A 144,179-nucleotide genomic window follows, 5' to 3' on the forward strand; every position below is an offset into this window, starting at 1 on the left:
GGAAGAGCTCTCTTCTGATCTGGGGAACTGTGCCTTATGAAAGATGCAAGTGTTAAAAAGCATATGTGTGTGTGTGTATTTAAAACATTTGCAAAACAATATAGAATCCTAGAATCATTAAGGTTGGAAGGGACTTTTGGAGATCATCTAGTCCTCCCTGCACATGCAGGGTCACCTAGAGCACGTGGCACAGGACTGCACTCCAGAGAAGGAGACTCCACAACCTCTCTAGGCAACGTGTTCCAGTGCTCTGTCACTGTCACTATAGAATCACAGATTGGAAAGTTTCAGAACAGGTTTATGATATAGTTTATGGGCTTATTATGCTTGGCTGTATCAAAACATAGTAAAGTACTGCTCAGAATGCTTTGTCTATATTTATAATGAAAAAGTTCCCATTTCATGTAAAGTTTCTTTAAGGGAATTCTAATTACAATGAATAACGAAGTATAATGCTAAGGTATGGGTATTTTAATCAAGTTTACAAGGTATTTCAACTCTTACAAGGTATTTCAACTCCTGCAGATTTTTTTTTTTATTCTCTGTTGAATATACATACAAATGAATTACAGAAGGTATTTTAACCTCACACTGCACATTGAAGATTTATTTTTTTTTCTTTTTTGCTTATTATAAATGAAACTTCTATTATACAACTTAAAATCTAGATAATTTTCAAGCAAGAATCCTTTTAACATCAGTTTATTATAAATTACTAGTGAAGCTGATGAAATTTATACACAGTCAAGATAAACATGTTTTGGTAAAAAGGCAGGTAAGCAACAAACTGAAATTTCAGGAAATTTAGAAAATGCTTGAGAAGGTACCCAAGAAACAGAGAATTGTCTTATCTTCTTCAGCTTGTAGCACAAGTTATCTATTGAAATGTATGTTACCCAGCTGAGGTTTAAGTGCTCTGTGCACAGCCATCTGAGGGGCAGCTATGTTGGCTACTCCAGTACTGTCCAGAAATTTTTCCGCCCAGTGTAAAAGATCTTTAATATATAACAGCAGTTCTCAATGTCAAAGTTTGTAATCTAAGACCCTTATTCTAAAAACAGTTCTGTCTATGTTTAATTTTAAGTATTTGGGCATTCTGCTTGGATTCAGCAAGATGACTCTCATGTGAAAGAAAACACAAATTTGAAGAATCAGGGCCTCAGATAATAATGCAGCATGGCCTGTATGCTTCTTCATTCTTAAGTATATGTCATTAATTCTCTGATATTGGACTTAGTGCTACCATCAGTTTTATACTACATATTCAGAGACAGCCAGCTGATGTTTTATCAAGATGAAGAGGTTTAAAAATAATTTTTACGTGTCAAAATGTTTATTTCACCTTGTTGAAGATGTGCATTTGGAAAAGAAAATATATGTCTTTTTAAATTGCTGAGAACACTTGCTGTTTCCAGCACATGTTCATGCATACAGATGATGAGAAGTGATGTGACATTTCAAAGCAATGAGGCATCAGGGACAATACGAAGGATTTGTAAAGAATAGATTTCTTAAATCTTTAAACAGAAGTCTAAGTAATTCAAAAATATTGGACCACAAATTGTTCAGCTGTGGAATCCATTTACATATTTAACTTAGGTCTAATAACAGCTGCTGTTATTAGACTGTTAGATAAAGGTAATAAATGTTGAAATGAAGATCGTTTTACAGATGCATTATAAAAATACTTCCATTAAGTTTTCTTTTCCTCTTCAAAAACACTGCTTTTTTACAATATCACAGACTACGTCTCTAAAACGGTTCTTTGAATTTACTTTTTCACAAAAGTCATTAAAAGGATACTAAAATTTAAAACAATATTTTTAAAAGGAACAAACACTTAGCTCAGGTCAAGGCCAATGAATGAATGAAAAGCAATGTTAGAGCACTTAAAGCAATGTAAGCTTGTATACTTCTCCTGATATTCTGAGAAAAAAGCAAATAAAAAGTTATAGTTACCAGTTTGTTTATTATTCATTATTAATGAACGATCATTTATATGGTATCATATTTACAGTTGTATAATAACAAATAATATATTTTAATATAACCACTTCATTATAATAAGTTGCAATAAACTGACAAATAAATACCTGTTTTTACAGGAGGGCTATAGTGCTGAGCTTGACTGTTAGCATGAAGTGCTCTAGCCTTCACTGCAACAGAAGTTCCACATTTTTTAGTACTGGAGGTTTGCAGGATGTTACTGAAAAAAAAAGGTAAAAAATATTTAGGCAGAGTGGAGTTTAAATCTAGAACCTGATTAGGTGAGACAAGACAAAATTTTAGATAGATCAGTTATAAAGTATTGTTTTAAATGATAAACAATAAATTAAAGAATTAACATTGTAAATGACCTAATTCCATAATCACTACTCCCTTTAAATATTAAAGGAAAGGAAAGTTAGAGTTTTGGGTCCTGAAATGCTTTAAAATTAAAAGATGAATGAAGAAATGCAGATTTGTACAAGTTTAGAATCTAGAAGAACTCTGAAATACTATTTCATATAAATCTTAAATTTCAATGAATGAGTACATATAAGTGTATTTCAGTTCCACTCTTCTCTATGAAAAAAAATCTGTTTTATTTATGTCCTGTAACCTTATTTCAGTGTAATTCTAAATGCTTTGCTGAAGCAATTTCTTCCTTGAAATGTGAATCTAATGCTTTAAAAAATTGTCCTGTACTTACCTGCAATATAAACTTTAGCCATATATTTAAAGTCAGCCCAATGTCTTGCATATGTCTTTGGCTTTTAGGAAGTTCCAAGATTTTAATTTGCTTTCGAATCCTATTTGATGTCCCATATCTCAGTTTCCACTTCTGATGAATACTATGTGTGTGTACATGAAATAGCCTAGCATCTAAAACAGATCTATTATAAAACCCCACAGTGTAATACATATGCTTACATGTGATTTTTTGGAGGCCACAAGTTACCCTTAGCAAACCTTTTCTACTTACCTGTGAAAGATGACTATTTCCAACTCTCAGTTATTAAGAGGAAAAAAGGATTCATCAGCTACAGTTTACCTGAAACAGACTGCTCTACTATGTTGCTATAAAATATTTTCTCCGTATAATAATACAAACCTATCTGGTGCTAAGCTGGACTTTTAATAGAGAAAAGAAGACACAGTAATCTTAAGAAGCATAATGGATAAGGAAGAAATAGGCCTTTTAATTAATGTTCTAAAATGAGACCAGGACTGTTTTAGGTCCTAAAACACAGGAGAAATATATTTAGTTAGATGTATTTTGGCTCATTTTTATTGTGGCAATATGTATAATAAATAATTGGGCCCTTCCAGAAGGTGGACAAAGAGGTGGTATCATTTGGATGGATAAAGAGGTTGTATAATTTTACAGAACTGAGGATGATGCCTCTGCATGTAATTAAGTAATATTAGATGAATCAGAGTGCAGCAAAAACAATCAAAATTAAATTATGATTTTTATACAGAGATTCTCTTTTCCCAAATACCTGTGAGCATTGCTAATCTCTCACCATTTGCTGCCTCCCAGAGCTGAGCAATTCAATGGGGACAGCATTAAGAAGTACCTATGAAATGAATCATACAGTAGTTATAGCAAGTCTTAAACTCTGTTTTCTCTCTGAGGTACTGCTCCTTACTTTACCTGCGGCTTTCCAAGGCAGTAATTAAATGTGGTTTGTTAAAAATTCTTCCTTTAAAAGTGTATGGAAATGATGACTCTCTTTTTCATCTTCTACGTTTGTGGGATTTATTTTATGTTGCACATTTTTTTTCCAGTTTGAAAGCCAGGCGGTGGGGAAGGAGATACCAAATACTGTGTTAGCTGTACGCTATCCGGCATTATCAGATTCATGAACAATCTGTTGACTGTAGGTCCAATCGCTTTCCTGGGAGCAAATTGAGTTCCCGAATATTATGATGAACTCTAAGCTGAACTCTGGCATTGGCACTCTTGAACAGTCTGTCGATCGTAGGTCTAATTGCCTTCCTAACAAGTAGTCGACTTCAGGAATAGCACAATTTATTCAAATGCAACATTTACAAAGCAGGTTTCAGATGTCAGTATAGGAAATTCTCTACTACAGCGTGGGGTTTTTAGCTAGCTCTGATGTACAAATGTGCAATTGTCACTCACTTCAGAAGATGGGAAAGGGCTGTCAGTCTCAAGCCTCCTCAGGTGACATCTTGACCCAAGGGGAGGAAAGGGATTCAGCCTAGTGGACTGACCCAGGAGTTAAAATGGATTCTTCCCTTTCACTTCTTCCCTCCATAACTCACCTTTTATCCTTTTTGCTTACATTCAGGTGGAATTTGACTGAACACAGTCATACTTACTATTGTTATTGATTGAGTAAATATTTCACTTTCATTTAAAGGTACAGTCAATCGAAAATCTAGAGCACATGCTCAGTGAGGAGTGGTCATACCTTGGAGATGGGTAACTTTTGGGATGGAGGTGTGTTTTGACATTACAATGAGCTTATAATGAGCAAAGTTCGAGCAAAGTTCATCTAAAAGAAGTGATTTGCCACCCTTGCTGGCTCAGCACCGAACATGTTATCATGTATCTCCCATTGGGCAGCTCCTGTGCGGCTTCTCAGCACCCCAGCACAGGGAGCGCAACAGAGTTTGGCCGCGGTGTCTTCACTCCGCTCCATCCTCCGTTACTCCCCTTTGCAGCTGCGAGGAGGGCAGATTGTGCTGCCCAGGGAACTGTGGAGGAGCAGAGTCCCTGCCTACCAACCATCCTGGAAGTGGCAACTGTGTAACACCCCAAGCAGGCCTCTGTAATGCCAAAACTTCTGTTAGGCCCTGGTTTTTCTCTATGCTCCCCCTTTTCAAGCAATTCTTCCACAGCTTTTCATAAGACAAAATGACGACTGTGCTCTTCTAGCCTTTGCAAAAAGAACTATAGTAACAGAGACCTTTGAGATATTCACAAAGATCAGCATGAGAATCAAAAAGAGTGGTTAACTTTTTTAAAAGGGTGGAGATTAGTTCTTTTGCTGTCGTTGCCATATAATACATTAGAAAGGAGGTTAAGGATTCATTTTTGGGACTCATAAATAAAGTCCATGAAAAGAGGTTTTCATATTTTGAATAGACTAGATAACATGAAAGGACATGTATTTTCTTAAGGCAAGATCCTAGCTTATTTCCCTTCGATCTCCATTCACAGGAATACAGATCACACTACAGTCAAAGCTAGGAAGCTGCCTACCTCTCTTCACACCTGCCAGTTCTATATATCTAAACTGGATGCTATATTATATGCATCTCAACTTTAATGTTTATAATAGGAGTAAGCAGAAACATTTCATCACAGTCTACCTTTGTTACCTTCTGCTTAGGCTGTGACAATAGGGAAATATATTTGTTTAATTAAATTGAGGAAAATAGACTTTTACAGTTATCTATCACATTACCTATTTATCACATTATAGGTGCTCTATATGCACTATCAACCTTTTATTCGAACTATAATGTCTTTAAAGCATTACAGACCTTGAAATACTGTAATTCAATAGCAGTGCATATTCAATTACTGAAGAAATTTTGGAGATATAATTGCTTTTATACAACTGCAATTCAAGACTGAAAATACCACAGTAGGAAGAAAGTGTTGAAATGCTGTAGATGAACTAGAAAAAAAAAGAGAAATAAAACAAATAACAAGTTTACAGGGGAAGGATTAGGGCAGCACATGTCGTTGATAGTGAGTAGGGTGGCAGCTTGAATAAAAAAGACTTCTCAAAGGGTCTTTGATAAGAAGTAAGTACTAATGGGGTCCAAGGGAGCATTTATGAGAAAATACAAAAAAAAATCTAAATAAGTATAACCATAGCTAAACAACAGCAGAGTATTTGTTAAAGGAAGGATTTATGAGAAATTAGTGGATCTAAAGCTGAAAAATAAAATGCAACAAACATCTGTGAACTTCGGGAAGAAGACACACACCGTTGGTTAGATTTTCTACTCTCATGTATTCTTAAAGGTGCACAATTTCAAAAACAGCTCCATTCAAAAAATTATTGCAGAGCATAAGATTTGGCCTTGTGTGTAGAGCAATCATTTATTTCAAGAAAATTTAATGTTTAAATAATATGTTAGGCTATAGAAAAAGAATGAGAATTTTTAAAGTGTTGATTTTTTCAACATTTTGAAAAAAAATGCATCATTTTTGTAGACTTTTACTTTCCGTATTCCTGAAATACATTTACATTTTAAAATAATGTTTTTCTCACCAATGTTCAAGAAATGTTATCAGAGTTATTAGAAACCTTATAAGTCTATCTATCATTGAGTTTTCTAGAACTTTTCAGGTACATTTTCAAATAAAATTAATAGCTTTATGATTTTTAAACATCTTAAAATATAATTGGAATTGAGTTTTCAAAAGTTTTCATAAATCATAAAAATGAACAAGCAACAGCTTTTTATAACTTCATTATAAGAAATAACTTCATTATATCTCAAAAGTTACAGTAGCTTAGATGTAGAAAACCAGCCTTTCAGCTAGAAGAAACAGGATAGGGTAATGCAGCTTTGGTTCCTCTGTTTCTATGTCAGGTAATAGTAGAGAGGTATTTGCTCTTGCAATAGCCACAGATAAAAAACAGATTAGGTGTTCTCCTTATGAACCCTAACATTTAGGTTTATTGAATTCTAATGTTTAGGATGACATATTATATTTATTTTAATTTAGGGAGGATTATTCCTCTATGTATTACTTACACTTAAAAAAATTGAAACTGTATTTTTTGTAAGCATCATTGTTTCCTCTGATGTTTTCCATAGGCTATTTCTTTGAACAAATGATATAATGTGCAGGATCCATGCAGCAAGCAGAAAAAGCTAAAGCACTGCACAGCTCCTAAAACTCTAGCTGAAACTTCCAATCATTATTAAAAAAAAAAAAAAACACTAAGCTCTTAGGTGTTTGTTATTTGTGGCAGAAGCCTCCAAAACTATAAAACGTTTAATATATGTGAAAAAAAATGCTGTAGTCCTTTAATGAGTTCTAGCTCTGACTCAAACTGCAAAGTCATGACACCATATCCTAAATTTTCCTTAATAAAATATCAGTCAATCCACCTAAAAATAATATATATATATGTATATATGTAGAGAGAGATCAACACTGGTTATCAGAGTTCATCACTTTAATGGCTCTTTTTTTCCTATTTGTGTTTTTATCAAGTTTGTGCTGCATCACAAATATATGTTACTCATCGTAGTACAGTATTCTGTTTGGATCTTCAAAAGTTCTTGAGGTGTAAATATGAGGTTTAATTTTGACTCTAATACCAGATGTTCAACTGACTGGGTCCAGGAAAACGTAGGTATCATGAACAGTTTTCTACAGAGAGTGCACGCTTCCAAATGGACATACAATACCAATACCTGACAAATTAATGTGAAAACCCGTGGATAAAAAGATAAACTGCACTGAAGCTGAAAAGGTAATTTTCAGTAGGTGGTGTTGATTTTCTGTTAGTATTTGAGGACTTGCTGAACCTGTCATTTTTGATAGAGGATAGCAAATAACAGCAGCAGCAAAGAGAGTTTCAGAATTAAACAAAAGGATAGTGGCAGGAGGCAGGGCCTTCAGCTCCATAGTCCAAAGATTAGTGCAAGATTAGTATGGCTGGATAAGGAAAATTACTGAAGACAGGGATGAAACACTGCTTCCCAGAGGGGATCCTAACCGACAAGGTTTGGTTCCTGATTGAGTGTGTTCCAGACTTATTACTTAAATACTTTCATTTGGTAGGTAAAAATAAAAACAAATTTGTTCTGTTAGCTTCACTGTCAGGATGCAGAAATTAACTAGTGCATCCTGTGTATGTTTATTAATCCTGCAGAGTAATACAAGTCAAATCTCAAAAAGAGGTGTTAGAAAACCTTAGAAGGGAAATTCGATAAAAGAAGTAAACACTACCAAAAGCATAACTGAGAACTTACTTAAGGAAATCAGTCTGAACCCTCTCAGCTTATCATCTAGGCATGACTTCCTCACACTTGTCATCACACTACTTGTTGAAAGAGCTACTTTTTGTGCCTTTATATTGGCTTATATTTATGCATATAAATATATGTATTTTTAAGAAGGACATGCTGTTGTGTTAGCAGTGCTTTAACCTGGAGGATTTGTGTCCCCCTTTTCACCTTGAGATATATCCAGTTTTTGTAGCCCTATAAAGAGTTAAACTCCTACTGATAGAACCCTTACAGTCACTGAAGCAAATACTCCCACTGCATCAAGCTCTGGGAATAGGGAAAGACATGCAGTTTAAATAGAATTCAAGCCTTGTTTCAGTTCCCACACTTGCCACTTCTCATATATTTTTTGTTTTCCTTTTGTCAGATTCTTTTTTCAGCTTTTAGGGTTCAACCAGCAAGGCTTTTATTTTCCAAGAACTGAAGCTCCTCCCCTTGATCTTAATGTGCTACCATTTTATAATTTTATAATATAATTGTATTTATAATATATATACAAAATATATATTATATTATATGTATATATTCCTAAGAATTATATTCTGTAGAAGGATAAACACATTTACAGTAAAAGGACTCGTTATGCTCAGCATTGTTTCAAACAAATGAACACCAAAATGACATTCAAGGAGAGTGTAACTTTGAAAAAAAAATGTGAGCAAAATTTCTTAATCTGCAAAAAGAATGACAAAATACTTTAGATACCAATTATACTACATCATGGAAAGAGGATGGGACCCGTAACCTTCAGTATTTTCAAAAACAGAGAAAAATAAAATGAAAATTTCTCTTTAAATGGTGTCATGTCCTTCCACTCAATATATAGATCAACATGATAAGATTAAATAAATAGCATCTGGAACCTATCTAGAAATTTAAATGTAATACAGTCATCTTCATTTGGGAGAAGAGTCCTTATTATTCATGGATATATGAACAAGCCATATTATAGAGATATCAACAAACAGTTGTGTCCTTCAGCATCTTTATTCAAGTCCTCATGATATTTTCTTTAGTCTACTTCTTTGGTAATTCTTTTTATAACTGCCCATGTCAAAATAAAATGAAATAACAGTTTCCTAGCTTTTCATTCTGTAGTTAATGAATAAAATATACATCTGCTTCTTATGCTGATTTTATGAGAGGCAGCTAATATTCTGATTTACATTTTTTTCATTACTGTTATTTTTTTCTTTTTTTCTTCTTTTTCCCTTTTTTTTAATATATTAATGTGGGTAATTCTTCAGAACTCTCAGTGAAGCTGAAGTAATCTTTATAAGGTAGATGTTGTCTCTAAACAACTTCCTACAATATTTTCTTAATGTTGTTATGAAAAAAAGTTATGAAAATGTATCAAATATTAAGTGGTTTGTCAAGTCATGTTAAGCAGATAGAAGCAAATTTTGAGGACTGAATTATTAAATTAAGCACACACACAGCAGTTCTCATAAATGACTGCATCTATAAAAGCAGTTTCATGAGCAAGTAATTACATGAACAATTACATATTTTGTGCAAGTTGCTATGTATTTTCATACCTCGTTCAGTTATGCAATTTTGATTTGTTAAAAAAAAATAGAATTAGTGCTTAAGTTGTTTGTGTGTTTTTTACTGTATGGCACAAACTATTTAATGAAAAGTCTACTCGATAAAGAAATCAGTAACATGAACAAGGTGATACATTGTCTTTTCTTACAGGGAGAGACTTTCTCTGCTAGTTGCTCAAGCAGTTTATAATCAATAATTTATTTTACTAATTTGGTTGATTGCCACCTACAGAACTTCAGCTCTGTTATATAATATCATACCTGCTTTCTGCCCCCTCCTTCCTTTCTGTGCAGACTTGCTCTCAGCACTGAATTGCTATGTGATGCCACTTATAGACAGCTCCAGCCATTACCTATAATTCCGTTAATCCCTACTTTTTAAGCACTTTTTTTCTGATCCATTTATCTATTCTGCAGTACTCCAGCCTTCTGCAGTCCTGCTTCACTGAGTTCAGCTTCATGACTTGCATCAGTGGCTTTCTGTGCCATTCTCTTAGTATTGCAGTATCTTTCAGTTGTCTGTCCTGTTTTGTCAGTTGTCAGCTTCTTGCTTATTTATTTATTTTTTATTCCATGGTTCTGGTTTTGTGTCTTGCTTACTTCCAGCCTCCCTATTATATTTCAACTTTAACTCTGCATTATCCATTTCTGGCTCACTACTCTACTCTACTTTTCTCCTAACAACCCCTGTGATCTTTCAAAAATCACCATATAGGTTTCCTTGCTCTGCAGCTCCTTATCTAGCATTTATAATAAATCTTAGGATTATTCTGTCTTTAAACCTTTGCTTTTGGACACTGCCAACTAGCTTTCCCAAATCTTAGTTTTTCTTCAGTATCTTTACATGTTATTTGTAATATTTTTTGAGCATTTGCCATTGATTAAAAGAACTTTAAAGCATTTTACTGTTTAATATATCATTTCCCACTGTGTTTATATGATTCTACACATTAATATCTTTTAGATGTTGCTTTGCTTTTTTTCCTTCTCTACTCATTCTAACAGTGCTGTGACGATGTGCTGAATTTTTTTTTTTAAAGTGATTAGGCAGTCTTTAGGACATTTGAAATAAACTAAGCCACGAAAAGGGAACATTCAGCCATTTTATAATATTGTCTTTTGTAGAATGAGATGTCTGAACTTCTTCAGCTACAGATCCAGTGAACCTTCTCACAAATACGAAGGCTCAGAGAATGAAAGCAGTAGATACCAGAGTTTCTAGTATTTGGGGAAAAAATTGAGTGGTAATTTCTTTAACAGCCTCTGTCTAACTCTGTAGATAGACTCTGTGGTCAACTCTGTGGTTGACTGAACCAAGGTTTTTCTATTTCAGGCAATTTATTCAAAATAAACTACTTTTTTTCCTAGGCATTTGCATGTGTTCACTACAAGAGAGAGATTACTGGGGTGGATGTATCCTTCTTGCCATAATGGTATGCTTTCTCTTATGTCTCTGCATTCTCTTTCTCACAGCCTCCTGGACATTTCCAATTTTCCTTCTTAGACACGGATGGTGATAGGAGGAGGAATTTTGAAGTTTCTTCAAAATAAAGGCTGAATAGACAAAACTGAAAAAAAAAAGTCATTTCACAGAAGTAGCTTAAGTTGCATCAGGAATGAGCTTGCAGACACAAAAGGAACTATGGGATTCCTAATGCTAACAAAATAAGACTTGTATCTCTTGTTTAATAACTCTGAGCTGAACTCTTGGTTTCTTGTCGAGTCTGTCTTGTTCTTTTCAGGTCTTTGCATACCTGAAATAATACACAAGAAGCAGGGCCTGGTTATGTATGTACAGAGGGGAATTAGAAATCCCAAATGGATTTCCCATACGCACAGGGAAAGATCTAAATGAGCTGTATTCACACAGCAATCGCAGAGCTAACTACTGCCACCAGGAGTCAGGTAATCTTGCTGGGAAGCTAGAGGTGTCTTACAACCCTTCTACATGAAAGCTAGAGATGGCATAGCCTTACAAAGCTCTATTTAATGGCAAGAAATACAATAATTTGCATAAACTAATAATCATAATTTCAACACAATACTTGCAAATGTCAATGTGATTTTGCTGGGATTGCTAGTCCATTAGTTTTTCCTGTCCATATTATAACAACACTGTGATGATTACTAAACAGTTTAAAGCATGAAAAACACACTACACTTGTTTCGCAGCAGACATTTCAAATGTCTGAAGTGATTAATCTTTGGTCCAAGGCTTTTACAGGCTATAAGCAGGAAAATAAATAAACTATATAAAAAAATACTTTAAAAGAACCTTTACATTCCATATAGAAACGCTGACAAAGATCTGAATCAGAGTCCACTTTATCATCCTTCTTCAAGTTCTCATGGCAATAAGAGAAATCCAGAGCAATTAACTTATACTTTTGTAAATATTTGAAATTTTTAAAATGTCAAGTGACTTGAACTTTCATCCAAATTAAGCCACTTTTAACAGGGACTCAGCATTATACTTGGCCTATGCAATCCCAGCTACTGGAAGGATGAAGGCTCCTTGCTCTCACTCCTTTCAAACTGGAAGGTTTTTTAGGTGAAATGAAACATGCAGATAAACCAAAAAAAAAAAAATTGTAGTCTTTGGGATGCAAAGTAGAAATAAACTTTATTTCCTCCCTTGCTAATATAGCAATAATCTGGTTTTGTGGATTTTATTTGGAAGCAATCTATGATTGGAAGCAATATATGATGTCTTTGGATATAATTGTGAGTCTTTTCTTCAAGTCTGATATTAGATCTTTGTCTCTTCATGCTGTTTATATTCATGGCTGTGCATGCTGTTAATCTCCTTTCCTTAAGAGGAATTGTATTAGACCATGAACATTACAGTGAACAACAGAAGCACAAAATTCAGTAGCCAGACTTTTTCTTTTGTGAAGGTTTCTATGTGAATGAAAGAAAATGGACCAGACACAGAAAAAGACAATGACATATAGACATAGTAAACTGAACTGTTGTGGATGTTCTTTCTCTAAAAGTCCCTTCCAACCTTAAGGATTCTATGATTCTCTGCAGAAGAGCAAATCACCTCTATTAACTTCTGTAATCTTTAACCTATGAGCAGGAGAGGCATTAATGTGTCCTTTTGGCTCTAATGCTCTGGAGGCAACTCAGTAGATCACTTTGAAAGAAAGAAGTGGTTCTCACCACTGGAGAATCTCTAATTTAAATGAAACTTGTGAATGAAAAGCAGTTTATATTTGACTACAAAGACTCTTAGAAGCTCCTCATAGGTTTTATTCTGCAACACACCATTTAAAACTGGTAGTGAGAATAGAAACTGGACTTTCTGATCCTAGAATTGAAACAATTCGTATTTGAGGATTCAAAACAAGAATTTAAGGGTTAAAACCTCCCCACGACCAAAAAAAAAATCCTTAAAAAAATTATGTAAACCAAATGTTACAAGACAAGGAAATTCAGAGTTAGATGCAAATCAAAACATGTTATGGATATGTAATGCTAAAATTTGCAAACATTGTTTTTCTAAAGACAGCCACTGATAAACATCCATTGAAATCCTTCCTTGATTTTTTTTTTATTATTATTTTTTCCAGTCATTTTTTTCTTTTTCTTAGAAGAGAAAAAGTGAAATGGAATAAGAAAAGGAAGGAAGAAGGGATTTTGTTCTCATGAAGAAACATGAACGTATTCAGGGGACTGACACTGCACAAACTCCAATGTATCCCTGTCAAATCTTCAGAGAAATTGCACTTCTAGGACTAGAATAAGTTAGGTAGGGCCCTACCTCAGACTCTGTCCTTGCGAGACAGATGGAGTGGGAGAATTACAGAGAACTGAAGGTTGCAGAACGATACTTTTACCAAAAGTCTTATTTTTACTTTTTCCGAAAGTCCTCAGATTACTGTCTTCCTGAGCCAAGTTTGTTTTCTAGATCACTAAACCTACAGTTTCCTCTTCTGAACGTTTTTCAGTACAGCTGTGAGAAGAAGACTCTAACTTGCCACACAGAGTCCCTCTCACTCTGTCCCCAGACTTCAGACCCTACCTGAAGGTTCTAATGGGGATTCTGATGACCCTGGTCAAATAACTGAACAGGACAAGAAATCTATCTACAGAAACAGGGATATACTAGCTGTTCACTATCTATGGCCAACTGTTAAACACCACAGTACATTCCCTAACTCATTCTGACTGACAATCCCTTCTGTTCAGAAACCATCCTTGGCATTGCTGCCATTGCTTAGGGACCTTATGTATCTTAGGTTGCTTATTCTTGAAGCCAGAAGCTTCTCCCACATGACTCTGTGGTCACACCCTCAGAGACAGTTGATATTTCTAAACAGAAGTAAATTAAATATATTTCCTTTAAAGTAGAAGGAATCAATGAAGAATACATTTATTTGGAAAAAAAAAAAAAAAAAAGGATGAACATATCCTTGGTTTTTGTGTGGTAACATCTAGCTATTGAATACCTCACTAGTAATCTCAAAGAGCAAACAAGGGAATCACTGAACACTGAAAATAAGATTTAATTCCCCTTAAAGGTAGCAAGATTATTTGTGGACTAAATATTTTAATCCTACTAAAAGTAAGAAATAACAAAGGAGCTAGGAAAGGAAGCATTTTGACCTTGAGTACACAGTAGCATGAGAGATAAGAAGTGCATTCAGCAGTTCCAAGATTATCTTAGACTGTGGAGATTTTGCTCCTAGGGAGCTAGAGAACCACAGCTCTATTCCTTGATGTATTGTACCAAATCACTTTTTATTTCACAGTTCATTATCAAGAAACATTAGCTTTTGTAAGAATGAAACTAAATTTCTATGAAAGCTTATTTTACATATGTTTTCCCAAATTTGTGCAAGACTAAGATAATTCAGATGAAAAAAAATCAGATGTGATTTTATATCTTTGTATATTTTAGCTGCAGATTTCAAGGAAAATTGAAACAAAAGAAACAACCAGAGGCATAAAAAGAAAGGGAAGAGCCTGCTGTCAGAGCCTGGTACATTCAGATAGTTTTGCTGGTTCAATATAAAGCAATAAACATCAACAGCTGAATAAAAAATATTTCAGTAAGTAGTCTCAATGGTTTTAATGACAGTACTTGTGGATATGAGTGCTAGTGTATGTGACAAACACTGAAATCAGAGTATCAGTTGAAAAATGAAATTCCCATATAATCAAGCACCATGCAGGTTTCCTAGAGGTATAAGTTTTATAGTTTTTACAACTTAGTTGTCATGTGCTGTCTGAATGCAAGCTTTCAGAATTCTCTATGATTATTACCTGATGGAGTTCCAGAGAAATTCTCAATGTAAGCGCTTGTTTCAGCCTACATAAACTTTCTGAGCTACAAAGAAGTAAGGAAAGGTGAAAAAGCATTATTAGATACAATGTTGGTATCCTAGAAAGCCACACAGGGTAGAGTGAGAGCACCTGCCTAACCACTAATTCCAAGTTTAAAAATGGCTTTCTTTAGCTGTTTTTATGATAACACTATGTGGTATAATATAGTATGATAGAGTATTTCTTGGCTTCCTCGCAGAAGGAATTGTGATATGTGATCCTAGTTAAAAAGTAGAAAGGCCTTAAAAGAAAATAAGGTAAGAATACATAATTTACAACTGAAACACTTTGGAATTGTACAGTATATGCAAGGCAAACTTGACCTCTAAACAACAAACTATTTTCTTCTCATTTCCAAAAGAACAGTCTTAGATTATTTTGCAGCAATATCCCCTCTGTGAAAATACAGTTTAATGTAAAGATGAAATATTGAAAATTATGTTAGATAATTCATTTCAAGAGTCATGGAAGAAGAGACATCTGCATAGAGTAAGAAACTGTGTCTACTCTTTTCAGACTGAAGCAGCATGAGACAGAAAGACAGCATGAGATGTGTGTATATTCTTTAAATGTTTTATGTGGTGTGTAATGCATTATACTAATAAAGAAAAAGAGATACTACTTTGTCCAGTAGAGAGAACACATTGAATTAAGGCAACCAACAGCAAGCATAACTTGCTTAATGTTTTAAAAATAACAGCAACAAGAGCAGCATCTTGGGAACAGGGTCTTCCTTTACCTCCTTGTATTCTGAAAAGGGGAAGGTAGAAGTTTTGTTTTGAATTCCAAGCACAGGTGAGTGATAACACCCAGTGTACAAACACAGCATCAGAAGTAGGCATTCATACCACAGTAACCTTTGGCACCCCTTCAAAAGTGCAGAACAGATACTGTAGATAAACAGCTGTGCAACTTCTCTCTGTGCTCAGATTAGTCATCTCAGTCAATAATGCAAATATAACATATCACGCAGAGAGTTGCCATGGGAAAGTGGAAATATTCCAGGGTTAAGCGCTTTTTCCTCCTCAAGGACCCAAGTTAAAATGCTGGTTTTGACACCAATTTTCTGTAGAACTGCAGGCTATTCACTTACCTTCTCTACTCTGACTTTAATATCTGTGAAAGAAAGGATAATACTGACTCACCTACCTCAAAGGCAAACTAAAGATTAATTAGTTTGTGCTTGTATAGAGCTTTGAAAATGTCAAGGCTATATAACTATTGTTAAATAAATGGTAGAGACTCAGATTGGACAAGTACAGAGCATAACTGCAAGAGGGATATCTTTAACAGCATCCAGAAAAGATTTCTTACATTACTTAGAGGTAGTTAGAAGGAAAGCACAGAGATGTTTCACAGAAGCAATTCTTCAGAGATTTTAAAAGGAAATGAGAGATCAGGTACAGACTGTAACATTTCCAAGTTTTTAGTTTTCAGGACAATATGTTAGCACTTTGTTTCATCTGATTTGTGTTTCACTGAGGTAATATTCATATACTCTAGTGTAATACATATGAAAAGATTCTACCCACTGGAAAAGAAAAAAACAAACAAACAAACAACAACGACAAAAAAAAAAAAAAAAAAAAAAAACACCTTTACTTATAGCCCAGGCAGCCTAAGGGTATGGAGCCAATCTAGCTGAATTTACTTCAATTCTATTTTGTATAATGCTGAACATCATTATGAGGCATGGATTTCTCAGACACTACTATGGAAATGTGTCCTGTGTGGACATTTTGAGGCTGTGATGCACTTTTTCAAAGAAGGGACATTACTTAGAATCAGTGTGGGACGATCCTACTCACCATCCCACCACCATTCCAGTGATGCAAAAAATTAACTTTCTCACCTTCTTCTCAAAACTCTCCTAAATTCTCTGTTAATTCTGCCTTAAGCCAGTATTGGTCATCCAATCTATTTGAACCTTCCCACTATCTAAATTTGCAAGTGTCATACAATTTAAGTTTGCTAGCACAGAACTATCAGTCTTTTTAAGCCTTTTCTCTCTGACCAGAGCCAATTCCTGATATACTGTTATTTAGAAATACAAATTCACTGGATGAAAGGTGAAAATGAGTGTTCAGGAAATACTCCATAAAAATGCTTTTGGGTAACCACTGGTAAGATTACTTGAATGAAGATTACTTGAAGAAAGAATGAAGGAATAGTACAAATACTTCAAAAAACTAAGAACAAGCAACCAAACACTACTTTTCCTATTGCAGTTGTTGGTTATACAATTCTATAATCTCAGTAGCAGTATGATAAACTACAAGCTGTCTTATGTGGAAAGTGGTTTTAGAGGGGCATCATCTTTTCTAAATAATCCAAGTAACTTGCATTTCAAACTTATCTGTATATAAGTTCTATATATGTCATTTCTATATAGTCACTTCAAAAGAAGTATGCCTGTAGACTATTTAATGAAACTTGCAATTACACAAGGCACCTTTTCCAGCTTGTAAGCAGGCTGTCCGCTTTGTCAAGTCAAGTAGAAAATTTTGGACGCGTCATTTGGGATGAGATGGAAAAATCCCATGACCAAGCACACAACCAAGGAGGAGCAAGAGCAAAATTCTGCAGATAGTAGAAGACTGAGCAAACTCAGTCGTCTATGTGAAGAATTTTGATCTTGGTGACAGACTAGATGTTTCGAGTCTAAGAGAGGTGTAGGCAGACAGACACCAGATGACCCACGTCCTTTGGGAACAGGCAATGGAAAATGTCAAGCCCCCTACTCGGACGGTTGGCCCTGCCTACCGTGCAACGCAAATATATATAAAATGTCCATGGACAATAGGAGGGCCCTCCGAGAGAGGGCCCTTGCTCTCCGCGCTACACGGCTACTAGAGAATCCAAGGTCGGAAAGGAGTCCATTGTTATCGACGTACCATTTCCCTCTAGCGCCAATAGGGAATTCCAGGAAGTCAATATCAGTAGCCAATGTTAGGGCTCGCACCTCCCCTGCTAGATGTTGATACTTTCTAGCCTTTTCTGCCGCAGCGTCACTCAAGGTGGTTATTCCACTTTGTAGCGGATAGTTACATCTACTACCTTGGCATAGGATCCCTTCACCAGGACCAAATCTGGCTTGAAGAGCTCGTTGGCATTATCTCTGAGATGCGGCTCTATATATATCACCCATCCCAGCTTCCTTGCTTCTTCAGCCAGCACACCACAGATGTCATTATGCCTTTTAATCCTGGCCTAGTGGACAGCAGGGCAGTAGCCAATTATGTGGGAACAAGATTCCCACTCTGCAGGACAGTGCCTACATCCCCTGGGTGCGCCCTCGCCCAGACCACGTGCCAAAAACTCCCAGGTGGGATAGACATTGGCCTGCAGCTGGATAGCTGTTATTAGTTTGCGGTGGGGAATGTGGCCATAATGTAGGAGCCAATCATTACTGATTCGGTCATTCTCAAAATTCCGAATCCCGTGGCCTTGCGATTTTAGATTGGTCCAATTCTCCATTTCTCTCTTTCTCCACTTACAGAGAATGGGATAGACGGTACGTGGGGTTTGTCTCTCCCACTCGGACAGGGCGTCATCAGCCAGCTGAGCCTCAGTCACAGGGAACTCCCTCGTCACTGATGGAACCTTCTCCGATCGCCCCTCTGCCGAGATCCAGACCTTTCTGATCTCGTCCTGGATACCCTCCTGGAGTACAACGCTCCTGATGACATCATCTTCCAATTGGGTGATCCACACCAATCTGCGAGTCTGTATATTCAGAATTAGGCTTGCCAGACGGGGAAGACCCAGCCCGCCGTCCCTGTAGCTGACGTATGTAACAGCGTCATACGTACTGGGCGGTAGATGTAACCAGCTCTTGACGGCAGATCTTATAGAAAGGTCCAGGGAATGCAAACAAGTGGCACTCAGGCCCATGTGATCCGCGATGAACAGCAGCCTTGGGAGGGCGTAGCTCCGCAAGATGTCCACCTTCTGGAGTGTCTTCAAAGGGGCTCCCCCGATATTCCTCGCCCAGCGGCTCAGCACCTCGGACAGTTCCGGTCTCAATAGACCAATCCAAGGGTCTATCCCCAGGCCAAGATATTTCTCGGAGCTGCCAGGATCGATCATATCCAATTGCATACCAGCAATTGTCCACAGGTCGCAGTCATTGATGGTATAGGACTCTTTCATCAGCCTGATCAGAAACCCGTGGCATTTCGGTGCTTGAACCCACAGCCTGGTCCATTGACAAAACTCTCCTACCACTCAAATACTCTGCTGCATGCCCTCCCAAGAGTCACTGAGCAGGGCGAGATCATCGGCAAATACCAACGATGTTATTTGTTGGTCACCATACTTGTAACCGAGGCCCCAGTCTTCCAAGTGGCACAGCAAAGGATCTAATGTGAGATTGAACAGGATGGGAGAGAGTGGGTCTCCTTGCTTCACTCCCCTGAGGATCTTAATATGTTATTTGTTGGTCACCATACTTGTAACCGAGGCCCCAGTCTTCCAAGTGGCACAGCAAAGGATCTAATGTGAGATTGAACAGGATGGGAGAGAGTGGGTCTCCTTGCTTCACTCCCCTGAGGATCTTAATAAATTCTGATCGCTGGGAACCTGACTCCAGACATGTTCCAGCGTTGGTATACAGGTCCCTCAGCATGTTGATGATATGCTCGTCGACACCCTTCTGACCCAGGACCTGGAAGATATGCTGGTGGTTCACGGAGTCGAAAGCCTTAGCCAAATCGACAAACACGACTCCAAGGGTCCTATGATCTCTTTTTGCGCTCTTGATGAGTGCCTGGAGGAGCTTCAGATTTTCTGAGCATCCGGGAGCTGCTATAAAACCCCTTTGCCTTCTATTGAGAGACAAAAATCTACTTGATTCACTAGTCTCACCTGAGAAGGAGTTTAAAGATATATGGATTAACCTTTTTATCTAGTCCTTCAATCCACTATTTTTTATAAACTTACATGGCTTCTGCAGACTGATATTGAAGTCCTGCACATCCATAAGTTTCCAAAGTTAAATGCTCACCAAGGGCAAAATCAACAGCAACACACATCTAAGACAGTCAGGAAAGCAGGGCAAAAGTGTGAAAATAATAAGTCAGGTAGGCACAATATCACATGCTTTCCCCAGATTTTATACAGCCATCATTCTAAACACTGCAATCTCCCCATGATTACCTCCTCAGGTTGTATTCCTCCTGAGTACCCTGAATACTTGATTTATTTGCACTATTAATTTATCCACCCATCTGTGATCTTTTAGCTATTTAATTGATTGCCGTTAATTGATTGAGCCATCTGTGGTATCTTAGTCATTTAATTGATTGTTTTTATTGATCTAAATATCTTAAAGCCCTGTTCTACCTAGGCGGATCAAAAGCTACTGGCTGATGTCATTTTACTTCCCTTAATTCTTAGCACGTTGGCTATGCAGTGTCGCCTCTCTTCCCTACTCAGGAGCAGGGGAGGAAATGAAGTGCCTGAAGTCTTATCTTGCTTTGGCCTGGCCTTGCTCTCACCATACCAGGTATTGCCTAGCACAGACCCACTGATATAAGTGCCACTTTTCCTTAGCTGAGAGCTACTTTTTCTCTTCCTGGAATTGAGGCTTCATACAAACAAAGAAAGAACAAAAATAAATTAAAATAATAACAAAAAGTATTATGAATAACAACAAGTATTGCAGCATGCCAACAGGGTTGCAAGTCTCCTATTTATTTGGATCTGTAGTACAAATGAATTCCAAATCACAAGATCTTTTTAAGAAAGTTTTGTCCCAGCAATTAAGTACTGCTGAGAAGCAACATGTCGCTACTGGTTTTAGCTCTTACTCAATAGAGAGAGATATGACTACCAGAATCATAAATGGTGTAAAGGGAATCTTTTTTACTTAATGAACCTTTGAATGCAGGACTAAAGGCATAGGAGATTATACCTGATAGAGGAAATTATATGTAAAAGTATAATTTTATGTAAAATTATGTTAAATATATGCCTGTATATGACTTTCTTATTCTGCTGGGAAGACATATATAATCTCTACAAAGTGACAGCTCTAGTAGTGGGAGACAAGGAATTTGCAGGGACTAGGAAGGGACTTGATCGTACCCTCTAATAAGAAAATATTTGACGTAGTTTGCACAGTAACTTGGATATCTGAGCATATTGACCAGGTACACTAATCCAGCAGTTAGCAGAGTAATGGAGAAAGAGCTATGAAAAAGAAGGATTAGGTATTAGAAATCTTTCACCTACTCTGCATGATTGGATCCTCAGCTCCAGAAGACCATCATGCAACACAGAGCAATGAGATAGGGTCAAAAAGAAGGACATTAATCCCCAAAGGAAGAGAAAATAAACAACACAATGTAGAGGAAGAAATCATGGAAACACAGTGTAAGTAAGTCAGTCATAATTGGAAAACCTGCATGAACATTTCAAAAACAACAAAGTGTGGAAAGTAGAATAGTAGAAATTTTATAGTGAGAGTGCAGAGGTGAAGTAGACCATAAAAGTTATCATTGTGCACCTGACTCATTGTTCTGTAACATACCTCCGACTCCAAACATTATGGGAAATCCATAACCTGACAAGGGGAAAGAAAAGAAAGATTCTTAGGTTTCTAGATGCTAGCTATGCCTGCAAGTTCTTTATCTCAGACAGCAGTGTTTTAAATTTCCATATTTACTTCAGTACCTCTTTCTATACTGTGCCATTACTGTCCAGGCCTTGATGGTATCCTGTGTCAATGCATTCCACAGATGAGCCACTTAGTGGTTGACACAATTTGTTTTAGCTACAAATGGTGTGTACTTCATAAATAGAAATTTCAAATCTACCTGTTTTATAACATATATATTTCCTACTTCTCTCTAAGCATATCTCTTTTTATTCCTGTCCTTTATCTCTGTCTGGCTAGGGCCTCTGTCTGGCCCTAGCCAGACTTTAATATTTTTATCTTGATCACATAAACCTACCACCACCATAATAGTTCAAAGTTCAAAGAGTCCTTTCTGACACTACTTAACAAGTGCATAAGATCAGAAAACTCTAAGAAAACAAGATACTTCATACTGTACAGTTTTCTCTTCGGGGAAACAAAGGAAAAAGTGTGGTCAGTGATCTGAGCTAGTCAGATCATATCATTTAGCTTTATCTACTAGAAGATACTAAAACTCTACAGTGATGGGAAGAGGAAACAGCCAATTAAAAAACAATCAAGAAGAAAATTAAACAAACAAACAAACAAAGACCAATCCACATCAGACTTGCCCACTTTATAATCTTCCTATCCTGGCTCTGTGTCACAACCTGCAAACTAGAGATATTTCTCTAGTTCTGTGAACTTCACCTTTTATGATCATGAACTGCAACAAATCCCATCCGTCCTAGCAGCACGTGACAGCTCGGTCGATCTGCATAGAATTCAATACCTGATTTGGTCTGATTTTGACCTGAAGTGTCATGGGACATTACTGAAAAGGCATGTGACATAGATCATGCCAGATGTAGTACAGGTCTAACACACCTCAGGAGATGAAAAAAATGAATCAAACTAATCAAGTTGATCACAGGTCCACTGGAAATAAATCTCCCTACAAGCATGTGGCTGCCACAGCTGTCTGGACAATTGCTTCAGTTTTTGGTGATGTAGTTTCTTTGCTGCAGGTCATGCACAGTAGTACTGCCTGAGATCTGACACCAACAGTGTTCCACAAAGTGGGTGACCCACAGATTGCCCTTCAAGTGCCTAGCAAACAAGAGTACCCAGTGATTCACAATCTACCTGCATATCCATCTTGGCTGTGGTGGGCCTGCAATAAGCCATCAAGGCTTACTTGGTTTTCAGTATAGTGGCCTGTGCACCATTACTACTCTTGATCAAGGACATCTATCTGACTTGCCTCTTTCCTAGGGAAAGGTTTTTCAAATATACAGTGTGGTGTCCTGACAGCTGGAAAAGTACAGTGCAGCTATAATCATTCATATTGGGGTGTCTTAAGCAGACCTATAGGACCAAGCCCTTGCCTTCTGGCAACAATCTTGTCTCAAGGTTGCCTAAGGTTTACGTCAAGTATAGCTGGACCTAAATTCTGTGGCTATAAATTGAGGTGTGAAAACAAGCTTACGCCCACTCTCAGTAGACAGTAGCTTGTTGCAGCTGCTGATATTGATGATTCAATGGTAAAAAGACATCTGACACAGAGGAGTCCCAAATGTGAATCCTGGCTTAAGCAAAACACATGTTTCTCAGTTAACAATTTGTTAATAAACAAATGTAGCATCTGTCTCCTTGAAATATTCAGAAAAAGGAGAAAAAAATATATTTTCCTGGGGGTCCTTCTTGTTTGCATCACTTTCCTTGATTCAGATACAAAATAATTTTTTTAAACATATCTATTTGTGTACATCATTTTCACACAGCTTTGGTGCTCAGTTTTCTCACTCACAAACTATCCTCTGTTTCTCAGTTTCAGATTACATCTCCAACTTATACACCATGAGTAGTCCTTTGGATGGTGTATCAGAACTCATCACTTCAATTAATGAATGGATTGAGAATATAGGAAGAAAACACTTTAGGGGTGCGGACGATATTTAACACAGACTGCTAACAGTCTAGTAACATCTTGTCTGTAGTAGAGAATCAGCACTGTTTAAATAAAAGCTTCTGAGGAGACCAGTTACTTGCAATTAAAAGGTGGAGGTTTTTAGAGAAGAATGATGTCAGAGACAGAGAGTAAAAGCATACATTTTTCTTGTTGTTTTCAAGGACAATTTATCAATCTCATATAAACTTCATCTGATTTTTCTTTCAGAGAAAAGACCAAGTTTAGTGACAATTAAATCCTCAACAAAGCTTTAACTTCTCTTTGTTGCAAATAAAATTGCAATTCTGTCCTTCATTCTTATTCAGCAGATCTATCTGCTCAGCTTACATCTATGCTTCCCAAAAGCAATTTTTCTTTTCATTTTGTGATCAGTTAAATTTCTTGACAAGACATACATTTTCATAAGGGAACACAATGGTGCATTTAAATATATTTTTGTCTGGAAGTACCTTAAGTTGGCTTTTCTTATAATACGCCAATTTCCAGAGTTATCAACTAGAAACTGAATGTCAGCTCAGAGATTAATGACATATATGTTGCAAAATAACAATAATATATATTTTTAATTCCTCTTTAGAGACATGTGATTAAAATTCCACAGGCACCTCAAGAAGAAATTGGGTTTCTATTTTCTTTTACTTTACTCCTACTTACTTGCATAAAGTATATATCTCAAGCAGGTTTGCTATACATCTTCATCCTTTTTTTCTCTCCCCTCTTCTGTTGTGACTTATACTGTCAAGATCCTATAGCCACATACTGTATTATTATGTATTTCAAATAATACAGTTTATTTTTATTCCTGCCCCCTAGGCTTTATAAGATGAAATCAGGAGTGAATATTACTTTAAAGAAGGGAAATCATTTAAATCTGAAGCTATGTAGTGGAAATGTTACAGTGGATGCCTTGGACTGATTAGATTGTTTCAAAGCTTCCCGGTGACTTTGACTGGTTGATTATGCCAATGGCATTCCTACTGATAATGATACCGTGTTTATTTAAGCAGCAAGTAACTTAAGGATAGACTGGGTATGTTAACTTTGAATTTTCTAGTTTTTATCATCTTATCATTTTCCCTTGGTTCTATTTGAGACTACTTTCAATATGCTTTGCGTAATATTTATTGACATTTCAATTTACTTATTTTTTCATATTTTAATTTTGCTGCATACTTTTTCTAAAAACATGTGTATACTATTCATGTATTGGGCATTCCGTAGATCTGCCAAGACACTAAAATGATTTTGGCAGCAAAATGACTTTTTAGAGCAGATAGCCCTCTGAGCTTCTGCTCCCCACAAGATGCTGTCAAGCAGCAGAAAGCCAAGGCGACTTGTAAGGAAAAAGATAAGGAGAGATCTCAGTCTCTGGATAAAATGTTGATCAGTCTGTGGGACTTGTCACCGCTTGACAGTATGGCAACTTGTCATTGTACAAAGTCACCCAGTCACTCTCTGTAGTAAAGTATTTCCCCTCTTCAGAGAGTATTTCTCATACCTCCATATGGCTTCATTGCTCCTTCTGGGATATATAGCAGCACAGAAACCTGTTTCCTCTTTCCTGTGGGTGAATTTTCCCAAAGTACAGTACATTTGCTTTGCTTTGTCCTACATTTCTTCTGGGTGCCCACGAGCTTTGGGATTTAGCTCCTTAGTCATCCCTGTTCTTTTACGTTGTTAAGAGACAGTAACCTTTTACTTCTGTGATACTACAATGGTTTTATTTCTATTTAGAGCACTCCTTTTATAACTTTCTTTATTTGCGGCACCCACATAGATATCTCCTCTCTTGTAGTCAGCATGAGGCAAATAATAACCTACTGTCAGATATTTCCTATTCCAGTGAAACTATATATATATATTTTTTTTTCAGTTTGGAGAAAAAAATATATAAGTGTGTTCAGTTTTATAACCAAAAAAAAAAAAAAAAAAAGCCCTGATAATATAATATGATTGGAACTGAGGAAGGCTGACATGAGTTTTTCTACCACCAAGTGAAAACATGAAAATGAAGTTTTTGGGTGGATGCATGATCTGTATCACAAACAAAATAAATGCATGATAATATCCTTGATCATCTGGTCCTATATTCTGCCTTAAACTTCACTAGAGGAAAGAAGAAAGACTCAGTAAGTAAATATTTCTCAATAGACTCATCAGCAAAAATCTTTCCAGTGAGTTTACTACTTTTAACCTTAGATTTAACAAAGCTAATTCTGTTTGCTCTCTATGTGTATATGAGAGGAATCAATAGAGCATGACTGATACCTTAAAACAAGAAGTTAGGAGTTGTGGAATGACTTTTCCTCTGAAGGTAGCTACCTCTCTCATTACTTACAGAGGAAATTGAAGTGACTACACTAGGTAACTAACTTCTTTCTCTCTCCTAAGTTAGGTGACACATATCTCACTCCAAATTACTACAAACCTATCAGTCCAGGACAGAATATATTATTATGATTATGACACTGGAGTCTTATGTGCAAAATTTATCAAAACACACAAAATTGGAAGTTGCTGTGCATTAGAGAGAAAGGATACACATTTATAAAGTATAAAGATTTTATAAGAAACCTTTGTAACTTAAATCTTGTAGGATCTGTTTGGCAGATAAAATTCTGTAATTAAAATCTTTAATTTTACATCAACTGCAGTTGATTAGCTTTAATTATAGATGCAAAGATATTCTTGATTTCAGGGCTAGTTATACAAGGTCATTTACACACTTAACTCCAAAGTGGAACTCCAATAGTATAATGAGCACAATTTAAGTTTAGTCTTTGTAAATCAGCATCATTTGGAGAGCTTCTTATGAGGTTATTATCAGATAAACCCTGGGAGATCATAGCGACAATTTCCATTGTTTTAGGAATTTCCATTGAATAGGAATGGAAGTGTGGCATGCCATAAATTTTGACTCCAAAGTAGAAGGCCTGGTATATTAAGAATGAGTTGCTACCTGTGAATGTGTATATGCAAGTGTGCTCCTTCCCCAGACCAACCTGACTTTTCACACATAGTACTATTCAAGTGTTATCTGTGGTGATCAGAAAACCACATTATCTGATCTTGGTAGTTACCTCCCTGATTTCTTGCGCCACTCAGATCTTAACCATCAACAACAGTCCTGATGGTTGCATCCTGATGGAGAGATAAGGCTAATTGTGCATACACCTGCCAAAAGTCTTCTGAAATGAAAGAATGACTATCAGTCACTCATCCCACAAATATGGGGACAGCCCAAGAGCCCTTTGAGTTCTACTTGCATCGCAGTGGGCTGCAAGCCAGGACCTCCCCTTGAGCAGGGACACCTCTCAAGGATACTCCTCGGGTTTGGGAGATCCTTCCCACAACAGTATTATGGTAAGTGACTAGAGTACACTCTCTCTTTTTGAACTTGTAAACTTTACTGACATAACTGTGCACAAATCCCTTAGTCATAAACCATTGACCAAGCCTGGGACTAGGATTGGAACCAGCTGCACCCAGACTCCTCTCAGAAGGAGTTTGGAAAGCAAGGGCATTAAATCTACTCATTGGGAGGGTCTCCTTGATATTTCTGTGTATTTCTTGTACCCCATGCAGTAAGTAATAAGCGAGCTTGCCATAGAATCTTGTGAAACCATTGTCCATATCAATAAAACCTATTACTATTTCTTTCACATGAGTGAAGTGCCTTGTGTCACTCACACACACACACCCCACACACTCTTTCCAAGAGTTAATGGAAAGAACAAGTCAGAATTGCTGCTAGGGCAGCAATTACTGTACAATTACTTAGATAACTTTTTAAATCTATTTCAGGACAAGTGAATTGAACTAGTTCTAATGCACATCATTTTCATGGCCAACATTCCCAATGAGAGGTTTACAAACTGATGCACTTATCTATAACTCAGTCTCCTGATTTTTTTTCTTTCTGAAATTGGAGTAAATATTTACTTTCACCATTTCAGAGTCTCAAATTTTTGCTCTTGTTTAAACCAATATTTTACCCCTGAAAATATGACAGACATATTGTCAGTGAGTTCTGAAAGCGAGACCTCCTGCAGTTGAGGCATTCTCCTTGCTTATGTATAATTAGTCTTCTTGACCAGTTTCAACTGGTTTCTTACATTTTTTTTTTCTTCTCAGCAGAATTGGGATTTTTTAAGAATTGAAGAAAAAGAACATGTTTCAAAATTTCAAGTTTCCACTCAACACTTCAAATCAGTATTCTGGCCAAATAAAAGTAAATGTGAGATGAATTTTTAATAGATTACATAGGCTTAAAAATACGGAAAACCCACCAACTTAAAAAGAAACAGGGAGGAGTGTTAGGGCTTGAATACTTTCAAGGGCTTGTGCAAGGTGAGATCTGCTTGTTCAAAAATGTATGTGCATAGTTTATAAGGTAGGACATACCAATTAATTGCTTATGCAATTGGAGCAAAAGGAATTTAAGCTAAACAAGCTCAGCAAACTGACTTTTCCTGGCTACATAAAGAATTTCGGACAAGAAAATTACTCAGATAAGTAAACACTGAAATATAGATGATTGTTCCATATTAAAAAAAAAAATCATTGGCTATTTTACAATGTAAACAGGAAGGATTTAGCTACATTATTCACAAGTTAATATTTTTACATACACATGTTTTGTCTAGTTGTTTATGATGGAAATATGAGAAAGCTGCAAATGATAATGAAATGTAAGTTTTGTGTGTGTGTGTGTGATAACAGCTGTAATTACAAAAGTATCATTACATATGGTAACTGTTCAACGGATGAAAGATAATTTAGGATGAAAGATAATTGATGAGTTTTTTTCATTCTAGAGATACTTCTAATCTTTCACTCTTAGCTATCCCCTCTGCACCTGGTGAAATTGATAAGAAGTATTGTTGAGTTGGCAGATGCATGCATATTATATGAAAATAGAGTAAAAACACAACAAAATTTGATAGATGTTTTTCTTATACATACATTTAAATGTAAATCCATAACGATTTCCTTAAATTCTAAGATGGTTAACATTACATTTAAATAAACTCTTAAATTGTAATGTTAGATTTGCAGAAATGTTTATGTCCACAAGAACAGGTTTTGATCTCTGTAAAATAAATTTAAAACTGGAATCATCCCAAAGACTTAACTGAATCAGAGTTTAACCAATATTTTTTTTGCAGATTGGAAAAATATCTACAAATCCATTATCCTGGCTGTTGCTTGAGAAAAGATAATAAGGGAAGTAAACATACAAAAGGACAATATTCATGGAAGAAAAATGCTTGCTGACTTTTTTACAGCTGAGTTTACGTTTCAAAGTATAAATTGTAATCAACTATATTATGTCTGAAAAAACTATGTGTAGTAGTCGAAAGTATGTGTAGTACTGTTAGTGCTGATAAAAATTAGCCAACCTTTTTTAAAACTTCAGATACAATATTTGATTTGCATGATACATTGCAAATTGAATCTGACTGTAGCATTCTGCATTCTGAAGCTGTGCATTATCCAGAGCTATATTTTAAGCTCAGGAATTTGGTCTTCATTTTGATACACTCAGTATATAAAGATTATGGTTTTTTGCCATCAAATGTGGGTCCAAATTTGCCACCATAAATGTTGATCTGTGTCACAGATACCTAGGCAGAAGTAAAGAGAACACAAATGCCCATGTTTATCAATCATCTATATTGTGAATGGAATTATCTGAAAGTTTGATCACTGCACACACCACTTACTGAACTCCTGGGTGTGAGGCCATACTTCCTCTTTCACGTCCCCATCCTTTGCTTTCTTCCTAGTATTAGCAACATACAAGATAGGTGGACTTTGAATACAGACTCTAGTGTCTCACATTTTTCTACCTTATTCTTCCTCTCATGTCCAATGACAGAGAAAAGCTCTCCTAGACACTTACTCTGGAGAATGAGTTGTATAAAAAGTGTGTATAGGAACCCTCAGAATATCTGAGTGTTGGACTCCAGAAGAAGCACAGCTTAGAGGCCTTTTCATGTACTTCAAAACCTGTGTTATTCAAATACTTTATATATATACATAAAGTATATACAAAGCATTATCCCCCTACCTAACTTTGAGAAAAATTTCAAAATGTGACTGTTTCTGTTTATATTTGTAAGTATATGATCTGTTTAAATGCTTTGCTGGATCTAGTTCCCCAAAAATATTAGAAGTGTTTCAGGACTGAATCTGAATTTGCTGGTCCTGAACCTCCATGCAAGGTGCAAGGTAGTTGATAACCAAGTCCTTAATGCTTACTAGGCAGCAAAATGTACCCAACAAACAGCCTATTACTTCTGTGCACCTCCTTTCAAAAGAAATTCTGTCATGTGTAAGACTTTTATTAAAGCATATCACCTATCTATGCAGGTTCTTAGAAGGCTAATTTCTAGAAGCCTTTTTGCAATGATTGAAATTCCTTACATCCTTCATCCTTTCCAATTATTATCTGGCTTTCAATCTGCTTTTTTCTGGGAAAGATCAATGAAAATGTAGTGAGAAACTGATCTGGGAAAAGTTCAGTCTTCTTGGATGACATTCACAATGTTTAGGAATAAATTCTGGAAAAAAAAAAAGAAGAAGAAAGGAGAGAGAGAAAGAGAAACACCCATCTGACTGATGATCTCTCTTACAGACAGCTAAAACTGAACCTTGTTCATCTTAGTCATGAAACTTTATCTTTGGTAGCATTTGCCTGTGCAGTAGTTTTGACATGACTGCCAGACCTGGCAAAGTGTCACCCACAAAACAGCATGATCTTTTCCTCTCAAGCCAACCCTAGAGGTCGGTTTCGGTCAACCTATTCTTCCATTTCAAGCATAATAAACTGGAAAGGCCCTCAGGGTACAATCTTGCAATCTATTCTGTTACAACCTCTTTCTGTCCATCGTTGTAGATCTGGGGAAAAATATGAGTCTGCATATCTTTCTGTTTGACCTAGTCAGTGTTGTCTGTCTTCAGGCTCCTTTAATGCCTGGCAGAAGTTGAGGCCTGGATGTTACCCAGCTGGCTGAAGTTCAATCCAGATAAGACATCTGTTACAGTGAATAGCAGGGACAAACACTTTGTTTTATTGGCAAGATACTAAGCATCTCAACCAGATCAGGGTTTGTGATCAGCTAGTGTCAAAACATGTCTCTCCTAGTGCCCCAGTGCTACGGGAGAGGCTTACTGGAACCATCACTCCCTCCACATTTCGGGATAACAAGGCTAAAAACCTCATTGCAACTGACTGCTGGCAAAAATATGATGCATGCCATGAGTCTGACTCTGTGCATCAGCTGGACTTTGAAAAGTCTGACATGACTGGAGTTTTTATTTTATTAGAATAATAAAATGCTTTGAAAAAAATGTTTATTTTGACCTTGTGATACATTTACCCCTTATTTTCGATGTCTAGAAATTAATAGCCTGGTGCCAGAGAATGTTCCACTTGGGCTCTGGAACATCTGCGTGGTGCTGCAAAGCTTGCCTACAAAGCTGAAACTGCTACCACCACACTTAACTTGCCAGCTTAGCTTCCTATCATATTGGAGGTTGTCACAAGAAAAAAAACATCAGAGAGGTAACACTTCAGTGAGGCTAGACATCACTGAAACTGGCTTGAAGCAGAATTTTTACCTACAAACATCTACATCTAGGCAGAGTTCCAAATGGCATCTCTCTGCTTTGGCTTTCTACTGATTAGGAACTGTAAGTCATTAGTCTGCTCACTTTTTAAAGTATTCTCTAAGCCATATCCAGGTGATAGTATGGAATCTTGCTTCTTTATTATAGATTATTACTGACACAATTTCATACACATAAAATTACACCTGGTTGCCACATTTAATAAAGGGTACATTTCTTTTGAAATATATTATTCTTCATATGTTGTAAAATGATGTATTTAAAGGTGGATTATAATATTTACTGCACTAAGTTATGTAGAAAGTTATGTAGATACTGTTAACCTTTTTTAAAGAAAAAAATATGCATATTTTCATTTCAGGTAACACTACCGATGCTTTCCCCATTATCCAGCACCGCACACAGACATTGTGGGACAAATTCAGTTCACTAAACATACATGTTTACATATTTGCTATGATCTGAGCTGTATGGAGATGGCAGTTATGATTGAAGATCTATGAGAGAAATATCCATTTTTTAAAAAAGTCTGAAGGACAAGAATGATAACAAGCATATGTCGGATGGCACTGAAAGCCTAAATTTAGGCAGCTGAATATGTCTTAAATGCCCATGGCAAGAAAGCAGACAATTGTAGTAAAGCTGGCTCACAAGCTTTAAGCATTCAGTTTTCACAGGTCCCAATAATTTTCTGTAATAGTTGCTTTACAATTACTGCTATGACATATAAAAACCTGGGACACAAGTGCAAACAATTCAAGAGCTGAGTAAATTTAATAGTTTTTATGTCTTTTGAGATATTCCCTTTAGTTGATTTGAAACTTCTAATAGTAAATTCAGACATTGCCATTTCACAAGACCCTTGATACTTTGATTTGCTTTTCTTTTTCTTTGACTTCTTTAACACAAACTGCTTTTTCTTCTACTCACCAATGGTCTCACCTAATCACTGTTTCAGCTTCAAGGTGTCTTTTCCTAACAAATCATAATACTTGAAGTGGATTTTTATTGTCTCTGCTTTACTGGACGTGGTCTCTTGGGTAGAAATCCAAAGCTAGTTTTCATAAGCGTGTGTCTATGCTACCAGCATTGTACCAAAAATACTCTAGTAGTGATGTAATGCTGGTGATTTACAAAGTGTTGGCCTCTAATAATGCATAAAGGAATAATTGCTGCAACTGTATGAAATTATGATTTATCAAATCTTCTAGGAAAAAATAAATTATATTGTGATTTTCGCTCCAGTCTATGACTGCCTTAAAAACAAGATCAATAATCTGAGAAATACATACAAGCTACTTCTCCTTTGTTCCAAGTTGCCAAATGAAGAGATCACAACAACTCTGTCAAGATCTATGAGTTTGATTTTTTGGGGTTTGGTGGAACTTTTCTGTAAGAAAGAGTGTTATTTTGTTGTATTCTTTTTGATTTTGTAATCCTTACATGCAGTAGCCCTAAGCATCAGACCGTACAGAAGAGATTTTTTTTCTGTAATCTCGTGAGACTGTAAAGCTAGAGTTAGCAGCCCTTCTGTCCATGTGAGTTAGAGATCTCGAGAGTCATGCTTCAGTATAAAAATAGTTGCTTATGATCCTCTCCTACGCAGCCTTCAAAGTAGGATGTTTTTGAATAACCACAAAAGACCAGGCAATAGTCTAACATAGAGACATTCCAGCCAAAATACAGGCTGGGAGAATAGGATGCTTGCCAAATACTAGAGGTGGCAATAGATCATAGGAAAGTTCACTTCAATGTCAGAAATGTGCCTTTTGCTCTTAGTGCCTGTTTTTGTAATTTCTTTACTAAACCTCCCAGCTGTTCCATTACATGATATACTAGGCTGACAAACAATACTGCTGGTGGGCTGTTTCTTTTTAAGCTGCTAGCTTCAAGTGTGACTGCCACTCACAGAATGTGGTAGCAGAGTGAAATTCTTAAAAGCGGTAAAGATGATTAACTGTCTCCTTCTTCTTCAGCAAATTAGTCAGAAGAAATCCTACGATGTTCCAAGTGGCAGGCTAACATCTAGGTTCTGCTCTTGTGGATATGGTACTGGTGATAGTGCTGGACTTGGCAAACTTGGTAGTGTTTGCTGTCAGAGTGGTCTCCTGTGCCAGTAGTGCGTTGGACTCCAAATAGTGCAGACTACATCAACTGTTCAAAGGACTGCACCGCTTGTCAATGACTTCTGTGAATTGCATACAGGAACATTTTTCTAGTGTGATATAGATCCTCTCTTCAATTTCTTTTATACTTAGATTCCTAAATCTAAGTGTAAAGCATAAATCTAAGTTCAGTTATTCTTAGGTATCTAAAGCCTCATAGAATTCAACAACCAAATCCAGACACTTGTTGTAGATCATAAAACAATTAGGCAAGAGATTTTTTAAGCAACCAATCAATGGAAGAAATATCTAAACTGAATGTTTTAATCTGAGAACAGATCAGTGTTCATACTTTTCTGCACATGGCCCTAATTAACTTAAAAATACATTACAGCTAAACTCAAATCTAGATATCGATAATTAATCTATGAGTATTCAGGGTGGATGGATCCATTTTTTTTCTGTTTAACCTCTTGTTTTTCTCAATTCTTTTGTATGAAACAAGTCTCAGTTAGCCATTAAAGGCCTGGCCACCTCCTTTTTTTTTCTCTAGTGCTGTTCCCTTTTTCTTGCTAGCTTCTATTTTTAAAAAATGCTCAGATAACACAAATAAGGGACCAGAACACAGATAATCCTCTCTACACTAGACAGATGAATTGCTGTAGTGCAATATCTCCTCTACAAAATAATAAAAAAAATAACCAGAGGACCAAGTCTCCGGTCCATTGGTCTCACTCACATGGTTGGTATAATTCAGTTCAGTATCAGGAAGAAACTGTCTCAGTGTTGCTCTGTTATCCTATCACTTCCTTTTTGCCGGATAGCACTTGACCCTTTCAGTCAATACCATTATTGCATACTTACCTTAAATAATAATTAAGAAGGAACTTCTGAAATTAAACCATTCTCTAAGAGAATTATTTCAAAGGTGCTGAAATTGATGCATATTCTGTAAACAAAAACTGGAGTGTCTATGCATACAAATACCAGTCTTCCTTCCGCTCTTAGGATACCCAACTTCAATTTCTCATTTCATCTTATACTGCGACCAAATAAACCTCAAATGAGAGAAGTTTTCTGTTACTTTATTTTTCTATGCAAATGCTTTTATTCTTCTTGGAGGTAATATAATAAGTGATAGCACTAAAGCGATGTGCCTACTAATTTGGCAATCAAAGACACAATAAATTAGTGTGTATATATATATGTATATATATATAAAATTAGTAATTAGGGTTATGAAGACGATTAGGGGACTGGAGCATCTTTTTAATGAGAAAAGGCTGAGAGACTGGGCCTGTTTAGCCTGAAGAAGAGAAGACTGACAGAGATCTTATCATTGTGTACAAATACCTTAAGGGAGAGTGTCAGAGGATGAGGCCATATTCTTTTCTTGTCGGTCAGTGATAGGACAAGAGGCAATGGGCACAAACTGAACCACAGGAAGTTCCACGAGAATTTGAGAAAAAACTTCTTGATTGTGAGGGTGACAGAGAAGTGGAACAGGTTGCCCAGAGACATTGTGGAGTTTCCTTTTCAAAACCCACCTGGATGCCACCCTGTACAATGTGTTCTAGATAACCCTGCTTGAGTGTAGGGGTTTGGACTAGATGCTCTCCCAAACTCCCTTACAATCACAAACATTCTGTGATTCTGTGTGATTCTGTGTTCATGAGGAAACTTGATAATTTGTAATATAGAACAAAATCCTGGTCTATGAATAATTAAGGATATCATTATTTTTATTCAATGGGCCTGAAAAATTAAATGAAGCATTTACATTAAATATGTCTTTAATTTTTTCAACTGTCTATTTGTCAACTTAATCAAAAAGCATTGATTGATATAAAAACCTGAATCATGGCATAGAAAAAAGGATACTAGGATGTTTTATAACAGCTATTGTATTTTATTTGCATAAATGATCTACTGATTATTACTATATATTCTACATACATGTTTTCACTAATGATACTTCAATTTATATACTTGAGATTTTGTTAACATGAATATATTATTATTATTATAGTAGTATTATAGTAGTATTATAGTAGACTTTTAATTGAGTTCAAAATGGTTGACTGGAAATAAAGTGATATTAAATTAAATTTGAGTTTACAGCTAAGTAGCTATTATTTGAATAAACCTAATTGGCTTATTAAAAGTTATACATCAAGACAAATGAATGCAGAAATGGAAATAAATTTAACTGCCTGTGATGTCTGTATTCATTCTTGTAGTTTCTTTTTGCATTGTATTTGTTGATAATATGAGAGAAAGAAAAAGACTAAGAAAAATTAAGAAAAAGCTTAAGCGGACACATTATTTATGACAATAATATAAACTTAAACTAGATTCTGTAAAACATTCTACCTTCATTGAAGTAGATGTTTCTTTAAGAATGAACATATTAATATCTACAGAATAATGAAGATCATGATTTGAATCCTTGGTATTTTTTTACAATCAGGCAACTATTGCATATCATGAACAAAGTGAAGAAAATGTGTGAATTAGTCTTTCATATAAGTACCCTGTGGGCATCTCATTAGAAGTTATAAAATTATACAGTATATAAAACAATGCCATACCATTTATCATCTGGTTGTTCTTACAAAAGTTTTGAAAATCATCAGTGCTGAAGCATCATTTGAGATGAAAATATTTTTAAAAATATTTTGTATAACTAGATTGCATAACTGTGTGCTTTGCAAATTCTATTATGCTTATATCTGTACAGTAAAAACTATCAGATCAGAATTACAGCCTTTTAACTCACTCTGTTCTGAAAAATTGTTCCCTGCAAAACAGAGCAATGCAAAGAAATTAAAGCTTCCATTGCTTTATAAATACACGGTATTAAACAGGTTCTGACTTTCAGAACAGCGTGTCCAGTTAGAGAAATCAGGAGATTAGACACTCTTTGGTGTAACAATCTTTGGAGAATGCAAATATACAATATTATAAATTTTCATAGCTTGGCCTTTGTCTTTTTATAAAATCATTATTTAATACATTCCTCATTTGTTTTGTACATTAGTTGATAAATGTCCCTGGAAGCTCCAAATACTATTTTTTTTTGTTCTGGTCTCACAACTGACAGAGAAGAGTGGAAAGTGAATGGTTATTGATGGTGAGGTTCATACTTCCACTCCTATAAGGCCTTGACCACAAGATCCTACTCATTCTGAGGACAACATTTCAAATGCAATGCTATGGAATTCACAAAAAGAATTCCAGTCACACTCCTGTGACAAAGACTAATATTACATTAAAGTGTCAGAGATGATCACTGGTGATATATTCACTGGAGAACAGGTAGTTCGATCTTTAAGTCCCCAAAAACTAGGAATGAACGGAAGAACCTCCCAAATTCTAAATATACAGTTTAAAGTTCAAGATTCATATGTCCATGCACACAGTCCTACACCTTCATGAATTCTGCAGCTTGGATGGGAATTGAGCTAAGTGTCTGTAGTCATGTCCTAGTCACTATTGTCAAGATGACCCTTTTAGCTTTAAATGGTTTCGCAAAACATTTTACAACTCTTCCCTTTAGCACCTAAATAAAAATTCAAGTAATGAGAAGCATCCTTTTTCCAGCTTTCATTTTAGTGCTAGCAGAATGTCTTAAATCTGAGTGATTGATATTTCTCCTGTTGTGTACAGGGCAGTCAGGAGCCAGTAACATGGAAATCAAAATGACATTAGGAAGTGGTGGGAAGGTGGAGAGAAGGGTGACTTGTCCCTTGCTAACTTGTCCTGGGGGTCCTGGTTGACAACAAGTTAACCATGAGGCAGCAATGTGCCCTCGTGGCCAAGGCGGCCAATGGGATCCTGGGGTGCATTAAGAAGAGCGTCTCCAGCAGGTAGAGGGAGGTGATCCTCCCTCGTTACTCAGCCCTGCTGAGGCCACAGATGGAGTACTGGGGTCAGCTCTGGGCTCTGCAGGACAAGAAGGACATTGAGTTTCTAGAGAGGGTCCAGCATAGGACCACAAAGATGATTAAGGGACTAGAGCATCTATCATATGAGCACAGACTAAGTGAGTTGGGCCTGTTTAGCCTGGAGAAGACTGTGAGGAGATTTGATCAAGTACCTGAGGGGTGACTGTAGGGAGGATGGGTCCAGGGTCCTCTCCGTGGTGGTTGGTGACATGACAAGAAGTAATGGGTGTAAGCTGAAACATAGCAAGTTTAATCTCCATATGACGAAGAACTTCTTTCCTATGAGGGTGACAGAGCCCTAGAACAGGCTGCCCAGAGAGGTTGTGGAGTCTCCTTCTCTGGAGATCTTCAAAACTTGACTGGATGCCACGCTGTGCCACGTGCTCTAGGTGTCCCTGCTTGAACAGGGAGGTTAGACTAGATGATCTCTAGAGGTCCCTTCCAACCTTAAGCATTCTGTGATTCTGTGATTCGGTAACCTCTGCTTTCTTTGTACTCAAAATTAAAGGCTTAGAGAAATTGCCTCTTTTTTTTTTTTTTTTTTTTTTTTCCCATCTTTGAAATAATTTATACGTTTGTGTTTGGTTATTTTCTCTTGCACAAGCCCATCTTATAAGTCTGTGAATAGGTTAAAATGGGTGCATTTCTAATGGTACGTCATGAATCGTTTCTTACTAAATTGTACAATTTGATTCAGAAGTGTTCTGAAATCAGAACATACATTATAATCTCTTTATTACAACTAATGTGATTAAATGATACAATAAATCACAAAATAACGAAAATATGGTTGTAAGCTATAGCAACACTGGTTGCAAAATTTCAAATTGTCATTATAGTAAGTCTTCACAATACAGAGGAATGACTCAGTTAAATCCTATCTGTAAGTGTAAAAGAGAAAAGGATTTGGCCTTGAAGCTGAACAGATTAATCAATTTTGTTTTAGTTTGACCTTAATGTGTAATTTGAGAATTGAGATAATGAAAATATGAAATACTTTGTACTTTTAGCCAGGGAAGTTAAAAGCATCAATGTTTCTGATGTTTAAATACACATTTGAAATTGATTATCTTTCTTATTGATAGAAAATGTGGGGAAGGTCAATGTAGCTTGCAAATGGATTAACAATAATAGTACATTCTTTTTGCTTTTTTGTTGACAATTGAAACTCTTTTGCTTTTAGAACTTTTGCTTTAAAATTTTGTCTATATTCTTTTTTCTTTTTTTATTATTTCTTTTTCTTTTTCAGCTAGGTCCATACACTCATAAATCTAAATTTTCTCTATGGTTTCTCTTGCTGTCTTTTGCAAAGAATCACAGTAATCTGACTTAAGTTTGATGCTTAAATTCTGCTGCATTTCCTCTTATTTCTCAGACTTAACAAAATAGTTTCCTATCTTTGACTTGAACCTTGATCTTCCATTGTCAAAATTAATGTAGAGTATTTATTATTTTTTCAACATAACATACTTACTATATTTTTTCTCAACACATCATGCTACCTTGCTGTTAAGAATTTCAAATTAAAATAAACCCCCATATACTCACAATGGCATGTAAAAGAAAGAGTTCCCATGACTCTGATTTACATATTCATAGAAAATGCAGATCACTCCCTTATCCATTCACACAAATACTTCTTTGTAATTCAAATCACTGCTTTTCATATTCAATTAAAAATTAGTAACAGATGAAAATACAAATAATAAAGGGCTGTTTTTTTGAGATGTTAATCCTTTTGTCTATAGAAATGATAAAAAAAAAGTATGGCCATCAAAAATTGAGTTTGAAGACCTTCAAACCTAGTTTTATTTCTAGACTTAGTGATGTTTAATTGCCAAATAAGTGCCTGAATTCTAGGTCTGAAAAAAAAAAAAAAAGACCAAAAAAAAAAAAAAAGAGCTTTTCAAGTAAGAAGAATCATAACAATGAAGCACTGAAAATACCACTGGGGTTACCAATTAGGATACATTTTGAACATTTGGTGAAAAGTTAAAGACATAAACAAACCAATTTGGCAACTGTGAAATTTGCCAGCTTTGGAACAATATACTTCCCATAAACAAATATTTCCTGTTCAATGTCACATGCTAATCATGCACCATACATGAAAATGCAGCTGGGACTGAAATCAAATTTTCTGTCAAGAGCCAAAATCCATTTGATGCCTAATGAAGGTTACTGCTATTCTGCAAATCAGAACATATTTCTGTGTAGAACAGTGAAAGCAGTTCAGGTTCACTTTTATATATCAACTAACCTTTCTATAGTCACCAGAATGTGTGCTTAGCATTCTTTAAATAAAAATAAAAATAAAAACAAAAAATAAAAACAAAACCAAAAAACTTAGAGCTCAGTTACTGTGCTTTCAAAATACAAATGATCCAAGAAATATTCACATTTCTGAAAAGATGCACATACTCATTCTTACTTTTTTTTTTTCCTGGCCATGGCTGTAGTCTTAAATTTCAAATTTGAATTTTTTTTCATCAGTTAAAATCTGTTCTAATTAAACTTAGCCTTTAATCATATTGACAACTGTCACTTTTTTCTGTGGGGGCTTACTGTCATGATCTTGCAATTTCCTTTCATCCGCATAGCAGAGAACCAATGCATCTAGTATCTGCCTCTGGTTTCTAATCTGATCATTATTATAAGTAAAATTTATTTTTGTCTTGTTTTGAAAATAATAGGCACATAAGGCACAATTAGATTTTACTGAATTTAATTCAATTGATGGAATAGCCTATATCCCTAAAAAGCACTTTCCATAGAGGTAATAGCTCATCTACTATCACAGAAGCAAACAGATTTCTAATGGCTATGCTGAATGGGGAAAGATGTCCACCGTCCATTTCCAACATGAAGTTCTGATTATCTGCTTCTGACCATGATGCAAAGACTCCATCTAGATACCTATAGGTATCTTATCTGATTAACCAGAGAGTTCTGGGGCTACTCCAGGTCGCCCAGTCCAATTTTCTATGACTTACAGCATACTTTTCACAAGCATATTAAGTTTCAATACATAATTAGTTTTCTCTTGAAAAGCTATGATGCTCTGAAATCTCTTAATCTGATGGTTAGAAACCTTACTCTAATTGCCATCCATTTCTGTCTCTGTTTATTTTCTGTATAGTAGTGAACAACCAGTAGTCACCAAATACTGAAGGACAGTCACTCACAACATGTCTTTGTAGTTCTTTTGACAGGAAAACACTGGACAGCTGCCAGAAACCTGACAGCATTGTCACTCAATAAAGTATCCTAATTTGTATGAGAAATATCATTGCATTCATAAAACAAAATGTCTCCGTTTTTTTGGTGTGAAATGCTAAAAATCCAGAGGTAAAGGAGGCGAATTTGAACTCCTAAAACCTCATCTGTGCAGTCCCTTGCCACGCATGCTCATCTGCATGGGATTTCAGATCATATAGCTACTGTAAAAACAGGTCACTGGATAACATTGTACACATCACAGACAGGCTTTTGCTGCTTTGCACAATTGAGAGTTGTATGGATGGAATGAAACCACAGATACATCTAAGTACCTATATATCTCCTGTCCATTTGTGGTGAGGTCCTTTCCTTTAGAGAAAGGGATCTTAGTCCACCAGACGAGAGATGCAAATGCCCCCAAATCCCTCAAGAAAATACAGAAAAGACATTGGCACATTAATCTGACTTGACTAGTGGAGTGTAAAAAAAAAACAAAACACAGAGGTTTTTATTACAATTGAAGTGTTTTCTCATTAACAACGAAACAAACTCCCATTCTTGCTCTCATCTCTGTCACATACCACCTCCAAGAGCGCTGGGAGACTCAGAGTGACACCAGGCCCCTACATGTGCCTTCTGGAACCTGCCCAGGGACTCTGATTCAGGAGTGGATGTTGGAGCCCCCAGTGCCCTTGCTTGAGCCTCATCTCTGGCAGTCCCTTACAATTTTTTTCACCCATATACATTCACTTTTTGCTTTATACAGGAAAAGGGCGTTGTTTCTAATTTATTGTATAGCCACTGTGGAAATTCAGTGGAATTAAATAAAATTCACATAGCATCTAAAGTGTCTCAAATCACTTTTTATCTCCTTTCTTCTTGATTTCCTGTTAACATAAGTGTAGGCATGAATATGCTGCTCCAAATGGCTTTAGTTTGGATAGCGTCATGTTGTATGTATCAACTTGCTAAATAATTTTATACTTGAAATGATAGAGATATTAAAATAAATTTTCAGTCCATGCATTGCATTTTGTGCACTTTAGTGGATTAAATGTAAATGTGGTATTTTATCATACTTTTAACTGAAAGGTGATTTTTATTTTTCATCCTATTTATATGTGATTTCTACTACAAACAGAAAAATCGTTATGCTATTTTTTTTTTCTGGTTAATTAGTAAGCAGAAATTTTGGTGAACAGTGGGTATTTTTATGTTCCTCATGAATATTTCTATCTCCAGTGCATGCTTATTTCTATTATCTTCCCCCAAAATCTATGAGCCGAATGCAGCAGCATGCTGGGTTATTGACAGGATTAAAGGAGGCACATAGATAAAAGAAAACAATGTGCTTGGGGAAATAACATTTTTTTCCCATAATATATAAATCACATATTCATAATTGGAATGTGCTTTGGGATTTCTCTGCTTACTACTCTACATAAATATCCGCAGTGTTACTGCATTTCTTGAAATAGAATGAAAAGGAAAAATGATGTTTTAAAAGAAGCATAAATTTGTACTCTTGAATTTTCTTTTATTTCTCCTGTGATATATGATGTGATATCACTCAGATATTGACCCTACCTCTCAAAGTTTGTATTATAAGAATTTCAGAAACTTTTTAAAGTATCATCATAGAGGTGGTAACACATTAGAGCTGAACAAAGAATTGTACAATTTGCAGCTTTTTTAATGCCTTCTATCCACACAGCATACACCAAATCTCACCACAAAATGCTGTGACAGATGATCAGTTAACATGGTCATACTCGGAAAATTGACAAGTCCTTGCTAAACTCTTTTTTTTTTTATTGATAAACAATAATAACCAAAATGTGGAGAGCAGTAATAGCAAGCAAAACATTATTTAAACAACAACAATAACAAATAATTACAGTTAGAAACATGCATGACTTACCTACTCTCTATAACCCAGGTAGCAAAGGCTACAGGGGAAGTCATATGCGACTGACATGTAGCTACAGGATGGCACCTGTGATGGTTCAAATGACTGATAAGGATGGGCATCCTGATGACCACAGTCCAGATCAGAATACGAGTAACTTATTTTACCTGAGTTCCGCAATGAAGAAAAGACTCCAAGGATTCCTTGTAACTAGGCCTACTGGTCGCTGTTCCAGTCCTTAGAGTATCTTCCCCAAACTTAATTTAGCTTTGTCATGACAGTTTTTTTGTCAGACATCTCCTGGTCAGATCATTAGATGGTTAGCCCACTAAAATATTACTTTTGATGATTTCATCTAGGAATTATCTCCTTCATCAACTGCTTATGGTTTCTTTCTCAGATTACTTCATGGTAATAGTGTCCAGGCATAGCTGTTTACTTTCGCATATTACTTTAGATTCAGCACTATCAGTTAATCTAGTAAATGTTGTTTACCTCATTTGTCCATTCATACCTAGTTACCTTCTATTACAGACAAAAGTTGTAAAGATTGTTACACGCACATTTGTCTTGGCAAGATCATGGTGCCAGAGGAAGGCTATGCAGACTACCTAGCAAAAGCCACACAAGTTATTTGTTTCATTTCTCATACAAATATCTGATTATTTATTTGTTGGCATTTCTAACAGCTCTCATTAAAATCAAAATTATTTTCCTTGAGTACCTAGTAATGGAATTATCACTCAAGCTAATATTGACTCAATGACTTTTATGCATGCCATTTTAACAATCATTGGATAAAATATGAAAAGTAAACAAAGATAAAAAAAAAAAAAAAAGCTCCCAAAACAAGCAAACAGAAAACAGCCCTGAGAGCAGCATCTTGATCCTGGACTATTTTCTTCCTGAGTGAATTCTATAATCTGTGAACTACATCATTACTATTTTTACTCTTCCTTGTCTCCTGGGCAAGTTGTGCCCAGAGCTCCTGCAGAGCTCAGTAGCTCTGAGTGGCGGCTGCTCCTCCCCAGGCCAGAGGAGCAGGTCACCTGCTGGGTGCAGAACTGTGTGGAGTAGTGGGGAGTGTTGGTTTGTATTTGGTCAGATAGAGGGGGGAAATGAATCTGGATCTCACTTATTTCGGGGTAACTAGCATAGCATAATGTACAAGCTCTGTACAACTATCACTGCTGCTCACTCCCTGCTGTGTTTTAGAGGAGTAGGTCTGTCTGAGCTTCCGGGGGAAAAAAAAAAAAAAAGGTTTAGCTATTTTCTTTTAAAAGAGGGATCAGAAGGAGGTGCAGACATTAGAAAAGTGAGCCACAAAGATGGAAAAAAAGTTAAGGCTCCATCCTGTCCTCAGCATGTCCCTGCTGAATGGCTATAAGTAGACCCTCTTTCAGCAGTCTGTTTTCTCTGGACAATGTATTGACATCTCTAACCTTTCCTATGTGCTGTATAAGGGTCCTGTGACTTCAACTCACTCTGAATTTCATTCAGAGAGTCAATATTGAACATTTGCCATTTGAATCCTTCTTACAGTAAGCACCCATCTCTTATTGTTCTTTTCTTTTCTTTCTGTATCTTTTATTTGGAAAGTACATTTTTAAAGGATTTTTGACTGCTACAGTTCTCTATTGTTAGGAATATATCTATATTTCCATAAAAAAATAAATTTTGATTCTAAGTGGCTTATAACATAGTTTTAAAAAATGAGCTTCAGTAGAAACATGATATTGTGGCCTGCTTGGCCCAAAGGGAATTGAATGTTCAAGAAAGCAGCATGCCTTTTTCCTTCTCAGAATAGGTTTAGGCGGTGAACTTTTTGAGGTCATCAAAAATGGAATTGCAATAGTGACCAGAATACCTAATAATCCTCTCCACTGTAGTCTGCTAGTTCCCCCAACCTTGACCTGAAATATTTCAGGTCATTTTCCTAACAAAGGCTAGGAAGGGGTGAATTTAATAAAGTGCTTATGGGGATCACCAAACATTTGTGACCTTGAGCAGATTTTGTATAAGGAAACCAAAGAAGAAAGATAACTGGAAGAAAATAAAACACAATATATACTCACATTAGAATTTAAGAGATTTTCATAGTGAACTGAAATTATTTCCACATATAATTTAGAAAGCAGAGTGACAAGGAGTTAAGTTTCTGATTAATTCCTGAAGTGGTGGAAATGGATCCCTAAGAAATCTGAGTTAACCCTGGATGAATTCTTCCATAAGCAAATGAAGGAGAAATTAGTAGGTTGTTTTTCTAAGACTCCCTGGAAGTATTGGTGTGTCGTGATAGAATTGCAATATAAAGCCTTGGGAGAATTCTGGGAGTTACTGATGAATTTAGGATTCTGCACAGAGCCTAGGCAAGCCAGAAAACCTAAATTATGCTGCAAGCCACCCCATCTCTTATACTAGACCAAAGAGCAGAAGAAAACAAAGATGATATTTAAATCTACTTTTTCCTGTCTTCCCTGTATCTGCATTTTAGAGAACATAGTCTTACCCTAGGTATTTAAATATTGTGAGAAATTGTATGAAGAAGAATAGTTTTATATACTAAAATATCCTATAAACTCCACCAAATAAAAATAATTAGGCAATAAATGTTATCCCGTATGCGTTATCCCGTATCTCGGTCGTAATCAGTTCTGAGAGAGTTGCATACACCAAGCATCATACTTTAATTTTTGGTAATTTGGCTTTATGGCAGTCACTAGGAAAGACCATGCTGCCAGTTAAGCTATGTCCCTGCTTCTGTCATAAAAGAAAAAGCTTAGAATATGACTTCATTCTTAGTGGAATAATATTATCTCTCTGGTTCTCACCAGAACTCTCTTATGGTGACCCCTCCTGTAATCTCACAGTAAAGTATTTCTCAAGGAGCAATAATAGAGAGTCCAGTGACTTTACAGAGAAGCAAGTAGAGTAGAAATGCTAGTATGAAACCCTCCTGTGACAGATTGAAATTCTTCAGATTATTCTGTGAGAGCGGAAATGAGATCTAAAATGCAACACAGATAATAATCTAAAGACATCGTAGACATGTGAATTTCAAATTTTGTACAAAATTGATCACTTACGGCTTTCATATATAAATATCAGAATTTTAGTGCATGGACATCCAATCTTATGATGGGATAAAATCTCTAGTCTATCTGGCATATCAACAAAGCCTTAGATTATGAAAATTTGTGACAACAATATTCAAGGTATAACTTCTTCTACAGAAGTTACTAAATAACCCAGAACTGTTTTGGGACTCAATTCTTAACAAACAATTCTATACCTATCACACTCTCTTTGGTGGTGCTGTGCAGTAGGAGACCTTGGTTTCACTGTTTTTTGAAAGTTGTCTGTAACTCATGAGAGTTGTGCTGCTGCATGGCAAGGTGGGAGACTTTACTATAATCTTCATACTCTGAAAAATGACATTTCTGTACGTGACATAGTCAATTAGCATTTTCCTCCGAAAATGAGGGAAACTTCAGGCTGCAAATTCTTTCACAATAAACATATAAATGAAAAAAAAATGAATTGTTAACGATCTCAGAAAATGGTGAGTCAGGGAACAAAGGCCTGGAGGTAACCTAAGGCTAGACCCTGGGATGTGTTTGTACCAGTCTGGACTGGTGACATATGATAGATGACCAAGCAAATTAATGCAGTATTACTACATGTACTAAACTTGTTAGGCAGAAGGGTAGGAAGAATGACAAAGTGATTAGTCTGTCAAATTCAGATGATCAAGAAAAATCCATCCCTTCTCTGTTAAAACACATGAATTCCAATGTGTTGTTGAATCCCGGCTTTATGTATAGGTTGAGAATAGTCTTTGCTGGGATATAACAAGGGCAAGAGAGACATTCAGTGTGCTGAAACACATATGTCCTAGAACAAGGACAAATAGCACACTGCATGAAAATTCATTGAAAAATTAGAATTGAAACAATTATTATGAAGAACATTTCACAAAAAAAAAAAAAAAAAAGTGGCTGACATTTCAGAATGTGTTAGCAATATGTGTAGAAGAATGCTACACAAAGCAATACCCAAGGCAGCTAAATAAACGGACTGGGAAGAGGGACAAGTGAAAAAGATATTTTTTTCCTATAGAATTCTGTACAGCAATAGGTAAGTGTAGAAACATATCAATGACTGCAGGGTTTTTAGATTCTGCTACAATATGCCTAGATCCCTTCACACACAGAGCATCGTAAATCAAGAGAAATTGCACTGAAAGCATACATTATAAAAATGATATGAGCCAGAAGGTGGTTGTGCCCAGTGTTTGTGTGCTGGCTCAGAAGAATTGTAGTAGAGATTTCTGAGCCTGTTCCAGCAGATGGAATATAAGCATTTTGAACAGCATGGTCCTATCACACTGTGGAACCAAAGACATTACATTTTTACATTTGGCATGAAAATACTTAAGAGTTGAATTTATGTTGAGAAGAAATACCCACGGTAATGTTGCATGGGTCAAAATTAGCAGATTTATTCGAGACCATGTATATCTCCAAGTGCACATAATTATGTGTGTGCAAATAACTAAGATGAATTCTGAGAATTTCATTTGGTTTGGCAGCTCAGGAGAGTAGAAAGTGATTTAATTGTTTTGTGAGACTTGGACTCCTAACTACTACATTTGGTACCTTAGTGGAACGTATTTTGGATATAAAGTGGGCAAATTACTTTTTTGGTTTCTAGCAAGACTGCATAGTCTTTCTCATATTCTCTAGACAAATCCAAATCTATAATGAATTTTTAGCACTGTCTTTAACTACATAGTTACCTCAACACTACAAATACCCTGCTTTTTTTATTTGTCAAACTGATTGCAGTAGAGGATTTTTTTTACTTAAAATGATAAAATACTATCTATGAAGTCACATATCTATTTTACAAGATTCAAAGAAAGCACTTTTTTTTCAATGAATCTGTCAAAAACATTTCGAGTAGCTACATCTGAAGTTGGCATATGATATAGCTATAGCTGTTGACAGAATGGAAGTAACCTCTACAACACTTTGCAGCAACTTGTTGATTTGCTCTTCCAGTACATTCATCTGGAAATTCTCAAAAATGTCAGTCACCTCTGTGGTGATTGGAAATCTGCCATTGGAAAGTATTTGAAAGATACAACCTACTTTTTCTGCCAGAAATGCCAGTTCCAGCTAATTCTTCAACAACTATTCTTTGTCATTAAAGGTTTCCAAAAAGAAATCAAAATAATGATTAAAATGCAGTGTGAGGTAGATATTTTTATATAAAGGTATGCATAATATATCTCGGGTCTGCAGGAAAAAATACTGAAGTAAACATTCTTCTCCACTGACATTCATGGATAAAAAGCATGTGTATCTTCAGGTGTTTGGATAACTGGCATTAGTACTCTCCAAAAATTGGAAGGGGAGGAGGGTCTTTTTCTGTTTACCATAAATACACATTTCTTGAATTAAAAATAAGAAGGTTTTGTTGCAAATCTTACAAAATTATGTTCTTACTCAATAAAAGTATTTTGTTTAACCCAGAGCTAATCACTTGTGTTTAAAGCAATCAAACGGTTTCATTGCAGTGAAGACGGAGAGGGATAATAGAACCTATTCACAAAACCAGCACAGAGATGGCAACTGGGGCTGTGCTATACCTTGCCAAAATATTTTTTTTTTATATTCAGACAGAACTTCTGTGCTCCATTTGTGGCTCCATTTATGGGCTCCATTTGAGCCCAGTAACTCTCATCCTGTCACTGAGTGCTATGGAAGAGGGCCTGGCCTTCCTCTTTATACCCTTCCTCAGAAGCTTAGACATGGTTATGAGATCCCCGGAGCCTTCTCTTCGTCACCTAAACAGTCCCAGATCTCTCAGTCTTTTTCTCATATGCAAAATTACCTACTCCCCTAGTTGTATTAGTTGCCCTTCTGTAGAATCACTGCAGTATGTCTGTGTATCTTTGGTACTGTGGAGTGTAACACAGGACACAACACTCTGGACGTGGCCTCATCAGGGCCTTAATGCAGCCCAGGATAGATTTGGCCTTCTTCATCACAAGGACAAAAAATTATAATCAAATGGATTTCACTCTTTAAAAAGCTACAGTTGTTATTCTATACTTGAATATTCCTAAACCTTTTATATTTTATAATTTTTCTCAGCTAAGATTATGTCTAGAATTTCATCCAGATTTCTGGTTAGTTTCAGGATGACTGAACTTTTCTAGGAAAAGTTCTAGGAAAGTGAACTATTCATCAAAAAATATTCACTCAACCATGCTGATAACAAGACCTTAACAACTATATATTCTCAAAAACTCCTGAATGCAGTAGTACTCAAGTTTCACACCATATCACTCTGTTTCAGTGCTTTTTTTCTTATAAGTGACCTTTCTCATTTTTAAATTGTTTTTAAAAATGTTTACCAGTGCACAGCTGTCTTTTCACTTCATATTGCTGGAATAATGTGTGAGAGGCCTGCTGATACTAAATGAACTGATGGTTTCATACATCCAGTAGTTACTATTAGTAAATCACAGATTGCCAACTGTTACCACATCATAAAATCCCAGAGAGATATACTATGCTAAGTACAGTCAAATAGCTCTGGTATCTAAGATACCAGTGCGTGGTAACTTTTGGCAGTAGCTATCTGTTTAATAGCTCTCCAGAATCCCATTAATTATTACATCGCCTGCTATCACAATTGATATACCTGCTGGCAGGGAAAAGATGCCAAAAACAAAGTAGGCATGGAATCCAAACTAACCCCACAGCCTTCAGAAATAAAGCCAGCACAAGTTGGAAGACAAAGCAAGTTTTTCCCTCTTCTGTCAGTTCTCGGGATAAACAGAAGTTTTTTAAGGCTCTCCCTGGCATTTTTCAGGAACACTAAGTTATCTTCAAGTTAAACTCAAACAAGAGAGAGTTTTTGTTACGTGCTGATGTTTGGAGGAGCATTGTAACTGTTACAGCAGGGAGGTTACTACATGTTTGTCATTATGAAAGGACCTCAGTATTTTGCAGTCACCTCGTAAATGGTGCAGAGCAAAAACGACATGCCCTTACTCCATTATAGAATGAATAATTGAAGTGACCACAGGGTTTTCAATCTGAGAGCAGCAAATTTTATTCCATTTTTATTCCGTTTGAAACAAACAGACAAGCAAGAAAAACATAATAGAAAACATGGCATATAATTAAATTCCCTCTCTAAATGACATGTAGTATTCCACACAGGATGTAAATTCTTAAAACAAGCTAGAGGTCAGCACCTGGGTGTTTTGGACTGGAATTAAGAAAAACATTTAGGTAGAAAAAATGGACCTAGTAAAGCCAGGAAAGTAATTTGTAAAAGATTTTAAACAATGTCAGTGATTGGTATGAGATGGTATATGTGTGAGACGGTAGATTAAAACTGAACAGCCATTTATCCTAGCTCTCTAATGGAATTGGTTGTTTCTGTAGCAAGGTTAAATGAACGTCTTTGGAAGAAATTCCTGAAACTTAATAGTATTCAAAATAACATAAGAGGGTAAAAAGAGATTTGAGGTGGGTTATTTAAGACTGACTGAAATCTGGGGTGATCAGGAACTGTTTCATGAGCCATCCAATCATCCATCCTACAGGGACAACAATCTGCCATTGGTGCAGTCTGAGGCAGACAAGTGGAACAGCAATGTTGTTGGCATCCAGTTTTAATCTGTGACCACATAAATCTGAGGTCTTACACTTCATTCATTAACAGGGTTATGCTGCTTTCAAACTACACTGGCATTGAAGGTGTTTAGAAAAGCAGTGCTCAGATGTGTACAATTATTTCCCATCAGGACAAGTTCATCATTTCTGTAACTCCATTATATGCAAGAGAATCATGCCTGCAAGTAATTTGTCTGTTCCATTCAGTTCAATTCAAGGTCTAGAGAACTAAAAAGACAAGAAGGAAATTAAGCATGTTGGAGTTGACTGATGGCTGATTTTAAAAAGCAGAAAAAGGACAATGAGTATCAGCTCAAATCAAGCTGAATACAATTCACTTTTTAGACTAAGTGATGGAAACTGATACGGCATAGAAATTTATGTAATCCCTTGATATTTTTCTAAGAATGGCAGTAAGGCGGGAAGGATTATTGCTATTCTAAAGTGCATTATTTGAAGATAATTTGTATGGCCTATTGTAGACACACTCAGAAGAATTTACAAAAGTAGTTTCACTAACTTTACCTTTTTGCTTAAAAGTATACAATTAAACATTGTCCCTTAGTAAAAAGAAAGTGACTGACCACCAAGAGCATAAGGAATACTCTGATCCTCAGTACTGGCATCCCCAGTTTGAGTTTGAACATTGACTTTTGACTCTAGCATAACATAACATAACATAGTCCTTTAGACTCTAGCATAACAATAACAGACGTCACTAGCAATCAGAGGCATAGTGGAAGAAGCCCTTTCCATACACATCTGCGTCTCTGTCTCTTGCATAAAACTGGAGGAGGAAGGAAATAATGTTCATCAACATACTACACTGGCAAGAAATCCTCTTAAATAAGGAATTATTTTCTGTCTAGTTTCACCTTTTTGACATTTCATGAACTGTATAAAAATGACAAAATTAGGTTACATAGCTTATAGAGCATATATGCATAATGAGAAAACACAACTTTAAATCTGCTGCTCTCATGTAAAGTAAGATCTCAGAGAAGCAAGGCAGTCTATCATTTTCATAGAAGTTGAAAGCTATAGTTACACTGCGAGCTTCTGTGAACAGCTTTGTCTTTGCTGGCATTATACCTTGAATCAATTATCTGGCATTCAGAACGTACTGTTTTATGTGTTATGATTAGACAACAGCATAGACTCCAGCTCAGAAGAATGGCTTACATTCTTGAAAAAAAAAATTGCCAGTTTTATATATAGTTTCTGACAGTACTATAGATTTTAAGAAAGAATAATATTCCATAAAACTGAATAAAAAATTATTATTTTGTTACTACACTATCCCACAGATTTTATCCCCAGTTAATTGTGGATAAAGCGTGGGTCTTCACAAGGTCCTGTTGACTTAGCTTTATAACATCATTTGGATAATTATCTTTATTTCTTGTTCTGTTTAGAAAGTCATGGAACAGTTGGAGGCCAGACTCTGGAGATTACAGGTTTGCCAAACATTGTGACTATCTTTTTATTTGACTATCTTTTTATTATGACTGTGGCGACACAGACTGACCATCACAGAAACATGCAGTGGTCCGGGTTTCTAGCTGTGGGGGATGTCTGAGCCTCTCCCTGTTACCAGGCAGTAGTGAAAACACAGCCTACCTGAGGCGTGAGCAGGTGAATGACCTGCTCAGCCTGGTGGTGGAGCTAAAGGAGGAGGTAGAAAGGCTGAGGGCCATCAGGGAATGTGATACAGAAACAGACTGGTGGAGCTGTGTTCTGCAGTCTTCCCAGGAAAGCCACTCAGAGAATCCCCTGATTCAGTCTGTAAATCCAGTACCCTCTTGCCATAGGACAGAAGGAGCAGAGTTAACAGTATCAAGGGACGATCAACAGTGGAAACAGGTCCCTACTCAAGGTGGCAGGAGAACCCTTCCACGGCCCGCTTCACCTCCACCAGTGATCACGTCCAACAGGTATGAGGCCCTAGAACTTGGGGATTAGACAGAAGAGGTCATGAACCAAGGCCCATCTAAGGGGCTGCCTACAGAGAAGCAGTCAGGTCCACACCCTGAAGCTGCTCCCCCTAAGGAGAAAAGGAGCACCCAGAAGAAGTGGTGGGTGATCGTTGTGGGTAACTCCCTGCTGCAGGGCATGGAGACACCAATATGTAGACCGGATCCCTTATCCAGAGTGGTCTGCTGCTTGCCAGGGGCCCGAATAAAGAATGTTACAGAAAGGCTCCCAAGGCTTGTCCAGGAGTCTGACTATTACCCACTGGTACTGTTTCACATGGTCACAAATGATGCCATGGGGAAACTGAGGGATATCACATGAGACTTCAGAGCCCTAGGGATGGCCGTCAAAGGCATGGGAGCCCAGGTAGTGTTCTCCTCTATCCTACCAACCTCTAGAGGTCCCTTCCAACTTAAGCATTCCATGATTCTATGATTCTATGATTCTATGATTCTATTTTTTGTTGCCACTCTGCTTAATCATAAGCTCACAGCTTCCATGCCATTCATTGTTCATAAAATGCTAACACATTCCTGGAATGTCATACCACAAAAAGATGTACTGCATGAACCTAGCAGCACTGCTCTAAGTTCTATCCGTATAACAAGTATTTTGTGCCGGATAATCATTAACTACGTGACATAAGCTGCAGCTTGCAGTTATGAGGTCTTTTTATTATGAGATTTTATTGTATCTAATCTGAGTCCCAATCCCAATGTTATTTGTTCAGTTTCTGAAAAATATTAGTGTCTAGAAAAGCTAGCAGTCTGAACATAGCATTTTGTAGGTGAACAGCTGATACTGAGAGAATGTGGCAGCAGACCCTGAGGCATCAACAGAAAGACATTTGTTCATGTATGTGGAATACTTACTTGCCTTCGTATTAATTTCCTAGTCTGTTAGCGTTTGAAACAGCAGTCTATGCCACAGTGTCACTAGGAGCAGATGGTTCTCCTTTGATTTCAGGACAAGTGGCTATGTGAATTTTGGCCACTGCTTATCTCCACAGGCAAGAAAAAAGGGTTATAAAAATACATAATTTCAGTCATTAATTTTCTCTGCCTTAGATGTGAGTATCTGCTTTCAAACAAGCTATTAATACAATATCAGTGTGCCTTTATCTATCTATCTATGTATCTGTTCATCCGTGCATCCATCCATCCATCCACCCTCACAGACAGAGTTATAATATGCCATATGCTGGACGCTGATTTAAGCAGAGAAAAACTGATCAACTCGCCTACTCCTTTACCAAAATTAAGTAGTCTAAAGATTATGTACATCCATGCCGGTGCTCATTTCTGCTTTTCGCTTCACATCTAGCAGTATTGCTAACCATTAGTACTACAAAATCACAGGCAATAAGACTTAAAATACATCACAAATTGTTAAAAGAATTAGTAATTATGGACTTCTTAGAAGAAAGCACCTGGAGCTTTTAGGAAAAAATAAATCGCAAAGGAATAAAAAAAGGCTGAGAAAGGCAGAAAAAGGCAGTCATTAATCCAAATAAACTGTGGTTGTTTTGGTAAATCCATATATTCCACAGCATAGCATAGAGTGGCATAATCTGTTTATTGATGACTCCAAGTCTTAATAACCCAGTCCTTATTTACAATGACAGAGATGACTTCCAGCCTGAATTCAGAGAAATTTTGAACTCATGCCTTAAAACTCATTGCAAGAAGCCATTAACACATGACAGACCTGTGCAAATAAGCAGTGTTTATAGGCCTGGAACAAGAAATGGAGCATACTAACAGGATAAAACACATTCCACTCATCAGATCAGAAGCACTTTTTTCCTTACATGAAGAAGAATATTACAGAAGAAGGAAGAAGAGGGAAGCAATGGCAAAAAAGCAGAAGAAAGTATTTTTTTCTCTACAAAAGACAGAAACATATAATATCAATATCCATCTGAACTGACAAAATCATGGCATACTTCCACACACCTAGTGGATATGTATCTTACTACTGGATGGGTAGTTTATCGAGGTCTTACGGGAAGGAAGGACTTGCTGTTGTCACACATGACTTGGGAAGAGAAAAAAAAAAAGAGAGAGAGAGTAAAAGAACTTTGCAGTTAGGGAGCTCCCTTAACATTATTTCATTAAAAATTTTCGGGTGAGGATATGATAATATTCCTTCATTCTATGTGAAAGGAGTCCAGTCTACTTCGCTATTTTGTCATTGATTTCCCTGCATTGCTAATATCCTTAGGACCATTCCAATTAATGGACTGAATCATGAACAGAACAGTGAGGTAGAAATTGAAAGGCACTTCCTAGCCCTGCGTCCACAAAGATATGTCAGGACGCAGACATAAGGGCCTCTGACCTTGTCTTTCCTGTGCAAGGTTTCAGACTTATGGGTTCCTCTACTCACAGATCTTAGAGGAACATTGGGAAGCAAACTCTCTGCAAATATTTATATCATGACTCCCTGCACTTTGAAGAAATAATTATTTCTCCTACTTTTGAATAAGAACCAGATTATCCTCAGGTGCTAATTAATGAGGCAACACCAGAGATGGATCTTTCCCCAAGGTTTTTCAAAATATATTTTGAATACAAAGAGAGACTTGGGGTGTTTAAAACATCCCTTAGGAAAGCTCTAATATGCCGCTGATTAATTATTTTCATCAGCCTTTAAGTAAAATTCAACGTCTATATCCTTTTTCCTTTTAACCTGTGTGTATACTTTGTATACGTATATATATTCAATTACCAAACTAGCTAAATGGATAATAGGTGTCATATTCATGTAATCAAATGATTCATCAAAATACTCATTATTTTGAAAACAGTGAATAGAAAACACATTTCTCTGTCATGTTTTTAATGATTTAGTTTTTTGAATATCACTTTCCCTTACCTTTGCATTACAGTATGTTCTTACGTAGTCAGGAAATATATCATTTGAATGTAAATAGTTTATAAATACTTGATTTTATGTGGCATTGATTAGGTGTAACTTAAAAGGATGCATATCCTTTTGTAGAATGTAGCTGCAGAAACACATCTTTTATGAGCACAACTGTCCACAAAATACATTCAGGTCCAGTTTGAGATTTTGAATTACAAGTGCTTACTATTGTTAAAATTAAACAAAAAGATTATGGTAGAATATATGATTCTCTTCTACTTTCAAGTAACATAAGCACTAAAGTCCAATGAGAACAACTACTTGAACAACAGAATAAAAATAAAGAAGAGATCAAGGAACAAATTTTAATAACTTGTCCCCTTTTTATTGTTAGCACATTCATGTATATGACTTTTTGCTAATGGAGGATCATTTTTAGGAATAACAGTTGTACAGTACTGATAAATAAAGTATTTGGTGTCTACCAAGTGAGAGAGTCCTTTTCTGAATTTCACTTCCTGGCGCCTATGTAGAGTAGGATATGGAGGACAGCAGGGCCGAGCAGAGAAACTGAAAACAAGTGGATGACTATTGTGAGAGACAAGACTATAGAAACTTCTGCAAGACACAGGTAAAATCTGAAAAACTTAAATCACTCTTGAAAAGAGGAATCATTTGTAGTTCTTGCCTCTGAATTGGAAGGTTTATACATACTGAATGATAACCAATTCTGCCTAAAAATGTGCCTCTGCATCAAAATTCTTGTGATGAAGGGAAGGAAGATTCTGTCAGTAATAATTTACTGCCATAAAATGAAAGCACTGAAGCCAGTCCCTTTTTTCATCTTTAAGAAAGAGAATGCTCAGCATTCTTTGATAACTTATGTTGCTTTAACACTCTTTTAGTTTTCCACATCCAAAAATCTTCAGAAAGAAGAATGTGCTGCGATGATCTTAAAACCACACCTTATCCTGATGGCTTGCACTGAAAGGACAGAATAATCAGATTTAAGGAAATTCTTAAAGAAATTCACAAAAGTAAGCTTGAGTCTATTTGTTTGACCTGACTTAAAAATTGATGCAGGAAGTGTAGGCTTTTAACCTGCCACCCTCAGTCCCCCAATCTGATTTACTTGTCATCTCCTGAATATATTCCATAATTGAAGATTTGTTTTGTGTCTGTCTGTTTTTTACAGATACTGCTCTCTGCTTATGGCTTTATCAGAATGTAAAAGCTTGTTGAGTGAATTTATATGTGAGATAAATTCTGAAAAATTGATCCAGGATACTTAGCTGATTTGTTATTGCTTGCTAAAAACATTACAATAATTTAATATTTTGGCACTGTAATTAAATTTAGATCTAAAAATAGTTTCTTTGTAGAGTAATAGGATTTTTGTGAGATTTGTGATACTTAAGCACTATGTTCTCCCTCCTGGAATAAGCTTGCAATACATTATGGACACATGAAAGGGAATAGAACAGGTAAGCAATTGCTCAGGAAAAGGAACCAGATCGATCCAGATCCAGACCTTATTTCCATCTGCACAGACAGCACTACTATGTCACTGAAAATATATTACTGTCCATCCTGTCACAGCTTTATTTTCTCTGACTTTGTGCACCTTAGTGACATTCCTGAATTACGGCCCTGGTTGCACTAGGTTCTTTATTTCTGATGATGGTGAAAAAGACAGGTGCCACAGAAGCAGATTCCGTGTCTTAGTTCTGAGTTCCACACCCAGAAGTGCCTCTTCATCCTTGCCGAGTATACAGGGCGCATGCAATAACTTTGGTTTTAAACACCATGCCTAGAGGTAGGTGAAAAGAATCAGGACTCCTGAAGCTTTGATTTCCCCATTAAAATATTTTATCTATATGCTCTAGTTAATCATAAACTTCCCGCAGAAGGGACTGTATCTCCCATCTTTATGTATCTGTATCTTCTGTATTTTCCTCTCTAGTAGCCTGAAAAAATTGTTTTAAAATACAATTATAGGTATATGTATGCATATATATATATACACACCAAAGTTATGTGCAGTTCATACCTCAGATACAAAAATTTCTTTTATGATTACCAGTAATTCTGTACTTTTAAAAGTGCATTCTCCATTAAGTTTACAGTCTTGACCTAAAACCTTCCACAGATTTTACAGAGAAAAAGACTGTACAGTTTTTCACTACATGAACATTTTATTCAATCATCAACTGTGGAATAGTTGTAATTTTGGTTTATTACATTTGGTGGAGTTGAGTTGGAAACTGGTGACAAAGCAAGCTAAATTTAAAGCATGTTATTAGACTAGCTACTTAAAATAATTTTTAAGGTAAAAACATATTTACCCATCTACGATTTCATCGTTCATACCCATTGTTTTCATTTGACAGGTTCTGTCAACTAATTAAAAATATTAGAGTGTACAGCATTTTAGACAGAAAAGTAACACTGTCTAAGTTAGAGATTTTTTTTACATATATTCTTCTATTGCTGTTTATATGCATCAAACTGTAACTCTCTTGCTAAGGCAGCAGTGTGTGGAACCCAGTTGTGGGCAACTGCTGTATTTACTACCCAGCAGAGAGCTCTTCCATCTCAACAAAAGTACCCCAGTTACTGACACTCCAGACACAAGTCTTAATCCCACTTCTCTTCACAAGTATTTGAGAGGAAATGTGTATGAAAGCAGTTGTGCCTCTTAGAAATAATAGGGATTTGATGAACCAGCGTATTTCACCAAAATTTGGTACAGGCGAAAATGTTCTAACAGTTCTAACACCATTTTATAAATTTTCCTTAAAATCTTTAAGCTGATGGCTTTCAGAACTGTGAATTAAAATGCATGATCGTGATCAGTTTTTGAAAACTGAATTCAACCAGAGACGATCTTTAAAAAAAAATTTAAATTCTAAAGAATACGCTTCATGATCTAAAGAGGTTTTCCGGTGTCAGTTCACAGGAAAATTCTTGCTGCAGCAAGTTAGATCATTTGTAGAATTATCTCTGAAGCTATGTAAGACTTCAACCTTTAACAGTCTTCAGGGGAAACGGTGTCTCTCTGATAGCAAGGACCTGAGATTTTTTAAAGCCAGTTAGAAGAGATTTTTTTTAGCCTATCTTGGTGACATTATTTTAGGCTGTCTTGTTACAGATTCAACAAAGGCCCTATGGATTGATTTACATTGTGAAGGTTATATTGAAACCAGAAGCGTATTAAAAAAAAAAAAAACTTTTTTTTTTTTTAAACAACATCTTAAATTCTGGACTATATTTGCCAAACTTTTTTTCAGAGCATTTAATAATATATCCCCATTGAAGCTAACATGAATGTCATGCCAGTCACATAGTTCTTAAGTAAGAAGGGTTAGAGAGATGTTGGGGTGAAAGCTACTATCAGAAGTATTAATCTGGACTTTCTTCACCCAATACACAGCAAGTGGGGCTACTGAGTTTGAAATGTTAAATTTCATTACTTTTGCTGTACATCCTCGTGCTGTGACCCCAAATAGTCAAGTAATTAAACACACCTCTGCATACCCTCCTATGACTGCAAAGTTTCTTCACATTTTCGTAAATTTAGTGATTAATGCATACAACTATTGATAACATTGCACTATTCACTTGTTTTCTTGTTATTCCTGAGCATATGCACTCATCTAAAATAAAAACACCTAATTAAAATCTATCCAAACACAGAAGAAAGCTTGAAATATGGTGTTTGTTTATTTTTAACAAGAGATTACTTTCTGAAGAAAACACAAGATCTAAGCTGAAAAATCTTATTCTGTCACTAACTTAGAATGTTGTACATTGAAGACAATTGCTTTGTACATTGCTAAAATTAGTTCATTGTTAAAGCAATGGAAGCAACAAGCCAAACTTAAATAATATTATTGCAAGAGATCTAGATATTGAAAACAAAAACAAAGTAGTATGAACGAGCTAAAAGAAGAAGCAGGTAGAAGAAAATAGTGCAGTCAGTCAGCAATAGGGAGATCACAGAAGTCTGAAACTCATGAATGGGAGCTTACAGGTCTGAAAAGGATAACAACCTTCAGCCAGAGGAGCTAAATTGAGTGTCTGTTGAAAAGTTGCCAGGAAAGTTCACGAGATCAGCTCACCAGAAAGGCAAACATTTTGACCTAGTTTCGTCAAATATTTCCTTATATTTTGTGGCATTGAAAATGACTTGATAATGTGTGGATGCCGACTTTCCAACTTTCACAGCAGTATCCCCTTGTTCTAGGTGGGTTGTGCAAAATCTTTGGGAGATGGAATCAACACAGCACCAGAAACAGTTCAAACGCAACTGCAAAGAGTCTCATTTAAGAGGCAAGTATAATCTCTGTTGATGTATAAATAAATAAATGAGAAAATAACCAAATAAGCAGTACATAGTACCCAACAAATGTGAGGTGAATCCACTGGTTTTGGTTAAATCTGATCAACCCAGAAACACATTTTTCAAATATAATATTGATTTTTTCAATGAGAATAAGTGGACAGGTCTCAAAATCTTTCATGTTCAAACAAAAATTCTGCAGTTTGAAGAAGTTTATGGTGGCATTGAGCTTATAGAATTTTCATAGTGTATGGCAGGTAGCTACGAGGTCTCATTTCTGCTAATTAATATAGTCTTAGTTAATACAATCTATAGGCCATAGAGAATTCTCCAACCTGGTTACAAGGCTTTGAAAGGTCAGTCCTTTCTTCTTAACAAAAGTTTGCTAAAATTTATATGAATTGTAATCATACTTGGCAGTTCTTGTCATTCTTATATAATGTTTTATTAAGGAAAAACACATTAACATTTTAGAAAAATAATTACTGAAGGTAATCTTTTCTTCCTTTTCTATACCTAATGGTATATTTACAATGGCTATGCAATTAAAGAAACTTTGTGGAAAATTTAGGCTGCTGTCACTGATATGCTTTGTCAATCCATGCCAGGCAATTAAATGGGAGGTTTAAACTATTTTACCTCAGGAGAAAGACTGTAAATCACACCCATTAGTTAATTAACTGGTCCATTATTAGAACTGACACTAATTTGAGAGGTTGAGAAGATGATTTTTCTGTTACTTGCAAGTTCTTTTCAAAGTCAAACAGTAGTACATATATAACTAAACAACAGTTTTCATCATGGATTTTTAAGAATAAAGCTTTACCACTGCATGATAGCTTGTGAATTGCATGGATGAATATGTAAGTGGCAAGTAAAAAACCTTAAATTTGATTCTGACTGAGAGTAAAATAGTTAAGTTACTGCATATACTGAATGTCTACATGAGAATAAAGGGTGTATATAACGGAGGGAGCTTCTGGGCATTTCCATTTCATTTTCTAAATTATATTTTCTCTACCTCTGATCATTGAATCTTTCTTAATGTATGCTACCTGAGACGTAAATTTTGAAGGATTAAGGCAGGAATATCCTGCGCTCAGGGTCAGCATTTTTTTTTGTGTGTGTTGTTGTTCCTTCAGAATACAGTCCTTTTGAGATGTGTTTAAAAGCAGTTTTAATTCATCAGCTAGTTATTACCTGAATCCATCAATTCATACATTCTCCTCAACTGCACATATTTTAATCAGGCGTTTAAAGGACTTTGGAAAATTTCCAGTATCTTTTCGTAGAATCCTTCAGGCAGCACCAGATTTAGAAAGACATCCCAAACAGTAAATCCTCGCAAGACATGGCAGCTTTTCATGATTCACCTTCTTTGAGGATGGTGTCTAGCACGGTGATCAGAAAAATCAGGCATAATCAGTCCAGATCTTGTTCCAAATGCAATGTCAGTGTCCAGATAAATATGGACACAGATAGGTAGATGTATATGTCTCTTGTGATAACTTAGGGTTTTACAGCCGTTGCTAACATTTCTGCAAAATTAATTTCATCAAGAGATCTGTATATTATGGTGACTATATCTCAGTCTTCAAATTTCTAAGTATAGTGACAGAAAAATCTATTTTAGAAAATAAAGCAAAATTTATTTCTGGAACTTAAAATTTTCTCCTAAACTTACCTTATTGCATTTTTTATTATTTTTTTTCATTAATTGAACTTACTCTGTGGCATGGAATAAAACCCTACACTTCTCAAACAGAGGGACTATTACTTTGGGAACAAATAGAATTTTCCCAAAATGTTTCCAGTCAAGTGAACTCTTTAATATGTACTCTAGCAGAGAGTTTCATATTGATAAGACTTTATATATGATAAGAAATTGCAGTCTCTGGCCAGTAAATACATTCTAAATTACAATCCAGACCATCTGAGTGCAAAATATATTTTTAATTTTATTTATGCTATTTCCATACTGAAGCTCTCTTGAAAAAAAGACAAATTGTGATAAATTATGTGTGGTGGTGTTCTCTTGTGATTGGTGGTAGAGGAAATCAAACTATTTCAGTTAGCTACTCATTGTGGAATAGAATCAGGCTTACCAGAAATAAGACAAACATTTTACATTGAGTCATCTGCCTTTGTTACATGCCTAGAAGTTTCATTTTTAAATTCCAGACACTCCCATTTCTCCACAGGATCCACTTCTTTCTTTCAAGCAATTGGTAATTAGCACAAGTACAGTTATTGTAAGCTAATTACATGTTCTAAAACTAACGTATTTATGTGAATCAGAGGGTAGCTTACCATGTGAGCATTTGATAAGCAAACAGGTGCTTAAAAGATTTAATGGTTCTGTAACCATCTGCAGTGATTAACGATGTCTGAGAACCTCACTTCAGCTCATAATATCATCCTACATAAACATTGGGACTTTTAAGTTCAAAAGTGCAGATGATTCTTAGATTTTCCTGCTTAAATCTCTTAAGCTTTGGTACAATTTTGTGCTCTAAGAGGCAATTAATAACTGAATTTTCCAACAAGAGGTTTAAAAAACAAAACCACCATCTTATATCAACCTTTTCCTCTCCTCTCCTCTCCCTTCCCTTCCCTTTCCTTTTCCCTTTCCCTTTCCCTTTCCCTTTCCCTTTCCCTTTCCCTTTCCCTTTCCCTTTCCCTTTCCCTTTTCCTTTCCCCTTCCCTTTCCCTTTCCCTTTCCCTTTCCCCTTCCCTTTCCCTTTTGCTTTCCCTTTCCCTTTCCCTTTCCCTTTCCCTTTCCCTTTCCCTTTCCCTTTTCTTTTCCCTTTTCTTTTCCCTTTTCTCTCCTCTTCTCTCCTCTCCTCTTCTCTCCTCTCCTCTCTTCTCTTCTCTTCTTTTCTCTTAACTTTTAGGTAGACAGATGAATGTGTTCCCACAGGCAGGAAAGAAATTGCAGTACTATTTATATGCTCTGATACTGGAGTGGGTGCGCACTTGTGCAATATTTTTATCTAAACTATGGAAGTAAAATGGATCTACAATGGGCAGGGCAGAGTACAAAGTATGGGTAAGCCTTGATATCCTACGAAGTCGAATATTTTTCTCAGGACCAAAAGGAGCAGATACTTCACGTCATGATTCATAGCCTCATGGGTCTTTCAGAATGAAGGCAATGCTGTTGAGGTCCTTCTACAAGATGACTAAGTCGAACATCAATCTTAGCTGGGCTGTGGCAGACCCAAGTGCTCATTATTTCTACAGAAACTGCAGCATGGGATAAATCAATTGCTAAGGCAAGGCACTGTGAAGACTGCTCTTTATCTAGGTGGCTTGGTAACTCATATGAGAAGCCTTATAAGGGCTTCAGACTCTAGTTCCAAGAAATTTCATTTTTAATTTTCAAAATGTACAAAAATACAGACCTAACTCTGCATGTAACAATTCCCATGACAACCTGAACAGAATAAACCCAATTTCTTATTGATTTGTGTCTTATGGCTGATTAAGCTCAGCATCTAAAAGAAATTTGCAAGTTCTGACTGAAATTTTCTTTCTCACCAGTGATATTTGTAAGAGTGTATTCTATGTTGCTTTGATAGTGTTCAGTAACACAGTTATGTCTCAGTCTCCCCAGTAGCTGTGGCCCTTACTGGGTCTCTACCCAGTGCCAAAGTCCACAAAAAATGTAATAATTTAAAATGTTTGGGATTTAATATCCTGTGTCCTCTTGGATTTAAATCACTTAATAGGTTCAGAGATTTCCAAGGGAAGACAAATATATTGCAAAATGAGCCAGCAAGACCAAATAAGCATTTTCTGGGAGAAAAATAAGAAACATACATATATTTTTTTTTTAGCATATAGAAGTTATGTAGAAAAAGACTGCATAGTAAAGAAAGACTTGAGACCTCCAGAGGTAGGAGAGGAATCACAGAGAACTCCATCTCTTTTCTCCCTTTTATTCTCTTTTTTTAAAAAGTGTTTCTTTCTTTCATTAGACATGTTTTTATGTGGAAGAATTCAGACACAAAATAACATTCAAAAACACTCACTTTAATAATAAATGCGCATATAATGTTAATAACAACAATTTTGAATTATTCTTAATCTAGGAATTGTCCAAAGGAGAAAAAAGAACACATTATTTTCATTCAACATTATTAAATAAGGTAATTAGTTGCTCATTGATATGCTTTCTATTTCTGTATCTCAAATCACATTGTCTAGTAGTCCACCTTGGCATAGCTCCATTGACATTATTGATTTTGTTAATGGAAAGTTGACTGCAGTGGAGTTCTGCCAATTTATGCCCACAGATTATCTAGTCTCTGCATTTTTAAGGTAGCATGCTGAAATTTCATAGAACGAATCTAACAGAGTATATCAGTAATTTATTTCTATATATTGGAATCCACACAACAATTGTGATGTATAATTTTACCTCAGCTTTTAAACATATGCTTGAGGGACCTTTAATCCAGCTAATGTAAATCCTCTTGAAGACATTGACACAAAACTTTCATATCTGCCACTAGAACTCATGAGGATTAAAGTCAATGTTTCTGAGGCGTTACATGGTGTCCAAACTAGCTGGATTAGTGCTAGCATAGAAATGTCTAGTGTAACCCTGTAGGCCAGTCTTCCTTTGCTAACAACTCATAAGATTTATATTGAATTTGCAGGACCTTAGGTCTGAGGCTCATCAGGCTGCTCTGTCTGACCTTTTCTTGACCTGCCTGCAGCTTTGTTTCCCTTGATTCACCTGTAACAGCAAGTCCTCTAGCTGACCAGAGGTCTATGGCTACTTTTATTATTTTTTTAACCTTTTTTTGTTTCTGTAAATAAATTGGACTGTAATATGGAGGTGCAGACTAATGAAGAAAAGAGGACAGTGTAATGCACATTAGCAAATATCACAGTGATCTTTCACTGGATCCTGGAAGAGGAAAAAGAAACTACGAACATGAACATCAGATTCCTCCCAGTGAAGGACTATGGATGCTGGCAACTGGTTATAACTTTTCCTGCCCCATCCAAACGAAACCACCAACCTTAGCACCCAGAAGAGCAGGAGGAGGTTGAGCATAACACAAAGAAAAGGGGTAGAAACCATTTGTGCATGTCAGAGATTTAAATGTATTATTATTATTATTGCAAATTTTGCTGTATATAAGTATTCTAAATGTGTTATTATTCTTTCTTTTTCTGTAACAATTAGATTTGAAATAAAGATTATTCTTGACTTAGACTATTAGATTTCCATTATACTAACCATAAATTTTTGGCTTTATTTATATATGCCTGTGTCAGGTGTGCTTCCTTTTTGTCTCTACACAGGATTTTGAGGGTAACAGTGGATGAATCATTACAAGCCTTTGCAGGCTTGCCATATGAGTGTTCAGCAGCAAAGGAGTCCTGGGGGAATGATGCAGGAAGGCTTCTATTTCACAAGGGCTTCACCACGTGGTGTACGCTGTGACATGCTTGTAGCTGCCGCTCCTGACACAGCTCGTCTCCAAAAACAGCACAGGACTGTCCTATTTTAGAAGAGTCAGTGCTGAGGGCAGTGAAGGGAGAAATGCTTCTGGGTCCCTCACCTCAGTGCACACTGTTAAATCCTGCTCAGCCCTATTTCTTCCATGCTAGAAGCTGCATATTGTACCAGATAGCAGGTGTCCCCTTCGTTGAGCAGGGCAGGAAAGGCCAGATCTGGTGTAGTTGTGCATGCTGCACTTTGGGTTGGAACTGGAGCCTGCATTTGTCTTTCCTTCGTAGCTGGGCTTCCTGGCCCAAAAGACAGCTGGCATGCACTGGAGCTGAGCTGTAATGTGCTTCACCGTTTAGGCAGTGCAAATGGTGTGTAAATTAAAGCTTGAGTACTAAATCGGAGGCATTGTGTGTGACCATGAGACACCTCCTCTGTCACCAGGGAATTCCCAATTAAATTGCTTCAGCAGCCCCTACAAAAGAGCTATATATGGCCTATGGACTTTATCCTAATTAGAGATGTCTCCGCTCTTCTTGTAATTAATGTTATACCTGCTGAACATGAACTAGGACTTGGATGTTAAAACTGTACCAATAAAATTACATCTGTAAAGTGGGTATCAGTTCTTGGTGTAGGGAGACACCTTTCACAGCACATTCTACTGGTTTAGAAAAAGTGATTCTATATATAGCGTTGGTATAAGCTAGAGGCCGAATTCTCTGACATATATCCAAAGTCTACTTTTCTCTCCTCTAACATTCAATCAGCACTTCAGCAGGAAGGGCACAGAGATGCAGGTAATTCAAGCAGGACTCTCATAAGGTGTGAGAGCTGCTATAAATGAAGTCCGTTTCAGATGGTGAAAATGTCACAGATCTGAAGTCTGAAGTGGTTTTTTTTTTTTTGCTTTACTATTTTTTTTAAATAGGAATTCAAAGTCACATATATGTTCTCCTCCTACTGACAGTTCTTGTGTTTCTTTTTTCTTGTTTTTCTTTTTTTTTCCTGAAAGAACACCAAGTGTTATGATCTTTTGTACAAGAATTTCTGAAGCAAAGGCAAAGAACTGTTATTCAGAAAATGGTCAGTTGATGCTCTCTGAGAACATAGTTTGTTTAAATGTGCCACTGCTATCGGCCTTCCTTCCCCCCCCCGCCCCCCCCCCCCCCCCCCCGGCTAAAAAAAGCAGCTGTAAGCATCACTTCATTTTTTGAAGGCTATGAACAAGATATGGAGGGTAAAAAAAAAAAAAAAAAAAAAGTGAAAGAAAATACACACTGAGCAAGGGGAGAGGAAAGACGGGGAGGAGGGAACCAAAATAACCTCTCTTTCTTTCAGAGGCTTTTTTTATTTGACCAGAATAGTGAAATGTATAAACAGCTGCTGCAATTACGGTAAATGTGTTTGAGCAAGCAGGCAGATGTAGCAATGATAATAATTGCTGCGACAGTATCTTTTATGAGTACAAAGCTCCTTATCCTGCTGCCAGCCAGGCTGGCACAGTCTTCTGTCCTTCTTAACCATTGTATCATCTTGTAAGTTTGCTAATAATGTCTGCTTTTGACCTTCATCTAGATATTGCCCCATTGGTTTTAATGACAACAGCAGTTGTTTAAAACACTTTTTTTTTTTTCCTGCATGAAATAGCCTTGATTGCAAGAATCAGAACTCTTGCATCTTTCTAAGCAAAGCTGGAAGGTTGTATATTTTTAAAGTTAATACCTTTCCCCATGTAATGGAAATAATAGTGCTTTGTTTGTTTTTCTTAACATTCTGTTTCTTTTGAGCAGCACCCATTCTATCATCAAGTACTTTTAAATTCCCCATTCCCAGATCATTTTCTGCTCAGTTCGGACCCTCATCTGCTCTCTATTATCTTAGGCTTAGATGCACAAGAGGTTTTAGGCTGTCAATCAGAGATGGGCATCTAAGAAGATCCAAAATACTTTAAATCTAATTTGCAGCAGTTCAAATCAATTTGAAGAACTGAATGAAATCACCACTTCCATGAAGTTAATGCTTCACTACACTAATTTCCACCTACAGTATTTCCAGAAATGCTTACATGTTCCAGAAGTTTAGTCTAGGAAAGTGTAGCAGTTAACAATCATCAGAGAATGGTGGTATAGGAAATATTAAGAAGTCTACGAATATAATTTGTCTTTATTATTATATTTATATTATCTAATATAATTTATCTTCATTATTGATAGTTGTGGAAGAATTGTTTGTGGAAGAATTGTTTGAAAGCAGGAACTGAGAGGAAAACTAAGGCCCAACCGAAGTTTTGGCATTACAGAAGCTTGCTTGGGGTGACACACAGTTGCCACTTCCAGGGTGGTTGGAACACACGGACTCAGCTCCTCCACGGTTCCCTGGGCAGCACAGTCTGCCCTCCTCGCAGCTGCAAAGGGGAGTAACGGAGGCTGGAGCAGAGTGAAGACACCGCGGCCAAACTCTGTTGCGCTCCCTGTGCTGGGCTGCCGAGAAACCGCACAGGAGCTGCCCAATGGGAGATACATGATAACATGTTCAGTGCTGAGCCAGCAAGGGTGGCAAATCAGATGAACTTTACTTGAACTTTGCTCATTATAATGTGAAAACCACACCTCCATCCCAAAAGTTACCTGCCTCCGAGGTACGACCACTCGTCACTGAGCACGCACTCTAGATTTTCGATTGACTGTACCTTTAAATGAAAGCAAGGAACTTTTTCACCAATCAATAACAATATTAAGTAAGTATGACTCTCACTCTCACTCTCATGAGTAAGTCACTCAAGCTCCAACTGAATGTAAATAAAAGTATAAAAGGTGAACTAAGGATGAAAAGGAGGGGGGAAGAAACCATCGTAATTCCTGGGTCGGGACGCTGCCTGAGGAGACTAAGGAGTGAGGAGGGAAGAATCCATCGTAACGCTTGGGTCAGCTGACGGGCTGATCCCCCTTTCCTCCCCTCAGACTGGCGCGCCACCTGAGGAGACTCGAGACTGAGAGCCCTCTCCCATCTTCTGGGGTGAGTTATGATTGCACATTTGTACGTCAGAGCTAGCTAAAACCCCACGCTCTAGTAAAGAATTTCCTGTACTGACATCTGAAACCTGCTTTGTAAATGTTTCATTTGAATAAATCATACTGTTTGTGAACTTGACTACTTGTCTTGGGGGAGGCTATCGGACCTACGGTCCACGGACTGTTCGTGAATCCGATACTGCCAGGGTTGAGCTTATAGTTGATCACACTATTTGGGAACTTGATTCGCTCCTAGGAAGGCAATTGGACCTATGGTCCACAGACTGTTTGTGAATCTGATACTGATCTGATATCTCCTTCCCTCCCCACCACCACTACCACTACGTTTTTCAAACTGCAACATTTCACAATAGTTTTCAATATTTAACATCTGCTATTTCTGAAATTAGATTACTATATATCAACCTAATTATCATCGTATAGTTTTCTACCATTCAAGAGATAGCATTTTATTACTAACTTAGATTCTAGCCATAGTGGCAAAAAGGTTTTTCAACAGGGTACATGTTAAATTTTGAAAGGATAAATCAATTTTTAAGCCTGCAGATAGCAGAGATATTTCTTCATTGTGGCCTACAATATTTTCTTTTATTTCTAGGTGCTCTAGCTTAAAAATGTCTTAAGGAGGATGCTAAAGCTTTGTTACTTCATGGTTTAAGACACGCGCTACTGATGTTCTGGAATTCTTGTAGTTAAGCCTGGTTTGAGCTATGTACCTATTTATTGGTTGGGTAAATAAAATTGCCAATTGAGATTACTTTCACTCAGATTTTTATTTTTCTAAAGATTAGAGAAATTCTGTAGGAATGTATTATTTCTATAAATACACTCACCTGTAAACTGCTAAAACTAAGTTGTTTTTGGAAAGTGAATGAAAAATCGTAAAGATCAGTAGAACTAAAGCTCTTTAGTAGCTGGGGTATATATTTATAGGAAATCCTTTGTAGTATTAATGATGTTTATTAATAATAGTTTCTGTATTCACAACACTGCTGAATGAAGGAAACTAAAGAGTTTTAGGTAATTATTTGGAGCTACTGCAGACCATCTGCTAGAGTACCAGAATATTTGAGAACACCAGGTACTTGCAGCTGTGACTGAGATGGAAGCAAAGGCAGAATCAGCTCAGATTTCTGAGTCACACGCCCTTGCTCCACAGTGAGGGAGACATTCCTCATTAAAAGCCAACCTGTCTCCGATCAATATGCTCCTTTACAAATTCCATTGATGTCTCCAGCCATTTACTCTGGTATGTGGAGGGAGGAACAATGGCTTGTTTCTGTTTGTCAGCAAATCCTTAAAAAGGAATACCTTGATAAAATAAGCATAATAAAGATTTGCTTGAGAAGTCAGTTTAATTGCTCATGAATGAGCTCAGATCCTTGCGATCAGAAATTTATGCTTTTATACTTTTTTTCACAGTTCTGACCTTACTTCTTTCCTGATTAAGGGTAATTATCAAGAGTATAAAATAGTACAAATGCATTCTTTTTTTTTTTTTTTTTTTTTCTTCTGGAAAATCAAACCATGAAGATCAATCTTGACAAATCAATAATGAGATAGACTTTTGTCCTGTTGTCTACAAAGTGGCCTTTTATTTTCTTACAAGATCTAATTCTCAAAGGCTGCCTCTTTGCATTACTTCTTTTTGTTGTTCATAAGTACAGGCTATACAGCATTTAGGGTATAAAGGATCAGTTTATATTACAAGGGATTTCTTCCACTTTGAGCAATGCAATATAAGATATATTGAATCACAGAAAAACATATGGTTAAAATAATATTAAAAGTACAAATGTCAACTACAAAAAATGAGGAAGTGGAGAGATTTCTCCTTGTCTACCCTTCTCCCCCATCATTCTTGATACATTATGGTTTAAAGATTCTACAGTGTTCAGCTACACATGAATTCTTTCTTGTGTTAGATGTTTACTATTATCATTTCTGGGATGAAGTAAGGGACAAAAATTATTTTATAGCATTGTAGAAACGTTGCTTGGAATTTCCTCTGTGAATCTTGACTAATGCCAGCACTACATAGGGACAGTTGTGTCTTTGTCCATCAGTGTCTTGAAAACATCCATAGATTTTGCAGCTTTTGTGGGCAATTTGTTCCAGTGCTGTACTAACTCTTCCGAGTGAATTCTCTACCTCCTTTCCATGTCTGATATTAACTTTCCAGGCTTCAGTTGCCACCACTGTTCTGGTTATATTGTCAGGCAGTCCTGGAAAGGGAATAGCTCCGATATCTTTGCAACAGCTTATAAATAGTTAGAAATAGCTCTTAATTTTCCTCTTTGCCTATTCTTTAATTCCAAATTTGAATTATTTCTATTAAAATATAGGATTTTTTTTACCTTACTTCCGGTAAGGTAAACACTATTATCAAAACAGTGTTTTTCCATTTTGAAATTGACCTCAATGTTAAAAGAATAAATAGCCCAAAAAATGAAATTCTCCAAACCAGTCTATTTCATCCCATTTTCCACTCATTCACTGAACCAACCCACCCACCGCAACCTGTCTTTTGTCATTATTATTGTTATAGTGTTATGTGATTTCTTTCTTAGTGCTTGGTGTCTTGATTTCCATATACAGGGATACAGTCTGACTGGCCCCAACTTTTATCTTGCAACTGGGGACGCAACTGTCCCCAACTGCTCATGGTCCTATTTATCAGTAATACATTAACACATACTCTCTTTGGTTAGGAAGAACAAGTAAAGAATTCTGAAAAAAAAAAAAAGTGATTTTTTTCCAATAAAATATTAATTAATGTTGGTAAACAAACAATAGTAATGAAGAGTAAACCAACTATGGCAATTTAGTCTGGAAATCTCATGCATTTAATGTTTTTCAAACCTTCCTGATGCCTAGAAAGTCTTATAGCACATGACAATATGGAGCATTGATAGCGGGGGATGTTCCCAAAGAAGGTGACCTCTAGAAATGAAATTCTTTGAAGAAGATGTTCGAGTTGTGTCCTTTAAGGGAGTTCATAAAGGAGCAGTTTAAGAATTGCTGAAGTTCATACAATGGCCTAGTAACAAGGAAGAGAAAGATTTTTTGTTAAAAAGCCAAGATCTAGGATGACTATATATTATTCAAACAAAATGTTTAATAGCCTTCCACTTGTTTAGCTTTATTTCTGCTAAAAACTTAAGAAATCTAGTATTTTACATAAAAGGCCAGGTAATTCCCAAATCATAAAGAGAAAAAATATGTGTTTGTTTATTTTATTTATTGTGAAACAGTTGAGTCTATACTTGAATAAGACGTAAAGCACACTGTAGCAAGTTATAAACTTCTCAAAGAACAGATAACTTAAAGGAAAATGACTGCAGAAGATAAGACCTATGCAAATGTTTTACCTGTAACAAAGTGTCTATAGCACTGGATTGAAATCTGTAGGGACCAGAACAGAAATATGAAGCGTGAACAGAAACCTCTGGGAAATGTAAAACAACATGAAAATATGCTGATGTTATAAATAGTGCTGTAGTGTTATAGTTTACCTTTACAGGCTTGAAAGAGTACTCCAGAGATTGGAACAAAAGACAAATCAAAAGAGTTGGCCTCTTTTCCAAAATCTGTCATGTTGTTCTATTAGAAAGCATAGCACTTAAAAAGACCTTCATCAAATATGGGCTTGAATCCAGAATGAGGCACTTAGATGGTGGAAGAGTTGAGGTTATGGAATAAATAACTGTGTTGACAAAATAGGAGGAAGAAATCTAAATAAACTCTATGCTTGCAAAAATCTGAAAGAATTCTTTCCAGAGGTTTTGCTCCTCACCTTTTTATCACATTGAAAATGCATTCATGATTCTATTAGTCACCATCACGCAGTCCTTCTCTAGGAAAATGAAAAGAAAAAAGAACAAAAAAGTGTTACACAATGGACAAGTAAATTCCCAGAACCTCTGAGCATCAGTTGTACAACCTGACATGGATAAGAAACATTGGAGCTCCAATACCATTATTTGATTGGTTTCTCTAAAGATCAGCATGTTTTTTCCTCCTTTTCTCCATATAAGAGTGCATCCCCTTTTTGACCTTCCTATTTCCTAGGATTTTTCTGTGGACACATCCCACAGCACAAAGAAGGGCTGAAACTTCCTTGTATACTCTTAAGAAAAAGATGTAGAGATCTAGTTAACAAAATCTTTTATAATTTTTAATCTTTTAGGCAGTGTTGTAACAGTAGTTAACAGGAAACAGTTTTCAAGACAACAGTAATTAAGTGGAAAAAAAGGAAAATATAGACACACATTTACTGTATAATACACACATAGTATACATATACCAGCTCTATATAGATATCTGTATATCTACATCTATCATAGTATATATATACTATAGACTATTTTTTTGCATTGTGAAAACTACATTTAGTCATAGTACTACATAGTGCAAAATACACTATAGGTACTTTTTGCATGGTTCTTCAAACTGCTTGTGTTCTATATATTGCTATTAAGACTTTGTGAAGTAGAAAAACCTGGATCATTTAAGTAGTGTCTTTGAATATTAGGTACAAATAGGTCATATAAGCAAAAACATACCCCTGTAATAACAGGCTTTTAAGCTTTATTTGCTCTCTATAACTTTGAGCATAATGAACTCCCTCTGTTGACCCCATAAGTAAGGTTACTCTGGCATATATTAGTCCTACTTCCTTCTTTTTGTCCCCTGTCATTAATTAGAATAAAAAAGGAGGTTGCCTCATGGCAGTTGCCTGGTTAGAAAATGTAACAAAGCATAATTAGAACAGTGCACAGAAACCTATGTTTTTCAAGTCAGAAGGCAGGTTACCTTCTGACTTGAAATTTTATAAAACTTATGAACATTTTGAGTTTTCTCATGTAATATGTTTTGTATTTCATTTTAATTGTTTTACAGATTATTTTTGGCAATTCAATTTATCATAAATGTATGCACAAAAAGTTAGTGAGGTGGAAAGGTTTTGCACATAAACCTCATTATATGAAGCTCTGCATGAACCTTGTCTTGTTTATGTACAACTGTGCATAAGCAGCACTTAACAGTTTATGTTTAGTTGTTGTAGCACAGCAAATTGTATGCAGCTCCTGGCACACAAAGACTTGTCTATTATAGCTGTTGGCATTTAAGGCTTTCACTATCCAGAGGTTTTATCTTTCCCCTTTTACTCAGAAATGTATTTGGAAATTGCTGGAAAAAATTCTGGGAGACATTTATAATTTCAGGGATAATTCCAAAGTTCAGCTGTTTTATTGCCAGTGTTCTTCAATGCATTTGTATTTCTATCCCTGAGATGTTCCAATCTGTAGGCTGACTATTTCATTCCCATCATGTATGAATTCTGAAATTACCCCAGTGGATCAGGTTATGAATTCTGTGGAGAACAGGGCTGTGGGCTGGTTTGGCAGGCTGCATGTTAAAATTATAGGTTACACTCCCACACCATTTGTTAAAACATGTTTCTGTTAGACCCTGTTCCCACCAAAGAGCCCATTTTCTGAAGAAGAACGCTCCTCCTGCCTCTCTTGGGGGAGTGCTTGGTCTTGCTCCAGCTGTAGGAGAGTCCCTGCCTCTTCTCCCTCTCAGTCTCCACCCTCTCTGTCCCAACCGTAGAAATGACAGATACTTCAATTCTCTTAAGTACTCTGGGAGATGTTCAAGCATGCTGAGACACTCTATAAACTCCAGCTTTAAAAAACAATTTCTAGTTCTGTCACCTTCCAAGTGTGGCCACCCCAAAATTCTCTGCTGAAAATAGACCCAGGTCATCTTCAGTGATGGTGTATTAGTCTGTTTATAGTAGGGAGGGACATATCATTCTTACTGCCATACTGCAAGCAGACATATTCCCTATTCACCCTGATCCAAACAAGCTTTAACAGCTTCAACATACTGATAAGGCAGGGAAACTGTTTAACAATTGTACAAAATATTTAAAACAGAAGCGCAGCTGAATAACTGAAGTGCAATTATATAATGTGTCATGTTGAACATCCAGAGAAAGTAACCAACCCCTAACAATGTAACCTTACTTTCATTACACTAATTACACTCTCTATTATGTCCCTTTTCAGTTACTGCACAAAGCCATTTAGACATGAAGTTGAAATATATGCATGTTGATTTTCAAAATCTAGCCAAGATCCTTTTGTCTTCAGTGAATTGTTCATTTGCTTAGAGGTTGTCATAAGCACAGATAAAAAGTAGCTTTAGCATTTGTGGCTAGGTCTATGAACTTTCAAAACTAAAATAAAGCACATGGAAAAGCTTTCTGCTTACAGGCAGAAAATATGCTCCATGTATGTCAGAAGAACTCTGCAAAGATGTGTTGATGAGCTGAAGAAGGCAAGTTACAAAGGTCTTGGTATTAATTCATGAGATTCAAGTTTAGTTCCATAATCTGTTCCAGATTTCTAGTTAAAACGAGAACGTATCATTAATTTCCCTATCTACATTCACATTTTCAGTTATGGGCACTTTAGGCCTTGTAACATTTAGAGAACAGACTGTCTGCTTGGCAGGATGATTCAGAAGACTTCAATCAGTAGAGAAAGGCAGATCCACAACCTCCACAGAGTGTCTGAGAGGCCTTAAATAAGATGTTGGTTTTAAGATTTAAGAATCTTATTTAAGATTCATTGGTTTTACCAGGGTCTTGTGTATTCAGGAGGGCCACTAAAAGTCAGCTGGACAATAGGAAATGGAAAGAAGTGGAGAAAGGAGGCAGGGAAGACTGAGAGCCCTCTCTAAGCAAACAGATTTGAATTTTACGCACTCTTCAGACTGAAAGAGGTTGAAATACTTCACAAATATGTTTTAACTCCTGAGCTGATACTGAGGCTGAGACTCACCATTCCTCCTGCTGCATCTGGTGCACTGTGAAGACAATTAATTGCTAACGTCACATATAGTCTGGATGCACCCCGTGGACTGGACCTTGCCCAAAATGACTGCATCTGTGTGGAGTTTGGGCTTGTTGTTGCTTATCTTTGATGAGCTTCATAGCTTAGGTACTAGCCCCTGCACAGGGTCTGTTATTTGCAGTCTCAGATCAAGTTGACAGGCAAATCTAGACTGTTGCAAGCTCTGTTCTCTTGTGATAGTTAACTATGTAAACTGCTGCCTGAGCTCAGGGCGCTGAACCTGTTTCTGGTTACCATCACACAGACTGATGTTCCTCATAGATGACATACTTGGTACAAAGTATCATTTGTGTCTCAATTGTGAAACGGGTATAGCAGTGGTATGAAATTATGCTGTTTTGAGAACAATCTGTGGATTGCTAGATGTGATAGTGAGCATGGCCATGAGGTGAAAGTCTAAGTTTTGACTTTTTTTTTTTAATTTCTAAAGTTCTTTTCATTTTTTTCCACTTTTGTGAAAGAGAAGTAAAATTTTACTTAATAAAAAAAAAAAAGAAGAAGAAGAAAACAGGCATCTATGACTTAGTTTCATCACAGCCAGTGCCATATAGTTTTTTTCTCTAACTCTAACAAACTTTAAAAAGTGAAATGTTGAGTTTAGTGGTAAGTGGTTTTGCAAGCCTTACTCTAAATCTCTCTTATGTGAGAAATCCAGTTAGGTCAGTTGCTGACATGAATGCTGCTAAGCAAAACTAATAGAGTGTGATAACATACTATTTCTGTTCCAAAAAAAAAAAAAAAAAAAAAAGGCATACACTTTATTTAAGTTTAAATACATAATGATTTAGATAAGTACCTTGCACTGCCTGATCAATTTTCTCCCACTCTTTTTTGAGAAGATAATTAGACTTGTCAATCAATATGGATATAAAAATATCAATACTAAATATCTTCTGGTGCAAGGAATTGCAGCTGTAGCAGAGGTACTTCAGAGAACTGTGACACTACTGAATTTTAAATGACTAAAGAGGGAAGACGAATAGGCAGTTTTAGTTATGTAAAAAAGGGTAAGTTCTGAACTGTATTTTCCATGAACAAGAAATAGAATATCTTGAGAATACATTAAATAGTGTATCAATATTTTACATAAAATTTCAGTGTATCTTGCCTCCAATTTATATATACTGTACTGGTTTCAATATGCCTCCTTAGTTTGAAAGGTAGTTTAAACTGCTTAGTTTGTTAACTTCTAGCATCAACATACCCATAAGCCTAGAATGCAATATCTTTCATAGGAAAGGATATATTCCCCAAACCTCTTAGGCTCTGGATCAAATACGAATCGAGTATAGTTTATTGCACATAGAAATTCTGTGTTGTTATCCATTATTTGAAGGGACTGCTTCTGAAGTTCTTATGTTTGAATAGACAAAAGTAAACATCTAGAGAAAACATCTCTGCTGTCAACAGAGTTAAAGACATGTAAATAGCATAACTAGTACTGATAAACAAGAAGAATGAAAAATTTGTGGCATATAAGTCATTACCTTAATAGTAACAGGCAGCCACAGCATTAGTTCAATGACTAATGCAATGACATTTCTGTTTTTTTTCCATATGTCCTCTTGCCACAGAATGTACAATATGGATATGGAGCTGCTATGCATACTAAGCTTTTTCATTCTCAAAATGTCACAGTTACATATGAACTTTCTACTTTCCTGTCTAGTAAGGAGTCTGCTCAATTTATGTGCAACACTTCCTACAGTTCCAAGAAGCTAAATTTGAACAGAAAAGGCAGAGTCAATTTGTCTATTTCAAAAATATGTTCTGTTTATACATTTGTATCCCTGTTACAAAAGGTTGTAGGCTCCTTAAAAATTGTACTTCTCATTTTTCTTTCAGTGGTGCTATGATGTTACACAAGTAAGCAGCTGGTCAGCATGCACAAGGTGTTGCCAGCCTTGGGAATATGGGGTCCATTCCCCCCAAAATTTACAACCCTCTGTAAAATCTTATTTCCCTCCTGTGTGCAGTGGTGCAGTGCTAGTATCAAGCCTAAATACACATAAAAAGAGTAAACCAAAATGCACAGCAAATCTATTGCCCCAGTGAAAGACTGATGTTTTCACAAGCTCAACATCATTTGAGTCCTCACTGAGTATGTACATATTCTGTCCATGTTGGGAGAAAATGTTCTAAAATAAACAAAAACATAAATAAAATGGCTGCATATGAATTGCTAAAAACATCCATGTATTCTCAAAGATAAAAGAGGGATCTTTCTGAAAAGAATGAATTTCTGTAAATTTCCAAGGATCAAATTCTTTGTCCTCATTCCCTAGGTTTGTGATGGAGAGAGGAACATTTATAAGGGGATTACATGACATCTTGTTCATGAGAGCAGAGGTTGGACTATGCAGCAGTCCCTGTTTCTCCTGTGTCATTGCATTATCTCACTATGTTTAAATTGTACTTGGAGGAGCGGCCTGAGATCATTTTCATCAGTCAAATCTGTGTCCATGCACAAACAATACACAAAAAAATACCTACTTTGACTAATAGGAAGACGAGGAAGCAAACTCAAACATTAGATTTCCTTTTTTTTTCATATCATAGAAGAGTTATTTTGCTTTCTGTTTTTTGTTGTTGTTGTTTTGTCGTTTGCTTGTTTGTTTGTTTGTTTTTGGAGTGCTTCAGCTAGTTCTGATTAGGACAAAAAGCTTGGGCATTGTCTGATTCTTGGTAATCTCTAATTAGTAATATCGACAAAGCCACACCAGGTATCCTACACAGTCCTCCAGGTCCCTTGTAGAAGGCTTTGAACCCTTAAGAACCATTAACTTAAATGCTAAACCACAGGCTATGAAAGCCATGCCATGTTTCATGCCATAAAATCCACTGTAGTAGGCTATGACACATACCTCCTTTTATCTTGAATACCTTGAAGATAAAAATGTACCTAAGATGATAATTACATATTATGCTATTAAGTGTGTGATTGAGCTAAATCTCGGTCATATGGATATGAGAGACTCTTCACCATTTGATCTGAGGACTAGGGATTGATGAATTTAATTGTGTAGCCACTTCAGCTCAACGCAGCTACAGTGAACCTGGGAAGTCTGAGAAGGTTATTTACTTTATTTAAATAAAATGTTGTGTTCCTGCCTATGATTAGTGGTGTTTCTAGAATGTTTGTAAGCCTGACCAATATTAGCAGTTTAGTATAATTTAGTGTGCACTAGGTGGCTTTGTGTGTTTTCTGCACATGGACCAACCACTTAGATGTGGTTCTGCAGAACAGAGATAATTTTTTTCTCAAAGACAGCATACAGTAACCCTTATTCCAACAAAAAATGCCTTTATAATCACTGAACTAATCTTTTTTTTCTTTCATATAATCAATATTTTAAAATCTACTTTAGCAAAGAAAGGATCTCCTAATAATATATTTCTCAGCTATTTGTCTCAGCTTCTATTGTGACTAAAACTTTAACCTATGCAGAGTATACAACTAAAATATATTTTTTAAAGCTTTTATAGTGATCTTCATTATACATCTTTATTTTCATTTCAGTTATGGCAATTAAGGTGTTCTATCAACCAATTTACTAAAAAGTTTTGGTAGTGCATCCATTTTTAACACATCCTTTACATTTCTGTTTCAGTTGTCCCTTTCAGGGCATTCATATAAGACACAGTGAAAATAGTGTCGCTGTGGAACAAGTAGGTGGAACTCTGTTCTTCACTCAGGTCCCATATATGAGTGTGGAAGCATTTGTGAATTTATTGAGAGGTTGAAATTCAGCTATGGGTGTTCACTGGTCCAAGCAATCAAGCTTGCATTTCTCAAAGGCATTTTTGCGTCCCCACCCAGGTCTAGCACAAAATGAGTGGTACATTTACAAAGAACTAATGCAAGATGCTAAACCATGACAAAAGCTACAGAATGCCACAGAATGCTACAGTTTCTGCCACGTCTTCCTTAAATAAGTGCTTGGTTAAGTAGTACTGAAAAACTTCAAAGTTTTGATGCAGCTTGGCAAAGCTGAACGCCTCACAGTTGTAGCTGCTCATCAACTCCATAGCTGAGGCACTGAGGAGGTGGGAATTGCTGGTATCTTTTATTTCTGTTTTGCTATGATTTGATACATATATGTGGATATGCAGATTTATGATAGATTTCAAAAGTTTTTGTCTATGGAAGTTTTATAAATATGGAAAATGATAGTATCTTCTATCTTCATCATATCTTCACTCATATGCTGTATTATAAAACTGTATCATTTGAATAGGTTTTAAAATGCTGACTAGAGGAAAGCTTTCCAGTGTAAAAAGATAACCCTGTGCAACAGACAATGATTATAGTGGAGGCATTTATATTCCACATTTATAACAATCAGTTTAAAATTCTTAATGTCAGCTGTGCTTCTCTAATATTACACATATGACATACAGCTGAGCTCATATGCAATGAAATCATATATGCTGAAACTAGGCAGACTGAATTTCTTCAATTATTTCAAAGCAGTTGAATAGATTTTAACTTTCCCCAGTCATTGGCTGAATTCAGAAATGTACTCCAATAAAATGCACTTCTTTGGAGCACAGAGATGGCTACATATGCATGGTTTCAAGTGGACTCACCACTGCTGTTCTGAGCACTTTGTAGAGGTAGGGTAAGTCACATAGTTTTTCCCTTCTCCAATATTAAAATGATCCTCAGGGACTTCCATTTTTATTCCTAAATTTCAGTAATGTCATGTACTGTTGATTTTTTTTTTTTTTAAATAATGGATTCATTTCAGAGACGAGACTTGTCTTCCTGGATTTGGAAATGACCTTTTAAACATATATGCATCATAATCAAAAGAAAGGAATGTTAAAAGCTATCTTAAAAAAAAAAAAAAAGAAAGAAAGAAAAGAAAAACAAAAGAAAGAAAGAAGATATGACTAAAAATATGTCCTTTGTTAGAGAAATTGTTCTATTGCTAAATTGCTCTTTGAAAGTGCCGCTTCCATGACACTTTCTTGGAAGAATTGACAGCATATTGGAAGCTATGCAGTTGTCCTGTAAATCAACCATAATATATTTGTTATATATGTAAGCCTAAGGGGAGGAAAGGCCTCTATTATGTTTTCTCTATTAATGTTTTCAGCAGTGCTGTTGTGATTGTAGCATTGTTTATAACACTGTATCACTACTCAGAAGAAGAACATAGGGTGTTTTTTTTTGAGATTTTGGAAAAGGTGTTTTAAATACAGCTCTTTCTAAATATAAAGCAAGCAAACAAACAAACAAAGTAGATTTCCAAGGAGAGAGTAAAAGAGTGAATCACTCAAGAAAGCCTCTCAAAGTATACTAGTAAATTATACGCAGTGACTACACTTTAAAGGCTTAGACTTGATTAACTTGATTCTGCTTTAACAATGATATTAGACTGTCTGTGATATTACCAAGACCAGTGTCTTCACTTTGATTTTACTGAAAGTGCCACAGAATATAAATGCAATGAAAGATGTCAGAGAACTTTACATTTAAAAATAGTTATTTGATCTATCTCACTATGATACAGAGATCTACTAATTAGATTACTAATTAGATTAACAAAACAAAAACAAACAAACAAACAAGGATTTGATTGCATTCCTCCCAATTAATGTATAGTTTGTTTTGTGTTGTGGGAAAGTTTGTTTGTTTTCCTCTCATACAATTTGTTTCAGAAATAGCAAACATATGATAAGAAAAGCTTTATGGAAAATGAATGGATACAAGATGACACTGTATGAAAAAAAAAAAAAACTGATTATCTAATGTTGTGAGAATGGTTTTCTGGGTTTTCATGCAACACATCTCTGAGTTTCTTAAAACTTGTCTTTATTGCTTACCATAGCTTGTCCGAAAACAAGTAACTAGCCATTGCTTATAGTACCAAGACCTTTGGTCGATTCTGTCTTTAAGCATGTGAGGTGCATATGATCAGTTATTTTGTAGGCAGCTCTACCTGTCCCTGTGTCTTCAAGCTGTACCTGCCTGGCAGAGATGTGAACACAAACCCCACAGGAAGCAATTTTTGAAATAGATCCAAAGCAGCTTGGCTCACTCTGTGTTTCATGTAACTTTTATTTTTGATCACGATGACATAGGTTAAAAATAGCTGAGCTGTTTGTACTGTTCATAAAATAGCAAATTCTCTGGGTTTATCACTGTCAAAACTAGACAAACCAAGTAGCTTTAGTCTGACAGCTTGGTTCCTGCTTGTCATTCTTCTGTGAACTGGTACTACTATGGAAGAAACTGGTAGTGATACAGCAGAAAGCCTTGTCTTGCTGGACAAAAGAAAAAAAAAAAAGAAAAAAGAAAAAAAGTGTTTGTGTTGACATACAGACACAGAGTAGCTTTATAATAGATCCCAGGGGTTAATATGAATTTTAAGTGCACAGAATTAAAGGAATTTTGGACATAAAAGGTTTTTGAGGGTATGTCTTCTTTTTCTTTTTCTTTGTGTTACTTGAATCAGAATGAACTTCCATCTTAGTGTTTAGTAAATTGTGTAACAAATATACTGTGAGAAAAGAGACTCTGAAGAAAATTTTGAAAAAAAAAAAGAAAAAAAATGCATTTGGAGATATCAATGAAAAAAAATAGTTTTTTTTTCCCACCTCCTTATAAATTATACTCTGGAAAAGTCAAAAGCTGGACATTAGAAGTAATTAGGCCTTCCCCAAGTATTCTCAGGGGCAGCTCACTTAATCTTATGCAGTTTTAATTTTTGCATCTTTTGAATAGAGATAGGCAATGATTAATTTACAAGTTCTATCAAGACTGAAGCAATATGAGTAAAGTGGATTGACATCTTTTAGATTAACAAAACTGTTCCAAAGTACTAGTATTTTCTATATGTATTTATTTAGTACCAGTATTTTATTTTGCCTGTGCTTGTGTCCTACAATATTAATGAAATCAAATATATTTATGTTTGTATTTAATGAATATGTGATTTGGGTGCATATTCAATTTTTTGAGTGTGAGAAATATCCTTAGAGTTTATTTGATGTGTCTGAAAATGCTAAAAATATGTATGTATATACATATAGATGAGGAAGAATGAAGAAAATAATCTGAGACGCACTGAACAACGTATGTGTCTGGGCTGATAGTAAGAGCCTGGCAGAAATTTTATGGAATCTAACACTTAACTATGTTTAGCTGAAATTATTCAATTTTTCTAGCTTTATTCTTTGTATGCAATAAATTGAGGGGGTGGTAAGCTTTACAAAATGATAAGTGGAACTTAAGACAGTATGAATAGCTCTATGATATTTTTAAGTAAAGTCTCTTCACATAATTAAAGAGAACAAAGTGACTCAGCCTTGTTTGCTTTGCACTTGTAAAGGCAATAAAAATGGCTATCAAGTCAATGTATTCGATTTATGAGGTATTTTAATATTACTTAATTATTTAATTTTACTCAATACTTTCTGAAACATTTATAGAAAAGTAAACTTGAATGGTAATCTTAACAACAATGTAAAATGATTTGGGATGCCAAAGTAAAACCGGTTTACATGATAAGAAGCACAATTAAAAATAAAGCAGGTCAGGTTATTACTTAGGAATTTTAAATGTTACTGATTTCTCAGTCAGCTGCATTCCTTTCTTTCCTTCTATTTTTTATCTCCTTTTGCAGAAGTGCAAACATGAAGAGGAGAGTAGTTATTTTCAGGCTCTACCTGAAAGTGGGAGTCTCCCCTCCATATTAGACATGGCATTGCTATCCTTACAACAAGAGAGGGCAAAATTTGGTGTTTTGTGCGTGATGGAAAGTACAACTGTAAAGTTTACTGACCATCTCAGATGGTGGACTCAAATACTACCAGTCCTAGAATATCCCCATTCATTGTTTGTTAGAGTATTTGGGAAGATATTCTGGATCTGAAATTCTGGATCAGAAATATGGATGTGTGTCCTCAGAAGTCTAGCACTGTTAACTTGTTATTTTAATGACTGGTCACTGTAGTCATAAACTATTTCTCATTAAGTGCCATCTTTGAATATGACAATTCCTGCTTTTTATACTGCGTATTTACTGTCTGTACTAATTAAGGATGTTTATATATATATAATTTTAAAGTGCTTGTTAACTTCTATGAGGCTCCACCAGGCAGGAGAACTCAGGGCTATCTTTGACACTTCTGACCAAAGGAATCTCTAAGGAAAAAAGGTTGGCAAAAACATCAGCAAGCTTAAGTTGAAACCAAGCAAAAGAGAAAACAAATGCCATTGCAAAGTTGGCTGAATTCCCCTGATGGTATTTGGAAGCTGTCAAGAGGACATAATTGTGATCAGAGAAGAAAAAAGAAATACTGTGGATAATGAGAAATTCAGACTGGAGTAGGGAAAGAAAGCAATACTGGAAATCCGTTGAGAGGGTTTTAGAAAAAAAAAAGAAAATGGTTACAGCAGTGAAAAATGAAACATTCTAATTGGTAAGAGGAAAAGAAGGTTGAGGAAGAAGTCAGAAACAGGGAGAAAAGGAGAACAAAAAGATCCTCAATGGATCAGAATATTTTCAAATAGATTTCAGATAAATGATGAGATCTGAAAGTTCTTTCTTTTCAGTGAAACTTTTATGGAAAAATATATTTTTCCCTACATAAATGTTCAGCATTTTAGGAAAGTTTTACCATCCTGTCTTCCTTTCCCTGGAGGACCTGGGGGTAAAAATAATACAGAGATATTAAATATTTTAGAGTATGGTAAATGCTTCAAGAATTCAAATTTGGAAACTTTGTGCATAAGTCAAATAAAATTTCAAGCAGCTAAGAAAAAATAAAAATAATTGCAATCTTAGACTATCTTGTTGTGGAGGTCTGTGATGATTACTTGAGGAAGTGTCTATTTTTTTACAAAATATTCAGCGCAATATGAACTCAAAAAATATTCAGAATGGTATGAATAACTTCTTTCCTAACTTACTTTAAGCTTAATTACTCAAGTGGCCAATCTCCTTCATAAATTGATTTCAAGTTAAAATTCCTCAAAAGAGTCAATATTTACCTCTGATGTTTTATATTACATCATTGTGTATAACAGAAAATAAAAGTAAGAGAAATATTTATGTGAAAGCCAACTATATTATTTGAATGTTTTATTAATCCACATACTGAAATGATGGATTTCCTATTACCAAATTTCTAATGAGACACACAAAAGCAAAAGGAATGTTGTGTTCAGACATAATGACAGAATCCTCCAAGCCCAAGAACGGTTGTTTCTAGTGCTGCACTTGTACTGAAAGGGCATATTCATCTGCTGCTTTCTCAACAGAATGTTTTTTCTTCCAGTTTCCAGTATCTTCTTTTATGTGAACACTAAATGTAGAAATACAGAAGGGAGCCATATAAAGTCTTGGTAGCAATTCATCTTCATAAAAAATATAGTTTCAAATAGATGTTGAACTAATACTTATTTATATTTCTGAGATATATATTTATATTTTGAAATACAGTGATCTGTCTAATAAAAATAAAACTTTAAGACCTTAAATAATCTAGGATTTCATGGATATTCATAAGAATAGCCTGCAACACCTTACTAGTTGATTGAATAGTAATTGTCCTTCCATATATTTTGAACACAGAATAAGTTATCATCATAATTTCTGCTTCTTTACTTTGCTTCAGAGGACAGTATAAATGAAACCACATGAAAAATTTTCCCAAAGCACAAACTCTAAGTAAATCCCATAGTGATTTTCAAAATAACTATGTTTATACACACACTCTATGTTTATACACACACATAGAAATATTTGCATATTGTCTCATTCAGCTGTTTCCGCCATTCAGAGTGTAAAGGTTTCTTTGTAACAAAAAATTTGCACCGCAGTAGCTAACACTGCTGTTTCCTAGGATTTAATTTGTCATGAGGTCAGGTTAAAGAGTAAAACAATGATAACGTTAACGCCATGCACTTTATGATCTTATACTTGCCTGAAGTGAAAAAACAATAAAGCAATTTTGTAAAAGATGTGTAGATTCCTCAAGTTTGCTGTAATGCTGTTAAGAAAAAAGTTTTCCTCAAAACTGACATACATTAATGTACTTTCAAGCATTTTGATTTTTAAAATACAATTTCTACTGGAACAAACCAAATTTGCAAGTACAAGAAATTTAATGGAAATCATCAAGCAAACCTATTTCTTGGCAAAATCCAATAGTTTACAAATGCATCTTGATAACTGGTTTGTGCCCAGTCATGCTGGAACAGCTCTGGATGCCTCCCTGAGAGGTAAAGGGACTGCTGAAATGAAGTCTCTATACTTATACCTATATATATATATAAATATATATTTTATCTCCAGGTCACTCTATGTGTTACAAGGTTGTCTTGCTCCACCCCTGAGTAAATTAGCAACTCTGTATAGTCATGGTACAGTGTAGTGCCATCATGAAGTAAGAAGCCTGGATTTCAGAAACAGAAATATTGAATCCAGACTTTGCACACTGCTAATGTAAGTGTATTGCTTCTAGATCCAGACCTAGCTGCTTCAGAGCTCACTAAAGTATATCCACAGAATAGTGATCTGAGAGGCTGGCCAGACTGGAGGAAGTTAAGGATTAGGAATTTAATCATGTGTGTGCAAGCATAATGGCACTGGAAAGTCATGATAAGTTTATCCCATGCTAATGCAGCCATAAATTGATTGTCTGCAATCCGTAAAAATGCATATGTGTTAGGTGTTGTCAGCAGTTTTAAGGACCCGGAGAGAGAGTGTCTGAATGAGGTACAAAACAGATTATTTATTCGTCTTTAAAATGTCAGTGCTGTTCTTCACCTGGCCTCCTCAAATACCCCCTTGTTTACAACACATCTTTTTCAGTCCTAAACTGGCTGTTGCTCTCATCATAGGAACTGCAATTAGACCCTAAGTGTACAGGCTATTTAAAAATAAACAGTTTGAAACACATGAAATGAAATGAAATGAAATGAAATGAAATGAAATGAAATGAAATGAAATGAAATGAAATGTTGGAGGGCAAAAAGGAGCTAAGGTTTAGAAAATTTACTTGCTGTGATTTCTCTGTACCTTTTTTTTTTTTTTTTTTTTGCTATTAAAATGACCAAGCTTTATGACTGAATGAAACTCATAACTGAGACTAGAAAATTTTGTGTTGAATGACATCTCACTGCTGTCCAAGTGAGCACTGCAAGGGTAAGATCAGTTGGCTTTATGATTGGTTTATGCCTCCTGAGCAGGGGCCTTGCAATTTACACCATGAATCTTGAATATATTAAGTAGATGTCTGACTACAGCTCTGTAAATTAAACATTAGTCAGTGCTATGACTTTTCAAGGTGAATATAAGCCACAAGACTCAACTATGCAATGCCTTTGATCTTCTGCTCTGTTTCTGTGAACTGTTATAATGCTTGCATTCAGAATATGGGCTATATCTATCCACCTTAGATTTACTGTACCTTCAGGTCCCTCATACACCCTGAAAGGGTAAAAACACTCAGCTTTTAAGCTTGCACTTGTTTCTTACTGAAATCTCTGGGCTCCACATTAAGAATTTGCTTTGTTCACCCCAGCAATGCTCACTGAGATTTTGCAACTGAAGTTCTGCCTGCTTAGGGGTGATGACAAGATTATCTTGTGGCCATTGTCCTCTCATTCCATTTATTAAAACAAAAAAGTGTTTCAAAAAAAGCATAAAAGAAAAACAAATCAAATCTCGTGGCCTGTGTCATAGACTCTGATTCTTCTGAGGGGACGTTAACCTCCCTAACCGCTGCTAGAATGATAAAGCGGTGAGAAGCAAGAAGTGGAAAAGACGGAGAAGGGTGTCAGGCTTAACTTTGTGATAGAGGTACATGAGGAGCCAAGCAAGTGTGACACACGCCTGGATCTCTTGTTCACAGACAAGGAAGAAATGGCTGGGGAGATGGTAATCAATGGAAATCTTGGCTTTAGTGATCTTGATGCGATGGAGTTCAAGTTCATCAGGGGAGTGAAGAAGAAAAGGAACAAGAGCAAATATCCAGTCAAGTATAATTAAATAAGGTAAGAAACTTAAAGAAACCCATGTCAGACAGATCTGAGGACAAAGCAGCTCAGGAAATGATGGCAAGGACAGTATCCTTCAAGGTCAAGGATGGTCCATCAAAACACTTAGGAAAACAAATGGCTATGTCCAGAGATTGGAAGGAGGATTTTAGGACAAAAGGGAGGATTTTAGAAATGTCCTCCAAACATATAAGGTTCATATTAAGAAAGCTAAAATTCGCTAAGAGTTGTTGGTTTGGGGAATATTGCAGACAACAAGAAAAGATTCTTCACTGACATCAGTAGTAAAAGGCTAAACAAGGAAAATGTGGGCTGAATGCCAACACTGCTGACTGAGGCAGATGACCTAGTGGATATTCATAGGAATAAGATACTTTCTCACTCACTCTTCTTCAAATTGCTTCATGAACATTTTTGGGCAGAAGAAGGAGAATTAGGTGGTTGGTAACAGTTAGCATAGATTTAACAAGAGCAAATCATGGCTGACCAACCCATTTACCTCTGTAATTAGATGGCTGGATCTGTGGATGAGGGGAGAACAGTGAATGTCATTTACCTCAACTTTAGCAAAGTTTTTGATACCGTTTTCCACAATATTATTGAATCCAAATTAGGATGTTAAAGTCTGGGTGAGTCACTAGGCTCCTTCCACGCTGAATTAGCCTAATATCCTATACTATGATCCCCTGATCCAAAGACAACAAATTGCTTGGCTGGGTATACCCTAGACTCCTATATGGTCAGTCTTCCTCCCACTGAAGGCCTTAGTGGATTTGAACTTCTTGTATGCTGTTTTTCAGGGTCTTTCTCTGATATTTTATTGAATAGAGCATGTTCCTGTTCTATCTTTTCTTCCTTTTCATATAGATTTCTGTATTTATTTCACTCATATAGAAGTATTCTGTTTCATATAAAGTTCTTTGTCCTCTTTTAAGTCTTTTAAACTCCAAGAAATAAACATTGCTTTGGCACTGGGAATTAATTACTGTTCCAGTTTCTTCAGTTCTTGCCAGAGATGTAGTTTATCTTGCCTTTTTAGTAAATGCTGCTATCAATATGAAGTCCACAAAGATACATAAAATGCTTGAAATATTACATTGTCCAAATATAACAAAATTCCATCAGAATATTGTATTCCTTGGCTTCTTCTGCAATCATTTACATTATCATCATGCACACCAACTCCTGCAGAGTTATACTGATAAAGTGGGCTAGTCCTGATTAGGCACTCTTTGATTAAGTAGAGAGCTCCATATTAGCAAACCATCCATTGGTTTTCTACATGTAGGTATAATGATCTGAAAAAAAGTGTATGAAAGAAAAAGAGATGGAAAAAATTAGCAATAGAGGTGCAAAATATGAACTATATGCTTCCATCTAAATCAAGAGAAGTAGAAATACAATTCTCCACATAGAGAAGTCATCTCATTCATTTTCTTGTTGTAAAATCTTTTTCACTAATGGCTCCTCAGAGACCTTAATTATGCAGGAGTTAATACAGAATGTAAAATCCACTTAGAAAAAGGGGGACAGCTACTAATATCAGTGAAAGCAGGTAGAGAGATGGTAACTGATTACACTGTGAGTGTTATCAGGGGAGTGGAGCTGAATCCTACAAGGGATTCCTTCCCCTAATCATTCAGGCGATGCGTGTCAGTACTGTAGAAAAAAAAAATTCACTTGACTAGTGCAAAGATATTCATATTCACTTGACTAGACACTGTTATTAGGACCATGGATTTATAGAAGCTTTGTAGGAGATTTATAGGAAACCAGGAAATCAAGAAACCAGACCAATAGTACTTCCTAGTGAGGTGCATAGGCGTTGAATCCCTTGATCCTATGCAGTTTCGTAGCTGGCCAGATTAGGTGTATATACAGAATCAGCACCTGAATGTTAGAAATATTCAAAATAGGATTCTCTGTGAAGTATATGTTGTAGGTGAAATAAATCATGAGTTATTAGCCCAATTTGCACGAAGGACTAAGAAAAAAATGGGCCTGGAATTATGAGTCTACAAAATTAAATACATCTGCACACTTCACCCCAGGCAAGTGTATATGTTATAACCAGCACCTGGAACAACTGTATGATATGCAGTGCTGCTAATTATCCAGATTTTATATGGCTATATTTATATCCATTTAGTTCAAGTTGATGGAGCATCTACCTGTGCTGGCTGAGTTACTGACAGTGCTTTATGTACTTGACAGGAGTGCATGGAGAGCAAAAACAGCACTGAAGAATAATAAAGTCTGTAAAGTAACTACTCAGGTGTCCAAATACTTAAGTTGAATCAAAGAAATATGTAGCACTTGCTTTTCTTTGAACTATCCATGGAAATGTCAAAATGTCCATAAAACAAACTCTTAACTTTCATGCCTTATGACATCACATATTTGGTGAACATATCTGTAAACACTTTGAGCTTCACTGTTTTTATGTGCATGCCATGGCACATTGGGCAGGGACAGAGTTTTCATGTTCTCTGTTTTAGATAGATACCTGATTTCCATCCCCTGCCTCGCTTCTGCAATGAATTATATCCCCCCACTTAGTCATTAGGGAATTTCTGTTCCTAACATCAGTCTTCTGAATTGCATCTGAGCTAGAAGCCTGCATTAGATGATGTAAATTTTGCAGATATTGGGTCAGCATAAGGGAACAGATATTTCTTGCACCACTCATACTAAACTCCAGAAAGGTGTATAAATAGACTTGAATGAAATATCTACACACAACCTTCCTGAAAATACTTTTACTTTTCTTGGGAAAAGAATTCAGGCTCATAGGCAAGGAGATATTCATTAAACTTTGCAATTACATTATGTAATACAAAATATTTCAGATAATATGTGGTCTATATGTAGTCTAGAAACATGCTGTGTGCTGCAAAGATCATCTATTTCTACTTGTCAGAATAGCCATTACTTTTCCTTTTTCCTATTATAGCCAAGTCATGACTGGGAATTATGTTTTTGAAACTTACGTGTGAAAAGTTAAGTTTTAGTTGGAGGGAAAAGTTACCAAAGATTGAGAAGGATTTTTGTGTCTCCTATCTTCAGAAGCAATTGCCTTAACTTTTCTGAGCAGATGAGTTTTTTGCATGGTCCCCGTGAAACACAGATGATGTAGCCTGCTTTGGGACACCATGGGAGAAAATGGAGATACAAAGCAATTCAGATATGACTTCTATAAATCACTTAAGTGATTGTAGAAAATTTTTCAATTAAAAGTGGAGATATTTGTGTCTTTCACTGAAATAAAAACTGCAGCCAGATCTACCCCACAGAAAATGCTGATGCCTTTATTTGCTCTAAGGCATATCTGAGCCAGTATGTGGTGATTAACTGGGAGGAGATGAAGACATCTACTACCTTAATTCCATTACCTTCTCCTTTATTTTTTCAAATACTCTCTTTTTCTGCTAGCTTTTGTGCAATTTGTAGATCTATCACTTTGAGGAACACACAAGTGACAGCATTTTGTTTCATCTACTTCCCTGTTCAAGAAAATTATAATTTTTACATTTTCCTGATTAATTTGCACCTTATTTTATGGGAGATAACAAAAAACTTCTTTGTTACAGAGGCAGTGTGAGAAAAACATTTGGTAATCATTAATTGTAACACTTTGACGTTTGTGATCAAGGCAAGCTGGAAGTTGGGAAAGTAGATAAATTCTCCTCTGATATGAATTTAACTGCTAAAATAAAAATTCTTCAAGGCCCGCAGATGAAAACAACAGTAATAGGCTAGCAACAGTCTATGAATTCCAATCAATAAAGAGTGAAAGCTGTTGTTTCATGAGTATTAGCATTTAACATTATGAATTGTTCACAGCATGCCCATCTGGGTTTAACAGTCTCAATATTTAAATATCATTCAACAGTTATGAAACTGTCTGAAAATGTTCTTCTCCTGCTGATTCTAGAAATTTGTCTCTTGATTCTTTTATTTATAGATTTAAATACTATTAGTACATCTCTATGTTATGGGTTACTAGACCTTGAAGTAGTAGGTTGGAAAGAAGTTTCCTTTTGAACAGTGTTTATCAAATTTTGAGTTTCATAAAATCTGAAGATTTGTTATAACAAAAAAGAATGGGATCTGCACTGCTTTTTTTTTCCAGTGTGTATCAGTTGGCTTTCTCTTTACTAGACTGGAACGAAATAATGTTTTTAACTTCTGAACTTCACAGATCTACAAAATCAGAAAAAAAATGGGATCATCTATTTCTTACATAATTTTCTTGCACACACTTCACTTCCAATGAGAATGTAGCTTGCAGGGAAAAAATAGTCTTGATTTTCACATTTTTAATAATGAACTAACAAGCAGTCTTTTGTAAAATTTTTCTATAGTTATTTTCTCAACCTTAAAACATTCATCTTACTTCTAGAGGTAATTTTCTGATTTCAGTTTCCAGACACTGGATTTTGTTATTTATTTATTTCTTTTTTGCTATATTGAAAAGGCTTTTCTTACCTCATATCTGCTTCCTGTGGCAATACCAAAAGAAAAATTCCCAGAAGCTAACCTAGCCAATGGAGAGAAATCCTCCCTAGGTTTCATCTATTTTCAGCAGAGCTTTCCTTGGAGGTAGACTCAGAGCAGGATTGAGGCATTAGTACAACAATGTTTTTCTGTTTACAACTGAGTGATTCTAAAGTGATTAGCTTCATGAATACTCCCACTGTCTTTTTCCCCAATACCCTGATTAGTCTTGAGTCTTTCATTTGGACATTCTCCAATTTAACAACCTACCTCTTGAGCCATAAATACCAGAATTGGACATATTAATAGAATATGAAGTAGTGCCAAATACAAGAGTAAATTATGTATTTTTATCAATATTCTAATCTATAAACTGTCAGATTTTGGCAACAGTGTCCATATTCTCTGCTCATATTTACCTGGTTATCCAGTATGATTTCTCTATTCTTCACAGAGACAGTCTCAGGGACACCCCTCATCTCTACATCCCAGCATATTTTGTTCCAATATGTACACCTTTTTATTTTTCTTTATTAAAATGTGTAGTGTTTGATATTTCCATGTTTACAAAGTAAGTAGATTATTCAGTGTCCTGTCTGCTTCATTATTTAACATTCTTTGTTCTGCATCTTTATCTGCAATTTATTTTATTCCAGGTTTTAAGATGATGTTGAATAATGTATGGCTAATAAAAATCCACTCCTCTTGGACCCCAGTAAAAGCACAATCAGTGTTGATTACCTGCTTAAAATTATTATTTGAACTCAGTCTATGTAACATGTATCACATCATTAAATAGCACTTCATTTTCTTAATCGACTTTGTAATGTTTTACCACATAAATGGCATCATAGAATTCAAGTATACTGCAATACTAGGAACCAACAGTGTTTCCAAAATAATATTAACAAAATAAATAAATATATTATAGGATCTATTTTTGTTGTGATTTGAGGAGGGGGGCAAATTTATTAGGAGGTAAATCCGCTTGCATTCCAGCCGATTCTCTGAGGTTAGAGAAACTGCGGACGGCTGGATTTCTCTCTTAGGGATACCAAATACTGTGTTAACTATAGGCCTGACTCTGACAGCACTGGATTCACGGACAGTTTGTCAACGATAGACCCAACTGCCTTCAAAACAAGTAGTCGAGTTTGTGAATAGTATGATTTATTCAAATACAACATTTACAATGCAGGTTTCAGATGTCAGTACAGGAAATTCTCTACTACAGTGTGGAGTTCTCAGCTAGCTCTAATGTACAAATGTGCAATCATCACTCACCCAAGAAGAGGGAAGTTGGCTCTCAACCTCAAGGAGTCTCCTCAGGTGGCCTTCCAATCTATAGGGAGGAGATTCAGCCCGACGACTGATCTAGAAATTATGATGGAGTTTTTCCTCTAACTTCTTCCCTCCTTAGTCATTTCTTTATACTTTTTTTTTACACTCAAGTGGGGCTTGAGTGACTGTAGTCAAACTTACTTTTGTTATTGATTGATTGAAAAGTCTCTCATTTTCATTTAAAGGTATAGTCAATCAAAAATCTAGACAGCAGGCTCAGTGAGCACTGGTCATAGCTTGGAGGCGGGTAACTTTTGGCATGGACGTGTGTTAGTATTATAATGAGGTTATAAAGAGGAAAAGTTCCAGAAAAGTTAATCTAAAGGGACTGATCTGCCACCCTTGTAGGCCCATCATCAGACATCTTATTGTACTATATGTGACTTATCACCTGCATGGTACCACCAGGTCCACTGGGTCACCACCTCCACAGGGAGTACAACAGAGTTTGGCCACAGTGTCTTCACTCCTCTCCACCCTCCAATCACCCTTCAGCTGCATGGCACCATCAAGTTACCACCTCCACAGGGAGTACAACAGAGTTTGGTCAAGGTGTCTCCAACCTGCTGCACTCTTCAGTTACTCTTATTCATGTGTGCTAGACTGTGTTGCTGAGGGAATTGTGGAGGAATAGATTCTGTACATACCAAGCATCCTGGAAGTGGTAACTGTCTCTCACCAAGCCAAGCAAGCCTCTGTAATGCCATAACTTCTGTTAGGCCCCATTTTTTCTCTAATTTCCCCTTTCTTAAGTGTTATTCAACATGATTTATGGAAAGTTGTGGGAAAATTACTAGAAATCAAAGTATGGTAATAGGGGTGGAATCAAAAAAAGTACATCTACTAAAGGGCATAAATGCTTATAACAGGAAATATTTTTATATGTAAGTTAAGAGTGATAGGAGAACTGAAGAAAGAGTGGACTGGTATTATCAAGTATGAAGGTTAATTATAGATGATCACTTCATTTTCACTCGGAAGTTCAGCTGTGATCAGGTCAATAACATAATTTCCACCAGCGTTGACAAATAAAGAACTGGGAAGTAGGAAATAAAAAAAAGGTTATACACAGGCTATGTACTATTTAGATATTTAATAAGTTAGATTACACCAGTTCATTTTAGTTAGATAATACTCACTCCATGAAGAGCAGCCAACCCAAACCAAATTGTTGATTAACATTATCCATAAATTAGATGTGATTGTAAATAAGTGCTGCCACATTTATTTGATCCATAGAATAAAGACATTGAAACAAGCAGCTAATTCCATCAGAAGAGTGACAAGCTTTGTGCAGATGCGGATGCTTAGATTTCAATCATATAATGTTTACTTCTATAATGTTCCTGAGGAATGTAGCGGAAGATAATTCCAAAATCCCCAGTAATCTGAATGTGGTACTGTCCATTTATTCCAGAATAAGTGACACAGTTCTATGCAAATATCAGCTCTATTAAGAGACTCTGGGATCTACAGGGAAGGGAAGTAGGTGATGTTATTCTGAGATGTTATTTTTATTAATTATTTTTAAATAATAATTAATTTAAATAATAATTATGTATTAATTTCTATTAAATATTGTTTTATTATGTTTATGTTATTAATTTAATTGTCTTTAGGTGGCTTTGATAGCCTAACAAACAGAAGACAAGCTATATTACAAGATCTTGTCACGAGGTTTTCTAGCAATGATACTACACTTATACAACCCACTCATTTCTAAGACTTTTAAACAAAGGCCCTTGAACTTCATAGGATGATTTGTTTCATGCATCGTTCTTCCAACAGTTCCTCCTCTTTCCTCTGCAATGTTCTATACTTCCCTCCATTTCCTCCATGACTCCATCACTGCAACACTACTATGCCCTCTTCATTGCCCTCCTATTTTCACTAGCTGAATCTAGTAACTTCGGTTGTTTTGTTATTTTTTTTCTTCTCTGCTGCCAGATTCATGTCAGTAGTAGCAGTTGCTTTCTGCAGCCCTCCAAATATTTCTCTTAGGGAGAAGACACCCTCAGGCAAGCCTATTGTGAAAAAACTTCTCAGAATGTAAATTGTCTAAAAGTAGAATAGCCAGTGGCATAGCATGTAGATATGGTTTCTTTATTCATTAGTTTGAAGTTTCCTGTTACATATGAATTCTTTATATGGTGACTTTTATGTATACTCAGGGAAAAAAAATGCTATTATTCCTGTGTGACGGATGTGCTCCTTCCCCAGCTCAGCCTGACATTTCACACTGTTCAGGCATTAACTACCACGTTGTCTGATCCTGGTGGTTGGCCTCCCTGATTTCTTCCCCCACTCAGACATTAAACATCAATAATAGTCCTGATGGCTGCATCCCGATGTGGAGATAAGGCTAATTGTGCATACACCTGCCAAAAGTCCTTTGAAATGAAAGGATGACTATAAGTCATCTTATCCCATAAATATAAGGACAGCCCTAGAGCCCTTTGAGCTCTCCTTGCATCACAGTGGGCTGCATGCCAGGATCTCCCCTTGAACAGGCACACCTCTCAAGAATACTTCTCAGGGTTGAGAGATCCTTCCCACAACAGATTTGTGGTAAGTGACTATAGCATGCTCTCTCTCTTTTTGAACTTGCAAACTTTACTTCGTAACTGTGCTCAAAATTCCTTAGTCATAAATCATTGACCAGATCTGGGACTAGGACTGGATCCAGCTGCACCCAGACTCCTCTCAGAAGGAGTTTGGAAAGCAAGGGGGTCCATTCTGAACCGCATGACTCAACAGGAGGATGTCCTTGATAATTCTGTGTGTATCTTGACCTCCATGCAGTACATAATAAGTGACCTTGCCATAGATACTCGTGAAATCATTGTCCATATCAATAAAATCTATTACTATTTCTTTCGCATGAGTGAAGTGCATTGTGTCCCTCACCCCCACCACCACTCATTCCATGACAGCCCGCTATGTGACCTTAGACCCAAATGAAGTTGAAAATGTGAGTATGATGTTGTGAAACTGGTGTCCTCTTTATCTTTTTCATAAAATGTGTTGGATAAATGCATTTGAAACGTTGAGGAAACATGATGCTTTTGTCTCTCTGTGGATTCCCAGGCTCCCTGCCACATCATTATAGCCTTCTGTACATTTTATCCAGGGAGCACAGTGAAATTACAGTACTAGTGGCACAAGCAATATCTCCAGTAAAGGTAGGTAGGTAGGTCTTCTGCAAGGTAGTTCTAAGGAATCTGGCATAAGGCAGACTAAAAGCTTATAAAAGGTGACATTTCTTCCACAAAAATACTTAGGCTTCCTAGAACCTGGGAGATATATGGTCTTGTTGGCTTAGAATGTTGTGGAGCCTTCACCCTTGCTCATGAGATGCTGAGGGGATGGAAACATTAAAAGGAAAAGAGGAAGACAACAGTGTTTCTGCCTATGGCCAGAAACATAATTACCAAGGCATTTTGTAGAATCAGCTAGTATTTAATCATCCCACCAGAGAAGACAGATTGTGGCTGTATTAGGTTAAAAGTGAAAGGGATCTACACTTACTATGTCTTCTTGGCAGTCTTTCATAAGATCCTGCTGTATGATACAGCATGACATGATGATTCAAAAGGCATTTGGGATCCTGTCATTGAGGTACTACCTGAAGATACAGTATATCACAGTAAGCTGTTTTAAAGCTCAGTTCTCTGCTACCCAGCTTCAATCTCATCTCTCTTCAAAAGAGAAAAAATATCCCTCCACCTTAACCCATTTCAGGTGTGATTTTCGTATATACGGTATTAATCTTTGATTAAATTCCCTATGTCATCTGATTACCCAGGTGAACATTTTATGCCTAAAAGCATAAGAGATGCAGATCATTACCCATGAGAAGGTGTGCACCCTGATTTAATTCATATTACTGTCTGTTCGTGGATGGAAGAGCCAGCCTATCTGCAGTCAGTTGGTGGATGTTTGTAATCTATAAAGAACATATGTTCTACATTACAGGGTAGGTGATCAATGTGTTCATGAAACATGATGCTCAAGAATTCCTGTCCATGATTTTAAGTGTGGAGACCATTGCATAGATATTGGATGAGGATTTGTATTTCCTCACTATTTGAGGAATCTTTCTTAAAAAAAAATACCAATGTACTCTGAGGCTCTAATGATACAAACCACAGGGGATGGCTTGTGCATAAAAATAGCTCTGTGCAAGTCTGGTACCATTTGATGAATTTCTTCATCTTGAACTAGTTTCTTATCAGTTCAGCAAGATTCAGAGTGACAAAGATCAAAAAAGTGCTAGCTGTCATCTTGGGCATAATGTAATCTAATGTAATGTAAAGCCATAAGAAAGTACATAAGTTAAAGCCATGCAAGATGAAAAAGAAAAAACAAAAAAAAAAAAAACAGGCAGAACTATGATGTTGAAATGGGAATAATTAGCTACTGAAGGAAGCAAAAGGTGACATGAAGTTAAAAAAAAAACATGAAAAAAATAAAAAAATAAAAACAGACAAATAAATAGTGAATTGCAAGTCACAGAGTCAGAAATATCAGTGGTCAATTCATTCAAAGAGAAATGAAAGCTGACCTTTTGCCACCTGAATGATGATTGCCTGACCAGCAGAAAATCTACCTGACCATTTCTTCACCTGTCTTTATCTGTAGGAACAGTTTCTGTTTCTATTATTTTAAAATGTCTTGTTTATGTACAACTTGATCATTTGTGCAGCAGCAATTGCATTGGAATGTATAGGACATTCCACCCAGGATGTTAATCAATACGTAAATTAGACATAGCACTATGGGCGCTGTCTGAGGGAATCATTAGCATTGTGTGAAATTCCCACATGGAGAATTTCTGTAAAAATCAGTCAAATACATAATTGGAAAGGTGGCTAGAATATGAGTCAGTCACCCAGTTTCATGTCAGGTCCATTGCCTCAAACTAATCCATTATCTCATCTATGTAGATGATTCTCTGAGGAGTTTTTGGACCAGCCAGGGATTTCATGGCTTAAGAGCTCCAGGAGTGCATATAATCTTGGTCATCATGGCAATTACACATTATTGTAACTAAATCATGTGATTTTCATAGAAATTTTTCTTAGAATTTAAGCTCCATACCTCATACCATATTGCTATTATTTATATAATCTACTACCTAATCGTAATGCAATATGTATTGTTGTATAAGTCAGTAAACAGATAAAAAAAAAAAAAAGAAAAGAAATATTCCCAAGTTCTTTACATTCTGCTTGCAGAATTTCCTTTCTCATGGTGAAAAAATTACCAAACAAAGATGACCCTGTGAGGCCTGAAGGTTCTGAAGAAAGTCTCCCGTTGAAGGTGATTCTCCTCATATAGCCAGGCTTTCATGCCACATGCAGAAGTGTAGTGTCATCAGTCAGTGTTCTTCCCTGGTCAGCTAAGAGAAGATCAATGTATTTCCAAGCTATGATCTTACTATCCCCTGAGAAGAGGGAGACAGCTTCACTGTCAGGATTGTCTGTGTTCCACTATTACCAACAATGTAACAGGAATCAGCACATTGCTTGGTCCTTTTCCTTTCTAACCTGTCACTCCTGGCAGGTCTAGATGTACAAAATTTGCTCATATGCTATATTTGACACCTGTGTTGCAGCAATTGGCAGCATAGCTATGTAGGAATTTCAGTATAAAATTGAGAGACTTTTTAATATACTGAATAAGTTGGGATAGGCTCATACGTATGTGTGAAGAATCTGTATTGGAGGCAATACACAACACATATGGTCAGTGGGGCTAAGAAACAAGGGAAGTGAGGAAGCCCATTGAGTTCCTGCTAAAACACTGCACAGTGAATATTACAGTCTCAGTAGCATTTACACAAATTGTGTATGTCCATTGGCCCATAAATTTAAACATGTACTCAGGCACTACTGTCAAAGGCAGTGTTTCTTTTAGAACCTGTAAACATAAAGAATATACACATATCATCACTTTGTCCTATTATTAATGGCACATGAATTTACCCCACAAGAACCATAGACATGACTTCAAGGTTTCCAAAGAATCTTGAGTGATACTGTGTAAATAGCTGCTGTGTTAGTCTATTGTCAAGAATTTCATTCAGCCCTACTAGTAAGGAGTCAGGGATTTAGAAAGGTGGCATAAAGTTAATTCCTCACGTTTTGTACAAGATGCTACCCAGAGAAAGAATATGTAGTCACTGAGTGGTCACGAGCTTTTGTCCCTTTTGTAATAATGCTTTTCCTTACATTAGTGAAGAACAAACATCAAAACTACTCTGTAGCTGTTGTTATATCAATACAGGAACCTTCATCAGAGTAGATTGGTTACACCATATTTACACAGGCACAACCGTAAACAGGATGAGTTTCCTAGCAACCTGATCATAAAAGCTACAGAGAAAATACTTATGTTTAAAAGAAGGAGTCTTTTCTAAATGAAAGGATAGGACACTTCAGTTTCATGTTCCTAGAAACTGCTCACAGTCCTTTCCTTGTTCTTATTTCCTTCATTTGCTGTCAGTTACATAACTCCCTTTTCAGTTCATAGATATCAGCATCAACTGTGTTAAAAGTGTGCTTTACTTTTGTTGAAATTCAAGGTCACCATGCCATGATACGACTTTTGTATATTTTCTTGAGAGGTGTTGAGAAGACAGAAATAGGGGAAAGCAGACATCAGAGCTCAAAATATATTCAGTGGATTCAGGTTTAAAGGTTGTTGCAGACACATCGTTATAAGAATTGGATAGCTTCTTACTGTATTACTTAGAATGTCTATCTTTATAATGAGGAGACTCAACAACTTTTTTTGTTTTTGAAATAAGGTTTGATGGAAGAAATATTGTGGTTTTATGGTTTTATGTTCAACCCTGTACTGATGTGCACCATGGTGTTTGCAACAGGAAACTCTAAAGGAAAAACAACAACAAAAAAGTCCTCTCTACAGTAGACAACAGCTTTTATCAGCTTCCAGGCACAAAAGAAAGGAAACAGATGACTCCAGAGCCAGAACAGATTCTCTGCCTGGTATTGGTTGTGTATACATATAAAAAAACATAAATTCTAATCAGAACATTGCATGGCTTAAAAGAGCCTTACTCCAGAACATTAACAAAGAACTGGCCATACATAAATAAATAAAATAAGTACAGAAGACACTTATCAAGATATGGGACTAATTCTTCATAGACTGAAGGCTGGGAAGTTAAATTCATAGTAGAAAGGAGTCTCATGATTTGTTCTAAAACAGCATTCCATAGATTTTTCTTACTGCGAGCTTCATTATGTGTATACAATATACATTAAATAATTTTATTTTTTCCTTCTTAGTAGGGTATTAAGACTAGTGTGGGTGTTAGAGAAATGTGAAAGTGGGCTGTAGAATAACTAAAAATTATATACATAGATTCTTTCATGTTATTCTGTAAGTAAGGCAGTTAAAACCAAGACTAAAAAAAAAAAAAAAAATCAGAACTAAGCAACTAAGCCCCATAATTCTGAAATTACATCTATCCTTCAGTATCATCCATTCACCCACACTGCTTCCAGGATCGAGATGATCAGAGCCCCCAAAGCTGTGATAGACTCATGAAAAATGACATTTGAAGAGCCACGGAAAATTACCTGCTTTAAATGTTGCCAGCTTCCAGAGCCAGAGAGTGAATCCCTATTTCTGCAATCAGTTACTTCTCTGTCCGTTTCCCTGCCATCTTGAGTTAGGAACAGAAAGGACCACTGAAACTTCATCATAGACATTTTGAGAATACTATTTAAATGATGTTGTTGATGCATATGAGTTCTTCTGAATGCTTCCTGTTCTTACTTGTTCTTATTTTGTGTGAACAAAACACATTAGGCAGTAACTTTAGTTACAAGTAACATTAGGCAGTTACTTTTTCCATATAACATAGGCAAATACAGGGTTATGTTAATCCCATATGCTACAGCAAACATATAGGGAAAATCTGTTAATTTCTCAAGTATTGTTTCTAGAATTTTTATATATATATACTGATACAAAAATATCAGGATCTCTGCTTACACTCTTATTTCTGAACTATTTCTATAGCTATTTTCATAGGACTCCTTTCTAACATCTTTAAAGCATAATTAGCAGGCAAAAAATACACTTACATACTTTTTGCAGCATCTATTTATCCCTAAGCATGATGCTTAGAAATGTTATGCTGACGCTGGAGAAAAAATAGCCCTATTTGAAAATAAACAGTGGATGTATCTGAATTTGCTATTACTCCAGAAAATGGCTTGGAAATATGAATTGTTCCCTGGAAGCACCAGCTTAGTGATCAAAAACCAAATGAGATATTGTAAATAATCATCAAAGGAACAAGAGACAACGGAGAAAATACTGTTATTCCATTGGGAAACTATGTTACACCCAATCTTTAGCATTTTTTGCCAGTCCTATCTCAAACAGGTTATAGTAGGTCTAGAGAAAAGTAGAAAAAACAATGAGAATAAGGACCATTTCCATATATTCTGATCCTAAAAAGGAAGGGCAGAAAATATCTGATGGAGATCTATAAAATCCTGAATGGTAAGGAAAAGTCATTACAAAATAGTCACCTTTTTTAACAAACAACAATCGTGTTTGTGTGACTTATTAAGATAAGCAAATAAGTTTTGAAAGAACAACACAATTTTCATTTTGCAGGTCATCATTAACTTGTGGAAATCATTGTGATAGAATGTAGAGATGCAAAAAGTTGAAGTGGACTTGAAAGAATATTACAAAAGTTAGAAAAATTGTGGAAGTCCCTAAGAGGGATCTCAGCAATTTCTGTGTCTTGCATTCTTCACCAAACATCTGCCATTGCCTGTCAAAGAGAGGATAGCTGCCTGGAAGGATATTTGGTTGGATCCCCAATTGCTCAGATTGGAGGGAAGACCTGTAAGCTCAGCTTTGCCATTGGCATTCAGACCACGCCATTCAACCCTTGGCACACCCCTGGTGGAGTAGAAATTGCCCCTACTCCCAAAAGGAACAAATACTTCAAGAATGTTGCACGCTTTGGATGCAGGAAGCATCTACTTGTGAACTATGCTCAGCTGTCTTGCTTCACACACCATGAAGACAGAGAAGACAGCCCAAAGTCATTTCCTAGAAGTGTCTGAATGTTGCTCATAAGTGCAGCTGAGATTACTAGACACAAGATCTCTGACTGACTGCAAGGGCAGTATGGATTTGTAAACCAAGTCTTGAGACAATATATCAGGCTCTGACCTGTAACTGCCTAACACAGTTACAGCATTCATTTAGTCTTGCGCACCATACAGCTCCAACCCTAATTCTGACCATAGCTGCCTTTTTTTCCAAAACTAAATAATTTATACTCACTTCAGTATATCTATACTTTTTATATAAGTGCATTACATTATAAATTACATTCAAAAGAAAAAAGTAAAGCATACCTTTTTTTTTTCTTGGAAATAGCCTTGAAAATAAAAGACAAATCTCTTTTTTGTCATGCTTTCAAATTTTTTGCAAGCTATTTCCATGCTTGCTTTTTTATTATTTTTTTTGTTAATTTTACTCTACTTTTCTAGTCTTCCCAATACAGCTGGAATTAAATTAAAATACTTAAAGTAAGAAAGTCACAAGCAACAAATATATTCTCAAAGTATTTTCATTTCATGTCTTGGGACCAATATGCCCATTGGCTAGGGACTCCAAAACTAATCTCGTTAATAAAATAGACAAAAAAGCAACACAAACACACTTGACTCAGAGGCAAATAGCGGATCAGATTTATTGTCTAAATAACATGGTCCTCACAAATTCGTGATCTAACAGACAAAATATTGTAACATTTATACCTGTAGCAAGTTATTAGCACAATAGGCTCTTTTATGCCAATGCAAAGCTGACGGTTCTTTGATAAAGTGATTAAAATGATTACATATCCCATTTCCTCATCAGTATTTATAATTTACCCATATCATAGGACACTGAACCACATTACACTCAGCAAATGTCTTCTTTCCTTGGTTGCCCTTTACCTTCAACACTTTACAAGTATCATCTTCCAGCCTTGTAAGTACACATCTCTGTATCCACCTGTTGGTCCCAGCCTCTGTGGGGGCTATTGCATTTAATATTCAGTGCAGTTCACACTGTAGTCCACATGATTATACATAGAATCATAGAATGCTTAAGGTTGGAAGGGACCTCTAGAGGTCATCTAGTCCAACCCCCCTGCTCCAGCAGGGTCACCTAGAGCACGTGGCACAGGACTGCATCTAAGTGGGTTTTGAAGATCTCCAGAGAAGGAGACTCCACAACCTCCCTGGGCAGCCTGTTCCAGGGCTTTGTCACTCTCACTGTCAAGATATTTTTTCCTTAAGTTCCTCTGGAACTTTTGGTGTTTCAGTTTGTGGTCTCTAGTTCTGTCGGTGAAAAGTGAAAAGAGGCCAGCACTATCCTCCTCACTGCCTCCCTTGAGGTACTTATAGACACTGATTAGATCCCTTCTCAGCCTTCTCTTCTCCAGGCTGAACAGGCCCAGCTCCCTCAACCTCTCCTCATAGGGCAGATGTTCCAGGCTCCCGATCATTCTCGTAGCCCTGCGCTGGACTCTCTCCAGCAGCTCCACGTCCCTCTTGTACTGTGAGGCCCAGAATTGCACACTATACTCCAGATGTGACCTCACCAGGCCTGAGTAGAGGGGCAGGATCACCTCCCTCGACCTGCTGGAGACGCTCTTCTTAATGCACCCCAGGATCCCATTGGCCTTCTTGGCCATGAGGACACGCTGCTGCCTCATGGTCAACTTGTCGTCCACCATGACACCCAGGTCCCTCTCTGCAGAGCTGCTCTCCAGAAGGTCAGTCCCCAGCCTGTACTAGTGTCTGGGGTTATTCCTCCCCAGGTGCAGGACCTTGCACTTAGCCTTGTTGAATTTCATGAGGTTTTTCACCGCCCAGCTGTCCAGTCTGTTCAGGTTCCTCCAGATGGCAGCACAGCCCTCTGAGGTATCAGCTACTCGTCCCAGTTTCCTATCATCAGCAAACTTGCTGAGGGAGCACTCTGTCATTGATGAGTAAATTGAACAGGACTGGACCAAGGACTGACCCCTGGGGGACACTAGCTAGCTATGGGCCTCCAACTAGACTCTGCATCGCTGATCATCCCCCTCTGAGCTCTGCCATCCAGCCAGTTCCTAATACACCTCACTGTCCACTCATCTATCCCACACTTCCGGAGCTTGCCCAGGAGGATGTTTTGAGGGACGGTGTCAAAAGCCTTGGTGAAGTTGAGACAGACGACATCCACTGCTCTCTCCTCATCTATCCAGCCGGTCATTCCATCATAGAAGGCTATCAGGTTAGTCAAGCATGATTTCCCCTTGGTGAATCCATGCTGACTACTCTTGAGCATCTTCTTGTCCTCCATGTGCCTGGAGACAACAGCCAGTATGAGCAGTGCCATCACTTTTCCAGGGACGGAGGTGAGACTCACTGGCCTAGGTACTCCTTCTTGCCTTTTTTGACGGCACCTCCCCTTTCTCCAGGATCTTTCAAAGATGACGGAGAGCGGCTCAGCTAAGATCTCTGCCAGCTCATGCAGCACTCTGGAGTGCATCCCATCAGGGCCCATGGATTTGTGGTATCGAGGTTCTTTAGGTGCTCTCTGACCCAATCTCCCTCTACCCAGGGCAAGTCTTCCTCTCTCCAGGCTTCTTCTCTTGTTCCTAGGGCCTGGGACTCTAAAGGGCTGCCCTTGGTAAACACCGAAGCAAAGAAGGCATTCGGCAGCTCTGCTTTTTCTGTGTTATTCGTAACCAGTGTAACTGTGTTAATCGTTACATACTAATTCAGTATACCATGGTCTTTTTGTTTGTTTAAGTAAGGTAAACAAACAACAACAACAAAAAAAGTAAGTTTCTCAAATGTCAACTCAATATAAACCACTTTAGTATCTTAAGCTAACTAGCTTCCTCAGTGGAGTCTGAATTTTTCAGTGCAAACAACATACATGCAAACATCAGACAAGTATTATGGAATATGAACTTTTTAAAAATTCTTTTTATTTAAGTAGAAAAATGCTATACTGACTTGAGAGAGTGTTTGATCTAAATTTAATTAGAATATTTATTAATCTGCTCTTGCCCCTTTGATTTTAAAATTTTATTCCATGGGTCAGAGATATCAGTCATCAGTCCAGATATCTTGGACTGCTCTGACAGTGAAATTCATTTATTAAAATTACTATGGAACTAAATAGAGTGTGAACAAACAATTCTGCACACAGTAGGAATGTTATATTAGAATGAAATGTGACATAGTGAAGAACAGTTCACAGTTTAATATTGCATGAGTTGCGAAATAACTACATGAACATCAAACTCAGGCCATTATTTCAGATAAAAACTGACAGCACTCTTTTTAATCAGTCAAAACTTTCAAGTTACTTCCCATTGTCTATAAGCTAACAGAATTCAAGTAACTTAGGCTAAGATTCCCACCTCGCAAGGAATTCACATGGGGTGCACAGGGCTGTATGTATAATGTTTACTGATAGATTGAGATCTGAAGGATCTACTTAATAAACATTTCCTGGGTGTCATTGAAGACATTCCTAGCAGCAGTCTGTTTGAAAAATCAGTCCATAGGAACTTAATCTGACAGTAGTTAAACATATTTGAAATTCCTCTCTTCCTAAGAACTGGAAAGGTCCTTGCAAAACTAAAATCTCATTTAAAAGCTCAATGCCTAATGGGATTTTAAATATTTTACTGGCATAAAAACATTTTACTGGTACAGGCATTCTGAAGGGGGTCTTTTCTATTCACACTCAGACAACTTTTCTTTAATAGTTCAAATGAATTGCTTCTTCCTCTGCTACTAAGTAAAATAGAGATTATAATGCAGATGAATTTTCATGGAAATTTTAGTCTCAGAAAGGTAGTGAATACTTTAAAAACATTAACAAGCAAATAGCACTAAAATATCTAAATAGACTCTAGTAATTCAAAGCTCTGTGCATAGGACAGGATTATTAAAAAGCAAGGTCTCTGTACTAAAGCTCTACTATTCTCTCTTTTTTTTTCTAAATACTTTATATCATATATACATAAGTATAGTAATAGAAATTTATTTCCAAACTCATCCAATTGGAAGTGTAAAGTCTGTCTATTTAAAGTTTATATAGGCTCTAGAGAAAAGAGATAAATAAATTCATAAAACCATAATAATTTTCTAGCAGAAATATTAATGTAGACAGCTGCCTACTTGAAAACAATGTTTTTTTTTTTTTTCAAAATGTATGTTTATATGCAGCTCATCTAGCTTTGTATGCAGATTAAAAAATAATAATAATTTTAAAAATCTCTAATGTCTGAGGACTAATGGCTGAGGAATCTTTTTATGATTCTGGTAGTTTCAGTATTTAATTACAAAGGAAAAAAAATAATATCCAATAAAAACATTGATGCAGGAAACAGACATTCTATCTAACATTCAATGTTTTCTTGTACCTGTTCCTTTCTAAGTTTATAAATATACTGTTTCCTTTTCCTTCAGGTATTGCTGCACTGAAATACTGAATAAAGGAAAGAAGAACAAATGACTGCTTGGGGATGACTGACTAATAAGAGTAAGACTAGTGAGAGACTGGCTCACCAGTGTTTTAAAAATATTAAAAAAAAAAAAAACATTAAATTGCATTTGCTATTTGATTTATAGCAGCATAAAGGGAAATCAGTTTTAGAATGGGCAATCCCAGCACTAGATGTTAGGGAAATAATCTGTGAGATGTTCCCTAAGTTCCCAGAAGTTCATATTTTAACAAGACAAGAGAGAGTAAAAGAAATGAATGCTATCTAGTCAAAATATTGAGAGATTAACATTGGTGCAATTATCTCTGAGAAAGAAGAAAATTTAAAAATGTGCATTCTCAAATGTGGGCCATCGTATTAAGTTTTTTACCCAAAATACCTTATTAATCAAAAATAATCCGTTTCTAAGTAATGTCCAGTGGCATATATAAACTGAGGATTTTTTGTTGCAGGCTTTTTTTGTTGCATTTCTGCTTCAAAAACATCTCAAAGAATACAACTGAGAAAAGATTTGTGTTGCTGCGGCCCATGTTTTCTCATCCGAACATAACAGAAAGCTCTTCATACAGTATCTTCTGGGAGCCCCTGTGAACCAGTCCATAATTCCAGGTGGAATATGGCAGAGAGGGAGCCCCCACTGCCAAGCCAGAGCACAGAGAGAGGGACCTGGGGAGGAGGGTGACATGAGCCGCAGGTGCTTTGGCAACCACTGCAGAGTTTCAGAGTTTTTCTGACCAAACTGTCTCTAAGGCAGTCCTGCATAGGAAGATCCTTCTATTTGCCTTTGGCAACATCCAGAATGATGCAAGTTCTCCAAGTAGGCATGTAACTTGCACTTAAAAATTGCTGGCTGAACCTTTCTTGTCTTTGGAGTTCTCTTACCAGCTTGCACACCTGTGACTCCGTTGCTTCTCTCGCATCAAGGCAGTAGGAGATATAGGTCAGCTCCTTGCTAGCCTGTGGCTACATGTTCACAGAAATTCAAAAGCTGTTTTTTTTCCAAAGCACATAGATGAAGCCTCTGTATCTAAACCAGGAATTCTAGTTTCCAGTTTTGTTACATGTGGATTTTGAAAAAAAAATAAAATAAAAGGCTTTGCACTGTAAGACTACTGTGATATCAGAATTTTCTGGAATTATGATACAGTTTAATATTTTTGGAGGGAAAAAAAGGGTGAAAATACGTCTGGAAGGAATCCGTTAAAAGAAGGAGGGAACAGGTTTGACTTGCCTCTGGAGCCACGTTAATAAACCCATGTTCTGCAGAGGCTGACTCATAGGGAGCTGCAAGACAAGGTGAAAAGCATCAAAGCAGCAATGTGGGAGCAGAAACAAAATAATGTATTTGGCCCAGATCCTCTTTTGCAAGGAACGTTCAGTAAAAGTAATACAACTTCAGAAATAGCTTTTGTTTGTTTTCTGTGATTCCTCCATGGACATTCATAGAGAGTAATATTGGTGTATGTTTATTTATTTATTTACAGAACTGTGTTGTGAATAAAGAGAATGATGTTTTTTGGTGTAATATTTCTAAGAACAGAGAATTAGATCAGAATAACAATAAAAGTACCTTTTATTCCTTATTCCAAGCCTCTAGAACCAACACGGATTCTGAAAGCAGAGCAGCTTCGTTCTCTCAGCTATGCACCACTGCCAGTACCAAAGTTCATGCAAGACGATGGTCTTCAAATTACATCTTTAGTTAAACCACGGCAATGCTCTGACCTTCCTGTGGGCTCAAGCCAGTGCCATCAACAAATAATTAGATGACCTGAAAGAAGAACTCTGCTAATTAAGTGAAAACCTGGGAGGGAAAGAGTGTGGTAAAGTCATTTCTGTCGTAGATGCATAAGTTCTACAGTCAGTAAATAGAAGAGAGAGCTTCAGAAAATATACCCCGAGCATGTACATAGAATAAAGATATGGCATAAGAAGCTATATAGTTACACAGGTGCTATTCAGAGCATCTGAAGTAATTCAAGCTTTCCTATTACATGCATATTAAATAAGTACCCTAGAAAATGAATTCAAATAAGCCTATTTCTTAAAATGCCTCAAGTCATTTTATATTTATAATTACATTACAGAATTATCACATTTTAATTTCATTAAAATTTTAAAAACAGATTGAAATTTTATGTCTGGAAATAAAATGAATTGAGGATAGGGGTTGTTTTCTTTAAAATTATTTTTTGTACAAAGTTGTGGTTAAAAAGCTTTTAGCTTTTACCATATTCATTTAAAGATCATTAATAGTACTAAAACATAAGAAATATATTTCCTGAAAGTAAGTATTAGAGTTCATTTTTAAAGTTAACATTAAAACATTAAATATTTATGGTTTCACACAGCATGCCTTTTTACTGCTATTTATTCTCCAGATTGTACACAACACTTTAAAGTGACAGCACTTAAACCAAGACCACAAACCAAGTCAAGATCTCACTTTTTTGGCCCAGAGACTTTAAATACATTTTAAAGTCTTGGACCATCTTCCTGCAGATAACTTCTGTTCTGACATTCTATTCAGACTTTTCTTAGCACAAATTTTCATGTGATGATCTAAAGTTATTAACCAGTTATTTGACTGTAAAATGAGTCATAGGCAAAATTGTCACTTCCTATATACAAGATCTGAGATATGGGCGGGGATTACGCGACCAAAACAGTTAACAAAGGTGGGTTTTTTGGGGCGGGGAGGGGGAAGTAGGGGAAGGTAGGGAAAAGCTCTCTAGTGTCTTTCTTTGTTTCTTAAGACAATTTCAAGATAGTTGTTCAAAGTTAACATAAACACAGATGTAGCCCATAGAAATTAAGAAAAATATTTCACACATTTATCAAGGGAAGAGTACTAATGTTTAAATCTGCCTGCTACCACCTCAGGTAAAGATATAACTAAATATCCTAAATAATCACCAGTAACGAGCACTGTCTTTACATTTCTTACTCATCGCCCTCCCCCATCCTTGTCCCTGCCAAATGCCAAGGACATTTGAGAATTTCAGCTCTTACATATGCGCAATAGTCATAAATTTTTAGAACAAGCAACACAATTTCTTATGCCTGACTCAGGATTTTTCAACATTTGGCATTAGCAGAACTAGATACACATTGGTGCATTCATCTGCCAGCAGGAACGATGCTCTCAGCCTTATCTCAGTTTGTAGGAGATAAGCATTCTACATCTTCATATAGAGATAGAGCTTCATGCTGAATCTAAAACTTAAGGTTATTTGTCAGGAAGCACTGTCCAGATTTCTCTGCAGCCAAACAATATCCCTTCATGCCAATATAAGTGAGATGGGGATATTCAGGCCCAGGAGTTAAGGCTGAGTAAAAGTCAAACATTCCTACTTACAATGAACCAGTGAAGAGAACAGCCTGGAAAAATAAAGTAGGAATATATTCAAAAATCCATGAATGCTATTCAAGAAACTAGAAACCAAGAGAAGGAGTAGACAATTATAAAGTCAGGCATACTGAAGAAGGAGCAAAGGAATCAGGATTTAAAAGCCCGAACCTAGCATAGATTGTGAATAAGGAGTGTATCAAACAGCTAGAAGTCATTGTAGCCCTTCTATATTAGGTGGAAGCATTCTACAACCTCACTTTTCCTCTTCAGAGATTAATTACAGCCAGCTGTATCTCAATTACCAAAGTACAGCTGATCCAGACAGAGGGTGGACTTTTAATTTCTCTTTGGAACAGAACTTTATTTTTAAACTTATTTTTTAACTTATTTTTTTTCTTTGAGTTTTTCTCCCTATAAATTTCCAAACTTAGGGAAAAAAAATCCCTCCAAAAAACCTCAAGCTTTTCTGAGGTGATTTGAAGGATAGACCCTTTCTTTTTGTTGCCACTCAGAATCAGCAGATGGAAACAGCAGGCTTCAGGAACTTAGCTCCCAGTTGGTGTCTGAGCAACGCTCATGCCAAGAGAATTGAGAAGGCCACAGAGAAACCAGTTCCCAGCCAGCATTTGGGCACGAGCCATGCCAAGATGGTTAAGCAACCTGCAGGGAAATCTGGCTTCTGCCAGTGTGTAGATGAAGTGCAAGGCATAGTGAAATGTGGCTCCCAGCTGGCACAAAGGCAAAAATCCATGCCAAGATAGTTGATCCAGTCACTGAAAGACTGCCTTGATTGGTATCAAGCCAGAAATCAATAGTACCGTGTAGGGGACAGTTTTCAAAACACTCTTATCTCTCATTTCAAATATGAGTCTCTCAGAGCAAGCAGAAAAGGTTCAATATCATTTGCCGAATCTCAGGAGAAAGTGAGGTTCCAATATTACTCTTATAGCAACTAGAATGAAGAAATTTCTCTTCCTGGACAGAACCTATGTAAGGCTAATGACGGCATGAAAGACAAAGGAAGAGCCCAACCTGTAGGATGTTTACATGCAAGGCCTTTGCGTCTGGGAAATGTTCCTAGTTATTTCTGATACCAATAAGGTGTTTATACCCAATGGATATAATTCGTCATTCTGGGAGGTCATTTCTCTTTCATCCCCGATTCACACTGAATAAGTGTTTTGCATATTCTGTACATGGAGATAGAGACGATTCCTCTCCTTATTGTCCCAGAGGAAATTATCAGATGACTCTTGCTTTCCTTAAGATATATTGATCCGTATCCAGAAATTGCTTGCAATTGTGCTGATAGAAACACTCGTGTATTGGAAGACACTTTCCCTAGTGTGCTTAAAGTTTGACATGGGGACTAATGAATGACTTTGTTCAAAGATGGCTCCTAAAAAAGTTGCTAGATTCTATGAAGGAAGAATCTTGAGAAAACTCTAAAACCAAACAGACAGTTCTCAAACTGGAGGTTAAATGATGCTATCAGATCTCTAACCAATGTTTTCAGTCTGATGTACAGATAGAATCTAATTTCATATGCCTTGTCAGAATATAACATTCCCACCGTAAAAAAAACTAATAATATAATACTATACAATACAACACAATGCAATACAATAGAGAAGAAAAGTGCTTATCACTGTTTTCATTTCCCATTAAGTTCATTACCTTCTCAGTACTTTTTCGCCAAGTATATTTTCAACCACAGCATGCTCTTAAAGAGACTCTAGTTAAATATACCATGTTGTATCAAACAATAGAAATGCTGCAAAATCTGGAAGGGATTGAAGCAAAACACCTGAGTTATACAATAAATTAAGATTTTTCTTTTAGTCAAGAAGTATCATTTATTTCCTTTCTGCTTTTTTTTTTTCTCCCACAAGTCAGCCATTCTGCCTCTGCTTCATTAAGATGCAGGCTTGTTTCTAGATAATTTTTATTAAGTAATTTGAATGGAAGAATGATATTTCTCTAAGAAACTCTAAATGCACATGAAAGCTCCATGGTTGACACAAAATATTTGCTTACACTTTTCAGCTTTAGTTCTGAGAAATTTGGCTTGAAGCATGGTCATAAATATTTAGAGCACAGATCTATCCTACCTGACAAAGAGGCACACTGTAAGAATTGTTTGATCTTTCTAGGACGGCCCCAAAATAACAGTTCCAAGATTACAAGGAAAGTCTTTTTGTTTGTTTGTTTCTTTCTTTCTTTCTTTCTTTTAATCTAAAGTCCTTACTGTTGACCTAACTAATGATGAATTTATCTGAGCACCTTCAAGAGCTTGTCCTGATAGCTTTGAGCAGGTAAGGACCTACAACTATTATATAGTGTACTTGGAAAATATATGTACTAGGAGAGTAGAAAACATATAGAGTACCTAGCCTGGTCTATACTTTGTGTGTGAGCCCCTATTTTCACATATTAATATTCTATTTAGGAATTTTAATTAATAAGCACAAACTCATTCCCCTTTGTAAGTCTGAATTATCAAATGTACTGCTAGGCAGAGAAATGCTTCACTGTATTTACCAACGTGGATTAATGTTTACATTTAATCATTTAAAGTGGGGAGATATTAAGAATTATTTCTGTAGAATTGTTACAATCCTTTGTAAATTCTCTTGTAAGAAAACCATTCCAATTTTTGTGATTATCACTATTTCAATACATTTTAGAGTGCTGAGAAAAGACTTTTTTTTTTCTGAACTTAGTGGTTTGCATACAGATCAAACTAATGAAAGCTCATTACAGATTATATTCTAACAGCAGATTCCTAAACATTGTGTTCTAAAATCCTCTTTTTAATCCATTCACAGTATTCTGAAATGTTTGTCTCAGTGATTAAAATTTTCCAAGCCTAGTCTAAATCTGCAATTTATTTATTTTTCTGCAATGTTTGGATTAATACTGTTGAGTCCTGTGGAATACAAGGAGAGATTGAAATCGACTTTCTCCTCTATAAACTGCCTGATGACTGCAAGCTGAAGAAGAGTACTGATGAATCAGCTGAACCTAGAAAATTAAAATTTGGCAGATACTCACTATTGAGAAATAGTGTATTCACGTGTTTCAGAGAAAATTGGGGTTGATTGGGCTGAGCTGTGAAGGCTTTCAGCATGTTTCAGTTCTGTTCTGACACAAATCAGGTCATGCCGACATCCAGGAGAACTGCCCAGAGCACAAGGACTCATAGTAGCTCTGGAAGACAAGATGAGCCCCAGGAACCTGCTTTATTCAGTTGGTATTGGCATGATGCTGAAAGCCTTACACACCACCTGTCCAAAGACTTCCCAGATACTAACTGTACCCTGGTTTGTTTTGTCGCTGCTGACTAGAAAAGAAACAATATCTTTTGTTTCTTGTGAGAGTGCCAGGTGACATCTGCTTTATTGTGCCTTTAGAGTTATGTTTATGTTTCCACCTGGGCTCAAAGAATCTCCTGGAAGGAGAAGGCAGACAGTTCCGTCCCTGACGGACTTGGTGAGCATGCTCAAGGTAGAGTATTTTGGAGGCTGGGAGTATGGCAGAGAGAGGTTACCATAAAAACTTGAAGGTTGTGTAAAGACACTATAAAACTACATGAGGAACAGGCAGCAAAAAGACTTCTGAAGATCTGGAAAGACGACTGCTAGGGCTTAAAAAGGCGTGAGAGTTGCTGAAATAGAAAAAGCAAAGACAGTGAACAAGGAGTATCTACAAACAGTTTTCCTTAGTTTAATATTCTCTACTTGAGAAAAAAAAAAGTATCCTAAATTTCTGCTTTTCAGTCAGACAACATGTGTCTTTAGAGGGGGGTTTAAATCTTTTGTTCTTCTCAGGGACTCACTACTCATCTACTGCAAAGTTATGGCTTTAGCAGAACCAGATCCCACTATGGTGAGATAAGAACAAACATTATGGGTGCTTTATCTAAGAGGAAACATGTTAGGAGAAAGGAGTATTCTGGATCATGTGGTCAAAACTCTTTGAGCAAACTGAACCAACTCCCTCTAACTAGCACAAGGCTGCAGGTGCAGGAAGAACCAACACCTCCTGTAGTGGGGCTGTTTATAAAACTGCAGAAAAGCAGTTTCTATCTATTTTTCTTCAGTGATACAAGGTCACAGCAAGGAAAAGCTTCCCAGCTGTGACACAACTTGGACTGTTGTGATGGATTTCAATCCAGCATGCATGGCCTCAGGGTAACCATTCAATAATAATATGAATTTCTTGGGGTTGTCCTGAAATTTTTAACCATGACTTCCAAAAACGTGCTTAAAGTCCTTGAAGTGAATATTAATGGAACAGAAAAGATGTTTTAAATCAAGTGCACAACTTTTAAATAATTTAGGAAAAAGTACTGAATGAAATATTGGCAAGGAAAATGAAAGATGAATTTTCTACTTTTCTTAAAATTTGTGAGTTATAAATGAAGATGATACTTTTAGTTGATAATAAAGCACATAAAGAGCTGATAAAGGGTTTAATATAACAACTTTACTACAGCAGTTTAGGCAGATGAGCCTACAGAAGAACGTCCAGAACTATGGTTTCTCGGTTCATAGAGTTCATTTCCCCAATGCAAAGACTTCTGTGCACGTAAAGCATGACTTTGGTCCCACATGAACTTTGTTCAAAGGCTTCTAAATGAGTTTAGGTAACTTAAGACTTCTGGCAAAGTTCTTGAAATGAGAATAACATTTATTCTGTGAGCAAACTCACAGTCAGGGAAGTAGATTAAAGTTGCTGAAAGGCATACAGATAAAAGGAAACAAATACTTTATTTTCAAGATTTCTTTTTTTTAATCAAAATTCCCCCCTTACTATAGAGAATAATTTGCCTTGACTATATTTTCCCACTAGTCAGGTAGATTCTTAATCATACAATCAATTAGCAAATAAAGCATCCAAGTTTAGTGGCTCTAGAATCATAACAATTTCCCCAGAAGGTAAGAACCTTTTCCCAGGACCTTTCACTCTGAGGGCCATTTTTTTATTCATGAGTTCATCTCACAAACAACTTGATCTCTTAATTTTCTCCAAGAACTTCTGTTTGTAACTACTAGATTTACACTAGAAAATCTCCTGAAGGAATTAAGATTTTTTGCTCTTTTTAGTAACAATAATATAGATTATTTTCTGGAAAGGCATATATTGTGAGCTCACTAAATTTTCTTCCATTCTTATTATCCATAGTAAATATCTCTTAATAATATATCTGCAAAATAATATCTGCAAAATTTTCACTAGTACAGGGCATACGCTTAACCTACAGCATACTTTGTATTATCTATTTCCTAGTTTATGATATAGCATCTTTTGGGAAAAAAGGATCAAATTTTATAAACTGTATGCACATATATATATATACGCATAAAGTTTATAAATATAGTTTATAGTGTATAAATATATACATATATATATATATATTTACTTCCTTTCTTGGAAATTTCCCTTAGTTCTAGCTAAATACATTCTCCAAATGGTTCTTTGGAACTGGCACATCAGAAAAATGGAGACTAACGCATGCTGACCTGCCATATGGGCAGGATTTAACTGAAACCCTTCTCTTCTTTTTACCCGACATATATACAAATCCCAGAAGCTATGTACACAGTTTCATGTTTAATAACATAGAGCAGTATACTGATCATAAGAGTATGTAGGCACAGATGAATCATGAACACAAACAGAGGGAGACAGATTGTATACATAGAGCTTCTCTGACTGTGTATGACTCTCATACTGAGCATGGTGAATGCCAGTCCTTCTGGAGGCAGGAAGAACCTGCAGAAACTCTTCCCTTCATCCTCACATGCATCTTATTAACCCCTAAAGACCTGCTGATTCTGCATTACCTGCTTTAACCTTCTTCTTTCTAGGGACACTGACATAGTCTCTTGCCTGCTGGGCCTTCAGCACAGAAATGATCTTCATGGTAGCCCTGAACAGCTTCATTAAGTTCCTCAGTGCTAGGCAAGCAGACTCTGCTCTGGTCCTGTTGACTCACAGCAGAATGAAGGTATCGATGATGGTAAATTGTGAAATCTGCTGTTGTGCTGGAGATGGGAACAAAAGGTTCTCTGCTGAAGATGCAAGAATGAGGGTGAAAAATAAGCAATCAGAAAAATAAAGCAAGAAGTAAGGCAGATTTTAGAAGACAGGGAAAATAAAAAAGGATACTTACAGACCTGAAAATGAGAAATGTGTAAATAAAAGAAGAGCCAGAAGGCATCAATGACAGAAGGCATCTATAGACTGTAAAAAGATGAAACAAGAAGGGTTTGCAAGGGATATGTATTTTTTTAGAAAGAACAAATAAATAAACAAAAACCCAAAGAACTGGAGTGCAATCCTCCATCCTGTTTACAGTGAATGAAGCATAGTAACACCCTCTCCTTCTGCTAACATCTGGCCACAAAAGAAAGGCAAGAACTGATCGATGAAAAGTAGCTCACTTTGCCTAACATATTCTTGTAATTCATATCATTGTAATTCATTGTAATTCAATTCATTGTAATTCATATCTGGCCTGTATCTCAGGCACAGAGAGTGCTAATGGCAGGGTGACTTGCAGGAAAAAAAAATGTATGTGAGAGTGTTTGTCCCATGAAGAGATGAGGTTTGAGTTGAACAAAGAAATTCAACCCAAGAAGAGAAAGAGTCAACACACTGTAATTAAATTCAAGATGTTCTTCAATGACCTTAGATAGAGGTCTCCAACAAAAGCTGAAGACCCCAGCATGGTGTGCAGCCATTACCTCCCCTCAATGCACACATGGCACATTTCAAATATCTAGCCACAAGATGTCAGTACAATCAACAAGAATTCTTAGAAAAAGAAAATCTGTATGAACGGAATCTCTGTGACACATCTCTTTTCCTTGCTAGTAGTAGAAAACTAGATGTTTCTGAGCAACATATATTTTGATAGTACTCTCAGATAATTCTGCACTCAGACTTTGCCTTCCAAGTGAAAATATGGCAGTATGATCACAGTATCTTAACAAGAGTAAGATTCTGGGCCAGAATGGAGGACATAATTCTAGCTTCCTGCTCTGAAACCAGTAGATGTGGGGGAATAAAGCACCTAACCCATCATGGAACAAAATTTCTGCCCTGTTGCTTGTGTTAGATTGCAGAAAGTCACCAACTTGAAATCCTGCTAGAGTATCTCTCCATCAATACTTTTTTATGGGGTTTATAATCAAATTATCTGTAAACCTTTACAACATATAGGTGTGCTGTGCTCCAGTTATGTATTACATACCCTACATGGTGAGCTGGTCAGCATATGAGATGTGGATATAGTACACAATATATAGTTTCTTTCTTTCAAAACCAATTCTGAAACAAGATGTCATGTCTTTTGCAATCTACATACTGCTCAAAATATTCCATAAATTATGACAATTATAGCATTTCTATCAACAGATGCTCAAGCTTGGACTGAAAAATGCCTCCTGTCTTCCTTTAACATGCAATCAGGAGTTTCCTTCTGATGCTTTAAATCTTTTAGCATGACACTGTAGCCACATGAGATGTTACAGAAAAACTTTCTGGGTAGATATGGGGATTAAATTCTTGCAAGCCTGACTTTCATACGAGTCAAATTAGTAGATTTTTTTTTCTATGGCAAAATCATTGGATACCTGATGTAAATAAAAACTAATTAGAAAAAATATCATGAACTTGGCAAAGAGTTCTGTCCCACAAAACTTTCTGCATTTTTGATAAAGTCATAAAACATGGAAATGGAAGTGATTGAGTTAATATAGCAATCTATACTAGACTATGTATATTATCTAATATTGACTATACAGTCTGACTGACTATAAGGGGGAGTCCTTGTATGGATGTATGCATTTGGTTAAGGGATAGGAAACAGAGAATAGGAGTAAAATGCTCATTTTTTGTTTTGGGGAGAGAGGTCCTCACGATATTCTACAGAGGTCTACGCCTGGATTTGTGCTATTCACCATATTGTGAGTGACCTGGAAAAGGATAAATGCAGTGAGTTAGGAAAAGTTTACTGATGACAATAAATTATTTAGAATAGGAAAGACTAGGAACGACTGAAGAATTGCCACAGAAACTTATGAAGCTGAAATGGCAGATGAAATTCAATGCAGAAAAATGTAAAGTGATGCACAAGGGGGTTAAAATTCACATATAAAATGATGAGCTCGGAGCTCTGTGAGAAAGCATTATCACTCAGAAGAAAGATCTTGCGGTAATGAGAGTCAGTCCTGTGCTCAGTACCAGTGAAAGAATGCAAATCAAATGTTAGCCTCTGTTAAGGAAAGAATATAAGCAAATAGGGAATACAACAATGCTGCTGTTATATAAATACATGGTTTACCTGCATCCTGAATACTTTGTGCAGTTCTGGTCCTTTTCCCACCATCCTCCCATCTCCTAATGGATTTAGTAGAATTGGAAACAACTAACAAAATGGTTAGAACAAAAAAATGTTTAAAGGTGTGAATATTCTTTTCCATACGGGGAATAACTGAGGCATATAGTGTGAGCTAGGACTATACCATCTAAGAAAGAGACAAATGAAAGAGAATACAAAACATCCATAGAGTCATGAATGAAATGGAGATGGTGAACAGAGGTCCTATGCTTACCATATTTTCCAAAGCAGAATGAGCAGAGACAGGATACTAAGGTGGACTGTCAATAAAACAGTCTTATTGACAGGAGTTTGACCAACAGGTAACAACTGACCTTCGAATTTGGTTATTATCATTTCCGCTTTTTTCCATCAGGTGATTTTTAACTCTGATACTCCTAATTATCATACATATTTTGTTTTAATAAGTTGTTTTATTTTTTAAAAAAAGGGAAAAAAATGTGGAACAAAGCTTAGGAATAGCATAATGCAGACTAAAGCAGGTAAATGCTTATTTAAAAATAGACTAAAATATTTATAATCTGGGAATCAGCCCATATTAATCATTTTCCAGGCAAAAGTCTAATTGAAATTAATGGACATTTTCTCAGAGGAAAGATTTCAGGATTCTGTTCTAAATAGATTATTTATATCATGCTCATCACCATACTCTCTGAATGTGTTCCAGTAGTACATTAAGCAATGTGACTAACATCTGTCACATGGTTTTTATTCAGTCTCTCTCCAGAGAGACAAATGTATGCAGTACAGTATCTTGCTCCCTAAAGGAATTTTGCTGGCTAAGGCAGGGAAGACAGGAGGCAGGAACCAGAGGAAAATGAGTTTTTATTTTGTTTTGTTTCTATAAATACACAAATTGCACCATATTTATATCAGTGAAATCATGGACAAAAGTATGTCTTGCATTTACACCTTGTTAATTCAATTTACATATTTGCTTTCTAGTATGAGCTTGATGATGAATTAAGTTCTATAAACAGTTAAATTATGTACATTAATTTAACCCTTTTTTTCTCCCAATCTAGTAGTGGAAATCAGAAGACAAGAGAATAAGACGAAACATAATTTCCTAACAAAGAAGATGAGAAAAGAGAATACTGGTCATGTAACATGTATGTGTTATCTATTATCTGAATCTATTATCTACATAGATAATAGAGATATGTACTTTTCTTTGTAAAACAGTTTAAAGTATGTTTCCAAAAATCAGTTATTTTGATTACAATCTGCATTTTCAGGGGGAATATCAAAGAGGAAATGAGTCACCCAGTGCAAGTTAATGGGACACAGGGCCCTCATTGCCTCCCCACCCAAAGGAACAAAATTAAATCAAGTAACATCAGTCCCTTATTGTTTGAGTACCTTCATCACCTGAGTACCTTCATTACCTTTTCTGATCCCACTGTGGAAGTTTTTCTCCTTTATTTAAAGATGTAGTGGGCTTGTGATCTGACCACCAGTCAGAAAGCAGAGAGCAGAGCAAAGAACCATCCCACCTTGGTCATGGCCTGGGCAGCCCCTGTCCATTTGAGATGTTCAAAAACAAAGGCTGATTTCCCTGAGGGATAGATTGGCTATTTGTTAAACAGCTCGGCTGTGCCTTTGATGAAAGCCTCAAATTGTTTAGCACCGTGATGTTAGAGGAAGCATAGCCTTGCTTTAAGCAGGTCTTCTCCTTCTCAGTGACAGTCTTCCCATTCTTGCTAATGACACCAAACACATCTGAATATTTATTAAGTGTTGAAAGCACAAATGTTGGAGAGAGACAGAATATAATAATACTTTTTATTTTTTCTTGAAACAATCTGTCTTGGCATTCTGAGTGCCACACATAAAAGCTGCATTAAGTAAAAAGAAAAAAAAAAAAGAATATCCCAGTTAAAATAACAAAGCATCACTGAATAAAATGTTAAAATCATCTTAATGCACCAGGCTGAAAGCCATCCAAAAGTGACCCATGAGTGCACACTGAAAAATGACAGACCTATGCCTTTGCCAGAAAAGAGAGCCTTCCTTAAGCCTCAGCCTGCAAAGGTGAATTTTTTTGGAGCTTGGTTCTAGAAATAGTTTATACCTCCTAAGAGGGTTAAAAAGTGTAAAGAGTGCCAGAATCCCTGTAATAGTTGGAAGTTGTGTAATAAAACCAATGACTATGGATCTGGGTCTATATTTTAATTTCTTTATGTAATTTAGTATGGCTATGTGCAAAATGAGACCAGAATTATTCATGCTGATGAATACCCAAGTAATTGCCCTATGGCAGTTCTGCATATTGTGTGTGCCAGATACACAGGAGTTAGACATGCAGTTTAACTGGGTCTGGTGACCTTTAAAATAGCGCCTGTTTTTTATTCATGAATCATCACTTTGTTTAGCAGGCAGTTAATGTTCATTCACATTTCTTGCCTTTCCTGACCTCTTTTCAGCCTAAGTCACTTATTCCAAGAGATAAATATTCTGAAGTAAGCATAAGCCTGAGTAGAAAGCAGCAAATTGTGGCTATTCACTGATCCTTTTATTTAAAAAAATTCAATGAGCTTAGAAACACCTAAAATTGTAATTGCAAAGCTATCTGTTTGGAGACCAGTAAAATTCTTTTCCTGTAGGATTTGTTAGTGCCTCCAAAATATAAGTGACTTATTTAAGGCCAAAAAAAAAAAAAAAAAGATTCTAGCATGCTGAAGCTCCTCAGTCTCTTTGCTTGCTAAAGTGAGAGCTCTGGTCAAGGTTTAATTGTCAGGATTTGATATTCCTTCCAGAGGACAATTCTTGCTAGGGAACTTGACTGATGATTTTGGCCTTCTGGTGCCTTTTTATTTTTTCCTATTAGAGTAAAATAATCTTGATCAAAAAGGATCATAAACTACAAATATTTGTCGTTCTTTTATTTCCCCTTCAGTTTTAAATCCTCCATCTCTTTCCTATTCCCATATGCCCATATTATGCTCCATTTTTCCCCCCTTTTTCTGTTATTTCCTTTTAGTTTGCTTGTAAAGACAGCATTTATTTTGTGTTCATATTGCATTTATCTTCTTGTTTGTGTTTACTGCAATTCCTTTGGCAGGACGTTTCCTATTCTCCATTTCATTTCCCACCCACCTTCCCCCTGTATATGCGTTTGAGGACTATATTAGCAGGGTTGGGGAGTGCCAACCCTGGAGCAGCATAGCTTCAGGCAGGGAAGTGGGGGAAACTTATAACAGCTATTAGCTGGCATTAATCCATAATGGTGCATGCAGTGCTTTAGTCAGAGGCTTCTCCAAACTCTTAGACCTGGTAAAACATTACACTTACAAGTGACTTTCAACTCTACTAATCGGTTTACTGTCTTAGTAACAAATAGGCCAGCAGAATTTATTTTTGAAAACTGAGGTAAATATTGGCATTAATATGACCCTGATTTTGACAGCTATTTTCAAAAATCTAATAATCTATCTTGCTTATAATGCAGTCAGTCCTTTATATGCATATTTATTGATGACACATCATTACCTGTATGCAATAAGAGGAGTAAGAGGACAAACATTATTCTCAGTGCTCAACTAGTAAAAGAAGTAAAATGCTTCCATCCAAACCCCAAATGCATAATTTGGATAAATCCACTAGGGTAATGTTCAATCTCTGCAATAGACCATCTGGCATGGAAGGGATTGTGCCAATTAATATAGATGGAATGACTGTTAGCGCGACAGATAGTAAATATTTCACACTAATCTTTTTTGTCATTTATCAGCTAATTCCATGCTTCAAAATTTGCAGTCAGATTCTGCATGTTGAAACAGAATGATCACAATCATATTCTTGCTAACCTGTTTTGCTTTTAACTTTTACATTCCATTTATTTGTCTGAGGGTGAAAGACTATTATGAAGTGACAGCACAGTTAGCACTATTACTTAGGTGAGTTGAATGCCTCCATCACTAAAAAATAAGTATTGCCCTGCTAACATTGTGGAAATTCAGAAGATTGTTGCTCACTTGCTTTCCTCAAACAAAAAGAAAATATAGTTTCAATAACACCTCTCTAATGGCCATTGCAGAAGAAAAAGTAAGACCATGATCCAAATATTAGCTACTAATTTGATTACTGAGGAGACTTGACTAGCTTATCAGCTCTAATAGAATCAGTTACCAAGACCTTATCTAATTTTTTTGTCCAAGAAATCTAGACAGTTCTTTTATAATACATAATAACTATTACCAATGGTCCTCCAAGAAATTATTCAAATATTAAGAATACTAGTATTCCAGATCTATTTAACAAAGCCATAACGAGGATGTGAAGGACTTTAGCCAAATATATTTCAAAAGTAGTACTCAGAGTGCTTTAGGAATACCATAATTTTGAATCTTAATGCTAGACTTAAAAATGAAGTATTTAAAATATTTCTCTTCAAAACACAACATTAGTAGTAAAATAAATTATGTAATACAACTAGCAGAGCAAGGAAATTGACTTCAATTTCAGCCCATCACTTAACAATTAAAAAAAAAAAAAGTGAAAAAGGAACAAAATGATAAAAACACAGCTGTGTGTGTTTGTTTTCTAGTTTTCTTCAAAGGTGTAGAGAGACAGACAGCAATTTGGTATATTACTCACCGAGACACCTGGAGTATGCATATGGAGAAATGCAGAGAAAGATTCAAGTTATACAATCACAGATGGATTTCATTGGTGTAGGGCTAGTTCCAGCCCTGTTCACATCTGACCATATTCTAGGTTGCATCTAGAGGCATCTGCATCCAATCATACCTATGAAAAACTACAGATTTTTAAACAGAAGGATTGAAACATGCTTTCATTGACAGGAGTGGTGCAGGATCTTTATACATATTCATATATACATATATGTTCTATTTGAAAGCTAAGTGAGATTTACTGAGTTATCGTCTTCTGCAAATTTTCCACTGACAGAAATCACATACTGATTTCACCAATCTGAGTCTCACTAAAAGCAATCTTACCTGAGGCCACAGCTTCAGTAATGTAAGAGTATTTCTATATGAATGAACAAATAAGCATTTGGCTATTTCTGGTGTCTGTGCAGCAGACATTCATCCTGAGAAAAATGTTCCTTTGCAATAAGTCAGTCCACTGCAGTAGTCTAAGATTCCTAAGTCTTTGAAAAAACAGAAATTTCCTGAGATTTGAGACATACGCATATACAATGGAGCTTTATGAAGCCCCAAATTGTGGTAGTTTTAATTGTATTGTCTTGGATAAACTTACCCCACTATACTCTGTTCTAGGGGATATAGAGCTCCTTGTATCTGATTGTATTGAAATACATTCTAGTCATATTGAAAGAAAGTTCTTTCAGCCTCAGTCTCTAATCTGTAGCTTTTTTTTCACCTAGAGATGATGCAAAGCAACAAATATGTGAGAAAGAGACAAACTAGATCTACAGATCCAGATTATGCTGTGCATGCAGGCGTTGTCAGGATAGTTATTCCTATCCTCGTATCTGAATTGGTGCTTAGGAATCTTAAACCATAACAAAGCCCCAAAGAGCAATTAAATCCCCCTGTGTTTTAGCAATGAAGAGTTCTGCAGTCACCATAACTGAGACACCTCCCTGTTTGTCCCTGATGCCCTGTGGGCCAACTAAAGTTCTTAAGTATGTGCTTAGACAGGCTTGTTATGGGGAAACAGTCACGGAAGACATGTCTCTTCATTATGTTCATTAAGGTTCTTGATTAGGCAAAAAGCAAGCCAAGCCCTTCAAATTGTGCTGATGGTAATGATAATTAATGACTGTCTTTTGTATAATAGTTTATTATTTAGATGACTTGAAACTGAATAAGAGCCTAACATCTGTCTCTTCCCTATCATGTTCAGTTTAAACTCATCTCTCAAGACCCTTACCCTAAGTGACAGGATATAGGGTATTTGGTTCTTTTGGATCAGGATCAGCAGAAAATTTGGAAGGCAAGACCCATGGCCAAAAACCAGGAGGACTAGAGGGAACACACAGAGAAAGCTTAAGTGAAAAGGATGCTTTTACTATGGAATGTAGATAATAGGCAGTTTCCAGTGCTGGCCTTGTTGTGGTTTTGTGAACACCTCTGTAAGGTGCCTAATCCACCCTGTGTACCTTGTCTGGAAAACTTAACATAAGAAAATAATTTATGTGCTTTACAGGCTATAAGGAATATAAAAGAAGAATTTGAATCTCCTGCTGCTGCCAGTTTAAAAGGTGATTTTTGGAGCCAAAAGCCACATCTAAACACCAATTCTTTATAATCACAAGTGAACCAAACATCATGATTTTTTTTGGTTTCTTTTGAATATATTTATATTTTTATCTCAACAAAGTTTGAGAACATAGCTCGCACGTTTATTTAAACTTTATGTTAAAAGGTACTTTTTTTTTACTCTTATCTTTATTGTACCCAAGTTAATTCACAGATGATTTGTAACGAAATTTGGAACACTCATAATCATTCTATGAGGCATCACATTTCATACCCTGAAATCATGTATGTGGGCAAGTGTCACGAGGATTTGTAATGTCATGACTGCCACCAAAAATTTATCACCAGGTTTCTGTACAAAATAGAGACTACCTATTTAGCGGTGAATCATAATGCTTCTGTGACATGGGTCTGCTTGCACCATTTGGAGAAATATTAGGAAGAAAAGTAGTGACAGGATGGTAAACAGATTTAAAACTCTAAATTTACCATTTCCAAAATTATTTTTAAATATGATTTCATTATCTGCATCATATATATCTTGGACTTTCTTTTCAGTTGCCCCAATTTCATTTGTTTTTCATACATAGAATTCATTTAGTTGTTCATATAACCATCTGTTTTCTAGTATGTGTCTTCATTTTTCTCTTTCATGCCAGGGAACTTTGCTTTTCAGCCTTTTTTATTTCTTGCTTGCAAGCTTCCTAGCTTTGAGCTGTGGAAGCAACAAAAAGAATTCAAATCCCTAAGATTAACTTTTTTTAAAGCTATTTACTTAATAACCTTACTTACTTTACTTAATAACAGTTTTCTAGAGTGCAAATACACAATCGTATATATTCCAGAGGTGAAAAATATCACCTGAAAAAAGAATGGGATAATTTCATCGTAATAAAACATGCTCTGCGCTCTCAGGATTAGATGTGTTTTCTGAAGGATAGAGTTCCTATGAGCAGCAAATGTAATTTTGCTTTGGAAAATAAAAGTCTGGTAGCTATTTGAAATGTATAATAACTTTGTTTACACATATGTAAAATTGAGACAATATTTTATGGATGTTGCAAAGGAGTCCTAATTAATTAAAACAAAGAAAATGCTTTGATATCATTAGATGAAAATTGCTATTAAAGTGTTATTATGATAGTATGCTTTACCATATTCAGATTATTAAATTTGTTTTCTCACCATGAAATTATACTGATTTGTATTTTTAAGATCTTAAAATTCATTATGTTATTTTCAAAATCAAAGACTGTATAAGCACAATTTTTCCCTATAGTAAGAAATAATTTACAGGACTCTTTCATTATTGTGTGGTTATTAGCATCATGCCTTGTACTGTAGTTAATAACAGTTTTTTTGAAGTGAAGTTTGCTGCTGCTGAATGAATAAAAAGTGAGGATATAATTATTGTTACCTGACCAAAACATGGCATAACTCACCTGTTGCCTCATGGCTATAAGATTCTTGAAAATGTTTACAAATCTTGTCATTTGACAGCTGCCTTTCATATTAGTCTTACCTAATTTGTTGTTCCAGTCAAGCACTTGTCTACTGCTTTCTATCACATGCTGACCCTTGGAGCTGAGGGGATATATATTTTATAGCGCAATGGAACCGCATGCCTCAAAATGCCCTTCTAAGTACTGTTTCACTATAAAGAACAACAACAAAAAAAGTGTGTGGCATATTAAGGATTTAAGTACTGTATCAAATATTGGATTCCACTTCATCTGGAAAAGACCGTTTTCATTACAATGTTCACTTTCACTGAATGCCCCATCGTGATTAACACATTTAAGGCCACGTTTCCACAGACATTTTTCTTCACAGTTTCAGTAATAGTCATCTTTTCCTTTTCTTGGCTGTTTATTGCTCCTACACTTTCTCTACCTTTCAGTGGTCCTCTGGGATATACTAAACCAGGACACAGGTTCAAGAGAAAGGCACCCAACTTCTTGGCAAATCTTGACAGGGTTTGTTTTGCTGTGCATCATTTTCTGGACTTTGGGATATTATTCAAAGTAACAGAGCCTTCGGTGATTCTTATTGCTGAAAATACACACAGACTCATAGAATCATAGAATCCTTAAGGTTGGAAGGGACCTCTAGAGGTCATCTAGTCCAACCCCCCTGCACACGCAGGGTCACCTAGAGCACGTGGCACAGGACTGTCAAGAAATTTTTCCTTAAGTTCATGTGGAACTTTTGGTGCTTCAGTTTGTGGCCATTACCCCTAGTTCTATCGGCGGCCAGCACTGAGAGGAGGTGGCCCCATCCTCCTCCCTCCCTCCCTTGAGGTACTTATAGACTCTGATTAGATCCCCTCTCAGCCTTCTCTTCTTCAGGCTGAACAGGACCAGCTCCCTCAGCCTTGAGGAAAAAAAAAAAAAAAAAAAAAAAAAAAAAACACCTCTATCTGCTAAGGCACTGTTTTTAAGAAGTAGTTTTAAGAAGGTAACAGGTTAGGTAGGAGATATTGCTGGGTCCAAGCCCCTAACCAAGCCTTGCAGGAATTTGTCAGAGATGTAAGATGACTGTTTTTCTGACCAGAAGCAATTTCACTGCCACAGATAAAAAGACAAGGTTGAAAATAAAAGTATGAGAGATAATACCATATGTAGCTAATATATAAAAATGAGTGATATGAGACAAGCAGATTCTTGTCTTATATGCTGCCATTCAGAGGAACCTAGACAGGATGGAGAACTGGGCAGTGAGGAATCTTGTGAGGTTCAACAAGAACAAGTGCAGGGTCCTGCACCTGGGAAGGAATAACCCGAGGCACCAGTACAGATTAGGGGTTGACCTGCTGGAAAGCAGCTTTGCAGAGAGAGATTTGGGAGTCTTGGTTAACCATGAGTCAGCAATGTGCCCTCGTCACCAAGAAGGTCAATGCATCCTGGCCTGCATTCGGAGTATTGCCAGCAGTTCGAGGGAGATGATCCTCTCCCTTACTAGGCTCTGGTGAGGCCACACCTGGAGAAATGGGTGCAGTTCTGGACTCCCCAGCACAAGAAGGACATTGAGCTTCTAGAGAGTGTCCAGTGGAGAGCCACGAAGATGACTAAGGAACTGGAGGAAAGACTAAGCGAACTGGGCATATTTAGTCTGGCGAAAAGAAGGCTGAGAGGAGATTTGATTAACATGCTCAAGTATCTGAGGGATGATTGTAGAGAGCATGGGGCCAGGCTCTTCTCCGTGGCGGCCGGTGACAGGATGAGGGGTAAGTTGAAACACAGGAAGTTCCACTTCCATGGGGAACAACTTCTGTCCTGTGAGGGTGACAGAGCCCTGGAACAGGCTGCCCAGAGAGGCTGTGGAGTCTCCTTCTCTGGACATCTTCAAAACCCGCCTGGATGCCACCCTGTGCCACGTGCTCTAGGTGTCCCTGCTGAAGCAGGGACTAGATAATCTCTACAGGTCCCTTGCAACCTTAAGCATTCTGTGATTCTGAGATTCAGATTTAAGTTTTGTTTTTCACAGATTTCTAAGACGACTTTTTTTTTTTTTTTTTTTTTTTTTGAAGTCCATGCCCGCATAAGGTAGTTTTTTTTGCTTTGTGCATTCCCTCAAGGTTCTTCTGATAGCACTAAATAGGAAAGCAAAGCCTCTGTAGACAAGAACATGCATGAACGCCAAATCTTGGAAGAACTGTGATGACAGTCCTGGAAGTGCATTCCTGGAAGTCACAATGCTCTGGGCAGTACAGGCACCGCTCACCACATGGGGCTTCAGAAGCGTATGGAAGTGAGGAGTTGGATGCAAGCACAGCAGGCTAGTGCCTGCCCAGACAGTGGACCAGTGACAGGTGGAAATAAAAAGCTATAACACTGCTCTTTATGAGGTACCAGTTCATTGCTGAGTGTCTCGAGTTTCCCAGCAGTGCAGTTTTATGCAGTGCTATTGGCATAAAATCAGGGTAAGAAGTAAGGGTTTAGATCGAGCTGAAAAATATCTCAATCACATTCATCTGCTTATTCCTAAAGAATCGCTGTTTATTTAGGAATAAACAACAACAAAAAACCATTAATCTGCTTAATAGAAAAACTGAAATAAAAGTCAGTGAAATCTTCAAAATCCACCTGGATGCGACCCTGTGCCACGTTCTTTAGGTGTCCCTGCTTGAGCAGGGGGTTTGGACTAGATGATTTCTATAGCTCCCTTCCAACCTCAACCATTCTGTGATTCGGTAATTCCATGATCTTTCAGTGTGTACAGTGTATCTCAATGTCAGAGATGCAATCTTCTCTATATCTTGTCTTTTCTGAAAATTGAGCTTATTGAGGCTACCCTGGGAAGGAGGAAAAAGAAGGTTGGCCCTTAGGAATAGCAGAGAGAATTCCAAGAATGTGTGGCTGGCTTCAGGTGGGAAAATGAAATGCAGGACGGAAATGAAAACCTCTAAGAGCAGTGAAGAGGAGGATAAGGAGATGACTGTAATATTAATGTTAGCATTATGAAGAAATGTAAAGGAGGGTGGAGAAGTGCTAATAACTGAAATTAAAACATTGTAACAGCCTTCTGGAAGAGCTAAACTGTGGTATTCTTGCCAACAACCAAATAATATGGTAATATTACAAAACAAATAAACAAAAAGCCACCAGAAACTTCTGTTAAAATTAGACCATGACTAGATATTTCTTACTAGAAGGAGAACAACAGCTGTTCCCATTAACACTGTGATGCTTCTAGATGAAAGTTAAGAGAAACCTTCGGTACACTTACTTTCTTCTCCTTGTGTCCAGGAAGGAAAGCTCAGAGCGTGCCTTGGCCTGGCAGCGCGGACGTGAAAAGGTTCTGAACTTCTCTTCAGCTACCACAAGCTTTTCATGAGTAGATCACCCAGGTCTTTTACAGTGGTGCTGGATATTACAATCTTTGTTCAGACCTAACAGACACAACCCTTTTTCTACTGCTTTGGCAACTCAGTGAGAATTATCTTTGTAGACAGAAAGCACACAATAAAGTTCAGTGGGGTCCTTGAAGCATGGCTTTAAGTCACCAAAAATCAGAAAGGGAAGAATTTCTGGAACTTCTGCAAGGACTGAAGCAAAGTGTGCCTTTCCTCGTTTGCTCTCTAATTCTAGATTTCAAAACACTGTCTCAGCAGTGCTTCTAAGAAGAGAGATCATTCTGTGAACTTGCTCTGCCTTAGAGGATTCTCTGATTGTCCATTAATGTTTTTCTCTCTGGTGCATAAATATATACTGTGGGGGGTAGATACTGATTGTTATGTTTGTTTTTCTCCAGGCTTGATGTGTTTTTAAGCATGTGGGCTTAATGTTCTGATAATAAGCACACTGGCATAAATAATGTAATTTTATACGTGCACACAGAGGTACAATCTGCTCTTTTCCTGGAGGAAGTCCCTCTCAAGGACAGATGCAACATATGGGGCTGGACTATGATCATTATGTCATGACCATGTTTATGAAATTTATAGAGCCATAGTAATCTAGGCAACTCATAAGTGACACCATTAGTTCTTCAGTACAGGGAGGATGCATACTGTTCTGGCCTATATATTCTTTTACCTATCCCATTCACCATTTCTTCAGTATTAAAGCTTTCTTCTGTGGGCATAAGAACATGGAGCCCAGGACCTGTTGCTCTGAGTTGTCTCTCAGACTCTGAACACAGACAAGAGGCCTGTCCTGATCAAAGGAGGCCACCACATAAACTGGCTCCATGGAATGATGTTGTGCAATAAGTCTGACTGCAAGTCTGACATTGGCAATGCAAATAATATAGATAGATAGAATAGAAAATACAGATAGATAGAAAAAAATAGATAGATAGATAGATTATATGTGTGCATATGTATATATATACAAAACTTTTTAAGTAAAAAGAACTTAAACCTAAAGCAGAATGCATTTAACAGAATGCTGACAGATACAAACTACATAACTGAGATTAGATTTACTTATCTCTGGTAGAACTGAACCCTGTCTGTACATTCAGTCATTCATGCTTTGTAGGATAAGAATTGCTTTACCCTTGCCTAATAAACAACATAAAATTATTTTACCGTGGCAGTAGCAAATATTAAAAACTGAATTTGTGCAAATCCCTGCAAAACTGCAAAACTAGGAAGTGCTGTTGTACAGCATTGTTGTATAGTGTGTGCGGTGCTGCTGTAAATGTTATCTAGTAATTCATGAGCTTCTCAAATTATGTTGCCCAGATTGGTTGCCCCTGTCAGACTAGCTCCAGGGATAAAATTTCTTGTGCACTGTCTCATGCTATTGCCTTAAAACCTTCACCGTGACAGAAAACTAAATTCTTATGTAAACTGCCATTCTCCTTTCACTCTGGAAAAAAATATAATATTTCTCCTAAAAGTAAGTAAGTACGTAAATAAATAAATAAGAGAAAAATATTTAGAGAAATCCTTAGTAATTTTAGTGCATTGAATCAACATTAATGTTGCAAGCAGTTAGACTCCATACTGGAATTATCTTATTAAAATAGCCATATACAGACAAATTATGAATGAGTAATCTAATGCGTTAATGATAACTGTTTGCAAAGAGCTGAGAAGGATGAGATTTTGAGATAAGGCTTGAATGTTATTTGTGTTGGGAGGTTGCATGACAGGTGCTTCTTTCTATTATTCAGTCACACAATATTTGGATTAAAAAGTCCTAAAATTTGAATCTAGGGTTGGAAAAAAAGCTTTGAGGACAAATATCCATCCACCCATTATAAATGCATGGTTCAATGATGCTCTTGCATTGTGCAAGCTTACCCATCACTTTCATTCTTCTTCTCACAACAGTGCCTGGGAGTGGAATTGACATAATGTCTCTGATATGGTCTGATATGACCATGTCATGTATTTTTAGATACTGGGCTTGCCTCTTTTCTCTGAAATATCTTTGTGGTCAGTCATATAGGTAGGGTTCCTACATAAAAAATGTTCAGATCAAAGGCCTATATGGGCTTACAATGCCACCCACCACTTTCTTGTTTCAGTCCTGGTCTCTGTTTTGTCATATTGCACATAGCAGGGCTGATGCTGCTGGTACTTTTCTGAAGTGAGCTTCCTTTGCCAAAGGAGACTCCCTGAAGCAGCTGGCAGTACAGCTCTCTCCTCCTGCTGCTCAGAGGCCAGCAGCAACACTCTGGGGCTTTCAGGGTAAGCAGAGCTATCAGTCCTTCATATTTCCTCCTTTTGTTCCCTTGACAATAACAAGATTCCAGGCAAGTTGGTTGATATGAAGAACCATGAGGGAATCTTGAAAAGCTGTTCTGGGAAATTTTTCTAGCACTGTAAAGAGTTTTACATAAATTACATTTTCCGTTAGCCAATGGGAGAAACAACTGATATCTGGTAGTATTCAATACAGACTGAGTTTTCTGAACTATTTTTTTTTTTTGGCAGACAAAGCCATTTATAGAACCTTGTATTATAAGATACAAAGGAAAACAGAAGGATAGAAAATGAAGCCATAAATAACTATGAAACAATCAGGTTCTTCAAGATTAGCAATCAAAGAAAAGGATGTAAATAAGACAAAAAACACAGCTGACTGGAGAGGCTAAATTCTTATGGACATTATATTCACCTAAAATAGGATTTACTGCCTAGTAAGCTATCCTATTTGACACTGTTGTGAGGAATTGCTAAAACAGCATCAGCTTATATCTCATTTGTGTTACTGAGAGCTGCCTTGCACACATAAGAGCCAGCTATCACTTATTAAAAATGAAAGATGATATTTTGGAATCATATTCTTAGCCAGTTTTGATTCAAAACCTACTACTATGGAATCACAGAATGTAGATTATTAAAATAATTATTACTTGTATAATATTGCCTACTCCATTCATCAGTATTTCTTCATAACTTTTCAGGAAAATTATAGCACAGTTCAGAGTTATAGCTCCTCTACCTTCATTGCAACCAGTAACACTGATTACCATAGTGTACCCCATAATTCATATAATGGCATCGTGTTATGGTTATGCTTCTGTACATTTCATCCTTTACAATTCAAGTACTCAGGCATGAATATGTATCATTGCTGATATTCACTTTGTTGTTACTAGTAAATTTCAATGGAACACACATGTTTTGAAAGTAAAAATTATTTAGGACTATTGGAAATAAGAGGTGAGGAGGTTGACTGTATCAGAGAAAAGATCAACTGAAACGTCAACCCTGAACAGGAGGAACAAGGCAGGAAATGAACAGATAAACCCCTTTAAGGAATGTTATTGATTTTTTTATGTAAATAGAAAATGGAAGAATAGTCAGCATGCACTGAGAAAAATAGGGGATGATTAAATGTAATTTGATTTAGCACTTGTGAATATTCTGTAATTTGAAGGAAGATTACTCTGCCACTGAGATGCAACATGACCTTTCCACCATGAGAATACACGTAACCAATAAAAAATATTTGATCACCGTTTCTGTCTTTCTCCTGTTATTGTGTCTTGATTATTTATGGAAATAATAATGTAGCATTTATGTGTTTTGTAATTTTTTTCTCTCTCTGAAGAACATTTGTGCAAATCTGTTTGTTGGCCTACTGTGGTTTTCTCAGATGAATATTTTAAAATATACATATGTTAGTAACTCGACCCAAAGAGTATATGAAATCTAACAGAGAGTTTATACCACGAAAGAAACTATGGAGTCTACAATCTATTATTCTTTTATGGCTGCCTCATTACAGCGTGTATAATTTTATTTAGGAAATATTTTGTTTGCAAAGTCATTTTTAGGGTAGGAAGATACCTTTATTTGCTTTTTTCTCTCTTAAGAAAAAATAATAGACTTTTCCAACACAACCTTCTATGAAAAGACATTCTCATGATAAGGAAGATTAATAAGAATAATAATAATTTGAATGGAAACTGACAGAGTACAGAATCACTGAATTTGGAATGGAGCTCTGGCAGCTGTCTAGTCCAACCCACATTGCTCAGAGTGGGGTCAACTAGAACAGGTTGCTCAGGACGTTATCCAGTCATATTTTTTTCCATCTCCAAGGATGGAAACTCCACAACTCCCTCACCCTCTCAGAGACTTATTCCAATTTTTAACCATCCTCAAAGTAAGGAAAACTTTAACTTATATTTAAATAGAATCTCCTGTATATTAATTTGTGCTCATTGCCTACATCATTTCTGCAAATGACTAAGTAGTGTTCTTTTGGTTGCATGACGCTTAATTTGTCCAAGTCTTCTTATATTCCTTGTGCAACAAACTAACTCAAATTCAGTTTTCCCATTAAGGAAACTCCCATTAGGGAGTTTAATTTCTAGATCTAGTTCTTATTAACAACAATAATAGATTAAAATTTTTGACTTATGGTACAACTTATGACAGAAATTGTGTAGAAGCTTTTTTATTATTTTTCCTTTCCTTAAAACAAGATGTAACAACACTATGTAAACCACTGATGAAGAGGGGTGAAAGAAGGAAACTGGGAAAAAAAAGGGGGCATCAAGTAATCTGTAATCCTCAGGGAAAAAGAATCAGAGTAATATTAGTAGTGGAGATGTCAATGTCATCCAAACAATTTGATATTTTTCTTTTAAGAGTTTTTTGTTTGTGGTTCACTAACAATCATAGCTTATAAATAATTAAATATTATCTTGAACAACTGTCTTGAATATATCAAGCTTGACTCTTAAACCTTCAGGATATGCAACAATTTAAATTTCCAGAACATTTTTCCAGATATCTAAGAATTTTAAAAGCATGCAAAAATTCTTGAAAGGTAAGCACATATAACAATATTCTTTAAAGGATGTAATCACCTGTCTAAGTATTCTGAATATTTCCAAATTTATTTAAGCAACTTAGGATTTTTTTCTTAATGTTGTAAACATTTACTTGACAAAATATAATATGAGTTTTGCTGCCAACTCCAGAGGGCTTCAGACAGGAGGCATGATGCTTGACATGTCATTGTCTTCCTACCTCCATCCTTTGTTCATGTTATAGATCCCTGATCCTTGCACTGAATAATGTGATGAGTTCTTCCATCATCCAGAAAAGACATTTCTGTGGTTACAGCTGAGAGGAATGGAGAGGGATATGGACGTACTGAGTAGCCTTGCAAGAGAACAAAAAAGTGACGCTGAAGTTCTCTCTACTTCTTCAGCAGGAAGCAGCCTATACTAAGTCCAAGGTATTACTGATTATTTATCCTATGATGTGGAAATTGTGTATGTATGATTCTGTATTTTGGTACATCAGAGTTGCCCCAGAAAAAGGCCAGTTCTATCAGTATTTGTTCTAATTTGAACTGGTGTGAATCAATGTATTCAAGTAAATGTAGCTGAGTGCCAAACCCTCTCTTTTATATCTGTTTTAGGCAAGATTTTCTGCAAATCCTTCACCCTTTCACTATAAACATAGTCCAGACACTTTTATAATCTTACATCAAATGTAAATAAAGGTGAAGCCACCACAAATTATAAGACCTTAGACGAATTTAAAGGCAACCTCAGCACGGAGGTCTTAATAGTAATAGCTTAAGCTCAGGCTATTTTAGCTGTACCATGAGAATCTTGAACTTCGTTTTGTCTTGGGGAAAACTCAACTGCTTAACAAAATTGAGTTTTCAGTCAAACTACTCTTATTTCAAAATTCAGCTCCAATCTGGAGGAAAAAAAAATGTTTAATTACACACTTCAGTGCACTTCAGAATAGCGATAGGCCTTTGTTAATCACCATTGCAAACCCTCAAACACCGCTGAGATTCATGATCATCATTTTAAGATGAACAAAATCCATGATAACAGGATTAGAATGTGTGCAGGTCCCATTCACTGTGGGAAGTGCCTATAGCAGACAAAGCAGAATCTTGAGTTCTGTTTTAGATATAATATTGCTAATAACAGAGCAGAATAATTACCATCAAAAAATTTGTGGCTTCACAACCTTAAAGGCAGAATATCTTTCCTACACATCATTAGGTATACACAACCACACTTTTCTTTTCAGAAGAAATTCCTATTCCAATATAATGTTGACTTAAATCACTTTGTAAGGTTAGAAAATAGGGTCAAAATTTTTATTTTATAAAAAGCATAATAATAATTGCTGACTTTATTTGAAAGTCTTCAAAGAGTTAAAATGAATTTCAGAGTACATCTAGAAGATATGTTTAAAAATAGCTTGACAAGCAGTGAGTCTTTCAGAACATGATGTTAGTTTGCTATCATTTACAGGAGCATGTTGGGAAATTAACATACTGTAGTCAAAGTTTCTATACTGAGATCCTTACTAACTGTGAGATAGAGTTTGAAATATAGTTTACACACAGCAGGAAAGGAGTCAACTAAAACAGTCGAGGTATATAAGAAGCAAGAGCAAGCAAGGTTATTAATCAGCATTCAAATCTCTGTTAATACTTTGTCAGGATCATTGTATTCTGTATGAGTGAAATGCAAGTAGTACAAGAAGACTGTCAAGTGCCAAATGAAATTGGAAAGTAGCTTAGATAACAGAGCAAGGCATACAGAGCAAGAGAAAGCCCCATAGCTAGCAGAGAGGACTGACAGGTACAGGAAAATCCTTGATATATATGTGTATATTTATAAAGATGGCAGGAAAGAGTGGTACTTTTCTGTTGTTCCTATGATGAAAAATAAAATTTAAAATTCATTGCTAAGGCATAAGTCATCACTTATTCAGCATTTCTGTGTATTGACAATTTTTACCACTTGTGTGCAAAAGGTCAAAAAGTAAGTAGCTTTCTTATACTCCACTGCAATTCTTTATGCAAAAAATAAGTTACCAGGTGATCTGCTGTTCTGAAACTCATCCTGATATTTCTTATTGGTTGGCTTTAAATTGCCACTTGCTCAGTATGCAGTAACATTGCCATAAATGTGCATGCTCCAAGGAGCCAAGGGAGAGAAATAGGTTGCAAACCAAAGCACTCAGAGGGGCTTACCTCTCCCCACTGTCTACTTAGGGCGTCTAGACTGCTGATTTAGGTGGTTTGGATTATCCTGCTGAGGCCCACTGACTATACTTTAAGTGTTGCTTTGGTGAAACGAAGTACCTAATGTAGTCTGAATACTGCATCAGCTCACAAACTTTTCTGGATCTGACCCCAGATGCCTCATCAAAAACTGTGGAAGAACTTGGTGCTGATAGTGACTTGAATGCAGGACTCCCTTGCATCCAGCCTTGAGCTCAAATTACTGCCTGCCTGTACATATGTTGTCAGAAATTTGGAGAAAAACTGGGGTCTCTGAGTGCCGAACCCACATATAAATAAATCAGCATGTATCTGTGGAATTGTGCTGTGATTTATATAGTTCAGTTTTTATTCATGCTTAATATTTTGATCATAAATCTTTCAGGTACCAAAGAAAATTACTCATAAATTCCTCTTGGGAGGATGTTCTATTAACACTGCTTGCAAGACCTTACACTAGAGATAGACAAACCGAATGAAAGCACAAAGAATACGCAATCAAGCAAACATTGTGTGGGAACTGTGAAGCAGCAGGGTAATTTAAATATATATTCCTGAAGAAGAAAGAGCAACGTAATCAGAACAAAAAAACAAACAATAAAAAAACAAACAAAAAAAAAAAAGGAAAAGAAAAAGAAAAAGACATCAGCAAAACCATCTTTAAAATTACTGGAGTAATTTTGGAGCTATTCTAATACAGCTAAAGAAGGACAAAATGATAAAGACACTCTGTAGTTGAAATCTGAATATTATGCAATTAGAGTGGAATCCAGTCTGCTCATTTTGTGCAATGTCTTACAATAATCTAGACTTCAAAAAGAAACACAATTGAATAAATTAGACTCCAACAAATAGAAAGATATGATTCCAAATCTACAAAAATTGAAATAGGTTGTTCAGTTTGATATATAGGGAATAGTGAACTAACAAGGATGTTCTTGGGATCTTTAAAGAATTTGATGAAGATGGGAAAGAGAAGCTTCAGGCAGGATTCATTGCAGACTTAAACACCTATTTTTAGACAACCACAGTGGTACTTTTCTGCAAATGAGCCAAGTGCCTGTGCTCCCAGTACAGGCATGGATAATCCAGTCAGCATAGCCAACACAGAGCAATTACTGAGGAATGGTAGTTCCTGAGAACAATTACCCTAAGGAAGCTGGTTGTTGAAGATCCCATTTGGGTAACTGAAGTTTATACTCTTTGCTCATCTATAGCTATGTAGACACTCAGACACAGGTGAAAGCTGAATCCCATCAGAATCATCTTCTAAGTCTAAAGACAAACATGTATTTCTGGTAAGCACAAAACTGCATTCCAGACTCGATTCCTGAAAGGAATGAACATATATCCAAAATTACCAGGTTAGAGTGTCTTCAAATGGAGTATTCACTACTGCTACTGTGGAAGCCACTGAAATTGTTCTAATCTAACAGGGACTAAAGCACTCAGGAAAGACAGAAAAGGTTTTGAAATCCAGGAACTTGACACAGGTATCTATTTTATATAACACAAAAATAATAATTGCAGCAAAGGACATAATCTTTTCGGCTTATGAGTGCCATGAAAAGTCAAGCAGAGTCAGATTTCCCTTTTTTTTTCCCTTCTCAATCCGTTACTCTTCATCTCTGTCTTAAAACTGACTCAGATTTTTGGAGAGATGATAATGTCTTAATTACATTTATTAGGGGTTTGGTTACAGCAACAGTTTTGAGGTTCAAGAAGAAAAGGTTCAGTCAACCTCAAGTTTAAGCAGAGCCTATAATGAAGATACACCATTTCCTTAAGCACCAGACCGTTATGCAAAAGTGTGACAGAATAGCACAACATGAGGATGGCAATTACCTTTCCAAATTTCTCCAAAGGGCATACGTAGGATTTAGGCAGAAGTTGTCTCAAAGAGGAACCAGTGGAGTACTTGGGCAGGCTGCAGTGGTTCTTCATTTCTTTCAGTGATCTCACCAGCAGTTTTTCCTTAAGAAACCTTTAATGCATGTCCTTACTTGTGATCTTCACTGATACCCTGCTAAGTAGCCACAGAAACATTCAGGACAGACATGCTGGACCCTCAAAGAAGGGAATAAACAAGTGCAGATAGGAAGTCAGAATTCCTTCAATCTGCCACCATTTCTCAGGAAAATTTCTCAGTGGTTTTTGAAAGAAATGGAACAACCCCGAACATGTTATTTCCTGCATTTCACTAAACTAGTCTTCAGGACTGTCTGTCAGCCTTTCAGCTCACAGGATGGTTTTAGCGAAAAATCCAAAGCCTAAAAAAGAATCAGGGTTTTTTGTTTGTTTGTTTGCTTGTTTTCCATCCTTATATATGCAGCTGATATAGGACTCCTATATATATGTCCAGTGGCTCTCAGTATGTCTTCTTTCCCTGTCTTCAGATTCATTCTTAACAATTTTTTCTTTTTTTGCAAATGAATACCACGTCTAGACGTCTAGGTCACTGAATCTGTTCTCTCTGTTTTCTCCTTTTAAAGTAGAAAAGAAAACTAGGCCTCTTACTGTGTTGAAACACAGTATAAGCCAAAATGGCTCATACTGAATTTGAGTCCACATCAAAACCTCAAAATGACACTGCAAATGGTGACTTACTAGAAAGTGTAAAATATGACATAATATATCCGTTATATACCCAGTACAGCCACAGAAGAGAAAACAGATTTCTAAGCACAAAGTCTTTCACAAACCATATTCCAAATATCACCTGACCCTAAAAGGAGGCATTTATCTGTGATGGACAAGTTATCTGTGGCACCTAAACCTAACACCAAAGTTAACACTCCTCTGGTAACCATGAAGAATATCAATATTCTTGTGGAGAAATTAATTCGTCCCCATAGCTTGACAGACAGGAAAAACAAGCAGACTCTGCAATAGAATTATGGGGTGAATCAGTCTCATTTTACACTTCAGCAGTCTCCAATTGCTTTACTAGAATGATAATCACATGGACTAAAGAACTAAAAGAACTCGCCCTAGAGGACTCACAATCAATTCCCTTCTAAATAAGCTGTTCTTATCAGCCGTGTTCATGGGAAAAAGTATCAATGGAGGCACCAGCTCTTCAGCCTGAATTTGCATCTGTGGTTACAGACACTGGAGACACATCTGCTGTGCAGAATGTTAGACAAACTGATCAAAAATTTGAACAAGTGGGTGTGAGCAAAGAGGAAGAGGTAGCAAGATAAGGTTTTTTTTTTCTGCTCCCCTCCCTTTTTTTTTTTTTTTCCCTTAAGAGTATTTTGAGATGACTTAAATGTAAAAGTAAAATAAAGCAAACATTTTCAGCTTAAGTGTTCACATAACTGAAAACGCAGTCTATGCCATGATGGTTGTTTTTGCAAGACTATTTCAATTTTACTAGTAGCTAAAATGATATACAAAGATGATAAATAAAATGTCTTACCTTTTCATGTAAAAAAATCTTAAAATTTTATGTTTAATAGCCATTAGTTTTCTTGAGATGAATTTTTGTTCAAATGATTTTTCAAATGAGTGAAAGCTTTGCAAGAACAAAAGCTAGGTCTATTCAAAACATTTTTATTTTTCAGAATTTCCAGAAAACTTAAAAATTAGTTATAGTTCTACTGAAAGTGAGATTAACACTGAAAAACATCCATTGATTTCAATGAATTCCTGACTTTCACTGATTGCAATATTTTGTGTCTGATTAGCAGATAGTTTCCTTTGATTCTCTTCTTGTATTTAATCTCTAGAAAAGAATCAATAAAAGGTTCAATATTTTAAGGAGAAAAAAAAAAGGAATGAAAAAATCTTGAAAAAAGACTGTATTCCATATCAGTCCCATCTCTATAAAATACTATTTCAAAATGGGGGAAAAGAAATCTCACTTACTACATAAAAACGTGCACATCTCCATTGTCTCCTATGGAACAGGGAATTATTTGATGACGGTTAATATCAGTAAATCTGGGAGAAACATTTTTCATCAGACAATAGAGACATTAGAGACATTCCAATATATCAACAATATTTGTAATTAGAAAACATTAAATAAATCAGTGTTACTTTCTAGTTTTAGCTTAGCAATGCACATTCACTTCAAAAAGATACGGATGTTTCACTTGGACTTTATTATTGAATTTCATTTTTATATTGGAAATTGTTATTTTGTGTTATTTTTATCTTATGGGAATGCACATTTATCAAAATGAAACACAGTAATATTTAAGTAAGTGGCCATTTTTTCCCAAATTTCTGTCCAGTAAGAAACATCAACACTTTCAGTTTTCAATCCAAATAATAAAAATAATTTTTAGAATGTCAGAATATCCTGTGGGAAGGAAATAATGCTTTAGATCAACTACACTGATAGGAATGTAAAGAATTTTTATTCATCCTTCCTCTTCCCAAGACACTAAAGAATATATGACTATATTTCAAGCTGTGGAATACTTCATTAAAATTAGATCAATAGAAACTCCTCAACAGAGTTTCTTTTTTCATTCTTCTTCTAAAATAGAACAAATTAAGGAACCAAGAACAGCTATACACCCAGAGACGATAAATTTCCTAATGGTTACTGAATTATTTGAAAGGTTATTGAATTTTTATGCCCTTCATTTTGCAGAAAGGTGTTACTAAAAAATAAAAAGTTTAGTTCTTAAAATAACTCTTCTTCTTGACAGCATCTGTGATAAACCAGGACTGATAAAGAATGAATTATCTAGATTTTGCCAGCTTAAAACACAGTGCAATCATTATTCCAGACTGTCCTCCGAATAACGCTGCAGTTCATTTAAATAATACTGCTTTCCAAACAGGAAATCAGGTATTAATTTATAATCATGGCATTTTTATAAAACAGTGAAAGAAGGTCTCACTTAGATGCAGTATACTTGCTGTTTCTAAGAAAACAACTTTTCATAGTACAACTATATTGGTTTAAGAAGTGCGTATCACCAGAATTCCAGCTGCCTTACCAGCTGCTGTGTTTTCACATTGGTGTATTTGCATTTGACATAAAAATGCCTGTTTTTTACAATTAAGTATCAAAAGAATGTGCTCTAAATTATATTCATGAATTGGTTAAATTGTATTGAAAAAATATAACTGCTGAGAACTGAGGTCAACAACTTGCATTAGAAAAAGCACTAGGAGGTTGTGTTTTTCATATTCTCTATCGAAATAAGGTGCCTGGCTAGAGAATCACAAATATGCTGTGGTTCTCTTGCCCCTGAAGAGCCAGAGAAGACAAGAAATAGGAACTTTAAATTCCTCAAAATACACACTCCTTCAAGATTAGAGAACTAATTTGAAGATACTGAAGCTTTGTGACAGCTCCTTCCCAGTTACAAACTGCTCAAGATCAGTTGCTCAGATTCAAAAGTTTAGAGTGACACTACATTCCACATGGAGGGTAAATCCAGGCTATCTAGAAGTTCATCCCAATGAGAAAAAGAGATACATACTGTAAGCTGAAAAATATATATATATGTTCTTATAATACTAAGTGTAGAATGTTGTTCTGCAAGATAACCTTTATACTAGAGCTTTCGCACTCAGAATTGAATAAGAATGCCTTACAAAAAATAATTTAGCAACTTCATCATAATAATGCAATTTAAAGTCCTAGTTTTGTTTCAGGAAAATTCAGAAGTCATTTAAATTCAGAAGGCATTTATGTTTTTTAGCATTTTTTAGGAATTTTTAATTAAAATTTGAAATAACTGTATTGATATATGTAGAATTGCTAAATAATTTATATTTGAAGTAAAATGCATTGTTATGAAGTTCAAAATATATGCTTTAAAATAATTTTTAAGCAATAAATGTGCCTCTTGTTCTTAATCTCTTATTTCAATTAACAATAATATCGAGCAACTGCTGAATTCAATAGAACTATTCTTCAACTTCCAAATTTCAAGTGTTTGCAATATCAAGGTTAATATAGCACAAAATCTTGATGTTAATCACTAAGGTATCAGCAAGAAATACTGTTTTCAAAACTAGAATATAGTTTTCTCAAAACACGGGTACAGAGAATTCAAAGCAATTTACTTCTGCAGGTTGAGCAGAAAGGTACAGAACTGTGACACTTGCGTTTGTTGGAGCATATGTCAAAGGTATAGTAAGTCCTAAAAGAAGGACTAGTGCTTTTGGTGTCTGCACTGGGCTGCACCTAGCCTTGTCTATCACAACTACTGTTGTGCAGGAGCATGAAAAGGCAAGAGCAGATGTCTTCTTTCACCTCCCCACAGTTTTGTTACTGCAGGGAAAGAGACAGTGTCATCATCAGCAGGCATAATTATTACATGCTCAGTTTCCCAAGGCATCTCAAAGGTAGCCTGCGATACACCAAACCCATAAAAGTGTTGGCAAGCATTAGAGTTAACCGGTGGTAATGTACATCTTACTTGCTCAAAAAGGCAAATTAGAAATGTCAAGGACAGTTTGAGACAGTATTATATGATGAGACAGTTGCTTTCATCTACACTGTTGACATTCAGTTTTAGAGATGGTCATTTTGAAAACACAAGACACAATACAAATTACAGAAGTGACCCTATCCCTTCATTTGACATCTGAATAATGGCTTCTTTTAATAAACACCGTCTATATGCTCCTGTATAAATCAATGCATAAATGCTAATGCCAGGGTTGGAATAGGGGGGTAAAAGTAAATAAGAGGTTTTCTAACTTCTCTTACTTTATTTAATTTTATCTCTTACTGCAGTCTGCAACATGTATGATTTGTGATAAAACTGGATCGTCCCACCTGATGGTCAGATATTTCTTCAGGGCACCTTTCCCCATGAAATGACCCTCAGTTTTCTGAAACAAATTTGGGAATGGTCAGGAAAGACCATTCACCAATAACAAAGTAGTTAATCTTTAATTTCTGCTGAAGTCAGTGCACCAAATATAAACCACAGTCACTGAAATCTACAGAGTTCTTGAACCATTTCACTAAACAGCTAAAGATTTTTTTTTTTCTGAGAACTATGAAACATACTTTAGGAGTGCTGTCTGTTCTCTGACATTTGATACATTTGGAGTGAGACTGATCCCAGGTAACTTCAGCTGTCTAAACTCATAATCTCTGCTGCCTTAGCTGTGCATCCAAAAAAATTGCGCCATGCCAGTGGGTAGTTTACCTCATTCCAAAACTGAGTATCTGAGCAATAGATGGGACAAAGAGCACTGTGTGTACTGCACCCCACATGCTCTCTATTCCTGTCTAAGGGAGCTAGACAGCTAGTTTAGATTAGCTGCCCTACTTTTGGATGCCTGAAGTTATGTAAGATGAATCCCATACTTGATCACCTTCTGTCAAAATGATTATTCACATCCCAGGGATGTCAGGGAGGAATGTGACAAAAGTTTCTTTCTGTGGCAAAGATAAGATAGCAAACATTTTTTAAGTGAACTCTTTCTAAAAAGCTGTTATAAAATCGTTTCTTTTATACCTCTGAGAAGCTAGGGGAATTAATTATTTTGATGCTAAAACCAAAGATCACTTCTATCTTAACAGTTTGTGCCTATCTAAGTTTGTGCCTTTACATACTGTTGTGCACTTGAAATGCCCGTTTCACAAGAACACATCCCTGTCATAATTTGTATCCGTTAGAGTAGAATCACAGAATCCCAGAATGGTTAAGGTTGGATGGGGCCTCTAGGGATCATCTAGTCCAAGCCCCCTGCTCCAGTAGGGACACCCAGAGCACATGGCACAGGGTGGCATCCAGGTGGGTTTTGAAGTTCTCCAGAGAAGGAGACTCCACAGCCTCTCTGGGCAGCCTGTTCCAGGACTCTGTCAGTCCCACAGGAAAGAAGTTCTTCCTCACATGGAGGTGGAACTTTCTGTGTTTCAACTTGTATCCATTACCCCTTCTCCTGTCACTGGCCACCACCGAGAAGTGTTTGGCCCCATCCTCCCTACATTCCACCCTCAGGTATTTGCACATACTGATCAGATCTCCCCTCAATCTCCTCTAGGCTAAACAGGTCCAGCTTGCCTAGTCTTTCCTCATAAGATAGATGCTCCAGTACCTTAATAATCTTTGTCACTCTGCACTAGACGCTCTCTAGAAATTCCATATCCCTCATACATTGCTTGGGCTCAGGAAAAAAAAAAAGAGGTCAAAGTTTAAATAGTTAGAATTACTCAGTTCTTAGGAAAATCCCTGCAGAGGTTTACTGCACCACTATTTTTCTGATAAGGTCTAACAAAATGTATACTAGATATCTTAACTAGTATTAGAAATGCACTAACCTTTTG

The 144,179-nt window shown here is 36.3% G+C and overlaps 1 pseudogene; it reads right to left on the reverse strand.

Annotated features, from left to right (window-relative positions):
* Positions 1–19,299: 19,299 nt before the first annotated feature.
* Positions 19,300–103,486, reverse strand: LOC148592900 (uncharacterized; annotated as a pseudogene).
* Positions 103,487–144,179: the final 40,693 nt, after the last annotated feature.

Source organism: Tinamus guttatus, unplaced genomic scaffold, assembly GCF_059628265.1.
Source record: "Tinamus guttatus ecotype Peru unplaced genomic scaffold, ASM5962826v1 Tinamus_guttatus_pri_ptg000489l, whole genome shotgun sequence".
Taxonomy (NCBI): Eukaryota; Metazoa; Chordata; class Aves; order Tinamiformes; family Tinamidae; genus Tinamus; species Tinamus guttatus.